At 39.2% G+C, this 144,179-nt stretch overlaps 6 protein-coding genes and 1 long non-coding RNA gene across 9 annotated transcripts in view; 5 read left to right on the top strand and 2 right to left on the bottom strand.

The window, feature by feature from the left end:
• The window catches only part of hck (HCK proto-oncogene, Src family tyrosine kinase), an 11,325-nt gene extending 3,203 nt beyond the window's left edge, over nucleotides 1-8,122 (top strand). Inside the window, exons 2-13 of the mRNA XM_077214279.1 lie at nucleotides 385-509; nucleotides 1,480-1,519; nucleotides 1,757-1,853; nucleotides 1,930-2,025; nucleotides 2,475-2,578; nucleotides 2,717-2,866; nucleotides 3,038-3,190; nucleotides 4,028-4,210; nucleotides 4,411-4,487; nucleotides 5,186-5,339; nucleotides 5,475-5,606; nucleotides 6,944-8,122. Of these exons, the coding sequence (XP_077070394.1) occupies nucleotides 393-509; nucleotides 1,480-1,519; nucleotides 1,757-1,853; nucleotides 1,930-2,025; nucleotides 2,475-2,578; nucleotides 2,717-2,866; nucleotides 3,038-3,190; nucleotides 4,028-4,210; nucleotides 4,411-4,487; nucleotides 5,186-5,339; nucleotides 5,475-5,606; nucleotides 6,944-7,146 (1,506 nt within the window). The 5' untranslated portion in view covers nucleotides 385-392 and the 3' untranslated portion in view covers nucleotides 7,147-8,122. The remainder of the gene's footprint in view (nucleotides 1-384; nucleotides 510-1,479; nucleotides 1,520-1,756; nucleotides 1,854-1,929; nucleotides 2,026-2,474; nucleotides 2,579-2,716; nucleotides 2,867-3,037; nucleotides 3,191-4,027; nucleotides 4,211-4,410; nucleotides 4,488-5,185; nucleotides 5,340-5,474; nucleotides 5,607-6,943) is intronic.
• A 695-nt stretch (nucleotides 8,123-8,817) lies between these two features.
• Nucleotides 8,818-24,998, top strand: tm9sf4 (transmembrane 9 superfamily protein member 4). Of its 2 annotated transcripts, none has more exons than XM_077214268.1 (18): nucleotides 8,818-8,945; nucleotides 11,678-11,785; nucleotides 11,964-12,063; nucleotides 12,206-12,374; nucleotides 14,093-14,237; nucleotides 15,687-15,810; nucleotides 17,048-17,166; nucleotides 17,255-17,366; nucleotides 17,652-17,722; nucleotides 17,823-17,955; nucleotides 20,202-20,283; nucleotides 20,376-20,451; nucleotides 20,559-20,642; nucleotides 21,212-21,387; nucleotides 21,480-21,543; nucleotides 21,659-21,778; nucleotides 22,271-22,360; nucleotides 23,400-24,998. In XM_077214268.1, exons 1-18 carry the CDS (start codon nucleotides 8,913-8,915, stop codon nucleotides 23,547-23,549), a joined length of 1,956 nt encoding a protein of 651 aa, XP_077070383.1. In that variant the 5' UTR covers nucleotides 8,818-8,912; the 3' UTR covers nucleotides 23,550-24,998. The 2 variants fall into 2 exon arrangements, with proteins under 2 accessions (XP_077070383.1, XP_077070384.1); XM_077214269.1 differs by lacking the exon at nucleotides 8,818-8,945 and adding an exon at nucleotides 8,975-9,053.
• Nucleotides 24,999-28,466: 3,468 nt separating this feature from the next.
• plagl2 (pleiomorphic adenoma gene-like 2) lies at nucleotides 28,467-76,328 on the bottom strand. Its single transcript, XM_077214272.1, has 4 exons — nucleotides 76,045-76,328; nucleotides 32,854-32,998; nucleotides 32,306-32,731; nucleotides 28,467-31,056 (listed from the first exon to the last, which is right to left on the bottom strand). The coding sequence occupies exons 3-4, from the start codon at nucleotides 32,611-32,613 to the stop codon at nucleotides 29,607-29,609; spliced, it is 1,758 nt and encodes a 585-aa protein (XP_077070387.1). The 5' UTR covers nucleotides 32,614-32,731; nucleotides 32,854-32,998; nucleotides 76,045-76,328; the 3' UTR covers nucleotides 28,467-29,606.
• Nucleotides 76,329-86,711: 10,383 nt separating this feature from the next.
• Nucleotides 86,712-92,121, top strand: pofut1 (protein O-fucosyltransferase 1). The gene is made up of 7 exons (XM_077214287.1): nucleotides 86,712-86,889; nucleotides 87,000-87,121; nucleotides 87,599-87,781; nucleotides 89,948-90,060; nucleotides 90,166-90,358; nucleotides 90,932-91,174; nucleotides 91,265-92,121. Exons 1-7 carry the CDS (start codon nucleotides 86,751-86,753, stop codon nucleotides 91,457-91,459), a joined length of 1,188 nt encoding a protein of 395 aa, XP_077070402.1. The 5' UTR covers nucleotides 86,712-86,750; the 3' UTR covers nucleotides 91,460-92,121.
• A 1,648-nt stretch (nucleotides 92,122-93,769) lies between these two features.
• kif3b (kinesin family member 3B) lies at nucleotides 93,770-104,619 on the top strand. The gene is made up of 9 exons (XM_077214260.1): nucleotides 93,770-93,999; nucleotides 95,117-96,649; nucleotides 97,656-97,757; nucleotides 98,182-98,304; nucleotides 99,899-100,017; nucleotides 101,262-101,378; nucleotides 101,489-101,594; nucleotides 101,765-101,982; nucleotides 102,867-104,619. Exons 2-9 carry the CDS (start codon nucleotides 95,216-95,218, stop codon nucleotides 102,973-102,975), a joined length of 2,328 nt encoding a protein of 775 aa, XP_077070375.1. The 5' UTR covers nucleotides 93,770-93,999; nucleotides 95,117-95,215; the 3' UTR covers nucleotides 102,976-104,619.
• Nucleotides 104,620-106,972: 2,353 nt separating this feature from the next.
• On the top strand, nucleotides 106,973-109,055 carry LOC143722767 (uncharacterized). The gene is made up of 2 exons (XR_013196992.1): nucleotides 106,973-107,137; nucleotides 107,892-109,055. It is a non-coding gene; the product is annotated as an uncharacterized LOC143722767 (long non-coding RNA).
• A 756-nt stretch (nucleotides 109,056-109,811) lies between these two features.
• pcmtd2b (protein-L-isoaspartate (D-aspartate) O-methyltransferase domain containing 2b) lies at nucleotides 109,812-127,349 on the bottom strand. Of its 2 annotated transcripts, none has more exons than XM_077214286.1 (6): nucleotides 127,290-127,349; nucleotides 124,566-124,899; nucleotides 123,823-123,925; nucleotides 123,567-123,738; nucleotides 120,988-121,111; nucleotides 109,812-111,727 (listed from the first exon to the last, which is right to left on the bottom strand). In XM_077214286.1, exons 2-6 carry the CDS (start codon nucleotides 124,870-124,872, stop codon nucleotides 111,240-111,242), a joined length of 1,194 nt encoding a protein of 397 aa, XP_077070401.1. In that variant the 5' UTR covers nucleotides 124,873-124,899; nucleotides 127,290-127,349; the 3' UTR covers nucleotides 109,812-111,239. The 2 variants fall into 2 exon arrangements, with proteins under 2 accessions (XP_077070401.1, XP_077070400.1); XM_077214285.1 differs by lacking the exon at nucleotides 127,290-127,349 and adding an exon at nucleotides 126,834-127,007.
• Between the last annotated feature and the right edge of the window lie 16,830 nt (nucleotides 127,350-144,179).

Here is a 144,179-nt window from a genome sequence, read left to right as displayed (position 1 = left end):
TTTCCCAAAAGAATCATAAGCTTGAGTAGATTGTAGCGACCTTACAATCAGACTTACTGTATAATTTCTTAAATGATGATTATGACCAATGATATCCATTTAGCATTGGAAATTCTAATATGAAGTATCATCTCACCATTTACCACTTAGGTTAATATTGCCTGTTGGCTATATGTTTAATACATTATTAGCCTCGTATGGCACATTACAGACATTTTCCCGTCATAATCTGTACCATACATGCTTTCTGAGTAACAAAAATGGGCGTTGTTTTGGAGAAAACAACCCCTGATTTGCATATGGTTTTCTATTTCGGAATGGCTGTTTTTTTTTTACATGTACAAGAATAACCTGCATTAGTGTCCTCTGTGGTGAACTCTTCAGGCCTCAACATGGGCTGTGTGGGGACCAAACCGGACCAAGATCCTATTGGCAAATCGATGGGCAACGATGACAACCGCAACCTGACAACACATTACTCCAAAGACCCCACGACTGGGAACAAGGATGTAAGTAGAAGCATTGTGGAGTTTACAGTTATATATATAAAATAAAATAAAATCGGGTAATTCCTGATCATGACTTCTACTGAAAAAGTGCTGAGATAAGCTAAACCATCAGTAATGGTTGTTTCAGCATATTTTGTTTCTTCGTATACTGTACTTCCACTTTTTTTTAAGAAAGGGTGCTATGAACATATCTCTAAAGTACAGCTGCACAATATCATCTTGACTTTGCATAACATGCCTAACTCTTTTTTTTTTAATTGCCCCCCCCCCCCCCCCTTTTTGAGCACAGATCTGAACTTAAATGGTTGCAATTCATGAATGCTTTGGAATACGGACCAACGGTTGTTTCTCTTTTTAAAGGAGCTTAAACTTAAACTTCAGCAGATTATTGCAGAAGTGAAAGCAGCTTCAAAAACGAAAGGGTTAAAATGTTTACTGTAAAGCAAATGTACTGCAATAAACATTTTGTATTTTATACAAAATATATATTTTTACAAATAATTTGTGTTCCAAACTTGAAGTTGATATCAGAAAAATTAAGCCCGCTAAAAAAAGCTATTTTACTGTTTCTATTGTATCGCAATGCAAAATGCAAAACGGTTTTCACAAGATGAATTTTAAGTGTTTAAGCTTAGGAATGACAGAATATTTAAAATTAATTTATGATGATTGCTAAAATATGTGATAGGAAAAAAAACCAATGACAGTTAACAAGCTACAGCCTAAATTTAGTGTTTACATGTTTAAATATGCATAATTTATTATGTAGCTCTGCACTTGGATGGTTTCTAGCTGCTTCTACCTCATTTGCATATTAACCATAAAACGAGTTTGAAATGTTTATTTATCTGAACAGATACCCTCTGTTTGGAAAGTTGCCGCAGATGAGTCTGTTTTTACACTCAGAAAAGAGAACTGAAATGTCTAGTTTGGTGTCTTAAATGCTGCACCTCTATTTTTCCATCTACAGAACAGATTTCCTCCCAAACCAGCGAATCCTGGAACAGAAAGTAAGTGAAAGTGTCTTTCATTTCTAGAACATTGTTAGGAGATTTAGAAAGTTTGATTAGCATAACATTTGAAAATAATTGATTAAAAATACACACTCACTATGGTTAACCTTATGAGAAGCGTGCTAGGCTCACTGCTTGGTATAATAATAAATTTTAAAAAAGCGTGTGAAGAGCAGAACTGTAGTGTATGTGTGATCACAGCTCTTTCACGCTGAATATTCCATTTGTCGTTAGCTTCGGAGAACATTGCCATAGCTCTGTATGACTATGAAGCAATGCACGAAGGTGACCTGGGCTTCAAGAAAGGAGACAGACTCAGAATCCTTCTGGAGTAAGTTGGCCTCTGATTCTATCTGATTGTATATCTCGCTTCTTTGATTGATTGAATCATTGGCTGTTGTATTTAGGTCAGGTGAGTGGTGGAAAGCAGCGTCTCTCAGCAGTGGTCAAGAGGGCTTCATCCCCAGTAACTATGTTGCCAAGGATACTCTGGAAACTGAAGAGTGAGTAAATATAGATTGTGTACATTTGTAGTGGTGCCACTGATCTCACGGTAGATGTTGATGTGAGAATTTATATATAATAAGAATGTTTCTTGGGCAGTAAACAAGCATATTAGTATGATTTCTGAAGGATCATGTGACACTGGAGACTGAAGTAATGATGCTGAAAATTCAGCTTTGTCATTAAAGGAATAAAGTACATTTTAAAATATACAGAAAACAGTCATTTTATATAGTGAAAATATTTCACAATATGGATACTTTCATTTTTAAAAATGAAACTTTGTGTTATATTAGTTCGGCAAAGCATTTCAGAAAACAGGGTAACGCAGCTGCGTGGGTGTTTGTAATACAGTGGCTGAGGAATTTTTTTTTTTTTTACTTCTGACCACTGTAATCAATCTCTCCATATGTTTGTCACTTCTGTTTGGTGACTTCTGTGTCTTCAGGTGGTTTTTTAAAGGTGTCAGCAGAAAGGATGCAGAGAGACAGCTGCTGGCCTCTGGAAACAAGACCGGATCCTTTATGATCAGAGACAGTGAGACCACCCAGGGTACGTCCAGAGTGTTAAACCTGTGATCTTAAAGCATTAGCAGTGTTATTTGCTTATATCGATAACAGTTGTACTTCAGCTGCTGATCCACCAGGTCGTTTATCTGCTCTTAAAAACACATGTATCTCTTCCTCTCAGGAAGCTACTCTCTGTCTGTCAAAGACTGCGACCCTCAATCTGGAGACGCCTGCAAGCATTATAAGATCCGCACACTGGATAATGGCGGTTTCTATATCTCCCCACGTATCACCTTCAACACCCTGCAGGATCTGGTTGCACACTACAAGAGTAAGTTCAAAATTCAAAGATGTGGACTACTGTAACATACACAATATCACATTTCATTGGATTATAGACATCATTTTTTATTTTTAGTGTTAGTTGAGAATTTGATCAACCTTTTTCTTGAAGGATTGTTCACTCAATTGGTTTACATTTAACACACATTTACATCTACAGAGCAGAGCGATGGGTTGTGCCAATGTCTCACCACTCCCTGTCTGAGTCCCAAACCTCAGAAACCTTGGGAGAAAGATGCCTGGGAGATCCCACGTGAGTCCCTGAAACTGGATAAACGTCTGGGAGCAGGCCAGTTTGGAGAAGTCTGGTTGGGTAAGACACATACAGCTTGCTGTTATATGTATGTCTTATGTGTCTGTCTAGTCCAACAAATGATGTCGTGCAGCGTGGGCTGATTAGTAGGGTCTGATAGCTTTTCTATATTTGACCAGGGTAAAATACAGGAGTATTCATATACAGCACCTTCTGCAGTATTTCAATCACTAAAAACAACGGGACATTCTAAAACGCCTATAAAAAACATTTTTAATTGCTTTAATGTACCAAAACAGTAACTATAAAAGATGAAACGCGGTACACACCTCACCGACGATGCACACTACATGCGAGCAGATGAGCCCAGAATATGAACGCAACGTGCAAAATGGTTGTTTTCTTTATGATGGGTTTCTATGGACAAACGCTTGTTGTGTTTATATTCTGGGTTCATCCGCCCGCTGGTCTATAGCACATCTATGGTCTATATCATCAACGAGGTGTACTCATTTAAGAATGTGACATAATATTATAAATAAATACAAACTTGATGTCTTATCATATTTGATCACATTTATTTATTTATTAATATATTTTGGAAATAGATTATAAATAAAACATTAAACAATGGTGTCTTATTACTTTATTAACAGAAAATACAAGATACTAGATACAAATGTAAGTATTCTATATATGAATCACAAATTATTTTTTCATTAATTACAAACCTCAACACAAAAAAAAAAACACGGACCCAAAGCTGCACCTAAAAAGATTTTTTAAAAAAACTTGATCTGAAACCCTGACACAGGGTCCTGTCAGACTTTGAGCATGTAGCAAACACTAAGTGCAAATGAAGAATACTAGTGAAACCCGTCTCTGTTTGCTTCTCAGCAACATACAACAAGCACACAAAAGTGGCAGTGAAGACTATGAAGCCTGGCAGTATGTCTGTGGAAGCTTTCCTCATGGAGGCCAACTTAATGAAATCCCTCCAGCACGACAAACTGGTCCGTCTCAACGCTGTGGTCACCAAAGAAGAGCCCATATACATCATTACAGAGTTCATGGAGAAAGGTGTGTGTGTGTGTGTGTGTGTGTGTGTGTGTGTGTGTGTGTGTGTGTGTGTGTGTGTGTGTGTGTGTGTGTGTGTGTGTGTGTGTGTGTGTGTGTGTGTGTGTGTGTGTGTGTGACTTTAGCCACTTCAATGTGCAATGCATATTACATAGCCTTATATATCTTTATTATTTATCTGCTTGTGCGTATGTATTTTTCAGGCAGTTTACTGGACTTTATTAAAAGCGATGAAGGGAATCGTGTCCAGTTGCCCAAGCTGATTGACTTCTCAGCTCAGGTGAGACGCTTTAAAGGTCTCATTTGTTCAGTTAATGTGCTTTCCTCCCCCATATAGAATCACATGCTCCCTTGTTGTGGAAGACAGGTTTGTCCTACTAGATTTCAATATTCAAATTTGATAACCGACAGACAGTAATATTTGTGTACAAGGGTGTGTGTGTGTGAGAGAGAGAAGGTGGACTGTCATTAACATTACAATCTATTCCCTTCTCTCTTTGTCACTGTTAATCCAAGATAATATCAGTTTGTTCTCTCTATTGTGCAAGTGGTTCTTTAAAACAATAAAATATATATTCAGAATCAGGTAATAAGAGGGTTATACTAAAATATTTATAAGAAATATTGGGGTTGAGGAAGTACGACATAAGAATTGTCATCGATGTTTCAATCAAGCAAGTGTAATGGTTGCAAAAAAAAGGGTGCGACGCTAGGTTGGAAAGAGGAAGAGAATTGCAAGCACTTAACAAGACTGATGTGAATCTGCACTGACCGATAAGAGGATTCACACACGCACACACACACACACACACACACACACACACACACACACACACACACACACACACACACACACACACACATTATAGCTTATCGTACCTGTTGCTGACTAACCTATGTTCTCTTGCCCTCAGTGACACAAACTCAGTACATACACATTAAAAGTAACTAAAACCTGGTTCTTTTTCCTGACTTTAGACAGCAGAAGGTATGGCTTACATTGAGCAGAGAAACTACATTCACAGAGACCTTCGTGCTGCCAACATCCTGGTCAACAAGAGTTTAGTGTGTAAAATCGCTGATTTTGGACTGGCCCGTATCATAGAGGACAACGAATACACTGCCAGAGAAGGTTAGTCTGATCTGGTGCTCCAGCAGGCAACAGAGAAACAGATTTAATATAAGTTGGTAACTTGTGGACAAATGCATGCATAATATAGGTTATTGCCACTGGAAGTTGTGTGAATATGTTTGTTTTTTTTCTAAGGTGCAAAGTTCCCTATAAAGTGGACTGCTCCGGAGGCCATAAACTATGGTTCCTTCACCATTAAATCAGATGTGTGGTCCTTTGGCATTCTGCTCACTGAAATCATCAGCTATGGTCGCACACCGTACCCAGGTTAGTGGTCTTAAATTCCTTAAATAATTTAGGTTTATAAAATATGTATGAGTACTGTCCACATTTTTGACATTAAATTAAACTACTCAAAATCGTGAGAGAAAATGTCACACTAAAACTTAACTTAGTAAAGAAAACATTAATTAGACATCATATCAGCTTACAAATATCTCTTGCATTTAATTAGCAAATTCTAGTGACTAAATCAGTTTACATTCTGCTTAATGTAATCAGTTGAGTTCATATAACTGTTTATTGACCTTTATTTGAGTTAAGCAAACTCACTTTACAATACCATCTGCACAATTTCTTTTAATGTTTTTTTGAAAGAAGTCTCTTATGCTCAACATGGCTGCATTTATTTGATACATCAAAAATACAGTAAAAACACTAATATTGTGGTGTAATATTATTACAATGTAAAAATTTCCTAAAGTAATAGTTTTCTATTTGAATATATGTTAAAATGTAATTTATTCTTGTGATGGTAAAGCTGAATTTTCAGCATCATTTCTCCAGTCTTCAGTTTCACATGATCCTTCAGAATTCATTCTAAAATGATGATTTGCTGCTCAAGAAACATTTCTTATTATTATCAATGTTGTAAACAGTTGTGCTACTTAATATTTCTGTGGAAACTGATAATTTTTTTTCAGGATTCTTTGATGAGTAGAAAGTTTAAACAAACAGTATTTAGTATTCAAAAAAGTCAGTATCATTTTTTAACAATATAAAAGTCTTCCCTGTCATCCATGCTAAATAAAAGTATTTATTTCTTTCAAAAATTAAATATTCTGACCACAAACATTTGAACATACAGTAGTGTATTTGATGAATTTCACTTTTCAGTGTATTTTTAAATCTTTGTTTTTTAATGGAATATTGGCTAATCTGCATGTCCCCATTCATCATCACTTGGAATATATAGAATAAGAAAAGTTCTGTTCAAAGTTTCTGTGACATTTCAAACTAATTCTAAAAGTTTGATTTTACTGTCATCATATTTGAGGAAGTGACCTATTTATGACCACCTGGTTCAAACAGAAGTACTCCTGTTTCAGTCTTTATCACATTTCATTACATGGATACCCTTATTTTGGCATTTTTTATAAAAATAATTTATTTTCTGCACAAGTCCAATAATATGGTGTGGTGCGATAATATTATTTAGCTATGGTCTTGAAGTGAGAAAGTATAATTCATTGAAATTACAGAAATAACAATTTGAAAAGTACAATTTAGGGGGGAAAACCCCTAACTTTCTGGTAACTTTCTGGTAACAGCAGATGCTAGAAACATAGCGAACTAATTTTTCTACCTGTTTACGATGTGTTCAGGTATGACAAATCCAGAGGTGATCCGTGCTCTGGAGAGAGGATACCGTATGCAGCGCCTGGACTCCTGCCCTCAGGAACTCTACGACATCATGCTGGAGTGCTGGAAGAACAAGCCAGAGGACAGGCCCACCTTTGAGTACCTGCAGAGTGTACTGGAGGACTTTTACACGGCCACTGAGAGCCAGTATCAGCAACAGCCTTGAGACACACACACACACTTTGACATGACATCTTGCATAAATCCCTCGTATCAGGAGCTTTCAAAGAAATGTACACATATATATCATATCCCTCCCAACCCGTTGACTTTATATATATGTAGTGAAATCTAATGTGAAATGTTATAGTGTGTTATTTAAATGACATGTAAATGAATATAATTTCAAAATCTATTTTAAATTCCTATCATGCAGAGCCCTTTGCCTTACTCTGAGTGTTGCACAACAAAAGCTATATGAATTCATCATTTTAATATAAAACCATTTTTCTTTTTTTTCTTTCCATTTATTTGTAAAAACCTTATGTCATATGTATTTTAAAACTAAATGTTTATGTGTATTGTCATTGAGAATACACATTAAGAGCATTAAAATAAAATGTAGTTTTGATTGGTTATGAGAAGATTAATTCTAAAACTTCAACCTACATTAGGTTTCAAATAAGTTATTCTGGATAATTAAATGTATAGAAATATATTTGTTCAGCAAAAGGATATTGAATCAATTTTGAATCATTGCTCCAAACATTTTAGAAAAACATCGATGCCTAAGGTAGTTATGAATATCTCTTTAGTTTTGATTTAAAAAGTACAGTTTGAACTTGTATTAAAGATCTTTGTGTATTGTGTTTGTATGCATTTGTAAATTATGCTTGGTTTTTGAGATTTTTAGGTTTATTTGGTACTGTCACAAGCCTGAAGCTGTTCTATTTAATGTTTGATATGTGTCTTGCTTTCACGTCTTCAGTTTTGTTGATATTTGTTTAAACTTTTGTGCAATAATAGTAAAAGAAATGTGACATTCTTTCATTTAATTCTGTTTTCCTGCAAGCGTATTGAGGCACCTCATTTGTGGCTTCATTAACATTAATCTCATTTGTGGAAAAAAAATGATGCTAATTAGGCAGATAATTTTCAATACACTTTTCCCTGATGTAAAGTCTTATGCGGAGTTCCCTATATATATATATATATATATATATATATATATATATATATATATATATATATATATATATATATATATAGCACAATGATCCTGTTGCTATTTTGTATTAGTCCACAAAACAAATAAATGTATTTAATTTTGAGTCTCGCACAGAGGGGAAATCTCATTTACTCTCATAATAGCTTTACAAAATCATTAAACTATTTTACTGTTGCATTTATTAAAGTTTACAAGACCATAGGAAATTACATAAAGAAATTATTTTAAGATTTTTCCACACAGCACATTACTTGAGTATAATGAGCGTATTTATTAGTATATAGCCTATGTTGCTGACTCACAAAAACACACATTTTGCAAATATTCTAAGCATTATTATCTCCACACATAGGTCGATTGTAACTGGGGGGAGAAACTTTCAATGATACATAATTAATAATTTGAATTCAAATATCAGGAAATTGCTGTGACTATGATCCATTCATTGATATTGCTTGATTATTGTATTACTAATGATAAAGAATTAAAGAAAAGAAAAAGTGACCCAGACAGAAGCATTGTGTCAGAACCGGGCCACATCTGTTAGCCTACTCAGTGTATAAGCCTGTATATAAAACAGGAAATTAAATCTGCATATGGGTAAATAGGAACTACATTATAAATGCTTCGTAATAGGAATTACAAAATGAAACCTGAAACCTTAGCAAATGTTGCCTCCCTGTTGTGTCAATCTCCTCGTAAGCTTTGAGAGTGAAATGACAGCAGCATGATGACGCGTTGACATCCTTCCTGTGACGTCCGCAATGACACGTGTATTCAAGATGGCGGCGGCGATGGTGAGTACCTATGCTAAAGTCTCTTCTCTTGCTCTAATTCACAAAAAATTTAATTCCACACGGATAGAGATTACTTGCTTTAAATCATGTTGTTTCGGGTTGCTTCTTGTGAGTGTGCCTTATGATATGATTTGCAATTTTCGCGCAGTGGATGCCGATTGAAAAGCAGCCGGTTAGCCTAAACACTTAGCAGGCAGCTAATTATCGAGTGTTTGCGAAGAGTGAGAGTTAACGTCCTAATCTAACATCTAAACCATACGAAGCAGACAGCTCTCTTTTCTCGAACAAACGCGACTGTGTTTAATGGTAAACTGCATCACATGATGGAGTCTGTCAGTCAGGCTAACGTTAATACATTTGCGCTGCTTTAGCATTCACTGCCTCTCGCAATCAAAGCAAATGTGATGATGTTGTTGATGATGATAAAGTTATTAAATCACAGTTGTCATCTCAATTCTGTCCATAGTGTATTAATGTTTCGCTCTTGCCGGATGACACTGTTTGTGATTTGTATTCTTTGACACTTGTGGACAGTTAAATGGAGTTTCGGTTTAACAAGAAGAATTTGGATACTATTAATGTAATATTTTACGAAATAATAGGTCATCATCGTTAAATAACCCCGACATTGTGATCAGGACGCAAAAATGGCTCATTGTACCGCTTATTACCCGAAAACTTACAAATTAAGTAAATAAATGGACACGTTATTGATTTTGAGTGTAAATTGTTTTCTTTTGTGATAAGAAAATGTATGATTTTTCTTAAAGTCGTAATGTGAACGATTCTTTTTGACCTTGTAAATTGTTCTTTTAAACAGTGTCATAACATGACTTTCCAGTGAAAACGGCAGACTACTCTGGTGACTTCTCCAATAGTTTAGTCTGCTTAAACTCCGCCCCTTTCTTATGCTTTCTGCACACCTAAAGACTTTGACAAGATTTAGAAAAGACTTTATAAGATTATCAGCTCACATCTAAAGACTTGGGTTCACAGTTTTTAGTCTCAGACTAAAGACTTGCGACAATATCAAACATGTTTGATATGAAAGACTAGAGAAAGACCGGCATAAATCGGGTCGCCGACTGCAGATTATCACCTCACATTTAACGATCAAGACGACGGGAGCGCGCCGAGACTCCAGTAAGATTCCTAAAGACTGCCGGTCTTTAGTCTGGGACTGTGAAAATCCTTTGGTGTACGCCCGGCATTAGATCACATCTGCAGCGACCACATCTCAAAATCTTAGATAGATGCATTAATAGTCCCCATACTAAGTTTTTTATATTTTGGAAATGTTTCACTGAGAAACGCGTAACAATACGGTAGAAAACATCTGTTTTTACTTATGTTTTATATACCATACCAACTTTAAGCACTTTACAACAAGCAAAGTTGACCAAAGTGCTGTACAGAAAAATAAACATAAACATGTACAATTAATAACCATACTATAAAAACATACAAAGTAACAAATAAAATCAAGTAGCCTAAATGAAGTCGACATCTTACTAGGTGTCAAAAGCCAAAGAGAAAAGATGGATTTTAGGAAGGGTTTTAAAAACAGATAAAGAAGAGGCCTGCTTAACATGCAAAGGCAGATCATTCCATAGTTTAGGGGCAGACACAGCAAAGGCACGGTCCCCTCTGAGCTTACGCTTAGTTTTAGGCACAGTCAGGAGCAGCTGATCATCTGACCTGAGAGCGCGGCCGGGTTTATAAGAGTGTAGAAGCTCAGAGAGCTATGGTGGGGCAAGAACATTTAATGATTTAAAAGCAAATAACAGAATTTTAAAATGGATCCTAAATTGAATAGGCAGCCAGTGTAATTAAGCTAAAATAGGGGAAATGTGCTCATGTTTACGTGTGCCCGTTAAAAGACGTGCTGCTGCATTTTGTATCATCTGGAGACGGGTGATGGAGGACCCACTAACCCCCACATATAGTGAATTACAGTAGTCCAGCCGTGTAGTTACAAAGGCGTGGATTGCAGTTTCAAAATGTTGTCTTGACAGAATTGGCTTTATTTTGGCCAGCTGCCTCAAATGAAAGAAGCTTGATTTGACAACAGCTTTGATTTGACTGTCAAATTTAAGTTCAGGGTCCACTTTAACTCCTAGGTTTGTAATGCTAGGTTTAATATAGGGTGCCAAGGAGCTCCGATCTACAGGCGGGGTCCCAGTGGTGCCTCCAAAAACCATCACTTCTGTTTTTTGTCAGTAAAATTTAAAAAGTTCAGAGCCACCCAGGCCTTTATGTCGTCGAGACAATTGAGTAGTTGTCCAACAGAGTTATCATTTTTCTTTTTAAGAGGTATATGGCAAACTCCACTCAGTGTCCACTCCACACAGCTCACATTATCTGTTGAAACAATGCTCGGCCAATTAAATTGGAGGACTTTAACTGTGTAATAGCTAATTAACAACCTCAAATTGCTTATTTGGATAAACGTGGGACAGTTTATTCAGTTGTATTAATATTGTTTCAGATTCACCTTGTTTAACAGTTTAAGTGGTTTATGGATCATTCATTATCTGTTTGAACAACAGAGCTCAACAATATGGATTTTATTTTTCAGCACTGCACTGACTGACCCTAACGGTTCCATGTGGATGTATATTTTTATGTAAACAAGTTGACTGTCAGTGTGCTGTTTTTGCACTGCAACAAGGTTATAGATAGGTAGCTAACTAAACATATTTGACTTTGTGTGTCTTTTTTTGTGTTTGTAGGAGATGTGGACACTGTTACTGGTGTCCACGCTGCCTTTAGTAACACCCTTTTATGTACCAGGGGTTGCGCCCATGAATTTCCACCAGAACAGCCCTGTTGAAATAAAGGTGAGGCCTCTTCCATTTTTTTTTTTTGAGTTGCAAAAAAAGGGGTTACTACCCAGCTCTTATCAATCTAGATCAATGTGTTTGACACAATCATTATCCTTCATTCCACAGATTCCTTCTCCAAATGTTTCTAGATTTGTGCTTTGGTGTTTCTAACATACCTATTTTTAATTACCAGGCTGTGAAATTGACAAGCTCCAGAACCCAGCTGCCCTATGAGTACTATTCACTTCCTTTCTGTAAGCCTGATAACATCGTCTACAAGGCAGAGAACCTCGGTAAGTTGACGTTTCACTGGAGTCACGCGTCTGATGTTTTTAAGTATAGCTAGGTGGCAGAAAACTAATGCTTGCCGTTAGAAGGTTGACTTATTACTGTGACATGCTTCTCATTTTGATGATGATGATGATATGTGACCAGGTGAGGTGTTGCGAGGGGACCGTATCGTAAACACACGCTACGCTGTTTTCATGAACCTGGACAAAAAATGTGAGGTGCTGTGTAAAAAGCCAGATAATCCCATCAAACTCACCGTGGAGGAGAGCAAGCTGCTAGCCGAGCGCATCCAAGAAGAGTACTATATCCACCTGTGAGTCCTTCCTCTTCTGACGCCATTCCGCATTTATGAAAGCACAACATTTTTTTTGCAATGTCTTGCAATGCATCCGTTTACACAATTTGTTTCTGCTCATGTTTCATGAAAGAGGCCCTATACAAAATGCTGATTTCTGTTTTTTTTTTTCAAATTTCAAATGCACAGCCCTATTTGTCTCTCAGTGCAAATACATTTATTTTAGACCAGTGTGATTTACATGAGCAATGTAATTTATAACAAAATATTATATACACTACCATTCTACCATTGTAAAGAAGTTAATAATTCTATTTGGCATTCAATTAATTGAAAATTACAGTAAAAATTACATTGTTACAAATATTTCTATATTAAATAAACGCTATTTTTTAAACTTCCTATTCATTAAAGAATCCTGATTTTTTTTTTTTTATCAAGGTTTCCAAAGAAATCTTAATCAGAACAACTGTTTTCAACATTGATAATAAGAAATGTTTCTTGAGCAGCAGTTCAACATATTAATATATTTGAATGATTTCTGAAGGATCATGTGACACTAAAGACTGGAATAATGTTGCTGAGAATTCAGCTTTGACATCACAGGAATAAATTACATTTTACAATAGTTAAAATAGAAAATGGCTGTTTTAAATTGTAATAATATTTCTCAATATTACAGTTTTAACTGTATTTTTGATCAAATAAATGCAGCATTGGTGAGGATAAGATACTTCTTTCAAAAACATTTAAAAAAGCTTATAGACACCAAACTTTTCAATATAAAAAATATAAATATTTCAATATTTTGTTCAATAAATGTTTATATATCAATATAAATATTTTGTATGCTGTATATTCTAATGTATGCATATTTCACAGTAGGGCTGCACAATTAATCGAATTTCTAATTGCGATTACGATTACGGATGCCACGATTACGTAATCGTTCAAAGCCGCGATTGCAAAAGAAAGTCCACTCTGCGTGTGTGTGTTTAGAGCATAATTATGTTATGAGAGGCAAATCACGACTACTTCAGAAAACCCAGCACAATAAGACATACCAGGCAGTGACGTAAGTATACGCTGAAATGAAAAGACTTTCACCTCAGAAAAACGGACTTTACTGTCCTGTCCCGTTATCCTGTGCTCGTAGCGCGCACTCTTCAATTGCACATGCAAATGCGGCGGCGCGCGCTGTGTATCGCTTCACTGTATAAAGTGCAAAAGAAACTACGAGCATGCAATGTCGTTACAATGTAAATTATTAAGTCACAAAATAAAAGTAAAATACCAATAAATCACGTGTTAGCTGAGAAGGATTTGCATGCAGGTATGATTTTCATTCTATTCACCAGGAGCTGTTTCATTAACAGTTCTTGTTAGTATTATGTATTTACGATGGTAACTGTCCTTTCAAAAATGCCACTTTATTTTCACTTTGTGTTATTTTTTATATTATTAAATGACTGTGGTGGCACATATCAACATTGTATTAACAAAAACTAGGGGAACAGTACTTCTGTTTTAACAATTTTTGTGAAAACATGTATTATAATATGCCTATATATATTCAATGTAAATTGTGATAATCGTAATTAATAATCGCAATTACAATTTCAAGGGAATAATCGGCAATTATGATTTTTGTCATAATCATGCAGCTCTATTTCACATATCCTGTAAAGTTAAATCTGTTTGTAGTAGTTTGATTAATAAGTCCTGCATATTATCAGCATTGCAGATAACCTCCCTGTGGCCACACGGCTGGAGCTTTATCCCAACAAAGAGGAGGGAACGGAAGAAGAACAGAAGAAGGACACAATGAAGGATATTCAGTTCGAGCATGGCTACAGGCTCGGCTTTTCTGAAAATAACAAGGTAAACCTGAAGAGCATCTTTTCTAGGGATGGGACGGTATGAAAATTTCATATCACGATTATAGTGACCGAAATTATCGTGATTATCAATATTATCACGGTTTTGTTAAAACAAGATGAAAGTGTTAAAGAACTGATGCTCACACTGAAAACATTTCAACAAGTTTTATATTTGAGAATCAACAAACAACAAATAAAACGAGCAGCTCTATGCACTTTTTAAAGCAAGATTCTATTCTGTGGCATTTCCTTCCTTATAATGACCGTCGTTAATAGCAACGCATTATAACTCAGCGCACATCTATGTATCACAACGGACGCGCACTCTCATTTCACTCAAATACAACTTGTCATCTTGCGTCTCCGTTTTTGATTGTATTGAAAATGAAATCAGTTGATTTATTGTTTACAGAATTTGATAATATTGTTGTGATCATATTGTCTGGACGAGTTTTGTACGCTGTACAAAATGGATTTAACAGGTAAGAATAGAGACATTAATCTATATTCAATATGTCCCTGTAATTATGTGGTAAAAAAAACTCGGTGTAATAAGTGTACAATGAATATACATTATTATCTCTTAAATGTCACTCTTAATAGTCTTGTTTGAACTTGTTCGTTCGTCTTTGGCTCAAAGCCACTTATTGCTGCAAACTTTTCTTCGCGGAAGCTTCAAGTTTATTTCAAGTGAGTGAGATAAAATATTTCAACTCAAAACAATATTTTGTGCCCAATTATTTCCCAGACGAAGTTTTAGTATTGAGGTCAAAGTTAACTTGCCTTGTGTTCGCTACAACAGTGTGTTATGGTCACACAAGATGACTCGGCAGATTTGAAGTATCACAGCGACTTTTTTTGAGCATGTTCTGCAGACAGAGTGACCATCCTCGATTAAGTTTCCCTCAGGATTTTTGTAAATGCCAAAATATGACCACACCTCAGATTTGGTCCTCTTAAAAGGCTGAAAAATCTCCCGAACACGGTCACTGCGTCCGCCATTCCTTCTCGAATAAAAAGAAAAAAACAACATTGCGCGCCTGCGTCAGACTGTTGCTGGCTGGATAGGATTTATAGAGTTATTAAAATCACGATAATCAAACACGGTTTTAATGATAATTGAATTTTAAACGATATTACTAACCGTCAGTACATTTTATCGTGGTTTATAGTGAAACCGGTAATCGTCCCATCCCTAATCTTTTCCCATTAGCTCAATTTTATGCCAGTTTAAATATGTAGACAGTAAGCAATTAGTTTTGTTACCTCAACCTCTTTTCATCTTTTATTTATTGACATTGATTTTAATAACAGAAAATTGTCTATCAACTTAATATAGATTCAAATGGCTGTTGGTTTCTTTAAAAAAAAATCGTATCGTATTTGGGGATGTCAATATTTGTTCTTTTTCGTGATTGGTTGACACATGCTGTTTGGTTCCCTGCTGTAGTTCTATTTGCACAACCATCTGTCATTCATCCTGTACTACCACAAAGAAAAGGTGGAGGATGATGTCGAACACAATTACAGAGTTGTACGTTTCGAGGTGATGCCAAAGAGCGTCAAATTAGAAGGTAAGTCACTAGTAATTCAGTGAAATTTAAAATTGCACAAATCAAAAAATCTGGATAGATGAGTCCAACAACAGAAAAAAGCTTTTCGGTAACACTTTACAATAAGGTTTCCTTTGTTAACATTAATTAACATTAACTAACAATGGACAATACTTCTACAGCATTTATTGAGCTTAGTTAATTTCAACATTTACTAATATATTATTAAATTTAAATGTTGTATTTGTTAACAGTTAATGCACTGTGAACTAACATGAACAAACAATGAACAGTTGTATTTTTATTACCTGCTAATGTTAACTAGGGTGACCAGACGTCCCGAAAAATTCGGGACAGTCCCGAAATCTAAGCTGTTGTCTCGAAAATTATACTAAAGCAAAATCTTGTGTAGTTATTGTCTGATAAAACATTAAAAACTGTCCGTGGAGGTTGAGTCATCCTCGTCCTGCAGCCAGCCCCCGCCGGCTGCTCATTGGCTGCGGCATCTTTTTTTGAAGTTCTACAAAGATACCGTAGGCGTGAATTTAGGTATGCATTGATAAGCTAATTTTCACTAATTCGTTTCGTTGACATGGTATGACAGATAAAGAAAGCGCAAGTTGCAGCAGCTGTGGTTTCAGTGAATGTGCAGGCAGCCAGTCGTAAAGGAGTGATTGATTTGTCGTGGCACTGTGTGCAAAAAAATACTTCGGCAAAGAACAATGACATTTGACTTCATGATTTTAATGTCGTTTTTTTGTGGCAGACTGATCTTTGAATAAAAAAATGTTTGGTTCAGGATTGAAATCTAGGTTTTCTTAATAATATTTGGCAGCTCAACTGTTTTCAGCATTGATAATAATAATAAATGTTTATTGAGCAGCAAATCGGCATATTAGAATGATTTCTGAAGGATCATGTGACACTGGAGTAATGATGCTGAAAATTCAAAGGAATAAATAACATTTTAGAACATATCAAAATAGAAAAGAGGTTTTTTAAATTGTAATAATATTTCTCAGTTACTGTTTTTCCTGTATTTTTGAACAAATAAATGAAGCATTGGTTGAAGAAACTTTTGAAGTGTTTAGATATTTATATTTATTTAAAATAATTTAATATAAAATATTTATTTCATTTATTATGTATAGTATGTTGAACATATTGTACTGTATACATCTAAAAACACTGTCGGCATTACATAATTTTTTTTCATTGTTTACCACCATTAAATGAATTCTTCTCTCACATGTTCTAGATATAAAAGCAGATGAGCGAGGTACATGCACATTACCTGAAACGGTTGCCCCCGTCCCTCAGGAGATCGACCCATCCAAAGAGAACAGCATTCTCTTCACTTACTCTGTGCGCTGGGAGGTGAGACGCCGCCTCCATCAAGACATCTGCCTGTGCTTCACATGTTTTTGTTTGGTTTCGTAAGTGGCTGCTCTCTTCTTCATTGTAGGAGAGTGAAGTGAAATGGGCGTCTCGCTGGGACACGTACCTCACCATGAGTGACGTGCAGATCCACTGGTTCTCCATCGTCAACTCTGTAGTCGTGGTGTTCTTTCTGTCAGGTGTGACTGATTTTCATCTTCATCCTGTTTATTTCGATTGCAATAGCATCTAAGTAAGTGGGGTGGTGATGGCGCAGTGGATAAGACACATGCCTTTGGTGTGAGAGACCCGGGTTCGAATCCACTGTGAGACACCAATGTGTCCCTGAGCAAGACACTTAACCCCTAGTTGCTCCAGAGGCGTGCGACCTCTGACATATATAGCAATTGTAAGTCGCTTTGGATAAAAGCGTCAGCTAAATGAATAAATGTCAAATGTAAATGTAAGTAAGTGTTTGTCTGCAGGCATCCTGAGTATGATCATCATCAGGACGCTGAGGAAGGACATTGCCAACTACAACAGAGAAGACGACATTGTAAGATGCTACTCTCTGATTGGTTGCTTGCCCTCTGATATTCATCTCTTCTATAATGTTACCTCAGTGCTCTCTCTTTCTCTCTTTTTTTTGTTAATAGGAGGACACAATGGAGGAATCTGGTTGGAAGAACGTCCATGGCGATGTGTTCCGCCCACCTCAGTATCCCATGATACTTAGCTCCCTGTTGGGATCTGGCATCCAGCTATTCTGCATGATTCTCATTGTTATCTGTGAGTATTATGCTTGTTTTTCTTGTTTTAGCTAATTGCTAATGACTAGGCCATATGGAATCTGCATCCACTATTGTTGTTAAACGCACTGCTAGTCAATTAATGAATACTGCTGCTGCTAGTCGACTTGGAATTTATTTTCCTTTCTTACACATTTTATGTTTTGCTTTATATTTTTTCAAAGGCTACGTTTAAATTACTGTGATGTTCATGTTACATTTTAAAATTAATTGGGGTTATGCCTGGCTCACACTACAGGGGTTTTAGGCCGATTTATGCCCGATTTCCCCCTCCCGAGAATCAGAGAAAATATCATGTCGAGGACCTCGATCGGTTCCGATGTTGGGCGCAGATTATCTGGTCATGTGAGGTGTTCACAGATCGAATCTTTCACCTCCTGATGTGCTCTCACACAAATCTGGCTCGCCCCGATCATATCAAACATGTTTGATGTTTATCGGGGTGAGCAAGATTGTGATTACGTCAGTACGGTCACAATAGCCAATAAGAAACAAGTAGGGCTGTCGTGGTGAAGGAATTCCATTGAGGTAATTTTGAGTGACTCATCAGCGTGATATGCGCATAGACTGTAAAAAAAAGGATATGCGGTATTATCTTTATTTACTATCTTTATTTATTTATTTATTGCTAAATAAAAAAGTGTTACACTTTTGTCAGCAGGCACGAAGACTAGTACAAGTTCAGTAATGAAACCGAAACAAAAGAAAGTGGAGTAAACAGAAGATACAGTGTCAAAATAAGGGTCCACATAATATAACAGAACATAAACCTGACACTAAGCTTGTTAGATCATTGTTATATAACAGTTAGTTCCGATCTTTGAATCTCACCTAACGAGAGGCTTTCTGCTGATATTTCACGAGTGTCGTCATGGCTCGTCTCTGCGTGTTATAGACAGGCTGTCACTCAGTCCAGTTACACAGTTAGGCCACTAGGTGGCGGCAAGAGACTGCCTTTGAGTGAGTCATACATTTCCGTTGAATTAACAAAGAAATTCGTATTCATTCTAATATATGTAATGAAACAAGCTGTTAATTATTTTAATATTTAATTTTAACTTTGAGCTCCACTTTATAAGGCTCATCTGCCCATTCCGGCGCATGGGCAAGGCAACGCTGAAGCTGATGCGTCACCTCATAGAGATGACGCCATTCATTGGAAATATCCTTAAATGTTAAAAGGATGATTTTTTCAAAAGATTTCGCTTTCCTTGGTCTCGGCAACCTTTTCACGAATATGACTTGATCTGAAGGACAGATATTTAGTTTACACCCACTTTTCCGCTTCCGATCTGTTGCGTGAGATCACGTGATCATGGTGGAATCATATCTGCAATGATAATCTTATTACATTTTGTAGTGTGTGATGCGCCACGATTTTCAAATCTTGTAGTGTGAGTATGTTTAAGATTTGAGGTAAGAAAATCTGCAAAGATTCTCCTTAAGTGTGTGGTGCAGCCAGATTTCAAAATCGGTTAGGATTTTAAAACTCCTGTAGTGTGAGCCAGGCATTAGACTTAATTAGGGTAAGATTATTTGAATAGCCGTTTGCAAAACTTCAGTTTTAATGTTAATAAAATTAGTCATTGCACTCATCCCTACTTTCAAGCATTTTTTATGTTTGTTTGAGCACTCTCTGAGTGTCAAGCTTATCAGAGGTGCTAGTCAGGAAGTTAGTCAGGTTTTGTTTTGTTCGACGTGTACCGCTCACTCGCAAATCCTTTCATTATGACCAACAAAGAATAAATATGATGTAAATTGTAGTTTTTCAGATTTTTCAAAGAATTCAATAAACTTGCGTTTTGGATTATAAAGGGAGGTTTATTACCCTTTCATAATCTGAATACAAGTTAAGTTTTTCATGCTGCTAAGTACACTGTGAATATTCTGGATTGACAACCATATTTAACTGCACGATTGAATCGGAAACTGTTATGATTGACCGCGAAAACCAACGGACAGAACAACATTTTTTTTAAACTACTTCAGTGCTTTTAGTATGGAAATATGTTCAGAGAACCACAAAATTTGACTGGTGTTGGTACCGACTACTAAAATTTTGGCACTGTCACAATCCTAGGCCATTCAACTCCAGAAAACTGCAGGTTTCCACAGAATTCAAATGCCTTTGATAAAGTGCTATCATGTTTCCCTTTCTTGTTGGTTCATTAAACATTTGTTACGTGACTTCTAAATACAATGAAACTCTGCATGTGTGTGTTATAGTTGTGGCAATGCTGGGGATGTTGTCTCCATCCAGCCGAGGAGCTCTCATGACAACAGCCTGCTTCCTCTTCATGTTCATGGGGTAAATGCACAATAAAAACTTGTGCTCTATCAGATTTTGCAATTTCATATGCGGCTCTATTCAAACTGTCGGCGTCATGTCTTGTCCTGCAGTTTGTTCGGAGGATACTTCGCAGGAAGACTCTACCGCACTCTTAAAGGCCACAGATGGAAGAAAGGGGCTTTCTGTGTGAGTACAAACTCTTGAAACATTTGTTGCATCAAAATAATTGAGCTTGGAGATTACACCTGCTGGAAGAATAAGAAATAAAAGACATTATGTATGTGTCCTTCTAGACGGCAACCCTGTACCCAGCTGCCGTCTTTTGCATCTGTTTTGTTTTGAACTGTTTCATCTGGGGAGAGCACTCTTCTGGCGCTGTAAGTATCTTCATATGCAAGAAACATTTCTTATTATCAATGTTGAAAACGTATGTGCTGCTCAATATTTTTGTGAAAGCCACGATACGTTTTTTCCCCCAGGATCCTTTGAGTAGAATTATTTAAAAGAACAGCATTTATTTAGAATATAAATCTTTTGTGACAATGTAAAGTCTTAAATGTCACCTTCAATCAATTTATTGCATATTTGCTGAATAAAAGTATTTCTTTAAAAAAAAAAAAAAAACTAAACTATTAAACTGTAGTATACGCTAGTAACTGCTATTGATGATGGATTCACTCAGTAAAGGAATCATTAGACTGATTTAAACGGAGGGTTCACCCTAAAATGAAAATCACTTACTCGCCATCAAGTTTTTCCAAACCTGTACGAGTTTTTCTTCTGTTGAATACAAAAGAATGTAATTCAAAGATGGCTGGTAATTAGACATTTGACGGTATCCATTGAATTCCATTGTATTTTGTTTTTCTGCTTTTGAAGTCGATTTCCCCTTTTTAGCTTGAATGTTCTTGTAAACTGACTGCCATCGTGTTTTCACATATTTTAGGTGCCTTTCACTACAATGCTGGCTCTGTTGTGTATGTGGTTTGGTATTTCTATGCCTCTCGTGTACCTGGGCTACTATTTCGGTTTCCGGAAACAACCGTATGACAATCCAGTTCGTACCAATCAGATCCCCCGTCAGGTCCCTGAGCAGCGCTGGTACATGAACAAGTTTGTCGGGTAAGTGGCGCTCTTTGTATTGTCTTTGTTAGTCTGTGAATAGTTGATTAGCAGTGCATGCTAAATGGGATTCCATTGCTCTCTCCCTTTAGCATCCTGATGGCGGGAATCCTGCCGTTCGGCGCCATGTTTATCGAGCTTTTCTTCATCTTTAGTGTAAGTTGATTTAAAAGTGCATACATCCAGTATGACATATTAAATGTACTTATGTATTGTTTTTCAGCGAGTCTATGAATATCAGCTCATTGTGGTGTGTTATACTTTCTTATAGGCTATCTGGGAAAACCAGTTTTATTACCTGTTTGGCTTCCTGTTCCTTGTCTTCATAATTCTTGTTGTTTCCTGCTCTCAAATCAGCATCGTGATGGTGTACTTCCAGCTTTGTGCAGAGGTGGGTGTATGATCCTAGAACAAAAGGGAACTGAGCCGTTTAGTACTTCTAGCAGTAAATATTTGCCTATTCTTATGAACAGTTATACATTAAACAAAATACCAAAGGAGTAATACAGTTCAGACGTGATTCTTACATTACCACAAATCCACTCTAAGAACTTCTCTAGGGAACATTTTGGCCACCTTGTGTGTCAAAGTGCTGCTCTGTGCCATTTATTTTATGTTCCTGTTGTACCGGTTGAGGTCCTTAATCTTTGACACACTATTCACACAAATACCTTTACCCCTACAGAAGATAAATAGGCAGATATTAAGAGTTATGATAACAAAAGCAAAGATCACTTCATTTGAATGGCCACCATGCATGCTAAATCATCTCTAACAAATGGCAATGGTGTCCACACTTAGTCCAGTAGAACTTGAACAGAGCTCACTCACGGTCACTAGACACATAAACGCCTGTCAATCATTGTGGCTCCTCCCCCTACAGGACTATCGATGGTGGTGGAGGACGTTTCTCGTGTCCGGAGGTTCTGCCTTTTATGTCCTAGTCTATGCTGTTTTCTATTTTGTCAATAAGGTAACAATCTTTACTTCGTCTTGTATTTACTGCATTGTCTTTCCTATCTAGCAGCTTAAGAATTTTTAATGGCAGAGGGAATCTACAACATTATTTTAAGCTTAAAGTGGTATTAACTGTAGAATAGATTCACTGTACACAGTATTTAGACTGTACGATTGTGTGATAAGAAAGAGACTCGCGCACACACACGAACAACGGGATTTTATGGAAGTTGTCTATGAATAATGTAAATGAGTAATTAATTAATTAATCAATTGGGGGCTTATTTACATTTTATGTCATCTGAACAGGACCAAAATACAATTTAACATTGGAAAAATTCTGTATTTTGTATTGACCTATTTTGCTCAACCAGTAGTGTTGAGGGGCGGGGCTACCTTTTTCTCCAGCCAATTGAAGATGAACAGATTGTTTGGGGCGACCTGTTTGAAAAAAGTTATTTAATTTAGTTGTCTGCTGTAGTAATGCAGCACAAATGCAATTTGAGAACTATTTATATTAAAATAGTTAGGAGTGCAAAAGCTTAAAACAAGAGATGGATACAGTGGCTGCCTCTGAATCGCATACTTCCCTACTATATGTTAGGCGAAAAAAAGTATGTGACAAAAGAAGAATGTCCGAATTCACAGTACTCATAAAAGAGTAGGCAAAAAGTACCCGGATAACCTACTTATTCCGGCGAGATTCTCAAGCCTGCATATGATGGACACTGGTGATGTAACTAACACTGGTAGATCCCATGATAATAACAGCATGGCGTATGTTGTACATCCGGATTACATTCATACTACACACACTCATACCATATAGAACATAATTTTTTAGCGATTGTGAAGTGATTACTTACTGAATATAAGTACCCAATCAAGAGAGTATGTGATTTCGGACGCAGCCAGTGTCAATTAAAATAGTTTGACATTTTCTAGTTAAATTAAGTCGAAGATTGAGATGTCTGTTTTAGTTTCCAATTGCACACCTATCTCATTGTTTTGTTGTACTCCGCATTTACATGGTTGTCTCTTTCTTCCTCCCTCAGCTGGACATTGTGGAGTTCATTCCCTCTCTGCTGTATTTTGGCTACACAACCCTGATGGTTTTGTCTTTCTGGCTGCTAACGGGAACGATTGGTTTCTACGCCGCATACGTGTTCATACGGAAAATTTATGCCGCAGTCAAAATCGACTGAAATATGTCTCTAAGTGTTTTTTCTCTCTTTTTTTTTTTTTTTTTTTTTTTTGTGAAAGCAAGCACTGACGTGTGTGATTTGCTGGTGTGAGGCGCAGCAGTGCCCCCCTATGGATTGGAGGAATGAACAGCGATGTGTTTTGTACACCGTTTTCAAAACCTCTGCTCTCTGCCTCAGCAAAGATGTAGAGAAACAACATGAACAGTTCCATTTTTAATGTCTGTATATCCTTTTGCACACACAACATGGGCCAAAGTGTGTCGATTGACTTTCTATGTTTGGGTGGGGATGTTGGATTTTGGGGCTTGGTCTCATCCTTTTGAAGACATTGTGAGTTAATTGCATATTATATCATTTTACAAATTAACTTTGTGTCCTTTTAATATAACGTTTAATTTCAACTTGTTCCCATGTCTTTGATTCACAACTGAGTTCTTGAATGCTTGTTGTCTTGAGGTGTGTGTGTTTGTGTGAATGTGTGGTCACTTTGTGGTCATTGTGTTGGCATGGATTGGAATTATGGGATGTAAAGACATGATGATGCAAGGACATTAAAAAAAGAAGTAGATGTCCTTGTTTCCTTGTGCTTGCTGGTCATTAGACCTAAAATACTCTTATAACGATGCAGTATCACTTTATTTCTGTTCATTTGTTCCCTGCCATTGAAAAAAAGTTCTGCTTTTTATGGTCATGCATTGGTTAGATATTTCATTTTAACAGGTCCATTTCAAAATCTACAATTTATAAGCATATTTCCACCTCACAACATAGAATAATTAATTTTTTGACATGGCATTTTTCTTTTAAACCTCTTTTTCTCATGCCTTGATGTTGGTATTTCACATTGGACTATTGCTGTAGCCACAAACGGATGTATCTTAGTGGATTTACCCCAGAATGCTAGGGTATCAACACAAGTGTGTGCACTGCCCAGCAGGTAGCAATATATTTGCTTGCCTCCATGGTGCTTTTTTTTCTTTTTTTTTTAAATGGTTATATAATTCTTTCAGGTCTCCCAAATTCTGACCTAAAGTGAAGCAGCTGCAAGATTCAGTAGTTTAAAACACCATTGCAAAGCAGACCGGTCTTTATTTCCTTGGCTTCATTTGTCGTCTTCAAACATCATCATCATACACTTTGGTCAGTTTTTGGTTTGGTGGATTCTGAATTCACAGGTGACAATGAATAAATGCAAGGACTACAGAATATATTTTCTACAGAAGTGCTTTATTCTTCCTGTTGCGTGGGGTCGATGGGTCTGTGTATGTTAATGGTGTAAATACGGTGCTTTGTTGCATTTTAGGTTGTTTTTTTGTGTGTGTGGAGCTGTTTGTCTCCATTATGTCTTTGTTTTAGGCAGAAGCATGTTAATTTTTCTTTCCCTTTCTCAAAGAATGTCCATTTATAATGTATAAAACAATAAAAGTGCCAATATGTTGACATTTGAAATACCTTCCAGGTTTGTTGAGAACATTGTTCGCTAAGCATGTTACATACGACTGTTTTCTCCAATTCTGCCGTTCTGAGTGTTTTTCTCGGAAGAATAGGAAGTCCGAGTCTTGGCTGTTCTTGGAATGCAAGACAAGACTGTAAAACCTCAAAATTCCTCCAGATTTAAGTCATTTTCACATGAGAAATTATGTATTGTTGGTGGGAATTTTTGGGCCAAAAACAACTCTTTGAGATGTAAAAGTATAGGTTTGAGATATGCTTTATAATTAAGCCTGGCTATAGCTCAGTTTTTTATTACTTGGATTTGTGCCGTTCTTGTCTTTTCATTTGTGCGCTGTGGTGTGGTTTCCTGTTCTGGCTGTATGGTATACGAATGGCAGTTTTCAGCCATAACCAGCCCGTTTCTTCTCGCACCCTCTCCCACTGCTGCAGACAGGAAATCAAACGCTTAAAAAAGGACACCAAAAATATGAAACCGTGGGTTTGTCTTTTAATCATTTTAACATAACACATTACAAGTCAAATGGTACAATGTACTGTACAATAAGTAAATAGGTTTGTTGTAATGTCATCTCTTTGGATCAACCAATATACAAATCTGTCAACTTTACAATGCAGCAACTGACCGCAGGTGAGCTGTGTAACAAAAAAAGCGCAGTTTATCTCTGTTATGCATTTCTTTTGTACAATTCGTCCTGTCAATTATCATCTCCATGTTATATAAAATAGTGTAAGGATGAATATTCCATTTTTTTCACCTTTTTTTTTCAGAAGTCGTGGTAATAAGCAAGTACTAAAAATAAAACGACTATATTGCTAAACAAGTTACATAAAAAGCTTAGAATGCAAGACTTACATTAAGCTAAAATATATCAAACTACAAGTGGATTTTGTCCTCTGCGGACGTACCCATTTTCTCACTAAAAGCCGGAAGAGCATTGTATTGAATCATTTTTCCTTTTCTTAAAAGTCAGATTTTGTTTTGTTTTGCCCTAGCTTGGTTACCTCATAATTTCCCTTAATTTTTTTGTTATAGGAACCAACTAATATTTTGGGAATAAAGGACAAGTGCATTGCTACAAAAGAGGAAAATCTGACTAATTCTGTTGCAGAATATTGCTGGTATTTTGAAAAACAAAAAAAAACAACCTACAATCGGATGCTGAGCTCCACCTATCCAGGCAGTTATTATATAAAACTTCATTTAAACCAAAAGTGCTTTTTTTGGGGGGGCAGAGAGCTGGAGGAAATTTCCCACCAGTCAAACCTGCCAGTTTGTTATTATTAATGTTGATTGAAAACACCTCAGTCATAGATGGAGCTGGAAAAGGTTTTTCGTTGGTTTGTGACGATGATGATTTTGTCAGACACTGAGAATTATTCTAAGCATATTACTCTAACAAAATCTATTTTAACATTAAATGACTTCCTCAAATGTATGACAAGACAACATGGGGAAAATGGCCAATGCGATTAATATTAGTGAAAATCTATCTAAAATACTGTTACTCTTGGAGAAAGGAGAAAAACAACAATTACATAAAGATGACTAAACTCTATACATCAAACTAATGGCACATACAAGATCAAATACAAAATTAAAAACATACAAACATACAAGGCTGAAAAATACTCTTTTTAAAGGTTTAAAAGTGCTAGAATTCAGATCAGCTCACAGAAAACCCGGGGAGGACAAACTCAAAAATTGCCAAAAGCGAGCCTTATTTTATCCTGTTAAACATATCTACTCCTATTTCTTAAAAAAAAAAAAAAATATATATATATATATATATATATATTTTTTTTTTTAATAAATGCTTTGACAGCTTCAGCTTCGAATTCCAGTTTTTATAAATGTTCCTGTACACATTCCTAATGTTCAATTCCATTCATTTTAAAGGAAGTTTTTAATTCCTTTTAACTTTTTATTTACATTTATAGGTTTTAAAATTCTGTCCAAAAGTCCATTAATGCCTATAAATAAAGCAGAGTGTAGCGACAACTTAATATTTTTGGCTTTGTTATGAAACAATTATTTTAAGAAATCATTGTCATCATCTTTTATGTCAGTTGTGCAAAAACAAGTTTCTTCTCCCCAGGTTTTTGGTATGAAAAACAAATAAATGAGGTGATGCGTTGTGCTGTTTTGAGGTCCTGTTTCAACAAACAGAAAATAATATAATGACAAAACGACTAGGCAATATCCCAATCAAATGTCCCATGCTTTGAATGTCAAAGACCAGGCTGGTGACTTCTTTGTGTCTCTTTTCAGACCCTTTTCATAAAATGTTCATTCGAATCAAAGCAGCTGAAAAAAACGGAGAAAACGGACATACAGTTCACGTGTACTACTGTGCATGTTTTCGGCTAAACGATCATTTGAAGTTTAAAATGTTTCCAGAGCAGCATAATATTGTTTTGTCTTAGTTCCGCCTTTTACCTTTCTACTGTCTTTCCTGCTTGTGAGATATTCACATTCACTACAAACACAGATGTGGACACAGAATGGATTTACCCAAAGGGATGAGGTGAATAGAGAGAGAGAGAGAGAGAGAGAGAGAGAGAGAGAGAGAGAGAGAGAGAGAGAGAGAGAGAGAGAGAGAGAGAGAGAGAGAGAGAGAGAGAGAGAGAGAGAGAGAGATCTGTTTGTATCAGGCACTGCTTTCACTGCTGGTACGTTGATCATCTGTTTCTTTACACACATGGCCATTGGTAATGAATGATTATTTGGTAAGAACTTGTGCAGTCCACATGCTGGGAAATGGCAACTTAGAAGAGATTATATGACAAAACCCCTATGAAGTCCTGATTTTGTAATATTCAAATGAACCTACAGCAACTGGAATTGTGGTTTCAGACATTTCAGTGTGATGGTGCAAATTATTATGGAGGTTAAAAACTGTACAACCAAACACACCAATAGACAGCATCAGTCGGGTCTGATCGAATACTGACAATAAAAAACGCAAACTGAAACCTGGATCACATTATGGGCCTCGAGTACATGCTCTAAAGATTAAAGACTAGTCCATTCTACTGGATTATGCCACTATTAGTCTATTATATGCAGGTAAAATCCCACCTTATTCATCTCCTTTGACTCACATGGAAAAACAAGGAACAAGAAAAGCTATAGGGAAATGCTAATACTTCATCCATTTTGTTCAATATGATGCAAGTAACATAATTATGTAAACCTGCTAGACATTTTTTTTAAATCCATCAGCAATTTTTAATACAACTATCTAAATTACAAAATATATTGAAAAAGAAGCAATTATAATATATTTTTTTCAGATGTGGTACTTCGTACACTGCAAAAAAATATTCTTGTTTTTGTTTTGTCTTTTTTTCCATTCACATATACCAGGGTTATCATAATGTATGTCTCTCTCTAAAATAAAAACCTGCCAAAAATACTTTAATTTTTAATATATATATATATATATATATATATATATATATATATATGATTGGGAGGTCAGGATCTGGAAGTGAGATACTGTTGCGCCACGGAGACTTAAAATTAGTGCTGGAATGAGGAAAACCATTTTGAGATTCAAATAGCTGTTGAGTGTTGATGGTTGTTTGAACTTTGTGTCTGTAGGTGTCTAATGTGTCTCTTTTCAGGAAGCGTGGAGGTTGAATGGGGAAAGGGAGGGGATTTCAGTGGGTCACATTGGCAACCCAAAGAGGTCAAGTGCCTTCTGCTGTAAACAAAGTGCTTATTTTGAGAACAATTGTAAACCTGTAAGAATTTAACGTAAAAATGATTTTGCTTTAGTTCTGTCAGTGGTAACATTGTACCAAGTGAACAAATTGTGCAGTTTTTACCCTCTTTGCCTTTCTATTTTCAGTCCCTATGTTCTCTCACATAAAAACTACTTACTGACCATTCCAACATCTGTATTTACACACATTAAAAAAAGCTGGAAGAACACATTTTTAGATGATATTTTCATCCAATCACTTACACAGTATTATTTTTTTAAACTGCTTTTGAAATTTAGATGTGATGATAATTACTTGATTGAGTCTTGTTGAATCTTAAATTTGCGGAATAAAAAAAATTGGAATAACCAACTTCACTCCTTCATTCCTTCACTAATTCTCCACTCCTGGCCAAGAAGACGGTTTAAGTTTAAGGGCAAACAACTATTACCTGACTTTGAGTCATGTCTCACATTTGGAAAAGAAAACAAAATTTATATTTCACTTCAAACTAGTCTTTCAGAGTCTCAAAGACAGATGAACTTTTCTACATTAATCCTTTCCTTTTTCTACTAATATTATTACTTTATAAAGTATGCAGTACCATGCCTTAAGGCTTACTGATGCTGCTGTCTAACTACGAAATTGAAGGACAGGGGATGGTGGGAGAGGTTCAAAAGGGTATTTTAAAAATCATAGCTAAAATCCAGACAGCCTAAATAAAAGCTCCATGTTATTTCGTATGTTTGTTTTCCTCCAGGCTCATTAAAAGGCTGTTGTGCGCTTTTGTTAAGGCTTCTATGTGTTCAAGTGTTCTATTTCCATACCCCAATGGGGAGCACTAATGCTCCTCTGCCCTGAGGCCCTGTGACTGGCCAGGCTGGTGTGGGGATCTCATTGAAAGGCCTGGTGAAAGCGAGGCAGAGTGGTCGTACTGAGGCTAGAGCTGAACACTGGTGGGAGTGGGTGCAGAGGGCCAAGACCGAGCCCCCCACCGGAGCCTGGTTGCTCCTGAGGTTGAGGTTGCAAAGAGGTAAGAGGCACTGCACCTGTTGCCGAGGCAGCGTGTGGTTCGACAGCATGAGAAGATGCTGACGACGACGAGGAAGAAGAAGAAACTGTGGAGGTGGTTGAGTAGCCCATTACCAGTCCTCCTGAACTCATGGGGGTGCTATAGGGTGGCAGATTTAGTGGAATAAAGCCCAGCAGATGAGAAAAGTCCATGTTAGCAGCACACAAAGACTCAGCAATGACAGCGGGGCTCTTGGACATGAGGGGGTCCCCACAAAGGTCATCCGACAATCCCGCCGGAGGTTCCAAACCCTCCTTATTGGGCGAAGCTGAGGGTGGCGGAGGAACTGGGAGTCCACTCTGAAGATCCATCAGGAAACTCTCCATCTCCACCTTCAGGGGCTTCTCCAGCAAGTATGAGGTAGATCCGAGCTGGTACTTGGGCGGTGGCTGAGGGTGCTGCTGTTGCTGGTTCTGCAGAGAAGGCTGCTGCTGATGTGAAGATGCGGAGTGGTGGTGATGGTGAGGGTGGTGGTGGTGATGATGATGTGGGTGATGGTGGTGCAGTGATGACGGAGGTTCCATGTGGCAGCCCATCCCCATGGCAGTGGATAAAGTCCCTGGAACCAATGAGTGGTGGTGGCCCACACCTGGATTGGACATGGCCTGGAGATGATGAGGGTTGTACATGCCCATGGGAAAAGGGGTGGCACCGTGAAAAGGCTTTGCCATCATCGAGTCCTTGGTAGGTCCCATGCTACACATCATAGGGCTTATTTCTTCTTTCACAGCACATGGTGGAGAACCAGACCCAAGTAAACCCAACATATCTGGAGGTTCCGTTTTGATCTTCAGCAGCTCCTGCGAGTGACTCTTCTTGACGTGTCGCGTCAGATGGTCCTTCCGCCCAAAACGTTGGGCACAGTACTGGCACAGGAAGTCTTTGCGTCCCGTGTGTACAACCATGTGTCTGCGAACATCCTTTCGTGTGTAAAATCGACGATCACAGTGGTCACAGGGGTGTTTCTTCTCCTTGGCACCACCTGAAGACTTGCCTGAGTGGCTCTTGAGGTGCTCCAAGAGTGCAGGTGTGCTCTCGTAGCTTTGCAAGCACACCTTACAGGTAAGATCACCAGCTGTGGCTGAGTGCATAGCCATGTGGCGTTTGTAGCCCAGCTTTGTGTTATAGTGTTTGCCACACTCCTCGCACTTAAAGGCCTCTTTGTTGGGATCGTGAGTCTGCAGGTGGTTTTTCAGGTGATCTTTGCGGTGAAACATCTTTTCACAAAATGAGCACTGGTGAGTCTTCTGTGGGGAGTGTGTGGCCATATGCCTGCAAAAGAAGACATAAACAGACTTTAGCTGAAGACTGATGAACAAAGGCAAATTGGAAATTTCTGTTAAACTAACTCAAATGTTGTATTTAACATGTTCATGTCAGACTGCAGGGGACCCTCTAAAGCAGGAGTGTCTACTTCTCCTGGAGGCCCACCTTCCAGACTAGTTTAGCTCCAAACTCATCCAACACACCTGCCTTGAAGTTCTAGTAATCCTAAAGACCTTAGCTTGTTCAGGTGTGTTTAATTATGGTTGGAGCTAAACTCTGTAAGAAGTTGGTCCTCCAGTAGCTGGGTTGGACACCCCTGCTCTTAAGTACAAACTACTATAGCAAAGGTGTCTAATCCTGCTCTTGGATTGCAGATGTCCTGCAGAGTTTAGCTTCAGTATGCAGGGAAGGAGATTAAAAGATTTTTTTTTAATGGATGTCAATGGAGGAGAGGCTTCACTACACTGAATAAACTGCTTTTGTGGGAAAACAGATTATTATTTAATGAATTGACAGAGGATCTGCTAATCTTGTTTGCCATTAAACATTTGTTTTGGATTGATCCATTTTTAGAGTGTACACAGAAAAAAATATAAGAGAAATAATCTTTTATAAGAGAAATCACAGACAATTTTGCGACGGCACTTTTCATTCGTTTCTATGGTTCCGCAAACAGTGATTGACTGTGCACAAATCTAACAGGAATTCAATGACCTCAACACTGTAATGTGATTGGTTATCAAGGCACACATGATCCAAGTTGGACATTACATTTTCTCCAATGGTAGAGCCACAGACCCACGTATCTATCTCTCAATAATAAAACAAGGCCTTAAGGCCCTAATTTACAAAGTTCTTTTTTTATTTAAGGTTAAAAAAAGTTCAAAATACCTGAGCAATGGTATACTGCTTTCCAACACTAGTCATGAAGCAGGGAGCGGTATTTAGATAAGTATGTAAATATGTATTGTGCACTATCCTCTTAATATCTCAACAAACAACAAAAATGACAGCGATGAGCGATGTCTTCACTTATGTCTGACCTCAACCTCGGAAAATTATATAATTGTCACGGACCAGTGGCTGTTTGAAGATGTTTAACAGTCGGCACAAAGTCTTCCAGAAAGTTGATACTGGCGAGCTATTTCAAACCATTGAAACAAATTGTTTTAGAAAGAATGAGTTAAAAATTATGTCTGTTTGTTCTACGATTACGCTGAAGTATATTGGGTCTTTACATGCAAGTAACACCTACCTAAAGAGCTTATATTTGGAGCTAAAAGCCTTAGGACAATGGGGCTGGGAACAGTGGAAAGGTTTCTCTCCTGCGTGACAGAACGCGTGAAGCCGGAGCTTATCCTGTGAGCTGAAGATGGCACCGCACACCAAACACTCGTTCCCACTGCCTCTCCCTTCCCTCTCCCTCTCTCTCTCGCTCTCTGTCTCTCTGTCCGTCCTCCCTGCAGCGGGACCTCCAAACACTTTGGTGGCGCCTCGTCGATCTTCGTCCTCCAGCGTCAGTGTGGCAATGTGGTTCGGGGCATCGGCGGCAGCTGCTGCCATGGCAGCCCTAGGGTGCCGTTGCCATTGAAACTCGGCCGTGGCTGCCCTGCCTTCCAAGCTCTGGTTCGATATTGCGGTGGTATTTTCAGGGATGCAGGCTCTTAAAATTGTCTGCTACCTGTACAATATGTGACCAAAAACAAAAATTAATAAACAAATACGACAAAGTGAAGCAGATTTTTTCTTTTGTTTTAAGGATGTCTATTTATGATGTTTCTAACATGCAAGGAGATAGCTTACCCTTTTAATGTGCTGAAAACTTGTCTCCCAAAAGAATTGTAAGTGCTTTTTCAGTCTTTTTCGTGTACCTTCACACCCTCATCCAGTCCCACCTGCCATGATTGGGGACAAGTAGGTGACAGTAGTGCTCATCATCATCTTCACCCTATCATAAAATAAGAAAGAAGATATATGTAATCGATTAGTGTTTGTTTTCAAATATTTTACCTCAAAAATATTTAAAAGGGGTAATACTTTACAACAAGATGTATGTTAACATTTGTTAACATCTGTTAACTGTAAACACTATTTTAACAGCATTTATTACACTTGGTTAATGTTTATTTCTAACATGTTTAATTTTTAATTAAGAGTTTTATATTTTACCATTACATGCATTATGAGCTGACAAACAATGGAAATTAAATAATGATAATGTTAAAATTATCAAGATTGATAAATACTTCATGTTAATTAATAGACTAATGTTAAATGTATACAACCTTATTTTAAGTGTTACCTTAAAATGACCAATTATATTTGAAACACTGGCACTAAAAGAATTTCTAAAAAATGGACAATAAATCATTATTTATGGGTTCCTTACATCAACATCAAGGTGAAATGTACAACACCCTGTGGGCATACTGTAACGGTTCTAAACATTTGTACTTGTTTCACTATGCTAGCTAGAGGGCAGTAATGTACAGAACAATTAATAAACTGGGTAGTAACAAAGTTGGCAATTATTGCCATGCTATACAATGCCGCATTAACAATCGAGGTGCACGAAGTAAGTTTTGTGTGTCTTTGCATATTCTGTCATGCATGAGTGAACATGCACTCCAGTGTAAGGTTCCTGTAATCCTAAAGCACACAAATCTACCTCTAGGAATGGCAAATAAATTAAATCACATGATATTACTCCTTGGTAAAAAAAAACGATTTTAATTATCATTTATAACTCTAATCTCTGTCTACGCTACCTCTACTTTATTGACATTATCTATTGCACTGTATTGTTGGTTTAACCTAAAAAAGTAACCATAGTTACCTTAAAAATTTTGAGTTCATTGAAATTAAAAATTTGAGTTAATATAATGAAGAAGATTAGTTTAATCAACAGAAACTCAAAATATGATGTTATCTGAACCACATGAATTATCTAAGTTGATCTGACAAAAGAAAAATGTTGTGATAAATCTTGAAAGTATTTTTTACAGTGTGGTGTACAATGAAGTACATCAAGTACTTTTGGCAAGATGACACTCAGTGGTGTGACTTGCTATACTTCAAACTGTATATAAAAAAAAACATGTTCAATTCTTTTATAATTTATTACGCATGGTATTTTTATGACCATTATACCCGAGAGACTAGTTGTACTTTTAATAATAAATGTCACAACATACACCACGACTAATGAAATAATGATTGCAAAAAGATTATTAAAACTGCAGTCACAAGACCTACGATTGACATTTTCCATTAAAGGTAAGCCTATAATAAATCACATTTAACTTGAAATTGGCATATTAAAAGAAAACAAAGTCCATGTACAAATTACAGACAGGAAATAAATTAGATGTATTAGAGCAAATACTAAATGTCAGGATGATCTTGTGATCGATAGCTAGACTTTTGGCTTTTTAGGGAGCTTTCACACTAGCACTTTTGTTACGCACCCAGGTTCAATTGACCCCAAGAGTTCGGTTCATTTTCTATTCAAAACCAATTATAGTAATGAATCGCAAGGAATGAAACATCTGCGTTAACAACCAAGATCATTCATCATCGCTCTCATATTACAAGGGAAATCCCCAAACTCTGCTATGAGACTCTCTGAACTCAGTTAATAAAACTGAGAATCAAGGCTTCGTTTACACACGGTCTGTATGCTCAAAATCATGTGACATCAACATACAGTTTATTTTAAAGTGATGTTTGTAGGGATGAGAACTCTCATCAATGAAATACGATCACATTGATCAATGCAGACACATTGTTCTTATGACAGGTATGATAATGAAAGGTGTACATAAAGCCAAACTCATACAGCAGGAAACCCACCGCAGAACCACCCCTTCTAATGCTACTGGCATATCAATCATTCATTCATGTACCGCCTTTGCTTTAGTAGTGAGTCACACAACTAATTTATTTTACTAATTGTTACATTACTTTTCTTTAGTATTGGGTATTTAAAATATGGTCTGTTTCCTGATGGATGCATTACTTTTGTATTAAGTATCAGTATTTTGCATGTGTGGAGTATTCTTCACTAATATCTCTCATAAACCTCTAGTCAATTACCCTTTTGGTTATAGTTCAAAATCCACCTGTCTCCTGCATTTACTAATGCAGAGTCACATGAGCCTAAAATGTAAACATTTACAAACACAGGTTATACAACAGACTTCATAACTAAACAATCAACTACTGACTATTTCTTTTTTATATACTTTTAATAGCCTATTCATATTTTATACCATTCAAAAGTTTAGGGTCAGTATAACTTTTTTTTTTAAAGAAATAAATACTTTTACTCAGAATAATGATACAAAAAGTTTTCAAAATTGATAAGAAATGTTTTTTGAGCAGCAACTCAGCATATTATTATGATTTCTTAAAGGTGACCTATAATTCAAAATTGAATTTACCTTGGTATAGTCAAATAACAAGAGTTCAGTGCATGGACATGACATAGAGTGAATCTCAAACTGGACTGTTTTCGCGTTCTCATTTAATTCACGTTTATGAAAAACACCCCTGAAAAACGGTCGGTTCTCCACACAATACCGACTGTGACGCAATAGTCGGGATCATTAATATGTACGCCTCCAAATATTTGCATAATGCCAGCCCTCAATGCCAGGCGGAACTGCGCAGCCGAAGCATGGCAGTTGCTCAGTGTGGATGTACACATGAACACAAAAGTATTTTTTAGTTCCTTCATCTGAGCCTCTGAAGAAACAATGGGTTAATTTTATTTTCTCTGGAAATTTCCAAACATTTCACCGACTGTTTCCTCAACTTGGGCCAATACAGAGCTGGCCTCGGATCGAGCTACCAAGCAACACTTTCTGATGTGTAATTGTTCAAGTTCAGACAGGTAATCTTTCTCTCAAAATCGTTCAATACTGTTTATGCATCAGTAAGTCAAGCCAGTGACTAGAATATCAGCTTCACATCGTTTCTTTTAGTAGGATGAAAATAATCGTATTTAAATTGTGAACAAATTATATACAGAAAGCGATCAAAGAACAATCTTTCCACACAGCGTGAGTTTATCTGGACACTTGCCAAACTCGTTATGAAATCAATGGCGCACGTTACTGCACAACGAAGCTCTTACTGTATTTACATCATCGTGTTTGCATTGGTGAAAGCATTAGAGAGTGCAGAAACTGCTTTGCAATGATAAGATCTTCATTCTCGCGATCAACACACTGTCATCTGCTCAATGCTCATCACGGCAACATTTTATGTGATGGGAATAGATCTAAATACTTTAAAAACATCTCACGATTCGTTAATCTCGATAGCTGTTATAGTAAAAACGTATAATAGCAGTAGTAAAAGTATTCGGGAGAGAGTTTCACATCTAATGCGTAGCTATTTCATATGCAAGCATGTCAGCCAATCACAGCAGTGGCCGCGGTTACACTGAATCCCACAGCAGACACGCCCCTTCAAACAGAGTGTTCAAATCAGAGGCTAAAAGCAGGCTAGGAAAAATGCCATTTATTTCTAAATTATGATTATTTTTTATCTAAAAAACATACTAACATTATAAGGGTAACCCAGGAAACATTATAAAATAAAAAAAATAAAACATTCTAGGGCACCTTTAAGGATCATGTGATGCTGAAGACTGGATAAATAATGCTGAAAATTCTGCTTTGCATCACAGGAATACAATGCGTTTTAAAATACTAAAAGAGAAAACTGTTTTGAATTGTAGTTTTTTTCCACAATATTATAGTTTTTAATTTATTTTTGATTAAATAAATGCAGTATTGGAGGACATAAGAGTCTTTTAAAAAAAATCAAAAAATCTACCAACCCCAAACCCTTATGAAAAAGAAGTATACTTCAAGTTCATTTTATGAAGTACTTAAAGCAACAACAAGTAACTTTTCCTCTGCATTCACCCTACAGGTTGGAAGCGGAATTGTCCATTACCGCTGTCGTAAATAATTTAGCCAACCACTGCCTACTGTCGCACGCGCACGCACATGCTCACTGTTTATCCAGCACCGGCTTTGGAATCAACAATGGCCACAGACAAGGTAGAGTATGATGCATGATTTTATGAAAGTATGATGTATTGCAACAGCACAAACGAGCAATTGTAGCAATTGTAACGCTTGACATAAAGCAAGTCAAATTAGTAGTTTTCTTATGTCTCATTAGAACTACAGAAACGCGACCTGATCTGGCAATCTTACATAGCGTGGATTTATCAGATAAAGGACCGCAAAGCTGTGGCATAAGTGCATTTCACCATGTCACGACTTGATGAACCACTGAAACGATTTTGGAAACATTATTTTAAGGTAAAAAATCTTACTTAGTGTTGCTTTAAGTAATGTTCAAGTATATTTTTAGTATACTTTATGTAGTAAGTATACTAATATCAATGTGTACTTGTAGTAAACTTGTAAGTGTACTATTTCAATACTGCTTGGGACTAAATTGGCCCACTTTTAGTATATAAAATTATACGTTTAAGTGTACTATAAGTGTAACAGTAGTAAATTTTAAGTACACTGTAGGTTTCTCATTTGTAATGCATCTGCACTACAAGTGAACTTATACTAGTAGTTTACTATTTTAATAAAAGTAGTACATGTTTTAGTTTATGAAAATACACACTGATGTGTACTCGCAGTATAAACTACTAAACTAATAGTTTACTCAAAGTATACTTTTAAGTTTTCTTTAAGTGAACCTTATACTTATAGTTTACTATTTATATATTATTTCTGCACTAGCAGTATACTACTATGTAAACACATTCAAAAATTCAGATACGCAGAATTAGAAACATCTGTTTTATATCAATATTCTAATCAATATTTTCAAACAATGTAAGTTTCATAAGACTGTATATGAAAAACTATGTAAAAAAGGATATTTAATAGGATACTCGATCAAAAGAGTTAACACAACTACGAGCCAAGTATACTTTGAATACTTAATCTTTTGATCGAGATATACTTAAAAGTGTATTTGAGTACAAGTACAGGCCAAATATACTTGGACTTTTCTAAGTCAAGTCCACTTAAGTGTAATTTTAAGTATATTTCTGAGAGGTACATAAAGTATATTTCTGAGAAGTATCTAAAATTTAGACTGAAAGTATACTTATTTTTAGTTTAAAAGAAGTAGCCTATACTAATAGAACACTTGAATAAGCTTCTTTTTCGTAAGGGACGGTATACTGCCCCTTAAAGTCAACAAGAAAGTAATGCACTCTCCTTATCATGATTGATCCATCAATGTAAGTTATTCCAAAGACAAAAAAAGTTTGCCTTCTGTCCATTCTGGCATGTATCAAATCAAGTTTTTCCCCCCCTCATTGAATTTCTTGTTTTATTTTGAAATGTCACTATAGAAGTAAAGAGCTGCAGATTACAATTGATGTTGACTTTAAAGAAGTAGGTTTCTCCACATGGATGTGTATAAGAGGAAGTGACAGCTGTGTGGCGCTGCAGCAGTCGTCACACAGCGGGACGGGTGCAGGGGGGTGACACTGCTCCATTCACTTGCTCCAGGGAGCCCTGCGCCATTGTGATGCTTCAGCTTCTCCACCGCAAACATTCCACACGCACACATACATCCCATCCGTCACACAGCACATCTACACACAAACATACAGCCACTCAGACAACACATCCAATCCATTCCCAACAACAGGATTCAAACGTTACCCATTAAAGTGAGCAATATTTTACTTGCTCCTAAATGTAAATTTGCAACAATTTCATCTCAGTGTATCAAGGTACAGTCTCTGGTTTGACACATGGGTCAGTGGGGGTGGGCAGGTTTATATATGACCATCCTTCTGTAGGCCACACTAACACACGCTCACTGAATGCTGCCACAGAGGGGGGAAACTGGCCATCCATATTGGCTGTGTGAGTGTGTCTGAGGTTTTGTTTTGAGATTAAAGGGTTTTCGCATTCCTCCGGCCCGGGGGTCAGAGGTCACTGTGTACACCATGCTGCCTCCTGTGTGCAGGTTTAACCCCTTCTACCCAAAGCAGGAGAGTGAGAGAACAGCTAATTCAAGGTCACAGATCTGCACCGATTTACACAGAATTTACAAGATCAAGTGTACATCCACCACCCCTTTATGTTTGTTTGTTAAATATTTTATTCTATTGTTTTCAACTATCAATGTAGCACTTCATTTAAAGGTGCAGTAATAGATTTCTGAGAAACGCTGTTGAAAGTGGATTGGACGGAGCAGCACAACACTCATGATGGGGGCAGAGAGAGAGAGCAAATGGGAGATTTTAAGAAAGACTGAAGAAAGAGAGATGGCTGAGAGGCATTACAAAAAAGAAAAGGTCAGAGAAATATCACTAGAAAAAGAAGGCAAGAGCTTCAGGACCTGCGTTAATTTTAGGAATGCTAATGAAAAGGGTTGCTTTGCTTCTGCTCCGTACCTGAAGTACAAAATATCAACAGTTTCTCAGAAACAAACTACTGCACCTTTGAAGTCCACCTCAGGTGAAAATCAAGCTTTTAATGTTGTTTATATGTCTATGTGGTGTTTTTAATATGCTTTGAGACAAACCATGTGCAAATTCATATGGCAACACCATTACTGAGTATTTTCTCCTTAAAACTGCAGTAAACTAAAGACAGTCTCAAAAACGTGGTTTGAAATCGCTGGTTTTTCTGACGTCATAAACTACCTTGTAACCAATCACGACAACGTGTGATCGTCAACGAGTGGATCTCTGAGCTGGTGTGACGTGAGTGGGTGGAGCCATTTGCATATTAATAGGAACGCGTATACTTAATGAGGCAAGAGTGTAGAGTTACATTCAAGCTATTATAAGGTATAAAGATTTTTTTTCAAGAAAAAAAACAGTTGAAATATGTCATTTTGGTGATCAAATATGAGTTTTAAGGGATAATTAATTATTATTAATATTGACTACGGGGGCACTTTAACTAATTTGACCATGTTTAACTTGATCTGACAGAATTTGACAGATTTCTTTCCAAAACATAAGCAGTATCAGTATAGTATATCTTTTCAATGCCATGTCACCATCTGAGGCTATCTTAATGGCAAAAACGGAATTACAAAAATACAAGAGTTGACTACAATAAAAACAAAAAATAAGGTTTATAGGTTTTTTAGGTTTTATATTCACATTTGATAAAAATTCTAAAACCTTAGAAAGAAGAAGTCCTTAAGTGAGCTGTCTACTTGCATTCAAAGTGGAACAGTCCAATCAAATATGTTTAATGGAGAGATGCGTCTTGGAGAACATACAGAGAGTTGGTCAATCTTGTATGAACTATATCTAGTGAACACCACTTGATCAAATCTTGCTTTAAAGGAGATTAAAAGTCTGTTAGGGATTTCTCTTTATGGAATTCATGCAATTTGTTGTTTGTGTATATACATCCCATTGCCATGCCACTTGTTTAATTTAATGATTGACAGTAGGTCTAAGTTGACAGTAGGAATTAGACATTCTTCTAGTTTCAGATTAATAGCCTTCTTTAGAGCTCATTCATTTCCTGATGACCCAAGATGACCCAGAACCCAGCAAAAGATAATACTAAAAAAAATATATTATTTAAGTGGTCCGCTTTAGTTAACATGCTATCCACCAAAAGACGATCAGTTTTTAAAGCTTCCATTGCTTGAAGACATTATTTGGAGTCTTTTGTTGTGAGTTTCCAGTATATTACAAAGCTAAATGTAAAGCTGAAAATTGAGCATTGTTTTGGAATGCGAATTCCATAATGTTGTTGTCCAGTCACCATAGCTGCAGAAAAAAAATGTTTTCGATCTCATACGTAATTTCCTTTTTACAGATATTCTGTCTAAATATTGTTGTCTATATACATTTGGGTGAGTTAGTCCTCCTTCTGACGAGTCAAATTCATGTTGATAATAGGTTTCTTTCCAAAAATTATATATATAATTATGGGTTATAATGAGTGCCCAGTGTACAGAGTACTGTGATAAAGTTGGTATTTCAAAAAACTAAACTTTAGTGCAACATATTACTTGATCTATTATAAGTATCAATATTAATGAATAGAATCTGGCCACATACAACAGTATTTTCTCATTGCTATATTCACATTACTGAGATGTTTAGACGAAGAAAGTTGTCAGATTTGTTTGTTCTATAACGGTTTTATCTTTATTTTGTTTACCTAAGAGATATTAAGTCTACTGTAAGTATGACAGCTGATGCAATATTACAGATATTTTATTTAGATTCACAGATAGACTTCAGCAATCTCCTCTTAATTACTGGAAGACAGACAAAATATCAAGAGTGCATAAATAAAACCTTAAATATCAAATTTCCATAGAAAATTTGTAAAATATTTACAGAGAGAATGAACTGAATAGCCTTTTCTTGATCGTTTATGAAGCTACTCACAAAGATGATTTCATCTGAAGTTAGGACTGCCTGCTGTCCTGTCATGGCGTCACTTTTAAAAAGGCAAATGTTAGCAAAAAGATCTACCCAATCAGAGAGTCCATCAAAAGGTCAGTGAGTGCACTTCTGGTGAACTTCCACCAGGTGGGAGGGACTAACAAACAAGAAAGATGATTTGATTTGATCTGCAAACATGAGCAAACTTCACCTATCCTGAACTCGAAATCGAAGTGCAAAACCTATTAATTCACTTGCATAACAAAATATTTTATTTGACATGGAAACCATGCCATTTTCACTTGTGAATCAAATATACTACTCACTTTAAGTCTATATTCACACTTTACTACTCAAACTCCTTCGGTAAATTAGAAAATAATAGGTAAATAAGACATTAAATCCATAAAAACAATGATTAAAGTGAAAGTGAGACGTTTATTTATTTATTAAACAGCAGATGCAGAGACAGGGCTGAGTGAACCCAAGGCCGTGTCTCACGCCTCTGAGGGTTTTATTAACGCAGAGGCACACGACTCTCAACGTGTTCCGGAAAAAAAGAAGTTCAGTTACCAAAAATAGCCCTTGAGTTCACCATACTGAGCTAAAGTGACAACAGCCGCGCTCGAGAGAGGGAGACGAGTGAGATTACAAGAGTGTGGTAGTTAAGCAAAGCAACAGATGGCACAGAGAGCGAGTGAGAGAAAAGAATTTCAGAGAGGAAGGAAAGAGGAAGAAGAGAAAGAGAGAGAGGGACTAAGGGACGGGAGGGAGGAGCTCTAGGTCAGTGATAGTCACACAGACTCCAGAGGGGAGGATGGCTAGTCATGCTTTACTGACCACATTGACAAGGGATGACAGGCAGAGGAAGGGGGAGCAACTGCAACAGGAGATGCCAGATATGAGACCTGCGGGGGACAGAAAGTGCGTGTGTGTCTGTGTGTGTGTTATCTTCACGTTCAGGGGCTTAAACACAAACAAAGACAACTTTTAACCTGAGAGCCGGTTGAAAAAAACCACAATGTGCACTTTGTCCTAGTCATTACGGAATTGTAGTTACAAATCAACACCAGCCTATTTTTCAAGTGCACTTTTTTAACTTGTAGCTGTTCGACATTCTGGTCACGCTCCTTTTACTAGACCCCCCCCCACCACCACCACCACCCCACGGGTCCTGTGGCGTTCTCTGTGACGGACAGGTTTCACTTCCTCTAACAGTGTCTGTTTGGACTGTACAGAGATCTTAGTGGGGTCGTGAAGAACGGAAAGCTGCCTCTCTTCCACCCTACTGACACAGAGGTAAAGCCCTGCCAAACCCTCAACAGTTACACTGCACTGTCCCTGGCTACCAGCACGGGATGTGGCCACAATCTGCACCGTCTCCGCCCCCCTCCACATTAAACACATCCACCAGCCTGGGCACAAACACAGGGAAACACAGCTAAACTTAGCCCCGCTGCGGTTGACCGTTACAGCAGGCCAGCTCAGCTCATCTGCCTTGTGTTTGTCTCATTATAAATTATTTGATTGGTGCATTTCATTCTTCACTAATCGCAAAGGGTAAGTGGTAAAGTATACTGTGAAATTCTTGTGAATAACCAGCAAAAATAAAAATAAAAATAAAAGTGGTCCATACAACATGTGCTCTAAGTCTTTGCAGTTTTACGATAGTTTCATGTGAGGCAATTTAAGTCCTTATAATCACTGATAATCAAAGCTCTCGATATTCATTTACAATATGCATATTCATTTCTAGGTTAACTATCCCTTTAAAGGGATAGTTCACCCAAAAATGAAAATTCTGTCAGTATTTACTCACCCTGATGTTGTTCCAACCCTGTAAGATTTTCGTTCATCTTTGGAACACAAATTAAGATATTTTTGATGAAATCTGAGAGCTGGCTCACTCCTTCATAGGCTTCTAGGCAATTTCATTCGACCGGCCCAGAAAAGTTATTAAAAACATCGTTAAAATAGTTCAAGTGACTACAGTGGCTCAACCTTAAGTTTATCAAGTGACGAGAATACTTGTTGTGCGCAAAAAAAATAAAAATAAATAACGACTTTATTCAACTATTCATTTTTCTTCTGTGTGGTCCTCTGATGTGAGTTCATGAGAACACCACAACACATTCGCGAGAACTGAATTTTCATTTTTGGGTGAACTAACCCTTGGAGAATGCTATCCATTTGCATTTTCATTAACTTCAATGGCAGTTTCTTCATATTATATTTATTATATTATATTATATATTATATTATAGTATGTGATTTATAAACTACCATTCATAAGAAAGAAGTCTCTAAAGCTCACCAAGGTTACAATTATGTGATCAAAAATACAATAAATATTAAATAAATAAACAGTAATATTGTGAATTACAATTTAAAATAAGTGTTCTCTATTTTAAAATGTCATTTATTCCTGTGATCAAAGCTGACTTTTCAGCATCATTACTCCAGTCTTCAGTGTCACGTGATCCTTCAGAAATCATTCTAACATGCTGATTTGCTGCTCAAGACACATTTTTGATTATTATTAATGTTGAAAACGATGTGCTGCTTAATATTTCTGTGGAAACCGTAATACATTTTTGTATTATTGATCAATATAAAAGCATGACTTTCTCAAAAAATCTTGCTGACCCCAAACTTTTGAATGGTAGTTTATGCTGCTTGCAACAAAAAAAAGCTCAAAAATAACAATAGTTTAATTTGCACATGACTAACTAGCAAATACCAAAGATGCCACAACAGCTCCATCTCTGATGCCAACAAAAACACATGGCAAAGATATCTCGCTTTCGCTCACTTTTTCTCCCTTCGTGTGCTTTTCCTTGTTAAAGTAGGCACATATGCAGCTTTAAGAATAATAAACAGATTAAAGTTCTATTGAGGTAGGCATGCCAAACAATTCATCACACCATCCAAGAACAATCCACTGAACATCTTCTGACTTAACAGATAAACAATGTTTATAAAGTATACTATGTATAAATACTGGCACAGCTGCAAATGAGCTGCAATATTTAAAGGGACAGTTCACCCAAAAATGAAAATTCTATCTGTATGACTTTATTCCTTTAGTGAGACACAAAAGAAGATATTTTGAAGAATATGGGTAACCAAACAGTTGATGGGCCCCATTGCAGGGAACTACACTAACATTTTCCACTGGTGGCACTTGCGCTACTAACTTTTTCAGTTACTAGCGCAAAACATGATTTGGTCGCACAAATTATTTATAGTAAGCCGCTCTGGATAATAATGACCAATAATGAAACTATTGCATACAGATGTGCTTTTTATTTTACTTGCCATCTTTTAAACCAAATGCCTTCTTGTTTTCTTTAAAATTGGTTGGGATAGATTTACTGCAATAGAAAATACAGTAGGCCTACACAATAAAGAATGAATTTCTTTTGGATTTCAACATGCTATGGTTGGGCACAGATGGGCAGACTTCTGAACTCTTAAGGAAAAATAAAATAAATATAATCCACTTCGCGTGCTTCATACTGTCATTGTGAAGCTTCAATGATTTGTGTTTGAATTGTTTTGACGCAGTTAGAAATTTGGACAGTCCTGCAATTGAAGGCCCACAGAATTTACATTAGGGCTGCACAATATTGGTAAAAAATGACATTGCGATAGTTTATTTTTCTGCGATATATATTGCGATATAAAAACAATTTCACCAGATGACTTGAATAGCTCTATTTGGAAAGAATAAATCATTCTAGAATGACTGGGGTGGTTTTGTCATGGAGTAAATCCACATAGAAACTAATATTAATAGAATGTTTTAATGTCAAGTCAAGTCATCTTTATTTATATAGCGCTTTTCACAATACAGATTGTATCAAAGCAGCTTCACAGTGATAACATGAAAATAATTACAAGAAGTTTGTTTCTAGAATAAAGTTGCGTAATCGTCCACATGAAGTAACGCAGATCAAAAATATTGTTGAATAATTAAATGTCCCCAACTAAGCAAGCCAAAAGCCAAGGCAACAGTGGCAAGGAACCAAAACTCCAGCAGGTGATAGAACGGAGAAAAAAACCTTGGGAGAACCCAGGCTCAGTCGGAGGGCCAGTTCTCCTCTGGCCAACGAACGAACAGTGTATGATGTAGCTAATGTAGTTAACCAGACTTTAATAAATGGAACCTTATTGTAAAGTTTTTCTGATTTATGTCTCTTGAGTTTAGTGTTGGACAGATCAGTTGTTTTAACCATTCGTTAAAGTGAATCGGTTCAAAGGAGTCATATTAATTCGCGAATTGGACGTGTCATTAACGGACCACGGCACACGTTGTGTGATTATCCAGGCAGTTTAGGACATCGCACAAGATTTGTCTCAACACAGAAAACATTTCATCACTAGATAGATTTTTTGGTTTTGTTTATTGAAAGTGTTGTTTATGTAATCTGAATGTGTGGAAAGCTTTTCAGAGAAGATGAGGCAACGTTATTTTAGCACAATTCATAACCAGTGGTAGTTCAGGGAGAAAAAAAAAATTGGTCGTCCGACCTTTTACCATCGTGTATTCTCAAAGATGTTCAGTCAACTCAATTCATTAATATGAGCGAGGGCGGGAGAGAGAGCAAGACAGTGTTAAGACGGTGAGGGAGTGCGCGCGCGGGGGTTTCACTCTCTCTGCTCGTTCTCTCAGTTAAACAAGCGCGAAGCCAACTTGATCTGTTGAATGCTCCGAGCACGTTATAAAACGTATTCTTAAAATACACATTTCTGTTTTAATAAATGCTCATAGTAAATCATAGCATATTGCCTAAAACATATAGGTAGAAAAATAATCAAACGGTGATACATTTGCGACCCATTAAAAATTAGGGTCGCAATGGCATTTCAAAAGGTTGCATATGCGACCATTTTGGTCGCAGTGTAGTTCCCTGCATTGACTTCCATAGTATGGAACAACAACAACAAAATACTATGGAAGTCAATAGGGCCCGTCAACTGTTTGGTTACCCATATTTTTCAAAATATCTTCTTTTGTGTTCAGCAAAAGAAAGAAATTCATACAGGTTTGGAACAACTTGAAATTTCAAGGGTGAGCAAATTATGACAGAACTGTCATTTTTGGGTGAACTATCCCTTTAATATGGCCTTGAGTGCCTTATAGCTTTCAAAATATAAAAATATCCCCCAAACAATTCATCAAATGTTATTTTATGAAGGAAAATCCATTAAACGGTCACCCATTTGCAAGAACAATGGTCCTACACTAGTGGGTCATCATGACCCAAAAATGGGTTATACAAGGTTGATAACTGGCCTCATGGGTGCTGTGCAGCGATATCCACAGTAGGTATAAGCAGGGTTTTGATTCATATAGCTTGTGTACTTTAGCATGACTGGAACTATCCATTTTGTAACTAGAACAAACAACACATTCAAAAATGTCCATGTCAATCTGCAGAGTCAGCTAGAAACACTTCCGTTCCACTGATTTTATAACCCTTGACCCCTCAGTGCACAAACGCTACAGAGTAACTGCGCTATATATCTGCATCTCCTTTCTTTCATTCATCCTTTCTTCACGATGAAAAAAGAACTAACATACTTGTTGCACGAAGACATCTGGCCAACACACGGACCCCACTTAACGACACTCGAGAAAAGGAGGGAAACGAAAATTAACAGGCTTGACAAACAAAGGCCAATTAAAGCGGGGTCCCTCCCTGAACTAATTTGCGGCTGAACAATGACAGAGCAAACATGCCGATGTTTCTTTTTTGTTTTGCTTTAAGTCTGATTCTGGCTATCAGAAGCTACACGCGCTGTATAACAGGAAAAGGCATGTGTGTAGTTAAATACTTCAGTGCCAGATGCCTTTCTGATTTCCTCAGGGATTCCCCTTGTGAATGCTGAAAACACAACTTCAAACTGGGATGAGATACTGAGTAATTTTTGGGTTCCAAATGTAAAAGCAAGTTGTAGATGTGATCTTAGGACAGAGAGGCAGAGCGTGGTGAAGATCAGTGCTGGGTAGATTACTTACAAATTGTAGTCAGTAGACAGATTGCAAATTACATGATGAAAAGTAGTTAAAAATCTATTACACACATTACACATTTTAGGTAATGTATTCAGACTACTTTTTGATTACTTTTGACCTACCTCGCTTATCATATTGAATAGGACAAGCTTATGGATCTAAAAGAACAAAGAGAAAGAATTCCCAGACAACAACATGGTGTCGGCCCAGATCCGGCCCGCATCTGGTACGCGTGGATTCCACGTGAACCAGATGTGGGCCGGATCAGGGCCAGCACTATGTTGCTATGTTGGGTAAAAAATAGGCAAATCCATTTTTGTAATCTACAACATGAAGGGCATTAAATATTACATTATGTCAGGGTTTTATTTATTTACCTGCATGTCATGTGACCATTTATACAGATACCCGAGCTGATCAGAGATTCTCAGAGATTAATAATAATCAGAGATTGTGGGTAACAGTCAGCAGACAGACACGACACTGTTTTTTATGTATTAATTTAAACAAATGACAACCAAAATTGCAGTGGCTGCATGCATAAGTTCTGTCGAGTGAGAGTCATATTTGAAAAGGTAACGTTAAACGAAGCAAAATACTAAACTTTCAAAAACACTCAGCAATGTGATTATTGTATTGAGTGATAGGCAGTGGGTTTTTTAGCGACATTTTTACCAGATTTGATATCCGGCATTTTCCCGTCACCTCCTCAACCTGCTTCCCGTAGTGTTTTTACATATAGAAAAGGCGAAAAAAACATATAACACTGTTCAGTTTTCTCCCTGAAAGATGATGCCAATTCTCGATGTAGCATGAATCGCCTACAATGGCGACATTTTTCACAATCACAAAAAAGAAATTCTAAACACTGCCTTAAACTCACTAGCAGAATCCTCCTAATATGGCTTCACATTCTCTATAGTAATTTTACAGTTGTTCTGTAAAATAATAATGATAATAATATGTTAATACTTTTACTATAAAATTTATTATAATATATGATTATTACTAAATATTAGATTTTTGGATTTTTACATTAAAATAGTATGTATTAGTAATAGTATGTTCATAGTATGTAATCAATAAAAATGTAACTGCAGTCTGATTATATATTTTAAAATGTAATATTCCGAAAATGAAGTAGGCTACTTGTAATTGTAATCCAGATAATAATCAGTTACCCAGAACTGGTGGAGATAAGAGAAAGATATTTCGTATTCCGTATGTAGCTCTTCGAGTGTATATGGGGTTTACATAGTGGGTTCATGTTGATGTGACTGTGATTGGTGTGTGTGTGTGTGTGTGTGTGTGTGTGTGTGTGTGTGTGTGTGTGATAGAGAGAGGGTTGAGGTGAGTCAGGGGAAACCCCTTCTGGCAGGGAGTCCTGCTGGTGACACAGAGCTCCAGAACATCAGGCATCCTGCCAGACGGCAACATGCCAACTCTCTTTCTCTCTCGCTCTCTCCCTCTCTCCCCCCATTCCCTACCGCATCCCTCAAACATTTCTCTCTGTTAGAGCGTTTTAAGGTCTCGGTTTTATTTCTCAGTCACTCTTTTGTTCCTTCACTCTATTATTCATACTGTATGATGTTCTTACTCATGTGCTTTATAAAACAACACTTACAGATGCAGGAGAGAACTTGCTTGTTGCATTTTTATTTAAACTACATATTTGTCCTTATGAATTTTTTTTCTTTGCATTTTTGTGACAAACTTTTTCCATTTCTTAGGAAAATGGCACCAGTTACAAAGACGTGAAATAGACCCATCATGATTTTGTTCCACGTTTGAGGTCTGTATGTTTAAAAAAAAAAAAAAAAATTATTAAGCAGGGACACATTAAATTGATCAAACTTGATAGTAAAGACATTTAATATAACAAAAGATTTCTATTCCAAATAATCGCTGTTATTTTGAGCTTTCTATTAATCAAGAAATCCTCAAAAAAGTGGATCACGGTTTCCACAAAAGCAGGACAAAAATGTTTTTAAAACATCAATAATAAAAATTTGTTTATTTTAATTATATTTCATTTACACAGTTCTTCCTTGAAGTGGTTTCACTTCAATAACACCCAAGCTCCATGAATTTGTGCACATGTGTGTATATAAGTATATACAAATACACATATGTGTTTGTTTACTGGTTTCTTTCATCTTTATTTGTTTGTTTCTATTTATTTTTACACTACCATTCAAAAGTTTGGGGTCAGTACGATTTTACAATTTTTTTTAATTAATTAATTCAGATTTCTATTTCAAATAATTGCTGTTCTTTTGAATGTTCTAACCCCCCCCCCCCCCCCGCCCCCCCGCCCCCCCGCCATAATAATAATAATAATAATAATAATAAATGTTCCTTGAGCATCAAATCAGAAGGATTTCTGAAGGATCATGTGACACTGAAGACTTGAGTAATGATGCTGAAAATTCAGCTTTACCATTACAGGAATAAATTACAATAGAATTAAAATAGAAAATGGCTTTTTAAAATTGTAATATTTACTTCACATTATCGGCTTTTTTTAAATGTATTTAAGTCAGATAAATGCAGCCTTGGTGAGCATAAGAGACTTTAAAAACTTCAAAAACATTAAATAATCTTACCAACCCTAAACTTTGGAACTGTAATGCATATTCAAAGATATACACACACAATATTTCTTAAACTTTGTCTTTATATTATAAGACAGTTATACTGTAGTTTAAGTCTAAAAACAACTGACTAGAACCACGGCGCTACAAGTAGGCTATTTAAAATAACCTGATGTCTAAACTGTTGCACTGCTTAAACCTTTAATCATAAACGTGTGCAAACTTTTAATCACCTCTAAAATGTACTTTTTTACTTTTATGAGTTAAAGCTGACAATAAAACATAATTACTCACTCGCAAAAACATCTGAACTTTCATTTAGAAGTCTTTAATCAAATGGTGTTTCAAACAAGTGTAGATTTTATTTTAATGACAAGAATCTGCACTCTATCTTTTCTCCTTTCATTCTTTTTTTCTCTTTCAGACACGGTCAGCAACAAACAATCTCTAAGCTGAGCTTCGTCAGCGCTGCTTAAAACAACAGGCATTGTCGCGACGGCCCTTTTGTTTACAGATATCTGCGACACTCTACAATAGAGCTCCCTCTCTCAGCCTTTCCGTCAATCAACTCTAAAGTTATATAGCTCAGTTTTCGTTCGCTGCGGGAGAGATCCAGCCTCTTCCTCTTTTCCCATCTACATGTAGAAGGATGTGCAAGGAGAGACGAGGACGAGGGGAGAGCGAAACTTGTAAAAATAACATTCCTGCATAAACGGGCTCTGAAAATGGTCACCAAGCGGAACGTATTCCTCACATTTCTTTTGAAACGTGATCAGATTCTGCATCTCACCTTCAGAGAAATGACATCCTCTGCAAGGTGGCAGACATGTGTTTGTGAAATAGACAAAAATATATGCTCATTCATGACACATAGTATTGCGCTCAAACAGTCAAGTAAAATTACACTCAAAATAAATTCAAAATGCCGGTTTTGGAGAGTATTCACGTAAACACAGTCAGTTATGTTTTATAGTAAGTGAATGTAAACAGTTAAGAAAGAAAACGCATGTGTAATAGTATAATGGATCCGCGCATCAGGTCTTAAAGTGACAGCAGGTATAGGTAGTAGTATATTACTAATATACCTGCTGCCAAATTATGAGAATATTATTAAAATATATATTAAAATATCAGTTTTCCCCCATGGTATTAATGTCAAAATTGTGGCCAGTGAAAATGGTGAGTGGCTGTAGTAACTTTGGTAAACCACTAGCTACAGTGGCTGGTGAGCATTAAAAAATCTGTCAAAATCAATGTCAATCCCAGATTATAATTATTATTAAAATATAAAATATGTATAACAATTTCTATAATTAGTTCAGTCGATAACTACATATAATCAAAGAACTTTAAAGTCGAAATTAAATGGAGGTTGCGAACGTGCGATAGTCTTTTCTTCCATGATATACAGGTGAAACGGCTTCTTGAACAAGATTAAAATGAGGGGCGGAGCTTGATTTTGTCTATCTGGAATTGATTGGATAGTTAGATGGTTGTGGTTTGCTATTGGTGGATCTTAAATGAGTGACAAGCTGTCCTGTCTTGCCCCAGTGCAGATATCGTCATCAGAGATGTTATGTTGCAAGAGGGAGGGGAAGTTATTTTGATTAAAACATGTGAGGGCACATGAATTAAAAAACAAATAATGATGTACACGGATAAATCACTTATAATAAATACTGCAATATTCCAGAAAAAAAAAGAAAGAAAAAAAAGAATTGTCAATATTGATTTCACGGTGACCAACTAATTTGTGATTAAATGTGATTAGTCATGAACATTGCAAAAAATAAAAATAAAAAAATTAGTAAAATAATACATTAATAAGTATTTTTTTCCAATGCAAGTAATTAAGCTTTTCTCATTATTAGTTGTTGTTGAGCATTTTCTTCGGTTCAGAAGCCTCTCCACAGTTCTATAAATGATTTGCATGTTGATTCAGGAATCACTCTGACTGATTCAGTGAAGGATTCATCACACTGATTCCAATCAGTGAGTCTTATTGAATGATTCATTAAAGAACCATCTCAAAGGAGTTATTTGTTAATGGATCAGACTCCACTGCTCATGCTGTATGTTCGTTTTTGGGTAAAGCTAACTTAGTAGAAATAAAAAGACATGCCCAGTGTCCCATCAGATTCGATGAAGACAGACTGCAAACACACATTCACAACAGCACCGCAATAGAAATGATATTCGAAAATAAATGCAGGATTTTCACCAATTTCACCATAGTGAAACCTCATTTCATTCAGTGAAAACCATATTTCCCTGCTTGTCTTTTCTAAGATTTCTTTGAAAAAACATCAACAGCAGACATCAGTCGCGTTCTGTGCACGTAAAGAACCAAGCTCTGTCTGTACCCGAAGCATCAGTGTAGACATTCTCTGACTTATCAGAGAAGAACAAGCATGAACTGTGATGCAGTGAGGCCGGGGCCCTTCCATAAGGAATCTCTCACAACTTCTCTGATGACAGATAGAGATCAGCTATGCATTACAGCTCCCCTCACTCACACACACACATAAAGACGTGTGTATTGATGTAGGCAACAAAGCTCTGGTGCACGAATTCGCCGTACTGATGTGCAATGAAAATCCCGCATGAAGATAAAGAGAAAGAAAAAAGGGCCGTCCAGAGAAAGAGAGCGATGTGTGTGTGTGTGTGTCAGGGGGGAGGACTCCCCGTAGGCCATGAGGTGAAAGACACAGAGGCAGAGCAGTTATTCATTAAGACGCTGCTCTCTCTTCCTCTATTCTCTCCTTCCCTGGAGCTAAAAACACTTGTTCTCACTTCAATGGCTGTCTAACCCGGGGTGGTCTTCCAGCCCACTACCTACACCCACCAATCAACACCACAAATGCTGCACTGCGGGACTGTGTGCGTATGTATGTGCGCGTGCAGATCAATTTGTTTTCATGAACAGACATTAAAAAGAAGAAACTTTTGATCCCTAAAAAAAAGTAGAAAATAATATAATTAATTCATAATTAAACATATTTATAAAATAACAGTAAAATATGAAATTAAATATATTATAACTTTTTTGTTTATATTTAAACAATAATAATAAATTGGTTGATAGTTGCATCTAACTTATCAACTTAATGTTTTTGAAACTGTAAACTCCATAAAAATATATCATGGTTACCACAAAAATATTAAGCAGCACAACTGGTTTCAAATTTAATAATAATAAAAAAATGTTTCTCTAAATCAGCATATTAGAATCTGAAAATTAGCCTTTATCATCACATGGATAAATTTCATTTTAAAATATATTAAAATACATAACAGTTAAATTGCAATAATATTTACAATATTACAGTTTTTACTGTATCTTGATCAAATAAACACAGCCTCGGTGAGCAAAAGAGACGTCTTAAAAAAAAAACATTTAAAAAATCTTACTGACCCCAACTTTTCAACTGTGATGTACATACACAGCAACACCCTGACAACCACATATGAACAAACTAACTACTGAGAACTACACAGCAACACCCTGGCAACCACTGAGAACATCCTAGCATCACAATGACAAGTGTTGCAAAACTCAACTTTAAAACTTGATGCTGAAGACTTGACATTCAGTAAATCTTCATGTGAATTCATTTAACAGCCTGTCACATTTTTTTTTTACATTAACAGCTCTTTCTGTGACAGAATGTCTGCATCATGTGTTCAGTATGTCTTCTGTTCACCTGAACCAATGTCCATGTTTAACTCAAGAGAGGCTTGTTGTGCACAGTATTGAAGCTGGCACCTGACAACACTTTGATCCACAAACCCTGAGAGTGAGATGGAAAAAAGGAACACAAAATGCCAGAACATAAAGAACACTGTGTTTTAGTTTTTGTAGCACATGATAATGAGTTCTTCGGCAAAAAAAAAAAACTGAGATGAGAACAAAATATAATAATTAAACGCCTGTTTCCCAATGATGGACTGATAGGACAGCTTTATCACAATGTATGCCATAAATGCACCTGTATTCATCTTGCCAAAGTGTCAAAGCCATCTCTTGAGGGTCGAGCTTACTTCTCACTACAATCTAGAAATAAAACGTGCAGGTGGTCAGCATGTGCCACAATTTAGACATTTAGGGTAGGTTTACACGACAGCGATGAACTAAAAACGGAAAAATGTTTTTCACGTGCAAACGACAATATTGTCAAAACGGCAAAAGTAGGGCTGACTGATTAATTGCAATTAACATGAAATCACGCTAAACCGATTTGGTCGCAAAGGATGCGATGCGAATATTTTCTATGCGCAGCTTGTCAGTGACGTACAGCTCTGTTATCAGTAGTAAATGCTGCTCCATCTGAAAGCACTGCGAGTTTGAGTCACTTATAACGTGCATTTGAAAAAGCAACAAGCGTCAAACATCTTTCCAAACATGAGAAGCATTTATGAACCTCTTGTCCAACAAAAGACAACATTTAAAAAAATCAATCAAAGCGTTTCGATCTTCTGTTTATTCAGCTACAGCGATAGTATGATGCCCATAGGGATTTTCTGGAAAGAGTGCGTTGTATACTTCTGCGGGCATATTTGGAGTTTCTGCATGAGAGCGCCCTCTGGCATTCAGATGGAGCAGCATTTACTACCGATCAGAGCCATACTTCACTGACAAGCTGCGCATAAAATAATAACAGCCTTTGCCAAATCGCGTGCAGTTTCATTTCGATTAATCATGCCACTGTATTCTGATGCCAGGCCAGTAGTTGGCGATGTCACTTTGTAATATGGACCTATAGACTGAACACATAAAACGCATGCACATGACATAAAAGTTTGCATTTTCAGGCCCCCAAAACGCTGTTGTCTTGTAAATGAACGGCAAAAAAAACGGTGTCGTGAAAACGGACCCTTAGGCCGTGCGTCAAACCAGACCAAAGCATTTTTTTTTCCTGAGGCTACAACCCTCTACAATGCGAGTAAATCACTAGCATATGCAAATAATGTAATCATTAGCCATTGGCTAATAATTTCTTAGATTTTACCCGCCAGTGTGTGTGTTAGATGCCAAGTATAAGTTTAGCATAGATATATTTTCACTCGCTGAACACTGACTGAGCACTTGAGAGTTTAGCTCTCCGTCAAGCGATCTGTGCTAGTATTTCAAATTCAGCTCAGCGCACTTGTATTTGACATACCGTAGACTCTAGTGTTAAGGCACGTGACTCATCGTCAGGTTTCACACACACACAAAGAGAGAGAGAGAGCGAGCGAGAGAGTCTTACACATAGACATAATAAATACATAGACGCCCTATTGGCTGCTTTGGAACGTTGCTGTGATACGTCAACGCGTCCTCCATTTTGCCGAGGGCAAGACTGCGCTGTAAACAAATGCAAGTAAACGGATGAGCTGCGGTTTTCCTGGAAAACAATAATAACGTTTACATTTATCAACCGATTTCAGTGGTTTGAACGTGGTGTTAGTTACTATTGCTAATTATATAATGACCAAATACAACCAGAAAAAAATATTCAGTCTTGTTTGTGAAAGGTAATTCCCCGAGACTGTGTGGCAATTTGTACAGCCCCAGATTCGATTCGATTACGATTCAGAGGCCTGCGATTCGATTCTAAAGCGATTATCTGAATCTTTGTGTGTGTGTGAATATAAATACTTTGCTTTAAAAGTACAAAGTAATGCCCCATAAAGAATTAACGTACAATATATTTTATTAACATTGCAAAGAACCAACAGGAAAATAAATGTGTGCCTGAACTAGCAGCATACTTGTAGTAAATTAATAATATAACAACAACAGGTGTTCTGACGATTCATGCTACCCATTGAGATGTGCTACTTACTGGTTATGCGCATGTGCTAATTTTTCTTCTGCTTACCACGCCCATAAATCCATGCATCCTTGCTGTGGAGACTTGTAGGAAACTTTGACAGGTCAAAGATGAATATTTGATGATAATTTTTACTTTTCACACCGTTTTAAAAATAAAAACAGTACATTATACTGTACTCTTAACTTCGAATTTTATTATAATTTTATTTCATATAATAATATCATTTTTACTTGTTATATCAAATGTGATAATTGCTAGTTCATTTAAAATATCAAAATATGCTCCCCATACACTTACCCTGATTAAAATGAAAAACGAATGTCATAATATTGTGAGATTTACACCATTATGGAAACAATAGAGAATGAATCAACATTATCTGTGATCGATTCGCGCATGGGTAGCATTTTTCGACAAGGCAGCAGAAATCGTCTGAACAGCCCAGAGCCATAGAGAGAAACGGCTCTGGTACAGCCGAATGTTTTTCCTCTGGGTGGAAACGTGTCATATGGCTTCTCATATTTCTCGTGTTGCCGAAATATTTTAGTTTTATTCTACAAAGCTTACAACTAGTGTGGCTCTTGTTCAGCTCCTTTCCCCCTTCAACTTCATAGAAGCCAAAATATTTCCACACGTCAGCTTTTAACGAGGAGGGTGTTTGGATTTCGCGCTCAGCCATCGCGTCTCTGTTATGTGAACACGACACAGACAGACGGTCCGGGCACTGCACTTCTATATATTTTTTTTTTTTGGAAAATCGATTTTTGACATTTGTGAATCGATTCAGAATCGTCCACGTCCGCATCGCGATGCATCTAAGAATCGATTTTCCCCCCACCCCTAAGCAGCACACGAAGCAGGCATTTTTCTCGATTCCCGTAATGAGAGGTATGAGAAAGTTGCCCTCCGCAATATGGCGGCGCCGTTGACGTACGCTCCAGCGGCCAATAGGGCGTCTATGTATTTATTATGTCTATGGTCTTACATACCACGCAAAATAAAAAATAAAAAAATAAAAAAGATGTGCTACATGTAAACTGTCACGGTGTGGGTTTTGTGTCTTGTCATGTTCAGTGGTTCCTCTTCTATTAGTTATCCCAGGTGTTTCCCATTAACCACGCCCCCTTGTTATCTTGTCTAGCTCATTTGTCCCTGATTATTTAAGCCCTGTGTTTCAGCCTCATCTTTGTGAGTTCTTGTTTAATGTTTGACTGTTAACGCTCGTGTTGGTTTGTTCCTGTTCTTGAATTCTGTTCCTGAGTCCTGTATCCAGTCTGTTTAGTTTGTAGTTTGTTAAATAAAGCTTGTGCTGCACTTGGATCCAGCCTCATCTCTGCTTCAACCGCACGACGTTACAGAAGAACTCACCGCATCGTGATCCAGCAGCCATGCCTTTCTGGAGTCCAGACGTCCAGATTCTCCGTCTCCGTCAAGAGAATCGCACCATAGAGGAGTACGTCGCGGACTTCATTGAACTGGCGCATCTCGAGCAAATGAGCACCCAGTGCTTGATGATCTTCTTCCGCGGGGGATTATCGGAACCACTCCGGTCTCTGATGCCCGAACCTGATCCGCACGGGTCTTTAGAGTGGTATATCGACCTGGCCCTGTTGTGGAGTGGCTCTTCGTTGACTGTGGGCGTGGAGGAGAAGAAGCTTTGTGAGCCCGCACTCCCCGTCAGCCCCAACGAGCCCGTGCTTCACGTGAGGCCTGCCGAGTCTGTGCTTCACGTGAGCCCTGCCGAGTCTGCGCTTCGCGTCGGCCCTGACGAGCACGCACTCCCCGTCTGCCCAGCCGAGCCCGCGCTCCACGACGTCTGCCTAGACGAGCCCGTGCTTCACGTGAGCCCTGCCGAGTGTGCGCTTCACGTGAGCCCTGCCGAGTCTGCACTTCACGTCGGCCCTGACGAGCACGCACTTCACGACAGCCTCGCCGAGCCAGAGCGTCACGTCAGCCCCAACGAGCCCGTGCTTTACGTGAGCCCTGCCGAGTCTGCACTTCGCGTCGGCCCTGATGAGCATGCACTTCACGACAGCCTCAACGACCAAGAGCCACTGTCAGTCCCAGAGCCACTGTCAGTCCCAGAGCCTGGTCCAGCCATGTCCTTGTAGGTTCCCCCAAGTATTTTTTCTTGGGAGGGCAGTAGTGGGCTCCATGACGAGACCATGAAGGCCGCGCCGCCATGGTCTCCTGGAAGGGCTCTCCACCGTGGCCACCTGAAAGGGCTTCTCCACCATGGCCACCCGAGGAAGCTTCTCCGCCCTGGCCTTCACCTCATCCTGTTCCGCCCTGGTCACCGGCCCAGTCTGGTCCACCCACGCTCTGCGGCCCAGGCCCACCTTGGCTAGCTCCTGGTCCCGTTCCCCTGCACGGGTCTGGCCCTCCGTCCCTCCCCCAAGACCGCCTCTGCTTCACCGCCCTCCTGAACTTTTTGTTGTTTTAATGGGCGTCAGGAGCCGCCCATGGGGGGGGGGGGGCTATGTCACCGTGTGGGTTTTGTGTCTTGTCATGTTCAGTGGTTCCTTGTCTATTAGTTATCCCAGGTGTTTCCCATTATCCACACCCCCTTGTTATCTTGTCTAGCTCGTTTGTCCCTGATTATTTAAGCCCTGTGTTTCAGCCTCATCTTTGTGAGTTCTTGTTTAATGTTTGATTGTTAACGCTCGTGTTGGTTTGTTCCTGTTCTTGAATCCTGTTCCTGAGTCCTATATCCAGTCTGTTTACTTTGTAGTTTGTTAAATAAAGCGTGTGCTGCACTTGGATCCAGCCTCATCTCTGCTTCAACCGCACGTCGTTACATAAACGATATTCTTGTTTGTATTTTCCTTTCAAAATAATCTCATTGGATGGCGCTCATCCCTGTTTTAATTTCAGCAAATCAGTTCGAGCGAACGCTGACAACGTGATTAACATTCATGAACCCAGCAACTCGTGTGTTGTATATTGTCATTATTAGTAGTAGGATTATCTTTTAATAATAATTACTATTATCTTTGTTTTTTTAAAGTTAAAACGAAAAATATGCAAATATTATCAAGTTTTACTATTACTATAGTACTAAAGTTCTATCATTAAATAATGCTTTTTTATCATAATATCATAATATACTGTAATCTTTGATTGACTGATCTTAAGAGTGTACATTTAATATATATATATACACAACGTCAATACCTGACAAGAAGCATAACGGAACAAAATTATATAAAACAAGAGCCAGAGCAAATTTATATTGTATCAATATTTTTATATAGAAACCAGTATAATGATTCTAGTAACACTTCCACAGATATTCCGTATCATAGCAAGAAAAGTGTCTCAACCATAGATCTCAACTAAAAAACTCTGCTGCGCTGCCAAAGCACTCTCAAGCGCCCACAGCTAGGGGTTTTCAGCTGACTAAAATGCTTTGATGGACTCACGGCCTTAGACTGCATCTAAATTAATCCAAATACATGTAATCTCTTTTTTCGCATTGTAGTATGGACTGTGAAAATGTAGGTATTCGAAAAAGATGACGTTTATAGTCATGTGACTCATTTTGTACTATAGATGTCTATGTTAACACCAGTATGTGCCAGCTATGTGCTATTCACTTTCACCATGTTGCTAAAGATTGTTATATTGTACAGTCTTCATACATTCCCACAAAGATAAACATTTAAAATAATAAAATGTATTCGCAATTGCTGTCCTATGGCAAAACATGAAGGCAATTGTGTTTTAGACCTTTCGTGGATTGGCGAAAGAGCACAACCTGGATGCACCAGTAAGTAATGGGATATTTTGCTAATAAAATTATAGAGGAAAAGGTTCTATATAGAACTTTAAAGGGTTCTGTCAGGTACTTTGCTTTAATTCATTCTTAATTTTAATTCAATTTTATTAATTAAACAGCTCATAAACTTTATCACTAGAAAAAAAGGAATGAACCCATTAAGCATGACTATTATGCATATTAAGCAATCATAATGGAACTTCTCCTTATATAGAACCTTTTTGGCATCAAGAACACTAGGGTTCTATATAGAACCCCACTGAACCTTTTTTCTAATAGTGCAGGCCTTTATTATGTCCAGTCTCAACTCTCTGTGTTTTAGCTTTTTGTAACATTTCAGCGTGAACGACAAACTTTTGGAAAACAAAAGAGCGTTTTGAAATGAAAATTCCGTTTTCAAATGTATCCGGCTTAATGTAGCTTACATCTCCTTAACATCTCCTACTACAGTCGTAAAGAACAAGAGTGGTGCAATCTGGCTAGGTGTAGACTCTCAGATGTTCAAATCAAACAATCAGACAGTAAAAAAACATAGTTGCGTAACTTTGAGGAAAGTCCCTTGCCACAGTCAATGCTTCCATTTCATAGATCTAAAATCTAGATAAAGATAGTAAAGATAAATCTAGTGAAATTAACCCACATTAAATCTGTCTTTATTGGCAACAAATGTTTTAAATGAGTCTAGCACCTTCCTTAATGTGATGTAGAACTAAACAGATTGAATCTTTAAACATTTTAGTTTTCTCTGCCAATGCCATGTTTGTCTAGGAATATGGAATTGCTTGTTTTGAGGATTCTGTACACTGAAAGAATGTAACTGTCCTCTGAGACATGCCAAACTTTTGGACATTAATCAAATATCTCGACCATGTGGTTTTGAGGAATGTAGTGGAGACAGGTCCTGAAAAGATTTCCACCCTTACTACCTGGCCATGACCCAGAAACATCAAGGACCTCACGCCCTTCCAAGGATTTGCAGGTTATGGCGGGAGGTTTATATAGGACTACTTCTATGTTTATTCATACCTGTTGCACATGGATGCAAGGCTGCTTGAACCTGGCATTGCACCAGAAACAGAAGAGGATCCGGTGAAAAATTCCATGTCCGTCACCAACTTCATATTCTTTACAAGGATCTTTACTGTTTTACTACTTCTAGCTTTTACAGGGTGAAATGCACTGCATCAACCAAACAACTTAAAGGGATAGTACAACGCCATTCTGTCATCATCATCAGTTTCTCAATATTGAAATATCCGAAATGGATCCAATACTCCTTTTCTGCAGTATTGATACACCGATACAAGCTGCGCATTATTGATCTTTCTTCTCTCCGACGGTGAATTGACAGTTTGACATGCACCCGCCCCCTCTCACTCACTCGTCTCATTCACTCCGTTTGAATAGTGTTGGTGTTATTTGTCCTAGCTGGTATTGCGCATAATTTTAGTCATTCCTACAGGTTTTGTGCACACACTACTGATCTATAAGTGGAGCTCTCATAAAGACGCCTCTCAAACTACGCGCGAACCAAACTGACTTCTTTTTCTTGGCTTATTGCGTTTTGGAGCATAAATAGATGAGAGAAAACGCATTTTGTGCAACAGTATATTGGAACCGTGCATAAGCTCTTAAAGTGACAGCAGCCTAATAAACCCGCTGCTGTCTGTCATGTTAATCAAAGATCAAAAGACAAAGAGAAAATCAATAACTGCTCTAGACTGAATAACTTTTGTAACTTTAATTGTAAGCATAAATCTGTATTTAGTTTTGATTACCTTAATTTCTGTAGTATTTTTCTTACCCGAATACCATTCGCCCCAACTTAAAGTCATGTTTATTTCAGTTGTTTCTTTATTCTATTGTATTTATTTGTGATATCATTTGCAATTTGTTTATTTGTTATTATTTGATTACTGACTGTTAACTTGTTTTTTGTTTTTGGAAATCTAGTTCAATGATTTAAATAAAGACTGTGCTGTGTGTAAACTATTACAACAAAATTACTCAAATTATCAAAAAATTACAAGATTACAAGGTTCTCTGTATATATATATATATATATATATTTATTTCCCCAGATTTCAACATGGTATCAAAAATGGTACAACATTGACTTTCACAGTTTATTTTTTAAATCTTTTATGTTCAGTAGGGCTGTCGCGATAACCGCAATATTGCAGTACCGCGCTACTGACAGGCCAACCGCAGAGGAATGCAAGTAACCGCAGCAACCGCGAACCGCGTTTTCTTTTTTCATAAGGCCACACTTCGTAGTTCGTACCATGTGTATTGAATGTTAAATAAGTTAATAATGATAACAAGACTGTTTATCATGGTGATTTGTACAGAGGATTCGTGGATTTGGACTTAAGCCTAAACAGACAGTGAATGTGATCGACTGAGCGCGTGCGATTACCTGCGTGCGTCTGTCTTTGAAGTCATGTCATGTATATTCGTGAAAAGGTTGCCGTTTCCAAGGAATTCGAAATATTTGTCGTAGGCTATTATCATTTTAACGTTTAAGGGTATTTACCATGAATGGCGTCAGCGCTGGTCAGCATTACACAGCGCGAGGAAGCCGTGGGGGGAAAGCAGCGAGTCACGCATTGAATCAATGCCATTGGTCTCTATTAAGTGAAGCATTGCTTCAGCTTTGCCCAAAAGTGAAGCTTTGCTGGCCAGCTGAGCCTTGAAAAGTGGAGCTCAAAAGTTAAACAATAATTAGCACCTTGTTTCATTACATCTATCATTTAAGGAATCAGCTTTTTGAACGTTTTCGTTGAATGAACGGTTTAATGACTCACTCAAAGAAAGTCCGTTGGCGTAACAACTGCGCGCTGAGTGACAGCCTTTCAATGCGCAGAGACGCAGTTTAGTTTCGGTTACATTGGTTACATTGTTTTTGTGTATGCTGACCACATCATAACACGTATTTATATAGCAACAAATAAATATAAATGAATAAATGGCGGTAAAACCGCATATCGCGCTATTGAGCAACTCAAAATTACCGCAAGGGAAATTCCTTCACGGCGACAGCCCTAAGAAGAAAGAAATCCATACAGGTTTAGAAGAACAAATTTTTTAAATATGCAAACTTTAAATATGCCAGTTTGACATTAGTATTGTGTACTAAAGCAAGAAATTTAACACGGGTAATGTATTCTGGAAAATTAAGTGTACTCCACCTTTGACCACAGAAGTCTGTCTGTCAACTGTCTGTCAAGCTCATATTCAAAATTAAAGTTTGTCTTGACAAACTTTTATTTTCTAGTAAAAAATTATTAGTTATACAAGTTTATATGTATTTTAATTCTACTTTATCACACGCCAATTACAATTTCGCATCCTGTTTAGATCCAACTATTACTGAAATGGAATTTAAACATATTATGGAAGCCAACGGGTTTGAAACAACATTAATGCGAGTTAATAAACATAATATTTTAATTATTTCTTTAATACTTAAGACAAGAACGGCTCTGAGGAAACCTGCAAGACAGCAACAAGTTTAAAGTGTTCCAGAAACTGGAGCGAAAATTGGTTTATATAAGGGTCAGAGCATTTCTCTTACAGTGCAGGGTGTTGAAAAAAAAAGGTAAACTCAGACTACTGTAATAGCTGATGAAGCTAAATGCCTAAAAGTGATGATGAGATTGACTTTACAACTCAAAGTGGACAACAGCTGAATGAGAGGAAGGATCTCCAATGCTAATAACGCTAGCAGTGGGGGAAGCTCAAAAAGAGCACGGTAAGGAAGTTGAGTCAAGATATGTGCATGCTAAATCCTGAAACTTAAATTGGCACAAACGGACTGAATATTTGGAGGGAAACAACAGTCGAAGAACATTGTAACGGGATCTTGAATAAAACTATTTGAGGGGAACACCACAAATACTCCTTAACCAAGCCTATGCTATAAACCAAGTATTTTATCATTACAGTTACAACAGAATGGCTGGGTGATTGACATAACTATGTCTGTACTAAACAAAATACATCACATTACAAATCTTATAACTGCAGATAAACATAAACAACACGTAACACTAATGCGGTATAAAGTGTTACCCATTTAAAATCAGCTCATGACCCGATAGTGAACTAGACAACAGTCGCATCCCAAACGTTGTGCTCACTGATATGACTAGTGATTGAATCGAAAGACGAACATCTGCCTCTGATTGAAACAGGAGGGAGGGTTTTTCCACTTTCATTGGATACATCCCACTACAGTTACACCCGAAGAGCCAGTCTGGACCGTTTACGGCGTACGCTGAAAGTGCACGGACATGGAATTTTCTCTCTCGCCAGCGTCCGGCAGCCGAGGTGTGTGATAGAGAAAGACATGTGCTGTGAGTCAGCTGCTTGTTAAATGAGGGCATTCAACCACATGGTCACTGAGAAATATCCCTTTTGCTGCCTGATTGGCCGGTATTCGGCAGGGTAGGGAGGGGCCGTCCGAGCGGGCAGGGAGGAGTCATGTGACCGAATCTAGCAGAGCGCTTGATAATGGGACCCCCACTCGCAGCAGGGAGAGAGAGAGAGCTAGCGAGAGAAAGAAAGAGAGAGAGCGGCCTGGACAAGAACCAAAAAAAACCCTCTACCACACACAGGCTGTGTATTGTTGCCTATTCACTGGACTCCATCTCGGGCCACTTTATCATTCAATTAGGACAGCTTTCACACCACACAGCAGAGAAAAGGGCCCTTCAATCAAACTGAAAACTTCACGCTGCCACTGGAGGGCACACAGAAAGAGACCCACAGTCCTCTCTCTACTTTCATTTCTCTCTCTCTCCTCCTGTTGTTGTTGTTCTGGACTTTGTGAAGAAGAGAGAGGGAGGGAGAGTGAAAGAGAGGAAGAAAGCAAGTAAAGAGGTCATTTGTTAACACCAGAGCTTCACTCTCTTTCTCTCATTTCTTTCCCTTTGTTCTCTCTTTTTCTCCTCTTCTCTCTCTATCCCTTTTGAGAGGAAATCCGCATCTACAATTTTGCAATGTTGCCACTGGAGTGAGCTGTGGTTAGCCTGAGAATACATGGAAGAAATAGAGAGATCACATATTTTAAAATTGTCAGGAAAAATGTCCTGTCATTTATTAATGTATAATAAAAAAATATTATAAAAAAATAAGGAAACCCGTTGCCTTAAATTGATTAAGTAATGAACTTCATGGGTAATTAAAAATTAAGTTATGTGAACTTGAAAATTCCACATAACTTGAAGTTATTTGCATGTATTTTCCTTAATAATTCTAAGGCAATGGGTTTACTCACTTTTTTTAAGTTAAGGGAACTGTTCCCTTTTTACAATGTATCATTATTATTATATGCGGTTTTTAATGTGCAGTTGTTACCTGGAGTGAATTATACCTGTCCTGGCCCTTAAAAATTACTCCTTTTTTTAGTTTTTTTAAAAATATTACATTTAACTTGAATATGGTTGATTGCCACATTCAACATTCAGTTGATTGAATGTGTATTGTATTCTTATATATATATATATATTTTTTTTTTTTTTTTTTTTTTAATTTTTTTTTTTTAATTTTATTTTGACTTTAGTCATACTCGTTGTTGAGCTGAATAAAACCAATAAATTTAACACCTGACAAAACATTTTGTAGTTTATATTTTTTCTTATTTTTATTACCATTACTGACATCTTATTTCTCGCTATCAATACATTTTGTGTAGAAATACTGTATTTACTGTGCTTGTCATTTGTGGTAATTATTTTTAAATAAAAAAAAATCTTCTTAATAAAGTACTAGAAATTACATTGAGAGTTAGAGAAAGAGAGAGAGGGAAGTGAAGCATGCATCTATAAATTGACTTAATTTATTTGCTAATTATGTCTGTTTAAGTGTAACAGAGATAGTGAGAGTAGTTGCGGAGCATTAGTAAAATGCATTACCATAAAATAGTCACATCATGATACATGACTCCTTTCATTTCATTATTTGTCTTTCCTCCTCGTCTCATATATTATCTGAGTGAACACTGACACCAAGAGCTTCTAGTGATTCTTCTCTGGGTTGCAGCTGAAAACGTAACAATGGATTCGGGAGACCACACACCTGCACACAAAGAGATGGCAACCACCTCGCTCTCATGTGCTGCCAGGAAACATTTCTCCGTCAAACTCACATTATGTCATCAGAAATTAATCTACAACTTTAAATATCTCCCGTTTAAACACAGTAAGGCTCTCTGATTTGGAGTTTCTCTCATAAACTATGTCCAATGTCAGACTAAAGAAAGCCGCATTATACCAGCATGAAAACTTTGAGTAAAAACACTAATGCGCAAATACACACACATTAATGAAGAGCTGTGGGCAAAGCTCCAGAACCATAAAGCCAGTTTATAGAGCTTCACAAAGTGAATGAGGGAGAAAGAAATGAGAAAATATTTGCCAAAATTTTTCCCTATAGACAACAAATGACAGACTGCAGATGCATTCATAAAGCCCTAAAATAAATAAAAAGAGTCTATATATAAGTGCAAACATGATACTAATAAAAAACGTATAATCTTCTACAAATACTAATTTGCAGAAAATTATATTTCAATTAAGTGAGAAAAGGGATTTTTGGCATCAGTCTGATTTAACAACAACAACAACAACAACAACAAAATTAGATTAGATGACAGTGTGTTCATATTGTTAAAACTAAGCAATGAAACTAATAATAACACCAATACACTAAACAAACTAACCTTTACTTTTAAATTACCACCCATGTTAAACAGAATATAAAATATAATAATATAAATAATTTTAAATATAATAATTAGTGGTTCAACGGATCACAAAACTCGGTTTGGATCATTTTACAGTTTTTTGAGTTACAGATCGGATCAGAGAGAAAAAAATAATGGTTTAGGTGGCAAATGTAAATTTTCTTTCCATTTATTAATTAGAGCAAACTTTACTTCAAAACCAGTCAAAACTACTAGCCTAACTAATAAAGTTCAAACATTATTAAAGACAATTGACCAGTCAGTAAAAAATAAGAACAAATACACTAATTACAAGCATAGATAAATACAATAGAACAAAGTTACAAACAAGCTAAGGTCTCACAATAGTATTCAGGTACAGAGTTCACTGTATAAATTAAAAGTCACCGGGATTTTGCCAAGTAAGACATGTTCCTGGATCAACATTTTTTGTTATTACTGAAACAACATTCCTGTCGGGAAATGTAGTCCTATCCATAGGCTACTCCCTAAACCTAACCCTATACCCTATAAGCTATCCCTAAAATCAGAGGGAAATGATATGTGAATAACACTGGTGTAGAAGCACCTAACCCTGGTTGTAAGCCTAAACTTGACATAAACTGTAAACTTGTCCCTCAAATCTGATGGTTGATTGGAATGTTGTTCCAGGATCAACAAAGATGATGATCCAAGAACATGTTGTACTTGGTGAAATCACCTTAACCATATATTAAATAAAGATGAATCTGTGTTAAAGCTGTGTTTTGTTGTTTGATTAGCATTAATGATATAGACAATAGTGGTAGGCTGCTGTCACTTTAACTTCTCTTTTGCCTCTTCTTGCGCCGTAATGGTTTAAAGGGGTCATAAAATGCCATTTTCATACAAGTTAATTTGATTCTTTAGGGTCTAAATGAAAAGTTTGTAATATACTTTAATTAAAAATTTTCGTTAGTATTGTAAGAAAACACAAATTTTACCTGGTCAAAAACAGCTCTGTTTTCAGCACGCCATTTCAGTGCATATGCCTTTAAATGATAATGAGCTTCGCTCACTCCGCCCCTCTGATCTGCGGGCGTTCATAACAGCGTTATGACCACACTGCACGTGGAGTGTTTCCTTGACAACAGTTGAGAGCATAGACATCATATAGAGATATATGATGTCTATGGTTGAGAGTATAGGAAAAAAATGGCAGCGGGAGTCTCTGAGGAGAACACATCTGTGCAACCGTATCAGTTTGAACCGGAGTTGGAACAAGATGACAGCCCGAAGAAGTTCGACAATTAAGGCTCGAACATGACGTTTCTGAATGGTTGGTTATTATATTGTCACTTTGATCTATCTTTGTGTACTGGCAGGGTAGAGTAACTTAGTGAGATGTACAAACGCTATGTGTTTACTGATGTAAGTGATACGTACTCAGTTTGTAATAACACAATAACCATAACGCGTTGTTCATTATAAACGTGGGATTATGAATTATATTGAGAAGGTCGTACATAGAAAACATGCCGTATGTACCCTGAGTGTAAACCTTAGCCGCATTCATCGTGAAGCGATTTGCAAAGATTAATATAAAGGTTAATACAATTTTACACTTACTTTTTCTGGAGGCTCAGCAGGGAGACATAAAAGTTGGTAACGATTCTTTTTTCAGGAGCAACTTCTTATCAAAATCAGCTTTATAAGTTACTTCCATCGTTAATAAAGCAGGCTGGTGAGAAAAGATTTGCGAATCGCGCAAACATGAAAGCGTTGACATTGCTCGTGGGGAATATTCCCTTCGAAAACAAAACTCAGCCACTGTGTCTTCAGTGGTTCGGATTTAGGAACATCAAAATTATTGTGTTCGTTATTACAACCAAGAACAGAACACCACAATCGCTTAGACACCATTCTTCTCCAGCGTATCAACAATGACGGACTATGATGACTGAAAGCTCGCTCTAGGCAGGGATCTGTTGAAACGCTGCTGTCAATCAACATTCGTGGGAGGGGCGTCCGATTTAGTGACGTCACAAAATCGAACGGCTCAATTTGAGGCAGGGGAAAACATATAAGGAGATTAAAACAAAAACACTGGATAGATGTTTATCATTATATGATGGTTGTGTATAGGCACTGCCAACACACATTTCAGTACAATCAACTTTTGGCAAAAAGTGCATGTACCATTATATGACCCCTTTAAAATCGCTTAAATGTGTAAATTGGCAAGAAAAAACATGCAAATGATAAACTTTCAATCTATGATGGTTAAACTTTGCAATTAATCCGGGAATCATATGCGTGCCGAACCTGGTTTTGATCCATCTAACCCCTAATAATAGTATTAAACATATCCTATATTAAGTAAAGCTATATAATGTATGCAGTTTGTAGCTTAATAGTTTTCTCAAGACATAAGGCACAACTTTAAAGCTTTTTCCTTTCATAAACTTTCTCATATACAGAATGTGTAAATAATTAGTTTTTATTTTTGCTATTCTGACTAATGCATAGTAAAGGTGAAAAAAGTCAAGTCCAGACCACGACTGATAACTAAAAAAATAACGATATTAACGTCCATGCCAGCGGACTATAACTTTGTTTTTATTAACCATGCGCTGATGTTTTGTCATCTGCCTCTTTAAATGCTTGCTAAAGCGGAATGGATTCTGATTGGCTGTCAACGTTTTATCGTTCATCAAATGGAAAAGGTTGTTCAGAAAGTGACTCCAACGATCTCTTGTGCCGTTATCGTTGTGAAGTGAACTTTTCTACTCTTTTATATTTAGAACGATTTTTAGAACTACTTCTTTTTCCTTTTTGTTATAGTTATCATCCTTGGTGTGAACAGGTCTTAAAAAACACTGCAAGTTTTGGTGTAACACACCAGCTTTCTGCAAATGTTTGTTTGATAGCCATTCAATTTCATTTTAATACATGTCTGTATGATTAACAATCAATCATATGCACAACTTTTTGTTTTTCCCTTCTTCACTAGCAGAATCTACCGGTGAACAGAAGAATCCAACATTTCCCTGAATGACCAGCACACATCTTAAACAGGCCAATCTGTACATCAATAAACAACTAAACACATCCAAGCCGTTTCTTTCACTGCTTTAATTATTTGCATGATGCAGCTCAAAGGACTACATGAATCATACATGTTTTTCTCGAGCCCTCTTCAGTGACTCTCTCCCTCATCATCCAGCTTTCTTTTTCCTAGGACTGAGTCATCTAATCACACTCAAGGTCTTCTATATTCTTCGTAGAATATATCTGAGAGCAATGTGGTAGGCATATGAGGTACACAACATTTTCAAAATTTATCATCTAATTTCACATCCTTTCCAAATGACTGTTTTTGAGGAATTGTTTTCTCACACACTGTAAAAAAATATTGTTGGTTTACCTTTTTTTTTAAAAGTAAGTACCCTGGGTTGCCTTACAATTTTAAGTTCATTAAAATAAAGAAAATTGAGTTAATATAATGGAGATTGGTTTAATCAACAGAAACTCAAAATATTATGTTATCTGAACCACTTGTGTAATCTAAGTTGATTTGACAAAAGAAAAAAATGTTGTGATAACAAATCATGAAAATAGATCTTTTTTTTTTTTACAGTGTTATAACTATTATATAGTTTTAATATAGCTGTCAAATCCATGGCCTCACTTTACGGTACAGAATTACATTTGATATCAGCTTTTTAGTGTCATACAAAGAATTCTCATATTCTCAGTAACCAAGAACAGTTCATAGAGAAGTAAACAGCATTATGCTGAAGACTACAAATAATGATGTGCTATTTTATATGCTATAATGGAATATGTTATTTTATACTGATGGAACATAATATCATGTTAATTTTTATTTGTGGTTTGAGATGTTAGTAAAAAAGTGATGTCGTCCAAGTGGATGGTCATTCATGTCAATTGTTGTGCATTATCAAATTGGCAGTGTGAACATCCAATCACAGCCTCTTCTCAAGTGTTTTTATGTCTGTAATTCACCACTCCCTCCTCACAATCTCAATGAGAACACAACAAGCTCAAGGGAGGCAAAAGAGACCTTCCTTCCTCTGAACCTTCCTGGTAAATGAGTGCTTGCATACTATTCGATCTCATAACAAAAAAATATTTTTTATTACTGTCAATCATTTTCTCATCCAAATTTTGACAGATTTTTTGATCCAAGTCTGATCAAACTCTGTGCTTGTCATTCATAAGGTGGACCAGGGGAAAAAAAGTTTTTCATGTAGTAATACCTAAATTATCAAATTTTATTCAAGTCTAAAATAGTATTTAACATTACAGAAGCTAAATGCATTAGGTTACACCAACAAAAACAAGTTTTAAGATTAGATCAGGTAGAAATATGCTTGAATGTAATAATTACAGATTCCCAGAGAGGGTTCGTTTCTAGAGAGCTTCCAACATAATTTAAACATTGAATGGCAGTATTTTCACTATTTCTAAGAAAACTTTCAGAACCCATTATAACATCTTTCCTAACACTGTGTTTCAGTGAGGGAATTGTATTAAAAGACGTTAAGAATTTACTGCTCTGTACATTTACTTAAGAAAGACAATAAATTCACAACAAAGATAGCAGAGAGACAGTAAACGAGTGAGAAAGAAGCTCGGAGGGGAAGAAGACCCATCTTTGGGGTGGAAAAATGGACGAGGGGGATCTGAAGGAAGAGAAGGAGGGGTTGCAGCATAAGTGGTGTTCAGTGATGGATAGACTTGGGCCTTGAAAAGCCACACCTGGCTGACTGCTTTCAAAAGCACAGCTTTGCTCATGTACAGCGGCGCTATGCGTTTCAAACATCTAGCGTCTTCTTACTATCTAAAGGCGCCGCATACTGCAAGTGCAGTCAGAATGCGTACCAGCGAAGGGAAAAAAGAAACTCTTTTCTTGTGCGTGTGCAACTTGGTTGTGGTGTGTGGCGTGTGTACTTTGTGTTTGGACTTGTTTTGCAAATCTGTCAAGAACATTAGTGTGTATTTACACATGTACTGTTTATGTGTGGGTTTCTTTTCTATTACTCTTTGTTCGGTTCACTTGATGAAGCTTTCTCCTCCAATTAATGGGTTTGGATTTGCGATGGCTGTAATTGTTTTTACACCCCTTCTGAACGACATTCTCTACTCAAAACGGTTTAGATCTGCTATAACAATTATTTGTTAGAATTATACATTTTTCTTTCTTTTTTTATCTTCTTCATTTAAAGCTTATTGGTGATGGAACTGAAAATAAACACTTCAGGAAATGTTTAAGTAATGTGTTCAGTTGAGTAAAATACATAAAATAAGTTTGTTTTTTTTACTAAGAAATTCATAATAAACAATTATATTTAGAAATTTCCACACTGTAAAACCAAAACTAAGTAACGTTTAGGAGCCATGTGACCTCTACCTAATTTGACAGTTAAAATGTTTATTTTAAAAAACTTTGTACACATTAAAGAATTTTGTCATATATTTTAGGTTAGATTTAGGTTATTATTAGTTTAGTTCACATTTTTTAAGGTTAACTGTAAAATCCAAACACATCCAAATCAGTTTCTTGGAATGTTTAAATGTAATCAACATATTTGACTTTATAAGACCAAAATCTTTGTGTAAGAGCACAACGTTTGTCATTGGCTTCACATTATTATTGTTATTATTATCAATCTTAATTATTTGGTTCTTTGATGAAATATTCATAAAACTTTAACTATAAGTTAACCATATCTGCTAAGTTTAAAATATTATATTTGAAAAAGAGTATTCGAATGGTTTCTTTTTGTGATGAAAAATAAATTACAACTTTTAACACTTACAAAAAAGTTTTCACAAACATTAAAAGCAAAATTAACAAAATATTCAGTTCATAGTATCACATTATTTTACAGTTTCTTTGTTACACGTCATGTTACATATAGTAATTACTATAAATTCTGGTTCTTTACATGGAACTTACCCTAAACCTAATCCTAACCCTATAGTAACCCTAAGTACATGTAGTTAATAATTATTATTAATTATTAGTACTTACAAGTGTAACTACATTGTAACATGGACACCTTACAATAAAGTGTAACCCGGTTAATTTCTACATGCATTAAATAATATCTGTAATACACATTTAACATGCAATCTACTGTTTTTACCTTTCATTTTTTTTGTATTTAATAATCTTTGTTAGGTAACCCTAAAAAAACACTCTTCTAATTACATTTGTACAGTCATACAAGTCTACAGATGAAAAACATTTGTTTTTGGTCTTTCTGACAGTTCTGACATGAATCATCTTCTGATAAGAGTCAAATCTGGTGTGTTGAGACGCTCGCCGGAGTTATAATGCCCTCATGAACTTGGCCTGATTTTATCTCTCTCTATCTATCCTCCCTTTTTTATGGGGCGACTGAGTGACCAGGTCAGCTACTGTTCATTCTGCCCACATAAACACTCCCCGGTGCCAATTTCAGACCTCGATTGAGCCAAAAAACAAACAGACATTTTATCCTCACGACTGCGAATACAATCAAACTCATCGGCTGATCCACAAGCCCATATTATTGTCACGCAACACTTAAATCATAATGCAAAATAAATAGCTGTATCACAGTAACTTGGGACAAATTTCAGGCACAGCATCGTCCCCGTTCACTCCTCACTGCTATAAGTGGAGGATATAAGGACTCAGATGAGGGCTGATCCCCATTCTACACTGGGTATTAAGTAGCGTTTGTGCTCTCCAAAGCCTGTCCTACCTATTAACCCCTCTGATGTGCTTTCTCATGATAATCAGCCTGTTACCCACCGAGGAGCAAGGAATTGTGGGATGTTTTCAGAGGAGAACCCCCCCCTTGATGCACATGCTCTCTCTCTCTCTCTAACTCACACACTGAATCAAGCATGTAAGACGCCTTTTTAGAGAACCCATGAGCAGGAATACGAAAAATAAACTGCTGAGACGTTTGTTTAACGCACCAAAACATCTGCATCTCTCAAAGCAGAGAAAAAAAGCAGTTATCTTAAAAGACAGCACATGTCGAGGAAAACCTTTGAAATAAATAACTCGTGTTGAAGGATGTGCTCAACTTGGAACAAGAACCAGAACTATTTTCAAGAAATATTTAAGTCCATTTCCCAATTCTCCCTAAATTATTAACACGCAAAACACTTTTGACATAAAAATAAATTAGCTTTAATCGGTCAAACCACTGTAAAGATCCTCTGAAGCAAAATATCCTTCTAACCAGAGGCATTGCTGAAAAACTAAATGGTCTCACACATCAAAATATGCGTTACAACATGCAAAAAAGCACTGTCTCGTGACAATCTCACTTCCATTTCCTTATTATGAAGCTCGAGGCAGTGGAAGTAGAGCCATAATGGAGCACAACCACCAAACAAGAGCTCGTCACAACCTGTTCTTTATCAATCACTGTTAGAAAGACATTTACAAGCTCTTTTCACACAGCTTAAGTCAAATGTTTCATTTAGATTCAGCGTTTCAACGCACACGGCAACACAGACAAGTGCAAGAGATATAAAAAAGCAAAGGCAAATAGAAACTTTTACTCAATAATACAGGTTTTAACCATCAACGCATCTATTTGAGAAAGAGATGTCAAACAGCTACAGGTGTTTGAGCATGTGGATATAGTGCTGCAAACTACTTTGACTGGTGAATTAAAGATTGGTCGCAGTTATGCTCATACAAAAGCAATGACAAATGAACTTTGATTGCAATTTCTGTCCCTTACAAATCACTTCAAAGAGCTCTCTGCAATGCAATGCAAAAAGCGGTTAGCACTTCAGTTTAGGGGCCAATTCTCACTATTAACTAGATGCTTGTTAGCATGCATATTACTGGCTGTCTATTAGCACTTATAAATCACATATTAATGGTTTATTCTGCATGACCATATTCTACATCCCTTAATCCTACCCAATGCCTAAATTTAACAACTACCTTACTAGCTATTAATAAGCAGTTATTGGGAGTTTATTGAGGCAAAAGTTATAGTTAATAGTTAATTTTGAGAAGTGGACCCTAATCTAAAGTGTGACCAAACAACGTGTAATTATTAAACTAGTCAGAAGTATTTCTGCAAAATTTCCCCCCTTAATTTCATACATTTTCAGTGTTTCAAATTCATTTTCGTTATTGGTAACAATATTCAAAATGGCCAAAAAATTGCAGATTGTAACTTTGCCACCAACTTTAAAGCAGCAATTAAACTTTATAGTGGGGTTACATTTTAAAAGAAAGATGAGAAAGATGTCACAGCTACAGGTGTTTTGTACATGTGAATAGTGTTACAATGATCTTTACAGATGATTGATTAGTAGATTTTATAAACATTTGCAACCAAAGGTCAAAACTTTCAATTGTATCCCTTGAAACATTTCAGTGAGCTCACAACACTGTAAACATGCATTCATCATTCTAACAACACATAGTTTTGTCCATCAATGAACTTGTTAAAATTATACATGCCATTTATGCTGAATTTCAGATTTCCTTCTCCAATGACTAAATTAAATGGTTAGAAACGTATAATAAACTCATCGCTGCAAGTGGCACGCTTTGATTTTAATTACGAAATGAATGCAGAACGCAAACTTATGTTTTCAATTTGGTGGGTTAAATTTGTTTACAGTGTAAACAAAGTTCACTGACGCCTCACAGTTGAACACACACACACTGGGATTATTTCTTAGCAGAAAGATCCTTAAAAATGTGGCACACATATGACCACAATTCACAGCAATATGTAAATGAACATTAATAGAGGCTCCCCACACCTCAAAGACACCGCTTGTCACTCTTGTTTGTTAAGTACCTCTTCATAGGAGCACACAAACAAACATTATACAAAAGTCACAATCCGCCCAGGAACATCCGATCTGTAGCAAACAAATGACGAACAGCAGATAAGCCATAGCAGCATGGAGGGAGAGCAACAGTACAAGACAAACCAGACACAAAATAGTTGTATATTATTTACATCCTAGAGAGATTTTCTCATATCAAGGAGTGAACTATTAATAGACAGACGCGTTTGTATAAACTTAATGTTTGAAACTAAACAGGAACGGTGCTTCAACTCGTGTGTGTCAACCAGCACAGGCATAAATATTCAGAAATTACTTAAAATTCAGCTATTCACTCCAAAGTCACACTGAACATCAACAGACACAGCCAAACCGATAATCGATCAATCTCAAATGTATCGGTTTGTAAACAAATTCCATCCGCACTGTATTTATCGATGAAGTTTGCGAAGCGCGATCGAACGTGCAATTAAAAATTAAATACCCGGAGCCTCAACAATGTTTTACAAAAATAAGCCAAAAATAAATGACGTCGGCTCGGGAGAAAATATCAAGGGTGTTATTACTATGAAGCACTCTTGTATCATATGCCATATCGATCAGCGCCGAACGAGCTGTATTAATTATCGGGATCTCATTAAAAAAACATGCACACATCAGACCGTGCAGCTACATTATGAGGACTTGCAGAAAAAAAAACGAGCAGTTGCCACCAAAAACTTTCCAGCGCCGCATTAGTCAATTTCACAAGGAACCGCCGTCACATTCCAGCACCGACTAAGCGCAAACCTACCGTGGGAGCCACACGCCACCGTTCCCGGTCTTTCTCCTCTTGATCTGTTGTTTTATTATTTTTTCCAATTTTTTTCTCTAATTTTTCTTTTTTCGGGGCCTGAGTGTCTCGCGCTCCTCAGGCTGCAGCAGCAGAGTTATGGGGCGCGCGAGCATTGTGGGAGTGTGACGTCAGGCCACTTTCACAAACTTTTCACAGGGGCTGGTAAACTGTTGTGCGCGCGCGTGCGTGTGTGCGTGTTGTGTTTTTTTGGGGTTGTAGTTTACACACCGTTATGATTAATGGTGGATAGCGGTGGGACAGATGGGTCTCATCACTGAATCGCTGTATATCGAAGGTAAAAGGATTGAGACAGCCGATAGCGTTTTTAAATTATTTAATCCTGGCATGTTTAATGCAAGGTGACTAAGTCAACACAAGCTCTTTATTTTATACAGGACGCCACGATGTTTTGTAATGTAATACAAACTTTTATCGTTAATCTTTTGATAGGTACATTTAAGCAGTAGTCATTAAGTAATAAAAGCTGAATTAAACGATTAATTTAACGTGTTGACATAAGTATGGAGGAAGTATAATGATTTGGAGGGTTTTTTTATGCTTTTCTAAATTTTGATTGGATTTCAGTAAATAATTTCAACTTTTAAACATTGTATGTAAATAAAATCAAAGTAAAATGTGGTACACTGCAAAAAAATTAATTTCATGAGTTGTTATCACAAGATTTTTTTTCTTTTGTCAAATCAACCTAGATAAACCTTCATTGTGTTAACTCAAATTCTTTATTTCAATGTACTCAAAAATTTCAGGCAACCAGGTTACTTGCTTTTTTAAGTTAAACCAACAATTATTTTGCAGTGTAAGTTTATTGCACTTTCAGATTACATTATATGTATGTATGTATGTGCGTGTGTGTGTGTGTGTGTGTGTGTGTGTGTGTGTGTGTGTGTGTGTGTGTGTGTGTGTGTGTGTGTGTGTGTGTGTGTGTGTATTTACACCTTAAAAACGTACCCTAGTGAGAAACGACATAAATTATTTGTGGTAAGTTAAATGGAGGAAACATTTTACAGTGTATAATTTGTACAAATAGGAAACTATTTGTTTTATTTTATAGGAGGTTTACTGAAGTATTGCTCTTATTTAGGCTATATTGTGCATGTTTTGCAAATATAAAATAAACTTAAAATGAGCATTGGACTCACTGTTAAAAAAATGAAATCAATTAGAAATCAACCACAGTTGAACCACAAAAGGTCACCTTTATTTACAACTTTGGATGATCTTCGAATCCTCTAACACCGTCCTGTTGAGGTTTTCTGGCCTGACATTAAAAAGTATCCATCTTTTTTATTTTCCTAAAAAAAAAAAAGACCAGATGTTTGTGTTGCAGTGACCATCAGATCTTATGGAGAACAATTTAATATAAGCAACAACAAAAAAAGTATTTAATCAAACAAAAGCATTGAGAGGATGCTTATCAGCCTACATGGGGAAGGCATGGAAAATGATTCTGTATAATTTAATTACATTTCAAATAGAAATCAAGGCATCAGGCATAAACATGGTCATTCAAACAAACTTTGGACTTTGGACTTGAAATGTCTGGAGTGTCCTGTTGAATTTTTTCTCACTCTAAATCTGGTCAGATTCAATTCTCAAATGATTATTGAACAAAATAACTTCTCTTTAGATAATGAATCAAGTAGCTATTTACATCGGGTAACATTAGATACTGCTTGAGTGATTAAATATGTGTGGTTGTAGCCTGAAGAGAATGTTTGATTTAATGAAGGATGAAGAGGGCAGGTCCCACGTGTAGTTTCCGATGCTCCCGTTTCACCTTGTGTTTTGAGGGAAGAATCACTTCCAGGGCAAACCAGCCCGTTTCCTCACCACCCCAACCCCCTCCGCCCAGCGGGTGTGTGTGTGTGTGTGTGTGTGTGTGTGTGTGTGTGTGTGTGTGTGTGTGTGTGTAGGGGGTGGGGGAGCAGGGGTCTTCAATACGCCTCCTTAACATGCTCAATGCAAAGGGGCGAAACCTTTCCGAGTTTTTACGTTAAAAAAAGAAGAAGAAAAGAAGAAAAACCTCCAGGAGCGTTTCTAGCACCTGAGTGAAATTAGGTTTCACGAGGGTCTCCGTACTTTTTTTTGCTGAATGTGAATTCATGAGATTTGTTGTTAAACTGCTCAAAAAATATACACAGAAAATGTTTGGATATTGAATGATAATTTGGAGTGATAATATCAGTTAGTTTTGAAACGGAATTGTTGCGGGTTTGGTGAGTTGGAAGTTCGAGACATTGCAGTTGAAGATCAAGAGATGTTAAGGTTAAGAATATGCACATCTGAATTGCTTGCAAAATATTTATGCTGGATTTCTTAGCCCTTTCCTTTTAATTCACGCGTATCCTTGACTTATATAAATATCATTAAATAGCTGGGTTATTCTTTGATTCTTGAATATCGGTATGGAAACACTGTTTTTCTAGCCCTTTCCCTGACAAAAAAAAATGCTATAGGCTTTATATATATAAACAGAAAACTTGGTACGCTACTTGTCAAAAAGGATTAAAAAAAATTTCCGTTAAAAGATTCTCCACGTCTAACAATCGGTTGAGAAGAACATGAAAAGCAAAAGATCATGGATTTCATTTAATCTGAACAATCAAAAGTGAAAATCTGACACTTAACCTTGACTAATCTGGTTAAATCATATTAAATCATATATTTTAATTAAATGACACTAATTTATTTAGATGTTACCACATAACGCACTTTTTTACACAGTGAGGAAGGCTACAGCATCATTTACAACCAATGCAAAGGAATAACAAACTTGTAAGAGTTTGTACACCACATTAAATGTAGACTAATTAGATCAAGTCATATTTTAAAAGATGTTATGTGTTCAGTCAAGGAAAAAAAAGATCAAAAGGGGAAACCCAAATGACTGTAAATTATATGTGGTATGAGATGATTAAAGGTTAGGAACTGGGGCTTTTAAACAATTAAAAAAGACACAGAAAGAACCCCAAATTACTCATTGATCAAACAGCAAGTGATGAACTCCTTGCACCTATTTTATTTTCCTAAAAGTTTAAAGATGCTATTGCTGAAGATCAGATGCTTGTGTAACATGGCCATCAGATTTTTTTTAAAGTAAAGAACTATTTAAATAGCAAGAACAAATACAGGTATTACAGCTATTATACAGAATTAGATTGCGTTATTGAATAAACTCTCTTAAATGTGCTCAATGCGAAGGGCATTAAAATCATTCAAATGTGCTGTGGCCAATTTTTATTTTTTTTATTTTTATTTTTTTAAGAATTTGATTGAGGATGAACTGACTAAATGTTAGTAGGTAATTGTAGGCTATATTGCTTTAAAACAGCTGGTTTAGAACAGGTGTTTCTTTTTTTAAAGTATCATTGTTATGATTCTTGGTTCTACCAAAATATTCATATTTCAGTGAGATACTGTGTTTTCAGGCAACAGTAGAGTATATCTGAACCTTCACTGCACTCAGTCCAGCGGTCAGAGGCGACAGAAGGATTTGAAGAGAAGGTCAGGTAAACTTCACACGCCGTAAAGTCAAGGTGAGAGGCGGCTGTTGAGTGAGAGAGCTGAGAGCAGCTGTAGTTTATACAAATCTCTACATCAGTTCATGAAGGAATAAATAAATAGAAAGTTAACTTTATTAACAGCGGGCTAGAAAAAACAAACAAACACATGAATAACATTTATGTATCATTAACCTATCATACAGTAATAATGATGCATTATTAAACCTAACAAAATTGAAACATTAAAGCCAAGATCCTCAGAATTGTTTCTCTTCCTCTGAGCAACAGAGAAGGTCCCGATTGCTTTGTATAATTCAGGGAGAGTGAGGAAACAACATGCAAACACATTCACATTTACAAGTGTACAAAGCTGCGATATTAAAATGACAAAGATATTCCAATATCATGGAATGATATGCAGTGAGGAATATATCCTTACAGGTTATGGAGAGATGATTCAGAAAGTAACACTTTACAATAAGGTTCATTAGTTAATACATTAACTAACATGAACTAACAATGATCAATTCATTTGTTACTATATTTATTAATCATTGTTAACGTTACTTATTAAAAATACAGCTGTTCATTGTTCATGTTAGTTCACAGTGCATTTACTAATGTTAACAAGATTATAATAAAGTATTAGTAAATGTTGAAATTAATATTAACAAAGATTAATAAAAGCTGTATACGTGCAGTTCGTTATTAGTTCATGCTAACTAATGTATTCAACTAATGTTAACTAAAGATCCTTATTGTAAAGTGTTACCGATTCAGAATGTTTATCCAAGGACATATTCATATTCACCTCAGTATAGGGATTGATATTACGAGGAAGTTAATTGTTGAGATATTAGTTAAGGACATTATTTGATCATATTTGGCTGCATGGGAAAAAAAGAAACATACCTAAGCTTTAATTAGAATACAATGTAAGTTTCCTAAAATGTGGTGTGGTGAATGATTAAAAAGTGCAGCATATTTACAATGATGTGACCAAATATTTAACTTGCCTTCCACCATAGTAGTTTGAAAACACTAAATAAATATGCTGAAGCCAAATGATTGAGTCCAGAAGGATGTCTTTCAGAAATCAAAGAGTTCATTTAATTTAGGAAGTTTTTTCTCTCTCTCTCTCTCTCTCTCTCTCTCTCTCTCTCTCTCTCTCTCTCTCTCTCTCTCTCTCTCTCTCTCTCTCTCTCTCTCTCTCTCTCTCTCTCTCTCTCTCTCTCTCTCTTCTCTCTCTCTCTCTTTCACACACAAACAAGCCTACACACACAGCTTCTGTAGACATCAGCATCCGCACACATTTTGGTCAGAATGTTTTGACATCTTTGTCTTTTAGTTCTTAACCCAAACCCGTTTAAAAAGGAGAGCCAGCTGAGGACTCATGAAATGCTTGTTTATTTATTTATGTTAGTTTTTGTCTGGATTTTGCGGCTGGACTCGATTCAGGTTGATTACAGTGGAGTGGTGGTCTGTCATTTAGACGCTCCAGATCGATTTTAAAGTGCTCTGTGAAACGCCACACACCACACTGCCGGCCCAGTAAAACCTCTCCTCTCTCTCCACCTCAAAAGTGCTTGTAAAAAAACCTATTATGAGGAACACGGGGAGAGTGAGTTTCAAAGCAAAGTCAACCCTCCATTCCTGCAAGACCAGCTCTTAATTGCTCTCTGATTAACCATGGGACTCACAAAGCCAATATTTGGCTCTTTATATGAATGCCATGATGACAGGAAACAGAACGGGGGAAACACGCACATGCACACTAAAAAAAAAGCCTGACAGAAGTGTTTGAAGGGCATTGGGAACATCTGTGGCTGTTTATGAGTAACTAGCCGGTAGTCAAACCTCTAACAGGTTTAGGTGTCATCCTAATTCCTCCCGTTTTCCTTCTGTTGATTTTTGCCTCTCGACACTGCACTCCTGTTAGTTGGTTAATACAAAATCCAACACATTTACCGAGTGGATCCTTCCACATTCTACACAAGTTATACCAAAGCCCTGCAAAAAACATCTATGACAACAATGGCAATTAAGCAAGGGGTGATTTGTACACATCTGGAGTGGATTTCCTCACCAGAACGGTCCCTGGCGCACAAAATCAGCTTTTTGGCTGCCTTCTCCCCCACTATACTGTTGAATTGGGGACTTTAGCATGTTTTTTATGTGTTTGGTTAAAAGCAGATGGTTGTTTTTTGTTAGCTCAGGAAGGCGATAAACAGCTTCGACGCACTGTCAAACCACCGATCACGGAAGCCGGTGCTCTGCATTCAGAGACTGGGTTTGGGTGATGACAATGTTCAAAACTTCAGTCAATGTGACAAAAGGTGCATTTGAAATGTCTGAGTTGGTATACTACATGTGATGAAAAACAAACGTTGTGACCATTAAAAAAAAAGTTTGTTTTAGGCCTATATATGAATCTGTGTGGTGTGAGAATATAATGTGTCACATGACTCATGACATCATAGTGTCTCTGCGCTGCCAGTCACAACTTCTCCTCTGTGGCCTCATGGCCATGGGATAGTAACATGTCCATCAGATGAACACATTTCACCTACATTTTTACGAATACTATGAATTCAGACATACTATTTTAACTGTTTTTCACCTTCTATGGAATTAGGCATGTTCAGATGTATAGGGAAAGCATGTGTTTAATGCTTTTCTTAGGAAAAGGAATGTGAAAAATACTGTAAAGACATTGTCTGGTAAATCTACAATATGTTCTTCATGTGGTAATATCTAAATTAACTGGTTTTATTGAAGTAATAACAGTCTTTAATATGAAAAAATGGTCGGTTTCAAATTAATTTCTCAAAAACTATAAATTAACACTTGAGACAATAATGTTGCTGTTGAAGCCTCAACAAGAGTTAGGTTTTTTTTTTTTTTTTTTTTTAGGTAAATCAATTTAGAAAGTGCTTACTTTTAGCTCTTTTTATATATTAAGATAAAAATACATAAAAAAGATTTCGTACTTCACCTTACATTGTGAAAAAAAGTTGCTGCCTTAAATTTTTAAGTACAATCACCTTGGATGTTTAAGTCATTTCAACTTAACTTATGTTAAACTGACTTAAAATGAGTTTAACTTACAAAAAAGTTGAAAATTGCTAAAAATGATTTTGATGAGTTTAAAGGGGCATTCGGCAACTATTTCTACTTAATAAAACCGTTTAGAAATCATTTGGATGGTTTAATAACCTGTTCTGGTGAGAATGATGTCTTTCCCCGCTCCCCCCAACGTTCCTAGGCGGAAAACTAACCTTGCAACATGAGGATTAACGTCCCGGTAAGTTGGAAATAGGAAGTCTCGTGAGAAGCGAGAACAAGCGAGAGACACAAACTGCTTTACGGCAATTCGACATAAACACACACGGCGCCCTCAATGTGTATGATGTATTACCTACCTCGGTAGACATAGCGCCACACGATAAAGTTGGCCGGGTGCGATAATAACAATTGCACATGAGTAGCGGTAGAAAGCGAGAGGAGGGTGCCGCAAGTGAGTTTTTTTTACGACATTGTTGGGAAATATACGCCTCACAGCTGTAGGGGGAACTCGTTGACAAAACATGCGACAAAAAAAGTGAAAATCAGCGAAGAAATAGTTGGAGTTGCCGAATGCCCCTTTAAAGCAATGTATTTTTGATGTCATATATGTGTTGTCATAACTTATTGATCATATAATTTTTTGCAGTGTAGAAGTAACAACTGCACATTTTCTTTTAAAGGAAAAGTTCGCCTATTAATGAAAATTATGACATAATATTTTTATAAAAAATTTTATGGCCAAACTTTCATTTACTCACCTTCTTGTTGTTCCATATAGACTTTCTTCTGTAAGGAGATTTGATAACCTGTTTTTGGATCCTATTTATTGTATGGATAAAATATAGAAATGCCTTCTTTTGTGTTGAGCAGAAGAAAGAAAATCATACAAGTTTGGAATGACTTGAGGGTGAGTAAATGATAAATACATTTTCATTTTGGGCTGATGAATAAAATAATATAAAATAATATAAAATAAAATAAAATAAAATAAAATAAAATAAAATAAAATAAAATAAATAAAATAAAATAAAATAAAATAAAATAAAATAAAATAAATAAAATAAAATAAAATAAAATAAAATAAAATAAAATGAATCAAGCTGACTACATTATGTAGCACCAAAAAAGTAATTTCAGGGTCAGATAAGACATGACTAAATGTTGTCATTTTCTTTACATAACAAAGAAATTAAACAATATTTTGCTGTTCCCTTGTTGTGTCAGCATTTGCTAAGGGAGTTTTGTTGAAGACCAGAAAGCCAGAGGGAAGTGTGTGGGAAGGTAGGATAGAGTAAACCCTAAGGTAACAGCAACAACCTGCAGTATCAGCCGTCAGACAGTCACTGCAGTGACTCTGTTCAGCACTGATAAGAGACTCGGGTGGACCCAGCAGATGCACATGCGCATGCACACATAACCCATCACACACTCCTTCTTATTAATCTTTAGAAACAGATAACGTGATGTTCGATGATCCAGATCCAGCGTTTGATGTGCCAAATGATTTATCCCTTGCGGTTTCAAAGCCATAAAGTCGTCACTAACACGTCTTTGAGTGTGACATTATGCACAGGAAGGGATGAGCACTTGCATACTCATAGAGGAAACATTTGTTCTCTCTGAGTTGCTGTTCCTCTCTCATCATAAGAACTAAGTGCAGGCTGTGCTTGAGCACACAATGAGAATGAGAAGCGATTGTTTTAACCTCTATCTCGTGGCTTTTGAAGATGTGATTCGCTTCCTCACCTGAAAGAAGTTTCAGAACTCTGCACAGTTAGTGAGCGAGAGCAACCCAGGCCTGCTCCGCTTTGTTATCATCACAGTCATCTCTAACAATGAAAAACAGTGTCTGCTGTTGCACATGTGAACATTTCAATGGAGGGGGGATGGGCCTGGTCATTAGAGAGCAGTAATAGAGGGAGGGCAGTTGACAGGAAATAGAGAAACATGTTGACAGAGTGCAGCAGAAAATGCTGAGAGATATGACAGGAGAATGGCGGTATATATAGGTATACATATACCTGTGGTCTTTACGGCTTGCCCACCAAACCCCTACTGGTCATTCAGTGATAGCGATCTACTGACCAGACCCTGTTCGGTTGGACATTATCATATTTCCTGCAGAAGTCGCTCCTGATATGCTTGACCATGTTGCATCAATGATAACTTGATTGGCAATCATCACTCAGTGAAATTATTCAGTACCAAGTGCATACTGTTATTTGACATGCACATTAGTGTGAGTTTCAGATTTACATGTTTTTTATTGATCTGATGGGAGTACCACATGTACATACCCACTCAAATTAATCAGTACATGCCAGGGCCATTTTTAGCCATGTGGAGTGCGTGTGTGAATTCCCGTGGAGGGGGGATGGATTATGACCATGTTGCACACACATGTTGCTTTTAATGACGGGTTTTGATAAAAGAGCTTTGGATTAGGCATAAACTCTTTTTCATTTATGGAATATCACATTATGATCATTGAATTTCACCAGCACTCACCAGCTGAGCTCCACTGGAAGTATGCTGCCCTAGTTGTGTTATCAGAGCAGATTGTTCAGAAAATAAAAGAGATATTTGAAGTCGCAGTTAAGTACATTTCAAATATACAAACTTTAAATGTAATATCAAATAACACACTACAGTTAAAATCATCATCAAGTACTCGTGCATGTGCTTTATATGTTAGTCAACACATCAAAAGAAGTATGTTTAAAGTATGGAAAAATATTATTAAAAAATTACGATTTAGAATGTACTTTAAAGTAAAACTGTTTTTGACATTGTTAAAAAAGTGAACTTTTTAAAATTGTATTTAAGTGTGTTATAAAGCATAGCCATGAAAGTGTATTCTAAGTAGCCTTTTATTTCATTTGAACACTTTTAAGATTTACATTCAACATAAGTACACTTCTTTTTCACAAGGATCTCCAAGTCCATAAACATTGCTAACGTGTGCAAATTACAAAAATACTCTTTAAAAGTGATATTCGTACTCCAGAATGAGAAGATGAACTGAAAGGCCAACGTCTTTTGACATTGTGTGTATGTTACATGTGAAATTGTCCGTGGGAGAAATGTGTACGTTTATTCTTTTATATTTGTTAGTTTATTCACTTTAAAGTTATATGTATTGAGATGCATAGTAGCAGTAAAGGCTTTATGTTTAACTCTGACTACAACACTCGCATGTGACATCCATTTAGTGCAATCAATGGCTTACATGTGAGTCACTTTTGAGTAAATAACAGATTCTTCTGACAAAAAGCAATCAGTTTCCTCTGCAAAGCTAATAAAAGAGTTCATTGCTCATCTAAGCAACTCAACACTTTCAGAGTTGGTCTTAGCTTTGAAAAGAAAACCTCCAACAGTACAAGTCGGACAAAGCAAAAGAAAAGAAGGGAGACACGGAACAAATTGTTGTCTTTTTCAAGAATTGTTTTTCTGGTTAAAAACCAGATGAAGTGCAATAAAAAAATGCTCCATTCAAATACTTTACTCGAATACTTTACACCACTGCCTTTATGTCATTCCAAACCTGTTTGATTTTCTTTCTTCTGTTTTTGTCAATACAATATCAACTGACAACATTTGACAACGTTTATTGTATGGACAAAATACATAAAAACAAGACATATTTCAAAACTGTAATGGGGGCTATGTTTCCCATTAGCATTGTGAGCTGAACTGAAGTTTGTCTGACTCTTAGTAGTCACTGTCTGACTCTTAAATATATATATATATATATATATATATATATATATATATATATATATATATATATATATATATATATATATATAAAATTATTATTTATTTATTTTTAAACACAAATTATTTGACAATAACATTTCATTTTATTTTATGCTTACATTGCTATTAAATGTCGCTAAATCTGTAAATAGTGCCTTTAAGTTCCCCAAAATGTGTTAATTAAACCACAATTCCAATAAACAATGTTTTTTGTTTTTTTTACGTTTGTACTAGTCTTGTCAAAACTCTCCAGGATCTGAAGAGTTAACCTTAGCCTCGCAATGCACTGCATTGTGGGATAGCAAATGATCAGCGATGGCGGCGAGACCTAAGCACCTGCAACTTTTCATTGTAACTTATTTGCATGTAACATTCTTTTTTCTGAACTGCTTTATCGACGCTGCAGACGTGACGTGGGATGAAAACGGATACATTCTGTACTGCCCGTGCATGGGTAATGAGAGCATGATACATCGAGAATCACACATACAGATATAAAACGCCTGTATCTGTCTGTGTTGTGTTGGAATAATAAACTCATTTCTGTGGTGTGTTCCTCTTTAGGTCGGTTTGGAAACCAAGTGGATCATTTTCTTGGATCACTGGCTTTTGCTAAAATGCTAAACCGAACACTCGCGGTTCCGCCGTGGATTGTTTACCGTCATCACTCTCCCCCTTTTAAAAACGTAAACGCAACACACGTCACTATTTTGACTGCACATTTCTTCTATCCCTGTACACATTTGGGAAGTCTAGCTTTAGCTGGTAGGGTTTTGGGACACAGTTGCTGGTTTATAGCTGCTGCAAGTTGGTCATTAACGTATATGGTTCAAACCAATGTTACCATTGTAGAATTTATTAATGCTTATTTGTTTCATTTTTATATATTCATTTTAATTTTAGTTAAGTTTCATTTTATGCTAATATTAATATTTAATTTTGATTCAACTTTATTTTAATTAATGAAAACAGTTTATTAACTAGTCTAATCTGATTATGAGTTCCAAACTGTAGACCATCTTGGATAATCACCAACTAGCTACTAGTTTAGGAACATAGAGGATGATGAGCCACGTAATGACCAGCTGTCACTAATAATGTAGCACAAGGGGAAAGTACAATTCATTGATATTGTATGGTATGCTCCTGTGTCTCTCAAACAGGTGCACATCCCATACAGTGAGTTTTTCCAGTTGGAGTCAGTGAAGCAGTACCACCGTGTGGTGAGTCTGGAGGACTTCATGGAACACTTGGCTCCTACGCACTGGCCCAGTGGTCAGAGAGTCGCCTACTGCTTCGAGTCCGCATCTCACAGGAGCCTGGACAAAAAGAGCTGTCCCATGAAGGTATTGTGGATGTTCATTCTTCAGGGTGCTTGAAGTACAATTGTTGGCGATTAGAATGCTAAATACTGTAAGTTTATGCTCTGCTTTAGACTGCAGACATGTTACTGATGTGAAAATGTTGGATTTGTTGCTCTAGCTTTTACACTTCCACTTTAGTGGAACTTTACACTTTATCTTTTTGCTGGACTTTCACTATGAGAAAATATTTAAAAGGGATGTTCAACCAAAAATGAAAATTCTGTCATTAATTATGATTACATTTATTATCATGTCGATCCAAACCCTTAAGACTTTTGTTCATCTTTGTAACACAAATGAATATCTTTTTGATGAAATCTGAGAGATTTCTGTCCTTCCATTGACAAATACGTAACTACCACTTTTGATGATTCACAAAGTTCATAAAGAGATTGTAAAACTAATCCATATGAATTGAGTGGATTGGTCCAAATTTTCTGAAGAGAGTTGATCGCGTTATATGATAAACAGATTGAATTTAGGCTTTTATTCACAAATAAACATTTATCAGCGAACATAAACAGAAGCTCAACCGAACCTGCTTGACGCACGAGAACAAAACACTTGCCGAAGCTCAACCGTGCTGCATAAAACATGAGAATGAACCTTATTGGTTCTTGCTGAAGCTCAAACTTGCTGCGTAACACATGAGGATGAACCTCATTGGTTCTCGCACGTCAAGCGAACATACTTGAGCTTTCGTTTACTACAACTGATGTGTGAGTTGATGAATGTTTATATGTGATTAAAAGCCTAAATTCAATCTGTTCATCATATAAGCGATCGTGTCTCTTCAGAAAATTTTGGACTTAACCGCTCAATTCATAGGGATTATGAACTTTTTAAAGGTGACACATTATGCCCCTTTTCACAAGATTTATTATAAATCTATGGTGTCCCCTGAATGTGTCTGTGAAATTTCAGTTCAAAATACCCCCAGATTTTTATTAGAGCTTGTCAAAGTTGCCCCTTTTTGGGTGGGACCAAACTCGCTATATTTTTGTGTATGTGTCCCTTTAAATGCAAATGAGTTGCTGCTCCCAGCCTCTGTTCAGAAGAGACCCAATCCTTTACATGAGGTATCCTTCGGATACTCCAGCAATAACAAACGCGAATTTCAGTCAAATCTCAGAAATAACCCGTAGTGGAGCAGTGCAGCCTTACAGAGAGACTCAGGAAGAGGTTCAACGTTTCGACTGCACCTGGACGTTTCTGAATGGTTAGTGGATACACAGATGTAGTTGTTGTGGAGTTACATTGATTAATCTCATCGACTTTGCATGTACTGTCATTTTTAACTTTTACACAAGTTGACAGTTCCCATGAGGTCTTTATAAGACAGCTGTGACAATTTTTGTCAAATAGTGACTGCTCATCTGTGCAGCCAATGACAGAACAGTTTGCATGCTTTGCTCGAACTTTTGCCATTGCGTTTGAACTAGTTACACTGTTGTCGCTTGCGAAACCAAATGGCGTAAACGCAATTGTTGGTGGAAACGCGCAGATTAAGGGGCGGTAATATTATAATAAGATCCCCTTCCTACGTCAGAAGGGGAGTGAAATCTGATCGGCTTATTTTTTTACATGCTTGCAGAGACAGGCTTACCAAAACAAAGTTACTGGGTTGTCACTTTTCACGTTTTTAAGGGTTGGTAGTAGATGCACAGGGGACCCGATTATAGCACTTAAACACGGAAAAAGATTTTCGTGATATGTCCCTTTTAAAGCCTCAAAGTTTAAGTTGTGTAGCTGTCTATGGAGGGACAGAAATCACTCAGATTTCATCAAAAAGATCTGGTCCGCCCCCTGTGCATAAGCAGTAGCTCATTTGCATTTAAATGAACAGACACAAAACTGTGCGTTTTTGTTCATCCTCAAAAAGTGACAACTTTAACATGCTATTTAAAAATATCTGTGGGGTATTTTGAGCTAAAACTTCACATACACACTCTGGGGACATCAAAGACATATTTTCCATCTTGTGAAAAGGGCATTATACCACCCCTTTAAGGCTGATCAATGATGCCACATACAATGGAAACACTGCCATCTGTTGGATTTTTAGCAGATCCGCATGTTGTTTCATTCCAAAATCCAAAAATTTTCATGACAGTGTACTTGTAATGCAGCCTGTTGATTCTGATGCAGGATGGAAATCCTTTTGGACCGTTCTGGGACCATATCGGAGTCGATTTTGACCGTTCCATTCTTTTTGGAGGTCTGTCATTTAGCTCCTACTACCAGCCGCACTGGATAAAGAGGTAAGATTAAGCTGAAACACTCACATTAATCTAATGATTGCATTCAGGCTCCCTTCACCTTATTTTTTTCTCACTCTCAAACTCTGTGTTTTTCTATTTCTTCAGGTTTCCCCCAGCGGAGCATCCAGTTCTCGCTCTTCCAGGAGCCCCAGCGCAGTTCCCTGTACTGGAGGAGCATATTGGACTGCAGCAGTATGTGGTGTGGTCTGATAAACTGGTACTGGAAGGAGAAGGCCATATCAACACCCTGCTAAACAGACCCTATGTGGGCATCCATCTGAGGATTGGCTCTGATTGGGTAAGCTCTGTGTGTGTATGTGAGTAGAGGTTTTTCAGAAGTTCAGGTCCAACTGGAAGCTTCTAGAATTTTTATCTCAAGTGCATCGTACAATACCGTTCATTGTCATCTTGAAAGAAATGAATACTTTTATACAGCAAGGATGCATTAAATTGATTGAAAGTTCATGCTTTAAAGATATTTATAATGTTACAAATGATTTCTTTTTCAAACAAATGCTGTTCTTTTGAACTTTCTATTTATCAAATAATCCTAAAAAAATGTATCACGGTTTCAAAAATATGAAGCAGCACAACTGTTTTCTACATCAATAATGAGAAATGAATAAGATGCTGACATGTCATAAAACAACCAAATATATAAATAAACAGGCTATGATTGATTATAGAAAAAGAGTGTAAATTATGTAACATCATAACATTTGTTCTCCAACAGTATATCAGAATTAATGTGTCTGGTTTTATGAGATTCCCAAATCACCAATACCAAGGGCAGAATTTTAGACCTAATGTGGCCTGAATCAGATGGTACACATCATATCCTCTTAACTATTCTTTTTACCATTCCACACAGCAAAATGCCTGCAAGCTTTTGAAGTCGGGTGATACTGGTCCTCACTTCATGGCGTCTCCACAGTGTGTGGGATACGACCGTCAAACTGCCCTGCCGCTGACCATGACCATGTGTTTACCGGATCTGTCCGAGATCCGCCGTGCTGTGAAACTCTGGGTAAAGAAAACCAGTGCTCAGTCAGTATACATAGCCACCGACTCCGAATCGCACACCGCAGAGATTCAGAAACTCTTCAAGGGCAAGGTGAGGTTTTACATTTTAAAATTATAACATTACAAATGTGTGAACGTGATTTGGAAACAGAATATAATAGTGTTGACACATTTTGTGCAGGTGAAGGTCGTGAGCTTGCAGCCGGACACTGCTCAGGTTGACCTGTATGTCCTCGGCCAGGCCGATCACTTCATCGGCAACTGTGTCTCTTCCTTCTCAGCCTTTGTTAAAAGGGAGAGAGATGTTCATGGGAAACCTTCATCCTTCTTTGGCATGGACTACCCAGGAAAAAGGAAAACAAAAGAGGAACTCTAACGAAATTAAGAGGTTACGTTTTTGTAACTGTGAAGACTGGTTGACTTTTTGCATGTTTCAGGTGTCATTCGTTTTTGAATAAGAAAATTTTGATTTACGTTAAGTACTTAAATTAATAGACAACAATGGAAGTTAGTTCCTTATTGATTTCTCGGGACACACCATATCTCCTATTTTGCACTACTACCTTAACTGTGAGCAACCAAACCAGAACTAAATGCTCCACTATCTTGCTCCATTTCTTCTAGAAAGAAGTGCGTATTTATCATGGCATATCGATTATATGTATGTACTGGGATGTATGTATAGACTGGCTAATTTGAGGATGGAAACTGACCCCTGTTAGGGTCTAGGAATTATGACGAGAGACTAGTTAGAATTAGTCGGGTGTAAGCGGTTAGAAATTGCACTTTTCAGTTGAAGCCAATTTAAGAGCACCAGTGATTTCTGAAAATGTATAAAAAAAACATTGAATGCATGTCATACAGACTTTCTGGTGTCTTACAGTAATGCAAGTTATGCAAATTATTTTGAAACTCAGTGTGAAACCAAATGGCAGAAATGTTTTATAAGTGTTTTAAACTGTTTGTAATTGTTGGTAATTTTTTATTGGATGACACTCCTAAAATTAGTTTATCAATAAATAAATAAACCGACCAGTATTCTGTGTGCATTTATGTCTTTTGGTTTTATGATCTATTTAAAAAGGCGTTCTTTAAATATTTTTATATCTGTATATACAAAAATCCATCAATGAATCAAATACCATTGTTTCTACTCTAATGCAGTGGTTACTATGCTACTTTTTAAAAGTTTAGGGTTGATAATTTTCTTTGTTTTTGAAAGAAGTCTCTTATGCTCACCAAGGCTGCTTTAATTTGGTGATAATACAGTAAAAGGTATATTTTAAAATGTCATTTATGTCTTTGACGGTAAAGCTGAATTTTCAGCATCATGAAGCGTTTGTCAATTTGGATCAAGTTAATGTGTCTTTACTGAGTTTTAAATTAGTATTAATTTCTTTCAACAAAAAAAAACTATTGTCATTGCAACAAGTTGTTGCAAAAAGAAGTTTTAAATAGGTCTATTTATTATTGTGTCAATTTAAACTTATTTTTAATAATAAATTGATCATTCCTTAATTGTATATTAATAGTAGCGCTTTATTGTTATTTCATTACTTTACTAACAAAATCAAATATACAAATAAATAGTGGACATTTGAAATAGTTTTGAAAATGGGTAACTAAATGCTGGATATGGCATGCCGCTTTGACTTTTATTCATTCCCAAGATACAAATTCTTTTTGATATCAACAATTACATTTTCAGTAGTTAAAATGCTAAATCTTGAAATCAGGAATTAGATTTCTACTAGAAACAATGGCATTTTTTGATATCTTACATTTCCACTAGTAAAAAGCTTGTTTGCACGACATCACTGCTTTGGTGTGAAATGCAGATGGAGGTTTGTATTGGCAATTTGTGTCTGCTTATACTGAAATTAATACGGATCCCTTTGTTTTTTGACTTGGTTAAATATTCACATTCTTCATGGTATCGTTTGCAGTGAAGATAAGCTATTTTATTCCACTGCATGATCATTAGAGTTTTCACTGAAGTTTTGTAGAATTGCATTCACAATGTTGATCTGGTTACAGTGAAAACAGTGCACTCGCTGCTGCTTCAGCCATCATATGGTGTAAATGTCCAAATAGAAAAAGTGTTCAACAAGCTGGCAGTATCGATCCATTGATTTGATAACAGACAGCCTCTGAAGTCCCATTTAGCCACTTGCAAACCGCCTTTTTAAAGACACATAACAGCTAAAAAAAAAATCGCAAAATGGGTCACCTTATTTCAGCAATTTAACAAAAAACGATACCCCACCCCCAACCCCATGTCAGGCTGTCAGGGAGATTAAACGTCATCACGCCAAATAAGTCAACTCAGTCTGCTTTTACAGCCTCATCATATGCTTATAATTGTGCTCTTATTAACTATTCTTATTCAAACTTTTGGGTAAAATGTTTTTAGATACAAACTGAAAGAGTTGTCGGAAGCATAGTGAATAGTTTAAGTCCTGGGACCGTGGTGTAACGTTAGGCTAGTTCTTTAGCTTTTTACCGCTGACTGAAAACTGCATTTAGGCATCAAAATTGTATTTTCACTAGTTAAAGAAATTGTATGTATTTCTGCTAGTGATGACGTCATTGTTGATCAAGAATTCATATCCTTGGAATGAAAGTTAAAACGGCTTGCCATAGGCTGGATTGATCAAGCAGCAGTAATGTTAGATCCATCCCGGCCTGCAGGGGGATCACCTCTCCCTTTCTCCCTCCTTCTGTCTCTTTCACACGGTCAGACAGGCACAGCCACAGCCACAGACATGGCTGACGGAGTTCGTCAGGAGAGATACGGGTAATTTTGCATATTTAATCGCTTGACAGATTTGAGAGGTGAATGCTTCTGACGGATATGAAGACGACGGCGATTTTTGGCGTAGCAATTCACAGGTTAAATAGTTGGGGATGGGAGAGGTGAGTCACATCATGTATGTCTCTACTATAACGTTATGTGTGTGCTGCTGTATAAATGACACGGTTTGTTTGCCGTTGCCAGGCCGCTTGTTTTGAGTCTCTGAGGAGCTCCGTCCTCAATGACCTGTTTATACACCTTGACCGCTAATATTAACGAAATTGTATGATTTAACTATGATTAAATAACATAATTTCAGTAGAAACAAGGACGTTTTCAACACAACAGATTAATTATTGTCTCTCGTATTTACTCTTTAGTCTGTCGCCGTTAACGTTATCTCTCGCTATTTCATTCATGACAATTGAGACTGAGATTTACTCTAAACCAGATTTACAGTTATGAAATTATAAATTAGCACTGATGCTACAGCTAATGTCGTAGATAATGGATTATGTTTCATTGTGTAAATTATAACTGTGTTAGCAATGTAGGAAAAATGCTAATTTGGGAATAACTTAATCCACTGAAGACTACTGTAACGTTAACTTACTTGAACAAATGTAACGTTATTGCGTAATTATTTCTCGCAAGAAATCAAAAAGATAATTTTTATATACTCTTGGTTTGGTTCTAATAACCAGCTAATAAACTTTGTGATATTATTCTAGGTCAACTTCAACTCAAACTGTTCCACCCAACCTTTACAAATAACATTTCACTTGGATGTCACAATAGGAAAGAAAAAAAACATTGCAACTTTCACGCTGATTTAAAAATAAAAACCACCATGGAACATTTCCAAAAAAACAACAACAAAACAAACAAACAAAAAACATGAAATTGCAATGTCCTAGTCATTTTGTTTTTGTTCATTTGAATTTGGAATTAGATATAAACATAAAGTCAAAATCATGAAAAGTCTAAATTGACATAAGACATTGACATTAGGTCAGTTTGATTTAAAATTGCTGACTCAATTTTTTTTAGCTTACCAAATATGTTCTTATCATTCTGTCTTTTTGTGAAAAATGGGTACTACAGATTTGCCTCCTTAGTTAGCTAGAAAAAATATTTGCTGTGTTTGTTTGCTGTAACCATACCACAAGTTTATTCATATTTATCTCTTGGCTTTGTACATGTTTCTGTCATTTCACTGAGTTGGATCATGTTTTGCAGGCTCTGATGCTGGCAGCACCATTACTACTTACTGAAATAAACTACAAACTCATTAAGAGAAGCCAGCAGATATACCAAAGCACTCCATAAGGCAACAAAATGTCCAAAAGCAAGAGCTCTGAATCCGTTAAGGTAGTGGTGCGTTGTCGCCCCATGAATGAGAAAGAGCGAGTCGCCAACTTCGATAGAGTGGTGTCTGTGGATGTGAAGTTAGGGCAAGTGGCTGTGCGCAACCCTCGAGCTGCATCCTCCCATGAGCACCCCAAAGTGTTCACCTTCGATTCCGTTTATGACTGGAATTCAAAGCAGATGGACCTCTATGATGAGACTTTCCGGCCGTTGGTGGACTCTGTACTGTTCGGCTTCAATGGGACCATCTTTGCATACGGCCAGACGGGCACCGGAAAGACTTTCACGATGGAAGGGGTACGAAACGACCCCGACAGGAGGGGTGTCATTCCGAACTCCTTTGAACACATTTTCACGCACATCTCCCGCTCTCAGAACCAGCAGTACTTGGTCAGAGCTTCATACTTGGAGATTTATCAAGAAGAAATCAGGGACCTCTTATCGAAGGACCAGTTGCACCGATTGGAGCTCAAAGAGAGGCCTGATACGGGTGTCTACGTTAAAGACCTCTCTTCATTCGTCACTAAAAGCGTTCGTGAGATTGAGCATGTGATGAATGTGGGGAACCAGAACCGCTCGGTTGGTGCAACTAACATGAACGAGCACAGCTCTCGCTCTCACGCCATCTTCGTCATCACCGTTGAGTGCAGTGAGTTGGGTCCTGATGGAGAGAACCACATTCGGGTTGGGAAACTCAACCTTGTTGACCTGGCAGGAAGTGAACGACAGACCAAAACTGGAGCGCAGGGTGAGCGCTTGAAAGAAGCCACCAAAATCAACCTCTCCTTGTCAGCTTTGGGCAACGTCATCTCAGCGCTGGTGGACGGGAGAAGCACCCACATCCCGTACCGTGACTCTAAGCTTACTAGACTGCTGCAGGATTCCTTGGGTGGAAATGCCAGAACGGTTATGGTGGCCAACATTGGACCTGCTTCCTACAATGTAGAGGAGACTCTGACCACGCTACGCTATGCAAACCGCGCCAAAAACATCAAGAACAAACCCCGCGTCAATGAAGACCCCAAGGATGCCCTGCTCCGGGAGTTTCAGGAGGAGATCGCCCGCTTAAAAGAACAGTTGGAGAAAAGGTCTGGCAAGAAGAGGAGAAAAAGGAGGAGGAGAAGGGTTGGGGAAGGAGGAGAGGAGTTAGAGGATGGGGAGGATGATGATGATGATGATGATGATGATGATGACGACGAAGAGGAAGAAATGGGTGCGGATAAGAACATCTCTGATTATTGGCGTGAGCAACAGGAGAAGCTGGAGAAGGAGAGGAGGGCCATCATGGAGGACCACAGCCTGGTGGCAGAGGACAAACAGCGGCTGCTGAAAGAGAAGGAGAGGAAGATGGACGATCTTCGCAGAGAGAAGGACGCTTCCGAGATGCTGACAGCCAAAGTTAAGGTTAGACAGTCCAAACCTTGGGATGAAATGCGCTACTGTTTAAAAGTTTTTATGTTTTTGAAAGAAGTCTCTATGCTCATTAAGGCTTTATTTATTTGATATAACACAATTTTACTGTTTTTGCTGTAAAGTATTATTATAAATGTTTTCTATTTTTATGTAATTTATTCCTGTAATGTCAAAGCTGAATTTTCAGCATCATTACTCCAGTCTTCAGTGTCACATGAATCATGATCCTTCAGAAATCAGTCTAATATGCTTTATACTCAAGAATCATTTCTGATTATCATCGATGATGAAAACATTGTTCTGCTTAATTGCTGCTTAATATCTTTTTGTTGAAACCATGATACATTTTTTTCTTTGATAAATAGAAATTTCAACAGAACATCATTCATTTGAAACAGATTTATTTGGTGCAATGTTATAAATTTATTTACTATATCTGTTGATGAACAACTTAATGTGTCCTTGCTAAATAGAAATATTAATTTATTTTAAAAATGACCCCAAACATTTGAATGGTTATTTTTTTTTTACAAAAAAAAATATTACAAATTTTCTTTGTGATAAATGAGACATTTGATGGAAACCCCTCCCCAAAATATTTAATGTGTACAAAAAAATATAAAATTAAAAAATGAAATAATGTAAAAATTATAGGTTTAAAATTTGAAAAAATATACATGTAGATATATTTAAATCCATAAGTTTAAATTGATTTTTTTTTGCATTGGGGCAATTGAGATAGTGTCATGGAAACGACTGGTCTGGTCAGTCAAACAGAAAAAAGATCCTTTATTGGGCCTTTACACAAGTCTTTTGACGGATTCATTAAAAGAATCCGCTCATTAGAGTCATGTGTTCATATTGCTACTCATTTATTTTGTCTCCTCGAATTCAATTCCGGCTGCAAACTCGCAGCTTTTATAAAATATAGGAAAGATTCAATAGCATTTGTTTTAAATACATCTGGCTTATCTGATAACCTGTTGATTGTTCTCAGGCTATGGAGAGCAAGCTGCTGGTGGGAGGGAAGAACATTGTTGACCACACCAATGAGCAGCAGAGGGTTCTGGAGCTGAAGAGACAGGAGATAGCTGAACAGGTACAGTTTCCAATAACACACTGTATAGGGATTGAGCTGGACTGCGTTTCAGTCCTCAAGGTTGTTTAAAAGTAGACAGGTTATTTTAGTCTCCTTATGGTTTGCGATGTGGATATTCAGTGAAGCAGCTGAATTTTAAATGGGGGAAAAAAAGCTGATTTAAGCATTTATGAGTTTTTTTTTCTTCCTAACAGTCCTGTCTGTGTTTAATTGGAGCTGCATTTAAAAACCTTACTTAGAAATTCTGATGCAATATGTAGCCTGTCGTTGTGTTCAACAACAATTTTCATCTAAAAGGTGATTGGCTAGAAATGTGTATGGTAATTTTCTTCGCCGTTGTGATATTAACATTATATGAGCACTTCTACTTGGGCGTGTGAAATGCAAAGATGTTCAAACATTTATAATGTGTGTGTGTGAGCAGAAAAGGCGGGAAAGGGAGATGAAGCAGGAAATAGAGTGTCGTGATGAAGATACACTGGAGTTGAAAGAGACGTACAGCTCACTGCAGCAGGAAGTTGACATCAAGACCAAGAAACTGAAAAAGGTATTGTAGCTTATATATCAGCTTCTATGCATTGGATTGGTTCCAGTTAATGGGTGAGATAATATTTTTACTCATAACAATGATTATATATTAATTGAACATTTCTTGTTTATTCTGCTCTGTTTAGCGCTGCTGCTAAATAGTGGTGCAAGAAACACTATGGCTTATAGGAACTGTACAAATAAACATGTCAAAGTTACAATGGCATTAGAAAAGCTGCTTCTTCATGTGATCAGATGTATTTTTAGAGTCTAGCTGTATTATCTGCAGTCATTAGTAGTAGGACTGCTCTCATGGCAGATCTCCATCCTCCTGGTTGAGAATCATCCATACATGACTGAATGTGACCTCCTTTTGCCAGAGTGTTCAGAACATATGAGTGATTCTACAATTGGAGATAAATTTAGCATTTCAAGAAATTAAGGAAAAAAACTTCACTACCAGAAATTCTTTTCAGTATCTTATTGAAAACATATTAAATTGTGATAATTCAGTGCTTGCCAAACACAGTTCTCTTACGAGAGGTTCTCTCGTACTGCGTAATATCTTACACTAGGGGAAAAACTCTTTTCCATGAGATATTGAAGCCAAAAAATTATCTTTAATTTTGAATTAATGTAAAACGCGTTGCAGCAGCATGCAGACATAGGCAAGTCGGCTTGCGTGCCTATTGGCTGACCTGCGGCAACAGCAGCAGCCTATCGAGAGAGGCCCTGCGTGACGCCATATCCAATGGGGGCGCTTCGCGTCCTACGTCCGAAATAGGCGTATATATAAATAACGTATAACCTGCAACGCGTTTTACATTAATTAAAAATTAAGGATCATTTTTTGGCTTCAATATCTTGTGGAAAAGAGTTTTTCCCCTAGCTTAAGATATTACGCAGTACTCGTTCCCTCTTCTAGAGAGAACCGAGGTTACGTTAGTAACAGAGTACCGTTTCTTCCTTTTTTTTTAAATGAAAAAACGGCTTTCTTTATAGTAATTGTTTGTCAACTCTGTTACTGTCAAATCTGTCACATAATGTCAACATTGTTACTCTTCCATTGTAACGACAGTTACAATTTTTAAATTTTTAGCCCAAAATTCCACTTGCTAGCATAAATGCTAAGAGCACATAGCACTAATAAAATCTGGATTTTTAAACCTACTGTGTGATCAGTGATAAATTCTGTGTTCCTTTTCATATTGTGGTTACAATTTTGAGGTTTTACAAAATAACTCTTAGATTAAAATATTTTCTCATGGAGAGCACACATACCTTTTAGTGCTTCAGATCTTATCAGTGAGGGAAAGTAACAAGTTGTGAGAGATAATTCCACAAATTTAAAGGCAAATTATTCTTGAGGCAAGATATATGGAGACACGAGATAAGTTATTTTTAAACAATTTAATGTTGTAGAATTAGGAAAATTACTATTTAGGGCTTTTATAAATAAAATATTACCAATAGAACAGTAAAATAATATATTTTGATCACACAATGATACATGGAAAAATACACTATTGATTTTCAGGTATCCCATAAAGCTATTCCCATAAAGAGCCTAATCTTTTTTGAATGGCTTGTCTGTTTCTGTCTCCTTCATGTAGCTTTTTTCCAAGCTCCAGTCTGTGAAGGCGGAGATTCAGGACGCCCAGGATGAACATGTCAAATACAGGCAGGAGCTGGAGCAGACTCAGAACGAGCTGACCAGAGAACTCAAACTCAAGTATGTCAACCCAGAAACCCTCATCATCAGCATTACCAGAATTTAAGCATCACAACATTATGATGTACTAAATGAAAATGGATATTCATTTTGAGGTTTGTTAAAGATGACATTTAACAGTGTTGATAAATTATTAGTGTTTTTATAAAATCTTATCAGAAACCACAAACATGACGATAAAGTAATCATGGATTTAATGGTTTTGTTTCTATAGTGTGTAGAGTGTTCTGACCTAATTAAGTTGTTGTGTTGGACTGACTTTTTGGAAATCTGGACTCGCCACTACTACATTAGATGTCAACAGTTTAATACACAATCTCACTAAGACTCTAGTGTACTGAGCGACCTCTGAAGTAGAGTATCCATTAAGGGAAAGATGTACCTGACAGGCTGCTTTTGAGTGCTGTTGGCAAAATGAGTTTGGGGTTAATGGCAAATATCTTGAGCGTTCAAGATGAAGAAAATCAGAGAAAAGAAATCTACTCTATTACGGATGTTCCAAGTTCTTGATATGGCTTTGAAAAAACATTTTTAAGAAAAGTTTTAGTTTCATGAATTTAAAAATATCATGTGATACTGTATAACCATCAAGTAAAAGTAATTATTTAATAGTAAACATTTTCCTTAAATCCACATGTGAATGTACACATCTAAATCATTATTTTGTAAAAGTATAATTAAAAATATATATATAATATATATAATATCACACAGTGCTTATAGGTGTCTTTTTTTGTCATATAACTTAGTTTATTTTCCCTGCTTGATGGTCATACACATTTTCCGGTGATCTTATTTAACATGTACTTACTGTAGTAATAACAGCAAATTATGCATAATTACATGAAACTAACCCTAAACCAATCCCTATTCCTAACCCTATTGTAAGTACACTTTGTTAATAAATATTACTTAAATGTATAATAACACTGTAACAAGAACACCTTGAAATGAAGTGTAACCTATTCCTTTTCAAAAATTAACATTTTAACACATTTTATTTATTGTTTTTAATAATAATATTAAAGATTGTCAAAATACTTTAAGGTTTAATACTTTAAAGTCTTTTTTCTTCATTATGAGTACAGTTGTATCAATCTGATTAAAAAAAATCTCCAAAAAAATTTATAAATTAAAAGCATATTATCATGGAAGAGGTCATTAAGGTATTTAGAATTTTGAATAATGAAAATATCCTTAACATCATGTCATTGACTTGTTAACATTTGTGTTGTACCCACCAGACATCTGATCATAGAGAACTTCATCCCACTGGAGGAGAAGAACAAGATTGTGACTAGAGCCACTTTTGACGAGGAAGATGACCTCTGGAAAATGACCCCCATCACCCGCATTCAAAAGTATGTAGTCTGATTTTAGAAATTTTAAACTTGGAAATGATTTGGAAAATGTAATTTATGGCCATCACCATCCTTGGCTTCTTCACTGTAACGTTACTTGTTTTTTTCAGTGATCAGCAGATGATGAAAAGGCCTGTTTCTGCAGTCGGCTACAGACGGCCTCTGAGTCAGCATGCCCGTATGGCCATGTTGATGCGGCCTGATGTCAGATACAAGGTATGATGACACTGTTCCCATAATCCTCCACATGGCACTACACAAAGCCTTTAGTTACAACACTCCCTCACTCTTTACAGCGACAAAGATGAGCTCAGGAGAATCAAATGCACGTCATATCCTTGATCATTTGCCTTCTAATTTTGATATTCTCCCCGCCCGTCTTCCAGGCTGAGAATATCTTGCTGCTGGAGTTGGATTTGCCCACACGGACCACAAAAGACTACGAGGGACCGGTGATAGCACCTAAAGTGGCTGCGGCTCTGGAGGACGCTCTGAGAGAGGAGGACGAGATCCAAGTGGACGCCTCTGGCCTCCGTGCCAGCCTTGGCTCCAGTCCAGGCCTCAGCGCCTCCGCTGCTGGGTTTTCCAAGAAACCAAAGTCAGGGTGAGAAATTATCCCTCCTACTAGGGCTGCACAATATATTGAAGACAAAAAAAATAAATAAAAATACGATATCGCAATATGGCTTAGTGCAATTGTCAAATCATGCAGATTGCGGTTTAATTAAATAAATATATGCCACCGGCTCCAGAGTGGCATTACTTATCCACACGTGTGCAGCCCATGATAAAGTGCTTCACCCGACCACAAGCTGCCCACATGCAAAGTGCAGAGTTTCATTTATTTTACAGGACAACAGTTACAATATATTTATTTTGTTTAATATATCATTTAATAATAACTATTAAAAAAATCACTATTATTATTATTTTATACTGAATTGGTCAAGAACAGTGGGAATATACCTGATGCTTCTTTCTTTTTATTTTTTAACCTCTGGTCACTTTATGGTTGTTGAAAGAGGTTTGTGTTAGTTCTGGTAAAGAGTAAACCCAAGTGTGAACACCCACATTTTACCTCAATGAAATAACGAAATGAAACAAAATAATGAAATGACAAAATAAATGAATGAAAAAGCTAAATTAAATAATGAAATGAAATAAGATAATGAAATAAAACAAAGAAAAACAAATCATTTAGTTTTAAAGGATTAGATTTTTTTTCTAGCTTTTAAAATAATTTTTTACTTTGCACTCCCCAACAGTCACTCCACTCATTCTAGATTGATTACTTCTTACCTAATATAGCTATTTTAGGTGTCTGGTGGCATTCCTGTATTTCTTCATATCACAGAAAAAGTAAATCCCAATGTCAGTTTTTTCCAATATGGTGCAGCCCTACCTTCAACCTCTTCACTTTTATTTGTCACCTCTTTGTTTATCCTACCTTAATATACTTTTTTGTTTTCCCCCATAATCCTCTCACAGCCGTCCAAAAACTGTCAAGAAGGTGAGCACTCCAACTTCAGCTCACAGTCCTTTGTCCGGCTCAGGGTCTCCTTTTTACCCACAATCTCGAGGCCTTGTGCCTAAGTGACCCCGGCCTTCGCTGCTCCGAACTAGCCAGCTTTGGCATCAATGTTCTTAAATGCCAGGCAAAATCAGTCGCATTAAAGGCGGTGGAACGTCTCATCGAGCTCCTCCAGGTGTGGCATTTAAAACAATCGGCCCTCAGTTAATGCTTGAACTTTCATACCACCTTGTTTTTAGATGTCTTTTTGACATCATGTTTATAGCACACACACAAAAAAAAGTTACATTTGGCAACCTTCAAAGTCTTAAAGCTCTCCACAAGATGAACTTCCACAGATTTAGTTTGCACTCGAACAAAATGTTACATGTGTGTATGTGTGAGGTCATTGAGACAGCAGATGGTCACGGCATTGTAACCATATGTGTTAGATTCGTCATTGTGGGGATGTTTTTGTGTTTTTTTTTTATTGTAGGAATAACAAATTTCCCAAAAAAAAGTAGTCGAAGATGATATTTTGGCTGGTTTGGGCCACAGAAGCACTGTGTTGAGGGAGCATAAGGACATTTCCGAATTGGCCGAGACCCAAAACAACCTCTAAGCCTTTCCCAAAAACTCTTTGAGTCTCTTTGGCTGGGGGAAGGGTTGCTGTATCCAGTAAGGAAAGGAGTTGGGAAGTTTGAAGGTCATCACACACTAAGATTATCAGGGTTCCGAGGTGCCTTAGATTCTCATTGAGTACAGAAGGAGGTCTCCTGGTGGTCTGAGAGTCCCTTGACCTGAAGAACCTGTAATCCACTCAAAACCCCCAGTGGATGTTTCCTGAATGCTTTGATTTACACTATAAGTATGTTGTGTTGGGCAGGCTTGTATTTAATGGTTAAATGTTACACACAGAGATCTGTAAACATGAGTAAGTCTTATATCTGTCTGTTGAACTGTCAAACTTTGACTACCCCTCCTTGAACTAGTGAAGGTAATACCATTGCCTGCTGCTACTGTAGGGTTATTTTACCCTGTGTCATAGCATACGGTTTACGTATATTGAGAGATGTTAGTAAATAAATCTGCATTATCATTGCAGTTGTATTAAAATAATAATAAAAAAAATAATAATAAATGTGTCTTGGAGTGACATTTAAAAGGCTAACTCGTTAGCATACTCGTTGGTTTTATATTCAAGCAATTGTAGATAGTTTTTAACGGTCTTATTTTCTTTGCTTAGATTTATATGGTTTATTTTTGTATTATTTAAAGTTCTGTACAAATTTATTTTTGCATATGAGATTTAAGTATAAGTTTCATGTGATTCACTAAATTCTTCTGTGTTAGGCAGATTACATCATTAAATAGTAAACAGTTTTTGGATTATCAGAATGTGTATTGCAAATCCTGATGCTGGTATTCTCATTGAAATGTGTGTATTTCTTCATTTATATATGCATAATCTAATTCATATTACTGTCTGCACCATCCTGGCTGTATACGTCTTTTAAGGTTTTAGTATGACATAAGAACATCTAAAGCATTATAGACTAAATTAAACTATATGTCTGCATTCTAACATTCCACTTTCACCACCTATGTGATGCATGAGTTCAGTGCTGATAAACAACCACACAGAGAAAATGTTTTTCATGTTCAGAATGCTGATGTCCTTAATATCTTAACCATCTTTTAATTAAACGATGATTAATATGTTTGACTGTGCAGGAGCTGATCCCCTTTTATTCAGATTTCATTTTTAATTCATTATTCCACCAAAAATCATAGTTTAACTTCCATATTAATAAATAATCAGAACTTTTCATTGTTTCACCCAAACGTCTTCCTGTTGTAGACCTCGACCTCGTCCTCTTCCAGGTTATGGCAGCGCAATGATCTGTTAATCTGAGGCGTGGCCTTCCAATTCTGAGCGAGGTCATTACATTTTTTGTTTTTGATCAGTCAAATTTCTTAAGCTGAAAATATATTAAGCATTTTTTTAATGAAAAAATTTTATTTTAAAAAGATGGAGAATGTTTCATTAGTAGAATTCAGTAGAAATGGGATCTGCTGTGCTGCTTTTTTCTTTCAATTATCTTTCGTGTAAAGTGTTGCTGTTTGAGCATGAAAAAGGTCTGCTCCAAATAGTAATTCTCTTTCCAGTAAGAAGTATTTCGGAATTCCCTGAAACGCTTAGATTGTAGACCCTGAAGTTTTCTTCAGGGAACAAACACGTCACAATATTCCTCATTTAAATAATTCCTGCTCAAGGCATATGCAAATAAAGGGGAGAGGCCTGGTTGAGCTATATTAATAGGCTGTCCCAATTCAAAGGCTACATTCTTTGAAGAACTTGAACTTCAAAGGCCACAAAGTTGGACTGAGCATTGCCAAATGGGATGGTATAGCCTATGGAGGACTGTTCTTGTCGAGGCTGTAACAGCTGCCATTAGTTACATTTACATGGACACCTTTTGGTTCAATCGGAATGAAATCAAACCATTTGATGAATCCGAACATGGAGGCGCACACTGGACAAATATACTGTCGCTGTTCGCGCATAACTATTCTCCTCTATTGGTTCTTTATTTGTTTTAAACAGCAGACTTAATATTTATCCGTCTCTGGTCATGATTTGGAGACAATGAGCATATGAACCGTTTTGCCGTGCTGCTTATATTTATCACACAGTAAAACCCCACGCCCAAAACCATTCGTCTGTGGATGAGAGTCTGAAACAATGACTGGTGGGACGTTGTTGTGCTCCACTTTACAAGACATTGAGTGAAATGAGAATTTTAGAATAATGGGACACTCATTTAGATGACATTTTATTCAACAGGAAGAACGTCTCGGTTACTTAAGTGACCTCGGTTAACTGAGAAGAGGGAATGAGTATTGCGTAAGACTAGCTTACGCTATGGTAAAACTCCTTTTCTCGAGAATATTGAAGCAAAATTTTTTAAAACGCAGTGCAACTGCACAGCAGACACAGATGAGCGGCTAGCACGGTCATTGGCTGTGCTGCGGCAACTGCATGAACCTATGGCAAGGCGGCTCAGATGCGGAACCTATCAGACTGCTTCGCGCCTTGGCGCGTCAGATCAGAGCCCGCCAGAATGGGTGTGGCCCATTCCGGTCATTTGACGAGTCTCGTATAGGAAAAACAAGGAAATGGGCCCAATAGAGCCAAAGCCTTATAATGTTTATAAAAATATATAAGGACTGTAGTCGTTAGGCCCAAACTCAAGACAGGAAGCGCTTATTGACAGCGCTTGTAAATCGCCCACTCTTTTGACTGAGGCGAGCGTCAGTAAGAGAGCGGTCTTTGACGAGAGATGCTTCAGGTCCGCAGACCGTAGCGGCTCAAATGGTGCACCTTTCTGTGCTTCCAGGACCGTGGAGAGGTCCCAGATAGGCACAGGATGAGGTCGCGGAGGGTTCAGCCTCCTTGCTCCTTTAAGGAAGCCTACAATGAGGTCGTTTCTTCCTAGCGATTGGCCGGACACAAGAGCATGAGATTACCCATGTGATTATGAGCTGATGAGTTGAATCAGGTGTGTTTGATTAGGGAGACAGAGAAAACGTGCAGTGTTGGTGGGTCGCCAGGACAGGTTTGGGAACCACTGGCCTACAGCATACGCTCAATGGCTGTCCGAATTCGCGCATTCGTTTTTATTCACTCCTTCAAGTGAACAGTATTAGTGGACTAACGTAGGTAATAGGCCTTACTTAGTGAATGAGTGTTTAGGGGGCGATTTTGGATTCAACCCATGTTCCAAGTTCTCTATGCGAGCGACGCTCATATTCGGGGGCGCGCGCATTACAGCGGGTGCACCCTTTATCACTGAATGAACAGCTTTCGCATCCGGGAATGCAAACTTCACAGTTGGCACACAACTCACGTTTATTACATCTCCCGCACGAGCTGGGGGAGAATTGATATAACGGTTGTCTTGTTTATTTGTAGGGGTGCACACTTCATAGTGGGCATGCGCATTACGTTCATTACACTCTTTGCTGAAGAGCCTGGTACTGTGTGAATACACTCTTTGCTGAAGAGCCTGGTACTGTGTGAATAGTGCTTGTGTGTCGGAGTGCGTACTTCATGGAGGGCACATGATCTACATTTAATGCGCTCTCCTCGCATGTGTGTAGGGGTGCATGCTTAATTGCGGGCATGCGCACTACGTTCATTATGCTCCCGGCATGAGCTGGAGGAAAACTTGATACTGTGTGAACGGTTCTTGTGTGTAGGGGTGCGTTTACAGTGAACACGTGACCTACAGATGACACAGACAGAAAAGAGCTCTTTTTGTGCTTTTTTATTACATTTACATTTATTCATTTAGCTGACGCTTTTATCCAAAGCGACTTACAATTGCTTGTGTCAGAGGTCGCACGCCTCTGGAGCAACTAGGGGTTAAGTGTCTTGCTCAGGGACACATTGGTGTCTCACAGGGGATTCGAACAGTGGTCCCTCACACCAAAGGCATGTGTCTTATCCACTGCGCCATCACCACCCCGTTTATTTGTGTTGACGTTAAAAATGGCGTTTGTTTGCAGAAGAGCGTGTTTCAATACAGGCCCTATTTCTGCGACATTTACATTTCCAGCCGCCTGAAAGGAGGGAGCTGGGGAATGTACGCGACATTTTTTGGAGATCCGTCCGGCCTCGGCGGGATCTCTCTCTTCCTCCTCGTAGCTAGTAAGGCTTTCAAGGCTGGGGGTCCAACACAATCCTGGGTCGGGGTCCCCGTCTCTCAAGGAAACGGCGCCCTGCAGAGCGCAAGCGATTGCGGACTTCAGCCGCTGGGCGGGGCTGAGAGACCGGAGGCACTGGTTTCGCGTGAGGCATTGGCGCCTTTTTAGGGCGGCTTGAAGCAGAGTTGGAATGCTTAGAGAGGAAGTTACGCATAGCCTGCGACGCTTTCTGGGCCTCCATGTAGCGTTCGGCGAAACCCTTGACTGCTGGACCGAACAGACCGGTAGTGGAGATGGGAGAGTCCAGAAAAGCCGCCCTGTCTGCATCCTTCATATCGGTCAGGTTCAGCCATAGGTGGCCGTCAAGCACCTTCAACCTCACCTTCAAAAAATGTTGCTTCAATATTCTCGAGAAAATGAGTTTTCCCATAGCGTAAGCTAGTCTTACGCAATACGAGAGAGGTGTTTACATTAAGGTTTTTTAGTCCGATTGAGCCGTCAATCCGATTATAAGGGTCCATGTAAACGCAGCTATTGATGAGTGACAAACGTTTGTACTGGACTTTTTCAAAAGTTGTATTCAACTGGCTAAAAACTATATACAATCGCATCTTGGTAAGATGTCAACATTTGAACCGCTTTATTTTTTTACGTTGTATTATTATATATTCGAGTTGAAGGCCAATACTTACATTTAAAAGTGTTATCCGGCAATTTCTCTCAAAAAAATCTTGTCATTAGCCTGCAATAAATTCTGGGGTGCGCAAGGCCGCGAAGGATCCATCTGTTGTATTCTTCATTGCTCAGAAAACGAAGGACGCATTTTGAGGCCGGATTTGAAGGCGCATTTAAATTGGGACAGCCTTTGTTGCGGCATGGTGATGCAATCGGCCTTCAAAGGATGCAGCCTCTGAATTTGGACACATCGGTAGTTTGTTGAAACGCATGTTTATGGAAAGGGGCATGACATTTTCTAAACACTCTCAAAATGGTTGACCAATCACAACACAATGGTCCAGCTGACCAATCAGAGCACATTGTACTTTCTGGGAGGAGGGGCTTCATAGAGACCAGAACTAAACTGGGATGTGTTTCCAGTACAATGACGTAACTGCTTAACTACCATAGTTCGATGCATCTTTGAAGAAATCAACTAGCTAGTTACTACTGTTTGCCGAAACCATATTGTCGCAAATTGGTCGTTCAACCACGTTGATTAATGGTGTCACGGACATGGTGGAGTAATACTACTTTCGATTAATCTGTTTGAGATCCGAATAATGGTAGATGCTTTGCTATACATCTGAGGACTATTACTAATTTTTCTCAGTTATTTTGCTTTATTTACAGATTCAATCATAGGCCCATTCTTACGTACTAGAGCATGTACGCACCTGTGCACTAAATTACGTAAATTACTTTTGTATGTATTCTAAATAAAAGACACAGATAGTACTGAATGTCAGCTTGCTTATTTTGCTCAAGATAAGGATTTATTGAGTCCACATTCATGCAAACAAGAAACTGCTTCTAACCACACAGGTCGAGAGCTGTCGTTCCAACCACACAACTTTGCGATGCTGTTTGCGAATGTTTGTTAGAATGATGATTTTGGGAAACACTGACTCGTTGGAACTATGCTGATAACGACGGAACTTGCAACCATTAGTTACCATGCTTTCGGGAAACACACCCTAGAACGTTACTGACAGACTGGGTAGAGAGGTGCTGCAACAATGAAATATGCGAAAAATACGTTTTTTTTCAACATTAAAGCATGAAAACTTGTTCTAGTAGACCCCCAAAACAAAATCAAGACTTTGTAAAAGAGCATAATATGGCTTCTTTAATTTATTTCTTTTAATGTCATTTTTACCCTTGCCCAAATAAACATGAACCTTGAGAGAAAATTCAAAAACAAGTCTTGATTTTTTTATTGTTTAATATGCGCATACAAGTAATGTGGCATGTTACATCTTTCATGTATTATTAGAGCTGAAGAATAAGGATCACTGAAGGTGAAAGGGTTTGTGATTAGCTTTTTAGCTAAACGTCCAAAATCTGGATTCTCAATCTTCAAAATCTACAACATCTACAATAAACGCGAGTTCAAAATTGTTCTATTTACACTTAATAAAAACACTTAGAAGTTTTGGAATTTCAATTACATATTGCAAGTACAATACACTGATAAAATGAACAGAAATGTGTCATTCCAGTGTGCAAACTCAAACTTTATTGTAGTTTCTGTTTCCTACAAGCGCACAATCATCAATGAGAACTAAAGAGAAAAGCTCCTGCGCTGATGAATTGTGTAGAAATCAGAACTGGGATCATAGAATCGCCAGATCCAACCATGGTTTTCCACCACTGTGATATACAAAAAGCAAAAGATCATTTTCAATACTTTTGGTCAAAAAATAGAAAGGTCCTAACATTTTGGTCTTTTTGTTCTTTGAGTTAAAAAATATACCAAATAAAACATTTTCCTAAAGTATTCCTGAGTAGGGCCAAAGATTCTGAGTACTGAAAAATATCCAAGTGCTTCATTTACCTGCTGAAAACTAAATTTGGTGATTACCAATAAATAGAATTTCACTAAAAAAAAAAAAGTCTCATTTTCACACAATCTTTACAATATAATGGTAAAGCTTGCGATATGACCCAATGAATATGTAAATCACTGTGTATCATTCTGACGGATGATTATTCCTTGGTAACTGGGTGCAGAAACGATTTGTTATGCGCATGGGTCACGGTCAAATGTAATGGTACCAGCAATGGTAATCAAATGCACATAACCACAAACTCCAATACTGACAAAATGGGGGTGCAGTACACATGCAGGTGTTATTCAGTATTTTGGAGAACACAGTAAAGGCAAGGAAAAGAGTTCAACAGTGGAGGGCCAACTTGTGTAAAGGTGCGGTCACATTAGTAAAATTTCGCTGGCAAAAAATTGTCCAATGTCAGATTAGAGATGCCTAAAGCACATCTCACACAGAAGCCACTTTCAAACCAAGCAGCCTTCTTTTAGTCATCCACATGACCACCTTCAACACGAGCGAAATCTGCTTGAAGAACTCTTTCATACTCGCACGAAATTCTCGATTATATGAAGCAGAACTCACTTTTATACCAAGAATCTTTCTTTTGGTCAACGCAGCGGATTCACGTGACTGACTTGAACAAGCGAAATTGAAATGACTGGATTAGGCCAAGCAACGGTAAATGTGACCACACCTTTAAAGCTATAGAAAAATATTCAATTCACCTTGTCAAACTACACCACATCCCAAAGTGATGCTACTCTAAAAAGAGCTCACAGCAACAAGCAATTCCCACAGGGACAATGTGTTGTAGGTCACGTACGTGCTCGATCATCTCAACTTAGGGGAATACTGAATAAACAAAAGAGCTGCGTGAGCTCAGGCGACATTGATTATACAGGAAATGAGCTCAGTCCTTCGGTTCCATCTCTTTATATCCCAAATAAAGGAGCTTTTCTTCACACAGGGATATGGATATTGTGATGTCATTAATTGAGGACTTAATTGTCATGCTAATCCAGTTTGAGAAGAGGAGGAAGAAGAGAAAGGCTTTTCTCCACGTCTAATCGTCTTAGCGCTACACCGCACGTCTCATTTCTCCCTGTAATACAGCAGATACATCTTCAGGGGTTCAGGTAACGGTAGTCTTAGGATCTTCTCCCTCAGAATATTAACGGGAGGCTCCACACGAGCGCAGCCTCCTCTGTTTTTCTCCTCTTCTGTACCGGAGGATTCCTCCTCGTCCTCCTCGGGTAGGTCTTCTCTCATTCGGCGGCAAGCCCTTTCCTCTTCCTCCTCCTCTTCCTCTTCTTCCTCTTCAACTCCTCCGGGGTAGTTGCAATCGTCCATTGCTGTGGGAATCATGGAGTCGTGGAGAACCATGGAGTTGACGCACTGGCGGTAGAAGCGGCGACAGAAGCGGCGCCTTTCGAAGCGGGGCCCGTAGCGGTGCATGGCTCGGGCCCCTGGGAAAGATACCCGTCTCTTTGTGCGTCCTTCACCCATAGCTATGGGCTGCCGGAGAGTGTGGCGGATAGCAATCCGGCAGAGGTCCTGCAATGTCCGCAACTCAAAAATGGCTGGAAATTTGGAAAACATTGGAAGGAAGAGAAATTATTATTTTTCCCCTTATCAAATAATACTTTCTTATTTAGCTTTTATATCAGTGTATTCCAGTGTATTTTGTTTAATTATATATATATATATAGTGTGTATAAAAATCAGAAACAAAATCTTGTTTTGCCAAAAATTCTTGATGTGAACAGGCCTTCAGTCTCATCTATGAGTAATTGATTAATTATAAAATTGATGATTTACTCATATATATATATATATATATATATATATATATATATATACACACACACACACACACACACATATATATACACTGCTGTTCAAAAGTTTGGGATCGGTACGATTTTTTAGGTTTTTAAAAGAAGTCTCTTCTGCCCACCAAGGCTTTCGATACAAAATTTTCTATTTCAAAGAAATGCTGTTCTTTTGAACTTTCTATTCATCAATGAATTCTGAAAAAAAATTGTACACAACTGTGTTCAACATTGATAATAATGAGAAATGTTTCTTGAGCATCAAATCATCATATAAGAATGATTTCTGAAGGCTCATGTGACACTGGAAACTGGGGTAAAGATGCTGAAAATTCAGCTTTGATCAGAGGAATAAATTACATTTTAAAATATATTAAAATAGAAAACTGTTATTTTAAATTGTCATGATATTTCACAATATTTACTGTATTTTTAATCAAATAAATGCAGCACTGGAGAGCAGAAGAGACTTCTTTTAAAAACATTAAAATCTTACAGATCCAAAACTTTTGAACGGCAGTGTATATGTACAGGTCCTTCTCAAAAAATTATCATATTGTGATAAAGTTCATTATTTTCCATAATGTAATGATAAAAATTAAACTTTCATATAGTTTAGATTCATTGCACACCAACTGAAATATTTCAGGTGTTTTATTGTTTTAATACTGATGATTTTGGCATACAGCTCATGAAAACCCAAAATTCCTGTCTCAAAAAATTAGCATATTTCATCCGACCAATAATAGAAGTGTTTTTAATACAAAAAAAAAGTCAACCTTCAAATAATTATGTTCAGTTATGCACACAATAGTCAATACTTGGTCGGGAATCCTTTTGCAGAAATGACTGCTTCAATGCGGCGTGGCATGGAGGCAATCAGCCTGTGGCACTGCTGAGGTGTTATGGAGGCCCAGGATGCTTCGATAGCGGCCTTAAGCTCATCCAGAGTGTTGGGTCTTGCGTCTCTCAACTTTCTCTTCACATTATCCCACAGCTTCTCTATGGGGTTCAGGTCAGGAGAGTTGGCAGGCCAATTGAGCACAGTAATACCATGGTCAGTAAACCATTTACCAGTGGTTTTGGCACTGTGAGCAGGTGCCAGGTCGTGCTGAAAAATGAAATCTTCATCTCCATAAAGCTTTTCAGCAGATGGAAGCATGAAGTGCTCCAAAATCTCCTGATAGCTAGCTGCATTGGCCCTGCCCTTGATAAAACACAGTGCACTAACACCAGCGGCTGACATGGCACCCCCGACCATCACTGACTGTGGGTACTTGACACTGGACTTCAGGCATTTTGGCATTTCCTTCTCCCCAGTCTTCCTCCAGACTCTGGCACCTTGATTTCCGAATGACATGCAAAACTGAGCAACAGTCCAGTGCTGCTTCTCTGTAGCCCAGGTCAGGCGCTTCTGCCGCTGTTTCTGGTTCAAAAGTGGCTTGACCTGGGGAATGCGGCACCTGTAGCCCATTTCCTGCACACGCCTGTTCACGGTGGCTCTAGATGTTTCTACTCCAGACTAAGTCCACTGCTTCCGCAGGTCCCCCAAGGTCTGGAATCGGTCCTTCTCCACAATCTTCCTCAGGGTCCGGTCACCTCTTCTCGTTGTGCAGCGTTTTTTGCCACACTTTTTCCTTCCCACTGAGGTGCCTTGATACAGCACTCTGGGAACAGCCTATTTGTTCAGAAATTTCTTTCTGTGTCTTACTCTCTTGCTTGAGGGTGTCAATGAAGGCCTTCTGGACAGCAGTCAGGTCGGCAGTCTTACCCATGATTGCGGTTTTGAGTAATGAAACAGGCTGGGAGTTTTTAAAAGCCTCAGGAATCTTTTGCAGGTGTTTAGAGTTAATTATTTAATTCAGATGATTAGGTTAATAGCTCGTTTAGAGACCCTTTTCATGATATGATAATTTTTTGAGATAGGAATTTTGGGTTTTCATGAGCTGTATGCCAAAATCATCAGTATTAAAACAATAAAAGACCTGAAATATTTCAGTTGGTGTGCAATGAATCTAAAATATATGAAAGTTTAATTTTTATCATTACATTATGGAAAATAATGAACTTTATCACAATATGCAAATTTTTTAACAGGACCTGTATATAGTAAATCATCAATTTTATAATTAAATAATCAATTACTAGTAGATGAAACGTCTCGGTTACGTATGTAACCCTCGTTCCCTGAGTAGGGAACGGAGACGTTACGTCGGATGACGACGAGTGGGGTTTCGCTTAGAAAGCCTATCAACTTCGAGTATTACAAAACGAGCCAATGGCAAAGAAATGCCATGGGTCTGCGGAATTTGCATGACGTAACTCCGCCCCACCTCGTGGGTATAAAAGGAGGACGCCAGCAACAGGCAGATATGTTTCTTCGCTGAGGAGCCAAGACTGAGCTCAGGCGATCCCCGCGGTACAGCGGAAAGTGGCAGGCAGACGTAACGTCTCCGTTCCCTACTCAGGGAACGAGGGTTACATACGTAACCTAGACGTTCCCTTTCGTTGTCACTCCGAGTTACGTCGGATGATGACGAATGGGGTTACCAGTCTAATCACGCCACCTTCTCAGCTGTCTTCCAGTGCCCTGCGTAAATCTGAGATCCCTGTCGTGAGACTGGCACGGACGAAGGACTCCTATTTAGCACAGGAATACCAAGGTACACTGGGGAGCATATCCCAAAGTTTAGGGGAAATATGCAATTACTGCCAACCCAGAGGGGGGGGACTTAGAGAATACACATATGACCCGAAGGAGACATATGGAGAACACTGGGGTGTCCAGCCGCAGGTGGAATATTTAAACCCCAGGGGAGGCAAGGTGGCTTGCCAAGGGAAAGACACATGCTCAAGAGGCTTACAGTGGAAATACTAATGTGGGGGTCGCTCAGGGGAGGGACCATGCACACGGGAGGCACCTAGCCGACGCACAGGCAATAGACACTGGCGCCAACGTCAGGAGTGCTGGAGGAACTCAGGGCTTTTCGGGGAAGCTCACCTGAGGAGAATATCGTACGTATCCACTCCGTGGAGTGGAATGGCGAGCAAGCGAAGACACCTGAGCGGGTCCAGTAGTAGCTGGTTGAGCGAGTACATGAGAGGACACTGGCTCCACTCGGAGATTGTAGAATCTGGCGAATGTGTTAGGTGTCGCCCAGCCTGCAGCTCTGCAGATGTCTGTTAGCGAGGCGCCATGCGCTAGAGCCCAAGAGGATGCCACACTCCGGGTGGAGTGGGCGGTCACACCAAGGGGGCGCGGTCGACCTTGCTGCTGGTATGCCAAGGCAATGGCGTCCACTATCCAGTGAGACAACCTTTGCTTGGAGAGAGCCTTTCCCTTCAGCTTCCCACCATAACAGACAAAGAGCTGGTCTGAGGTCCTGAAACACTGCGTCCTGTCTACATAGGCGCGGAGGGCGCGTACTGGACAGAGCAGTGCCACGGCTGGGTCTGCCTCCTCCGGGGGCAGCGCTTGCAGGTTCACCACCTGGTCCCGGAAGGGAGTGGTAGGAACCTTGGGCACATATCCAGGCCGGGGTCTCAGGATCACGTGAGAGTAAGCCGGCCCAAATTCCAGGCACGCTTCGTCAACGGAGAATGCATGCAAGTCCCCCACCCTCTTGATGGAGGCCAATGCAACCAGGAGCGCTGTCTTCATAGACAGGAACTTAAGCTCCACTGATTGCAAAGGCTCAAAGGGAGCACTCCGCAGGGCAGTTAGAACCACTGAGAGGTCCCAAGAGGGAACGAGAGGAGGACGAGGAGGATTCAGTCTCTTCGCTCCTCTCAGGAACCTGATGATCAGGTCGTGCCTTCCAACAGACTTACCTTCGACTGGGTCATGGTGTGCGGCAATAGCGGCAACATAGACTTTCAGGGTGGAGGGAGACAGCCTTCGCTCCAGCCTATCTTGAAGGAAGGAAAGCACGACACTAATCGAACATCTCCGGGGGTCTTCTTGAAGAGAAGAGCACCAGTTGACGAAGAGGTTCCACTTCAACGCGTAGACGTGTCTCGTGGACGACGCTCTAGCGGAAGTGATGGTAGCCGCCACCGTAGGTGGAAGGGTACTCAAACCTGCTTCGTCCCGTCCAGGAGCCACACGTGGAGGTTCCAAAGATCGGGGCGAGGGTGCCATAGGGTGCCCCGTCCCTGAGAAAGGAGGTCCTTCCTCAGGGGAATCGGCCAGGGAGGTGCTGTCGCGAGGAGTACTAGTTCGGAGAACCAGGTCCGGGCGGGCCAGTATGGCGCGACCAGAATGACCTGCTCCTCGTCCTCCCTGACCTTGCGCAGGGTCTGCGCAAGAAGGCTCACTGGGGGAAACGCATATTTGCGGCCCCGCGGCCAGCTGTGCGCCAGTGCATCCGTGCCGAGCGTGCCCTCGGTCAGGGAATAATACAGGGCGCAATGGGTCGAGTCGTGAGAGGCAAACAGATCTATCTGTGCGTCCCCGAACTGGTCCCAAATCAGCTGAATCGACTGGGGATGGAGTCGCCAATCTCCCGGGAGGGGCTGAAGCCGTGAGAGCTCGTCGGCTGCACAGTTCAGGGCTCCGGGGATGTAAATGGCATGAAGCGACCTCAGATGCTTCTGACTCCATATGAGGAGGTGGCGGGCGAGTTGCGACATACGGCGGGAGCGTAGACCACCTTGATGGTTGATGTACGCTACAGTGGCGGTATTGTCTGAACGGACTAGTACGTGTTGGTTCTTGAGCACGGCCCGGAAGCGGCGCAGAGCAAGACGTACGGCCAGCAACTCGAGGCAATTGATGTGCCAGAGGCGGCGGGGTCCTGTCCAGGAAACCGCGGCAGCACGTCCATTGCACATGGCACCCCAGCCCGTGGAGGAGGCATCTGTCGTTACAACAACATGCCGCGAAGCTCGTTCCAGGGGCACTCCGGCCCGTAGAAAACTGAGGTCCGACCACGGGGTGAAGGTCTGACGGCAGGACGGAGTAACAGTTACTCGGAAGGTGCCGTGTTGCCATGCCCACCTCGGGACTCGGTCGCGAAGCCAAAGCTGAAGCGGTCTCATATGAAGCAATCCGAGCGGTGTTGCCACGGCTGCAGATGCCATATGCCCCAGGAGCCTCTGAAAGAGTTTCAGTGGAACCGTACTCTTGCCCTCGAACTGTCTCAGGCAAGTCAGCAATGACTGCGCGCGCTCGCTCGTAAGCTGCGCGGACATGGCGACCGAGTCGATGTCCATACCGAGAAAAGAGATCCTCTGCACGGGGCAAAGTTTGCTCTTTTCCCAGTTGACCCGAAGGCCCAGACGAGCTAGGTGCCGGAGCACTAGGTCCCTGTGTTCGCATACCTGGTCTCGAGAGTGAGCTAGGATCAGCCAGTCGTCGATGTAGTTCAGGATACGAACCCCGTGTTCCCGAAGGGGAACAAGGGCTGCCTCGACGACCTTCGTGAAGACGCGAGGAGACAGGGCTAGCCCGAAAGGGAGAACCGCGTACTGGTATGCCTGCCCCTCAAAGGCAAACCGAAGGAACGGTCTGTGTCGAGGGAGAATGGAGACATGAAAGTAGGCGTCCTTCAGGTCGATTGCTGCAAACCAATCCTGGGGCCGCACACATCCGAGAATGTGTTTGGCAGTGAGCATCTTGAACGGCAGCCTGTGAAGGGAACGGTTCAGCACACGCAGGTCCAGGATTGGTCGTAACCCACCGGTTTTCTTGGGGACAATGAAGTACGGGCTGTAGAAGCCGGTCCTCATCTCGGCCGGAGGGACGGTCTCGATCGCACCCTTCGCCAGCAGGGTGGCGATCTCTGCTCTCATGATAGGGGCGTTGCCACCGACCAAAGTGGAGCGGACTCCCCTGAAGCGGGGAGGAGACCGCGCGAACTGAATCGCGTAGCCGAGCCTGATCGTCCGTGCGACCCAGCGGGACAGGAGGGGGAGCTCTAGCCAGGCTCCCAAAAACTGTACCAGCGGGGTCATACGGACCACAGACTTCCCACCGATGGTGCAGCAGGGCGGAATGACTGGCCCGGACGTGGACGGCATAGCGGCCCGGTGTGGGGGCACAGTCATTAACCGCGCCCTGACAGAGGAGACCAGGGAAGGAAGAACGTTCCACGGGGGTCTGCTCTGCCAGGGGGCTGGCGACAGAGGCGGAAGGGAGCGGCACGGCGCGCACTGCCAGCCGGCTCTGGGACAGAGGGGGACGAGGGGTGCACGGCTCGGAGGCGGCGCACCGTGTCGTCCAAGAACTCTGTGTGCTCAGGGATGGGAATGTTACTTCTTTCTTTAACCACATTAGGGTGCTGCCCACCCGTGGGTGAGCAGCGGGGAGTGGAGAACAAAAGATTCTCCCCCGGCCCTCCACCGGGGGAAGGAGTGGTCCTGCTACCATCTCCTGAGAAGTAATTTTCAGCATCCCTGAGCAGCCCGTCTCAGGAGCGCCGCTTGGCCCGGCGTTTAGCGGGGGGCGGGGCTGGAGAGGGCTGGGGCGCCTTCTTACGGCTTCCTCCGCGACCGGGCCTGGGTGGAGGCTGCTGCTTGGGCCGGGCGGGAGGGGCGGGAGCCGCAGGAGGGCGCCCTCGGCGGCGAACAGACTGAGGGATCTGCCCGGTCGGCTGGGTGGAGGCAGCAGCGGGCCGTCGGGGCAGAATGTGCCTAATGGCCTCAGTCTGTTTCTGGGCGGTGGAGAACTGTTGGGCGAAGTCCTCCACCGCACCGCCGAATAGGCCGGCCTGGGACATGGGGGAGTCGAGCAGGCGAGAGCGCTCAGCGTCCCGCATGTCAGCCAGGTTAAGCCACAAGTGTCTCTCCTGGACCACAGCTGTGGACATCACCAGACCCAGGGAGCGTGCGGTCACCTTCGTCGCCCGGAGGGCGAGGTCGGTGGCGGCGCGCAGCTCATCGAAGAGCCCTGGGTCCGTCCTACCCTCGTGCATGTCCCTTAGCATCTGCGCCTGATAGACCTGCAGAGTGGCCATGGCATGCAAAGAGGCAGCCGCCTGTCCCGCCGCTCTGTAGGACTTCGCCACTAGGGTAGACGAGAACCTACAGGCCTTGGATGGGTGCTTAGGCTCGCCGCGAGAAGAGGCACTCTGAGGACACAACTGCATCGCAACAGAGCGCTCAACCGGGGGGAGCCCAGTGTACCCACGGGCGGCTGCCCCATCGAGGGGAGGAAAGGCGGATGAAATCAACGAGCGGTCGCGGGAAGACATGGGAGTCTTCCAGGACTTCGAGATTTCATCATGCACGTCCGGGAAGAAAGGTATTGGGGCAGGCTGAGGACGGGAAGCCGCAGCTGCACCCAAAAACCAATCGTCCAGCCGCGAGCGCTCAGGACAGGGTGGAGGGTTCCACTCCAAACCAATGCACGCGGCCGCCCGGGAAAGCATGGCCGTCATCTCTGGATCAGACTGAGCCACAGCCGTATTCACACCCGAGGGTGGCAGCTGTGACGAGTCGTCACTTCCAGACGAATCAGACCCGCCTAGTGATGCTGCGATCGACATCGCATCTTCCTCTGGAGCGCCAAAGGACACCCGCGGGACCTCAAAGGACGGTCCCGCGATGATCCCCTGAACGCTCGCGGGTTGCAACACTGGAGAAGGTGCTGCGGGGCACGGACACATAGTCGGCGCTTTGTTCCACACAGTCACCCTCAGATCACCCTGGCCACCAGCCGAAGTAGAGCCTCTCGAGGAGGCGCTAGATCGGGGTGTGGATGAGGGGACTCTCACTCTTGCGAGATCCTTGAGTCTCGATCTAAGTGTTGCGATGGTCATGTTCCCACAGAAAGAACATGACTCATCCACGAGCGCTGCTTTAGCGTGATCAAAGCCCAAACACACCAAGCAGCGCTCGTGCCCATCAGAGTCAGACACCAGTCGACCGCAACCAGAAGTGCACGGGCGAGGCATCTTTAAAAAGACGTGCCGCGTGCAAGCTCTTTTTGTGAGAGAAACTCAGTGCTGAAGCGCCCGCGGAGAACACACTTGCTGGCAAACCACGCTCAGATAAGCAGGAAGTGTGCACTCGCCGGGAGATCGCCGTCACACCAACACTGGAGAGTTGCTCGTCTCGTAAGAAGCTGACAATCAGAGATAGCTTAAGGAGTGAAGAATTACACTTGGCTCCGAAGCGAAATCATATCTGCCTGTTGCTGGCGTCCTCCTTTTATACCCACGAGGTGGGGCGGAGTTACGTCATGCAAATTCCGCAGACCCATGGCATTTCTTTGCCATTGGCTCGTTTTGTAATACTCGAAGTTGATAGGCTTTCTAAGCGAAACCCCATTCGTCGTCATCCGACGTAACTCGGAGTGACAACGAAAGGGAACTGAAGGCCTGTCACATCAAGAATGTTTGGCAAAGCAAGATTTTTTTTCTAATTGCCGAAACGTTTGAATAGCCCATGTGTTTTGTTGCATAATAATTTTTTTATATTATTTATTAAGAAGATACAAGCAAAAGCAGATCTTTTGTTTTTCATCTATAAAACAAGACTTTTGTAAATACAAGACCTGTTCATGCCAAGAACGATAACTATAACATTAACTATATTAGTATCCACAACAACGGACGATAACGTTTTGTTTATAATAAGCACACACTGCAGTTTTGTCATCTGCTCGAGATCATAAATCAGGAGGATTCTGATTGGCAGTCAATGTTTTTGTTGTTCATCAGCAGGAAAAAATAGTTCTAAAAATTATTCCAAGGGTATTGTTCCTTTGTGCTGTTATTGTTATAGCTGTAGATAGCTGTTCTCACAGAATTAGAATTATTAAAACTTTATAGCTATCGTCCTTGGCGTGAACAGACCTTTATAATGTAGTAAAAGTAATGGGTTGCATTTTTGTATTATAATTATAAAGGATCAGAGTGAGATTTGCTTTAATTTAGGTATACATATACTTTCAAAGAATGATAAACATCCTCATGGACTTAGTGTAAATAGTTTTGGTGTGAAAAATCATTTGTGGTTAATGTGCCTTGTTTATTTGTATTGGACTGATTCCTCAGTGTACTCACGTAAAGGAACACTCTTAGGTCTGCCATTGACATTCTGTTTGGGCTGGACGAGCGGGGCAAAGGTCACAGCGATGATTTTCTTGGTCTCCCAGGAGCTCTGACCAGTGCGAGTGATCTTGGTCAACTGCAAAAGAGTTTCTTAGATAATAAGCCCTCAAGTCAGCAATAACTACACTAATTACATCATCCCATGTGGATACTAATTACATGAGTGTACATCGATTTTGTGTGAGTAAAATGCAAATATATTCATGTAAAAAATACCATTTTATCAATTTTATTTGGCTTTGCCCTCCCTTTGTAGGACCCCTTAAATTAAAGTATGAGTTTTATGGCTTTATAAAGTTTTTTTTTGTTTTTATGTTTTAAGCATTGAAGTCATGTATATGCCAGTTTTTATAAAATATATACATGTAAAATTTACTCACAGGAAAATGGGACGATCCGATTCCAATTCTGGGAGTCACGATCCGATTCTTGAGCTACATTTTTTTTCTTATTAATTAGTTTACCGACTTTAAATCTTACATTTATTTTCCATTCTTTATCTAATTACTTATGTAATTTGAAAGTACATTTTTTTAAATCATTAAAATTCATTTAAATAATTGTATGTTACGAATTTTCAATTAACTAAACATGCAAGCAAATAGTGAATAAAGAGAAACAAAGAAACATATTACAAGCAATAAACAAAGAGTGCTTATAGTATCTGAACATTTTCCAGTCAAGATCCGTGAGTGATTTTTCTCTTCATACACAGCAGGAGATCTAATAGGCTGCATTCACACGAATGCACAGAATTATTTGACATATCAGATGTTCTGTCCTGTCAGTCTAATCCCTTAAAACATAATTGACTAGGTTTACATTAATTTTGCATCATGAATTTATGCCAAACGGCATAAATGATACCTTCGTAGAGCATTTGGAAAGTAGAACACTGAAATGCCAGCGAGCGAGACTGAACGTTGTACGCGATTTCAAGCAAAGAAAGCACGCGTTTCTCACAGCATATCCTTTGCAATGAAGCCAGAGATTGCCCTGGGAATTTGCTTCAACCTTTTCGAACTTCATGGAAGATTATTTTTTGGAAGGTTCTAGTGTTTTTATTTTTTTATGTGTGGAATTGGAAGCAAACAGGATATGTTTTTTTTTTCTTTTCTAGAATCCAGAGAGAACAGCACATAGTGTCATCTGCGGTTAAAAACTGATCCAGAGTCTTTGAAGAAAGAATCACGATCATGCATCCGAGAATCCATTTCTTCCATACATTTTTCCTCCACCCCTTATATTAAACGCTCATCTTACACACATGGTTTTATCCAAATATGTCCCAATAGACCTTATTGACAGCAGCGTCATCTTTGATTTTTAGGGGGAATGAAAGCGACGCTGTGAGGGATAGACAAACATCTCTTCAGCGGGTGATTCTAGGATTTCAACATTATGGTAATGGTATGATTAAAAAATATATAATTTAATATATTGTTTGTATACTAGGGTAGGCATGGACAATACAGTAGGTTCTACACTACCCGTCAAGTCAACCCAATATTGATTTAATTTCTATTTTCTAATAATATGAAATAACCAGCTAATATTCATTGATAATATAGACAAAAGAGATCTACATTTATCAATTTCATTCATGGAGATAACATGGAACATGTGCAATGCGTTAGTGGAGGATTTCTGTCACCTGGTGGAAAACAGAAACAGTTTTAACAGAAAAATGACATGAAATGACAACTATTTGACACATTTTAGCAATTTTATTGTACTGAAGTATAGCAAGAGTAGGAGAAGTCACAAAGTCTCATGCCATTTAGATGAAAGGAACATTTAAAATAAATAAATAAGCCCTGGTTTTGCAGTGGATTGGAAACCATCTTGTAGTTTATTGCTCCTGCATCATATTATGTGTACTGCATTCATGACAAAGAGCTACACAGATGTAGATGTCATAACAATCTATCAACAAATGCACACACAAGTTGTCCTCAGCTTTTGACGCTAAATAACCTGCTAAAATACAGGGAGGAGCCGAAGCCTACAGCCGTTTCCGTGAGTTTTAATGGGAACTGATGCAATCACGAATTAGTGTACATATTATGGAGTTAATTGCACATTTTTAAGGGGTCTGGGTGGAAATGTAGGGGGGCTGAAGCCCTTCTAAAATCGGCCTAGTGATGCCCCTGGTGGGTTACACTGTTATTTATTGGTTTTGGATTTGTTCTGCTGACAAAACACTGCAAAAATATATCTTTCAAAGAAATTTCAAAATTACAAAATAAACTCCAGACAACATGAGCTGTGGAAAATTATAAGTGATCTATGAGCTTTTTAAAGCGGATGCCATTGAAAACACGGTGAGTCTATCTCTCACAGCCTCGCTGTCATGGCGCTGCTCTCAATAAGGTCTTTAAAGTTGGAACTAAAGCCATTGTATATGTCTTGCCCCTACTTCCTATTGCAACAGAAAGTGTGTTAACAGAAGAAAGAAAACTACACTTATCAAAGCATTTCTAAACATTTGAAAGGGCCTTTAAAAACAGCATGAATAAACATGTACTCACCTTCTCCTCCAGGGGGAGCACTAAGATCCCGCCAACCTTTAGCAGGTCCTTCATGTAGTTCTCGTACTCTTTCTGAACTCCTGCACCACAGTACACCCTGTCATACTGCCGACTCTCCGGAGGGATCTCCAGACAGTTCCCCACCACAAAGGTCGGCTCACAGAACTCGAACCTGCGGTCAATGAACACAACCAATTCATGGACAATTTGACAATTAAAAGACCAAGTCAAAGCTGTTACACAGGAAATGACTCACTTGTCAAAGCTGTCGCTGGTTTTGATAAAGTAGTCGAGTTTCTGATACGCATATTCAACCACATCCGCATGCAGTTCCACACCGTGATTCACACCGAACGGACCTAATGACAAGAATGACAGGCATATATTTGTATATTTTATTAAACATAAATGTTAGGTGAACTATTCCTTTTTATGTAAATTGTATAGTATAATATAGTATAAAGTAAAAAGTATAATGCAGGTTTAGACTTAAAACAAGAAGAAAAAAAAAATGTATAAACGCAATTCAAGATGACTACTGTTCAAAAGTATGGGATCAGTACGATTTTTTTTCTGTTCTTTTATTCAGCAGGACACATAACATTTATCAAAAGAGACAGTAAAGGCATCTATAATGTTACAAAATATTTCTATTTCAAATAAATGCTGTTCTTTTGAACTTTCTATTCATCAAAGAATCCTGAAAAAAGTGCATCACAATCTCCACAAAAATATGAAGCTACACAACTGTTTTCAACATTGATAATTATAAGAAATGTTTCTTGAGCAGCAAATCAGCATATTAATCATGTGACACTGAAGACTGGAATAATGATGCTAAAAGATCAGCTTTGACAAAGGAATAAATTACATTTTAAAATATATTAAAATACAAAACAGTTATTTTAAATTGTAATAATATTACTGTTTTACATATTTTCGATCAAACAAATGCAGCCTAGATTTTTAGTGTTTAGATTGTTTTACTGGAAAACTCACCAAGTATAAGGCCCACCATTGTGCTGAGATAACCCGTCCCACTGCCCAGGTTGAGAAAAGACAGGCCAGGCAGCAGGTCCAAGGCCTCCATCACTTCCGAGTAGATACATGGAGCAGACAGATGGAGGTTCCCATGCCTCCAGGCCAAGTCTTTATAAGCACTGTCACGATAGTCCTCCAGGTAGTAGTCTGCTCTGTCAATGGCTCTGAAAGCCTTCTCGACCAGATCTGAGCGGATGTAGTGGGCCTCTTTAAGGTTGTCAATCAGCTCGTCGTTGTCCTCACCCGCACTCACAGCTCCACCCATGATGAAAGCAGAAGAGCTTCTAAATCACTGGATGGAGAGAGAAAAAACAGCTCAACTTTGAGATTAAAACTAGAATAAAGGCCCATTCCCATCAAGGAGTATCTAAACGACAGGTTAGTTGTTACAAGCCTGTATGAATTTGATATGTTGAAGAATGTTGGTAAACAGAGAGTTAACGGCACCCATTGACTCGCATACTTTGTATATTTTTTTCCTAGAATGGAAGTCAATGGGTGCCATCAACTCTCTGGTTACCAACATTCTTCAACATACATTTCTTCTTTTGTGTTCAACAGAAGAAAGAAACTCATACAGGTTTGGAACAATTTTTGGGTGAAATATCCCTTTAAGTTGAACTAAAATGGCAGAACATTTTTATTGAGCTTTATAATATTTATAAACAAACAGATATAGATTGGTAGGCTATATCAAATAACAAACATCAAGCACTTCTTATCGAACAACATACACATATTATGATGTATGATAATGTATGATATGATGTATGATAAAGTATGATAATGAAACTCTTGTAGTAGTTTTAAGAGCATGTTTTAGTCATAAATGACATCTCCAACAGACTGTTGTCTAGCAGGGGAAGATAATTAAGACTACTAAATCTTTAATGAGCCACAGCATGTCAGATATCTGAGCTAAGCTAACATGTCAACAAACTTGACAAGAAAAGTCGCACTCGCCTTCAACTACTTCTCTTGCTCTCTATTTTTAGAGGTCAGACCGAATGCCAAGTAAAAAGTGGCACAATGTTGTCCCGACACAAACTATTGGCAGCGGCTCCATTTAGAGCAGAGAGCATTGTTTGTTTGTTGTTTTGGCAAGCAGACACAAAGCACATAGGAAGCTGACACATCACATGTCTTTAAAATACAGATTTAGGACCTAATTTATATGAATGTAAATGAAAGTGGATCCTATATTTTTGGTGATGTAAGTATTCACCATTTCTATTAAGTTTTGTAAAACTGCAATGGTCTAAAAGTCATTGATTAAATTTACACAGTGGTATGTAAAATCATTACACACACGGTTGGGGTAATATTTTTGATAGAAGTCTTATGCTTATAAAGGCTGCATACATTTGATTAAATATAGGCTACAGTAGAATTAGTAATATTATGAAATATTATTACAATTTGAATTGACTTTTCTATTTTAATATGTTTTAACATAGAATTTATTCCGGTGATGTCAAAGCTGGATTTTCAGCATCACTACTCCATTCTCCAGCACTATTTTTTAGAAGATCATGCTATTTGTAAAACATATATGCTGGTGAAATATGAGCTCAAAAGGTATGCATGCATAATAATTATAAAATAATCAGCATTGTTTTGTTTATGTAGTAGATTTCAACAAGATTATAGTAGATTTCAACAAGATTATGGTAGGACATGTCAACTACTAGACTTATTAATACAGGTCAACTAAGGTAACAATAAAAGCACCGCAGACTGAAATATCAGGAATGAGAAAATGGTGGGCTGGTCACTTCTATTAACGTTAGGCAAATAAATTGAAATGATGCTGTAAAATGTACATTATGTCAAAGTCCACCATTTAATCTAACCGATTAACTATTGAGGTCGTGATGGCAGCCGTCAACTATTTATAACGAACAACCGTGCGCCATGTGCCACTCGGAACCGAACATCATATTCAGCAAAACAGTAACAAACAGATCGCGCTGTTACACGACGCTGGAAAATAGGCTACATCTGTAAAGCACAAAGCAGCCAGAAACTTGTACACGGATTCAAGCAAAATCTACTGTTATAATTCAGTGAGCGTCATATGTAGGTCACGTCTGTATTCTTTTTAACATCAGTTAACTGCAGTCTGTCTGCGCACGAGGCGATAAGCATAAACACCGACATAAACAAAAGAGTCTCCGCGGCCACAACTGGCACTCAGTTATCCTCGACGCGCAGTCTACATCTTACCGTGTGATTACGGACCTCAGCGGTTGTCTCGTACAAACCAACAATGTCCATCGATTACACTAACACGTATGTCATATATTTGGATCCGGCCACATTAACGCCTAACTTGACTGCGAAAAAATTGATGCGATGTAAACAGAAACCAGCTGACGCGCTGACGTCACACGCACGACGACGTCAAATGCATTCGTGGAGATCTCAGTGACTCGAATCTTTCCACCAAAAAGATTAAACATTCAGATTCAATATTGTCTTGGTAAAAAAACAGAAGAACAAAGTGTGGTGCTTTTTATTATGATAGAAATCTTGTGCCCACCAAAACTTTATTTATTTGATGAAATATAAAGTAAAAGAAGAGTATTTTACTTAAAATAGAAATCTTTCGTAACATTAGAAATGTTTTTACTGTCACGTTTGATCAATAATTCCTTTTTGGAAATCAAAAACCAACCTTACCAGAACGTGCGGGAACCAAAAATGGTTAGCTGAGTAGCCTATAAGCGTTTTCACCATGATAGAGTGCACTGTATTTTTTTTTCCTGCCGATTGTCGTTTGGTGTAGCCTATGTGGTCATTTCGTCACATTGACGTATGACTCGTTCACCTCTCCGCTCCGAATCTTGTTCAGACTGCAAACAAACAGACATCGACCAGTGAAATGCTCCTGGCACTCTACTGAAGGTAGTGTTCGCTACGAGAACGATTTATTCACCAAAGATTAATTCAAGTGCATCGTACACGAACAAACTGTAGAACGTGCGTTCAAAATCCTCCATCATTTGAGAAAATAATGCCAGTAGGCCTAGGCTATAGCACTCAAAGCACAATTCTCGCGATTTTTTTTCCTTCTCGTTTTTGTGAACAAAAATGGGTTTCTTTCATTTGTATCGAAAATAAAGCGCTTCTAAGCACCTGTAGATTCACGCCCGATGTGGTAAATTATCTTGACCTTAAAGCACTTTCCTTCAAGCTATCTGTCAGACACTATTAGCAGTATCATTTCATCTCACTTCTAAAACGAGTGTCGTCCCAGACAGCATTTACATCTGTGCCAGGTCCGTTTTCGAATCAGTAGATTCGCGCAGCAGTCGCACTCAATATGCAGATCTGCACCAACTCTGCGCCAGACTTGTCTGTAGCTTCGACTGTGACAGTCCGTCCGGCGGGTGCGGCGCCGATCCGGGGCAGACCATTCGCGCCACGACTGAATTGAGTCCGCCTGGCGGGTTTGGACCGGATCCGTGCGAGCTGCGCAGACCATACGCGCCACAACTGAATTGAGTCCGCCTGCCGGTTGTGGACCGGAGCCGCGCGAGCTGCGCAGACCGGACGCGCGGGCGCCAGCCCACATAAACCCGCTGACAAGAGTGGAAGAGTGCAGGCTGCACCGTCTCTGCTAATTGGTAAGTGCATTATACACGTATACTTTAGTAAGTACATTATAAAAGTAAACTGGTGTTGATTTCATATTAGTCTGTTACATAATCATATTAAAAATAAAAGTTTACAAACGTTTACACTGACATTCTTACAACCTGAGACGTGTCAGATAAGCTGGGTAGTAGCAGGCGGTTAGCTGGTAGTATAGGTTATTTTAAACATCGACCACAACTAATGTGAACATATGCTTTAAGGCTGAATGGGTGATATTTGCTTATTATTCTCCAAAATTGCTGAATATCGTGTCCATTGTGTGTTATCTGCTAAATCGTATAACGTTAGCCTACCCACTAACGTTACCAGCGGTGACCGCTGCTAGCAACTGCAACAATAACAGATTAATGACTTCCCACGTCCAAATACATTAAACTAGTCCGACGTCAGTATCATGTCAATTCTCACTGTATTATACCGGCTGTAGAGTGCGACATATATGTGATATGTCGATATGTTAGCTATCAAACTACATGCAAATTACTGTTGCTTACCTCCAGTTCGTGTTGCAAAATGGATAAACCTTAACGTTACCCACGTCTTCTAAGCCACTGCGATGTGCCTCTTTTGTTAATTTGTTAAACAAGCTGTTTGTGAAATAGCCTAAAGCGGTTTTAAATTTCCATTGATGACTGATTATTGCAGTGTTCGTACATACTATTTATTGGCTGTTAATAACTTTAATTATAGGCCTATAATTCATTGTATAATCGATCTAACGTTAAATGTTTTTAGATAATTTTCAGCCCAAGCAAGCTCCTATATAATATTATTATCCCCCCAGCGTGTCTATGCGGTGATGAGCAGTTAAATTATTGCGTGGCATATTAATAATAATAATAGCCTATCAATTTAACAATAAAAGTAGGCCTTCCCTAATAATAATAATAACAACAACAATAATAATAATAATACAGTCAGACTAATAATAATTTAATGCATAAATTTGAAATGCTAAATCCTCTTAAGACGATCTAGACACGGCAGGCAAAAACATTTTCTCTCATTAGGTTCAAAATTATTTTTTCATTGTGTTCACATATTAGATGGAGAAATAATTACAGAGGGATTTATGGATATCTACTTTTGTTATCCTGTAAATCAAAATATACTGTCCATGAATATGTTGCCCATACCTCTCTATCATTTATCAATCTTTTACTTCTCACTAATTTAGTCTCTTGTTTCCACAGGTGGGAATGCTGGCCTTCATTGGTGGAAGAGATACCAAAAACATCATAACCAACCAAGGCTATTATGGCTCGTAAGTATTATATATAGATGCCTTTCACTTTACTTAATCACCACTCTCTCATTCATTCACTCACTACTCTATGAAGGTAAAAGAGTATCAACACTCTAGAGCGCGTAGATGTGAATTTGAGAACTTGTACAATAAATATTCATACTTGTACGTGAACATTTACACTCACAGCTCCAATGTGAAATCCTGTCAAATTAAAATCTGAAGTTGAATGTTGAAATTTGCACTCACAGACAAAAGTCACAAACCTGTATTTTGAATTTGAAGCTGCAGACAAGCAGTCACAAATGTGTAAAATGCCATTCACAGAAATACAATGACAGACACAAACTTGTAATATATATTTGCATTTAATCGCAGTACAACCTCAATTAGGCACTTGCAACTTCTCAAATCTGTCACTGCAATTTCAATTGCAAACTTCGCGCCTTGAATTTTGCTACTCTTTTTTCGCAACTCAGTGGCGGCGAGAGAGAAGGGGGGTTGGGGGGGGGGGGGGTTGGGGGGTGTTTTCTCCCTCCCATAGAAAACGCTTAATGAGGCTTAATGGACCAACAGTTATAAAAAATAAAACACGATTCGTTATAAATTATTAATAAAACAAGGGCAGCAGGTTTATTTGCTCTGAACACAAATTTGGTCATATTTAGTCATATTCTGTGCTCATCGGCTTTTCTGTTGATTGCATTATTAGTATGGTGTTTACTGAGTTTGATAATATCATTTATTTCTTTAAATATCAGTCTAATGCATTAAGTCATGTTAGCATTTCAGAGCGTCCCCCTTTCTCTCTTACTGCCACTGAGTTGCAAGTGCACAAGTTAGTTTTGCAACTTGCACGAAAAGAGTAGCAAAATTCAAGGCGCGAAATTTGAAATTGCAGTGGCAGATTTGAGAAGTTGCAAGTGCCTAATTGAGGTTGTATTGCGATTAAATGCAAATATATGTTACAAGTTTGTGCGTGTCATATTTCTGTGAATGGCATTTTACACATTTGTGACTGCTTGTCTGCAGCTTAAAATTCAGAATACAGGTTTGTGACTTTTGTCTGCGAGTGCAAATTTCAACATTCAACTAGAGATTTTAATTTGACAGGTTTTCACATTGGAGCTGTGAGTGTAAATGTTCACGTACAAGTATGAATATTTATTGTACAAGTTTTCAAATTCACATCTACGTGCTCTTTAGTGCTGATACTCTTTTACCTTAATACTACTCATTCTACACCACTTTAGTCACATTTATTATTATTTATTTGTGCAAGCATTGTACAATAATGTCATGTAATAAAGAATCTTTGAATATTGGATCTAATATTTACTCTTTGTTTCTTTGCTTTGTTGTCCTTTTTGTACGTCTTACTGGAGCAGTGAGGAAGAATCGCATGTCTGACAAAGCCACAGACACCGAGATAAACCAGTATAACATCAGGTGGTTTAATCTGGCATGCGACCGTGGGGGTGGCCACCGTGCCCGGTCACACCCAACTAATGAGCAATAAATGTGATTAAAATAAAAAAAGTTTTTTGAAAATTACAAATTGTCTGGGTGTTTGTGCCTTAATTGTCTGATAGCCCAAATATGAATCACAGACCAGGGCCAGATGAGCCCCAGATGTAAAATATGAGTCACGGATCTGGGCCAGATCTGCACCACATGTCATGGCATTAATAACTGTACTGGGCCAGTGCTGGCCCAGATCTGTCTCTGATCCGTAATTCCAACCTGTTCCGGTATTGGGCCGTTGGAAAGAATGACCCCGGCCCAGGTCCGTTTAGCGGATCTGCGCCAAATGCTAATGAAGACCTGGCCCAAATCTGGCCCAAATACATTTTGCTGTCTGGGGTATTATGGTCAGAGGAGGGTAGAGTATCCAGTAAACTGTACTCAAGTAAAAGTACAAGTACTTACAGGAATATTTCCTCAAAGTAAAAGTAATAATCTTAATAGTTAGCCTACTTGAGTAAGAGTAAAAAAGTATCCAATGAAAAAAGTACTCAAGTAGCTAGTTACTTCGGATCTTATGCCTATATATATGCAAAACTCTGCATATTCACTTTATGTCGACATTGTATAATAATAAAAATCTCTCTCTATATATATATATAGAGAGAGAGATTTGTATTATTATACAATGTCGAAATAAAGTGAATATGCAGAGTTTTGCATTCAAAGGCATTTAAAGTCAGGAAACCATTGACAGAGAAGAAAGAGTTAAAACTCTTCACATGTGCTCGCGCTCATGACCGCTACTGAACATGAACACAAACAACGATCAAATGCACATCGATAGATCTTCTTCCGTCTGTTCTTCAAAATGTAATCAAATGTATATTTCTCCAAGCATGTTTAAACTGGTTAACTGTCTAAGGCAGGCAAAGACATTCGTTTTTAAGATGATATTTTGCACGCTGCGCAATACACACACATTACCGCGGGATAGCGGGTGTTCATTTCATAAACTGTGAACATTGGTAGCTTACCGTAAAATTTCAAATAATAGCCCGGGCTTTTATTTTCCCAAATCGTCGAACTGCACCGGCTTGTATGTGAGACAGGCGCCTATATGAGACAGGCCTTTATAATTTAGTGTTGAGATGTTGTTCATTGAGATGTTCCTAGAGTCTCTAATCTCTAAAAATCTCCAAATGCTCCATGTGAAACTGCGGTCTTCCGAACTTTTACTATCGTGTCAATTGATTTTGATTAATATGCGCGACTCGCGAGGGATAGACAGTGCTCTCTCTCTCTCTCTCTCTCTCTCTCTCTCTCTCTCTCTCTGCTTGTTTGCGCCCTGTCAAGCGCATTTTTTTACAGTCTATGGTCAAGCGCAGCAGTCATTCTATTCTACATCACTCACCGATCAAAAAAGGCTTTGGCGGGACACAAATTTGCTTTGGAGGCCGCCAAAAAGCGGACGATCTGACGGGTTTTAGCAGATTAAATACAACCCGAAACTAAAAAACAGACCCGGCCTCTATTTGAGACCGGCCTTTATTTACCCAAACCTGTCGCCACACCAGGCGTGTAAAAGAGACAGACGTCCATTTGGGACTCGGCTATTATTTGAAGTTTTACGGTATTTAATGTATACATTAAGGGTAGGCCTATATGTCCTAAAAACTAGTAATGTCATACTTTGTAGTAGTGCTAGATATCGTGGTGTAATAATCTATTTGGTTGTAAAACGTATTACCTGAATGAAATGAAATCAAATGTATCGTCCTGTGGAATCATTAATTCACAGACAGACAGCATACGAAGATGTTCAACTAATGAAGATCTTCATCGCTGGCAAACAATATCATGCACTTGCAGATTTGCTTTCACTTGAATGTAGGTCCACGGCTACTTCATCCAACGCTCTTGGTGTTATTAAATCTTCCTGTTACGACCAAGGTTATTATAGTTTTGCATTTTTCATTAGTTTTTATTTTTATTTCGTTTTGACTTTTTGTTTTCAAATTCAGTTTAGTTTTAATTAGTTTTTAAAGTGGGTTTGCTAGTTTAGTTTAATTTTTATTTTTTGAAATTGCTTAGTTTTAGTTTAGTTTTTATTAGTTTTAGTGTTAGTTTTAGTCTTTTTTGTAATATTGGTTATTTGTCAGGGGCAAGATTCAAGAAGGTCTGAAAAAAGTATTGTGTAATAATAACTCAACAAAAACATCATACCATTTTAGAAATATGTATTCAACAATAACACCAGTAGCTACATAAAATGTACATATGTGACCCTGGATGACAAAACCAGTCATATGGGTCATTTTTTTGAAATTGAGATTTATACATCACATGGAATCTGAATAAATAAGCTTTCCATTGATGTATGGTTTGTTAGGATAGGACAATATTTGGCTGAGATGCAACTATTTGAAAATCTGGAATCTGAGGGTGAAAAAATCAAAACATTGAGAAAATCGCCTTTAAAGTTGTTCATTTATGTTTGCGATTGTGCTGCATTCACTCACAAAAAAAAAAATGTTTTATACATTTACGGGAGGAAATTTACAAAATATCTTCATGGAACATGATCTTTACTTAATATCCTAATGATTTTTGGCATAAAAGAAAATTTGATAATTTTGACCCATACAATGTATTGTTGGCTATTCCCACAAATATACCCGTGCTACTTAAGACTGGTTTTGTGATCCAGGGTCACATATGAGCACAAATATGTAAATAGTCTGCACAACACTCCGCAGTAAGTGCAAAATGTGTAAGTGACCTGTGCCAGGAAAAAACGTACTCGGTAACTAATGTAACCTCTTTTCTCTCTAGAGAGGGAACGAGTACTGCGTAATATCTTACGCTATGGGGAAAACCTCTTTTCCACGAGATATTGAAGCCAAAAATTATCCTTAATTTTGATTTAATGTAAAACGCTGTGCAGCAGCATGCAGACATAGGCAAGACGGCTGGCGCGCCTATTGGCTGCCCTGCGGCAACAGCAGCAGCCTATCGAGAGAGGCCCTGCGGGACGTGATACCCAATGGGGGCGCTTCGGCCCATTTCGGCACGTCCCGCCAGAATAGGCGCGAAGCGAACCAGCGCTGTTGTATGCACGGCAAGATACGCAGTACTCGTTCCCTCTCTAGAGAGAACCGAGGTTACATTAGTAACCGAGTACGTTCTCTTACGAGAGTATCTCTTGTACTGCGTAATATCTTATGCTATTGGGAACACAATGCAACACGCCGTGCATACTGGGATCTGACACCAAAGTCCCAAGGGCAGTAGCCCGGGGCTCAAATAGTGCATAATCACCGTTGACTCACAGAGAGTCGGAGAAGAGAGGCTACAAGTATCATTCCCCATGAAATAGCATCCCACAGGAGCTAGTTATGTTAACAGTGTTTCACGCAGACAGGGTGAATGTGTTCAGCCTGAACTGGGTATAAGTACGGGTCATTCAACACCCATGGAACTGTTCTATCGATCAGTGAGCGATGCCCAAGCAAAACTCAGCATTCTGCGCCGGCGCAGCGGGGCAGATAGTACTGAATTCTAGACCGACAACAGCTTGGCCTGTAAGGCGGGAACCTCTAGGTTATAAAACCTTATAAATGTAGACGGCGAGGCCCAGCCTGCCGCCATACAGATATCTTGCAAGGGAATCCCACTAGACCACGCCCACGACGAGGCAATGCCTCTCGTGGAGTGCGCTCTGACACCCAAAGGACACTGCAGGCCCTTAGAAGTGTAAGCCAGCGCTATGGCATCAACTATCCATCTGGATAGGCTCTGTTTTGATGCGGCCAGTCCCTTGGAGCGCCCGCCAAACAAAACAAAGAGCTGCTCGGTCTTACACATAAGCTCTCAGCGCCCTGACGGGGCAGAGGAGATTAGCATCCTCCTCATTATTCACCGGGAGGGCGCACAGGGAAATAACCGGTCCCTGAACGGTGTGTTGAGGGATTTGGGCACGTACCCGTGCCTTGGTTTGAGTATGACTTTAGAGTCATTAGGCCCAAACTCCATACATGACGCGCTTACTGAAAGCGCTTGTAAGTCCCCTATGCGCTTCACTGAAGCAAGAGCCACAAGAAATACCGTTTTGAAAGACAGGTGTTTACACTTACATTTACATTTATTCATTTAGCTGACGCTTTTATCCAAAGCGACTTACAATTGCTATGTATGTCAGAGGTCGCACGCCTCTGGAGCAACTAGGGGTTATGTGTCTTGCTCAGGGACACATTGGTGTCTCAAAGTGGATTCGAACCCGGGTCTCTCACACCAAAGGCATGTGTCTTATCCACAGCGCCATCACCACCCCCGCCAAACAAACTATCATGTCTGTTTCATGTCTGACAAATGGATCGGCTCGAATGGGGCACCTTTCATGGCTTCCAGAACCGTAGAAAGGTCCCACACAGGGACTGAGGGGGGTCTGGGAGGATTCAGCCTCCAAGCTCCCCTGAGGAATTGTACGACCAGGTAGTTTTTCTCCAGTGACTGGCCGGACATTGGTTTTGCAAACGCTGCTATGGCCGCCACGTATACTTTGAGCGTGGATGGGATTCGACCCTTATCCAGCAGCTCCTGAAGGAAGGAGAGCACTTCCGTAACCCCGCAGTCTACGGGTGAAAAGCCCCGAGCTTGACACCAGGTAGAGAACACCGACCACTTCGAGGCGTAGAGCCGTCTAGTAGACGGGGCTTTAGCCTGCGTGATCGTGTTTTGCACTCCCTCCGGGAGGTTAGCGGGTACCCGTTGATGGCCCATGCTTGTAGGGACCATAAATCCGGGCGAGGATGCCAAATCGAGCCCTTTGCCTGAGAGAGGAGGTCTCTCCTCACCGGTATAGGCCATGGAGCAGTGCTGGTCAGCTGCATCAGGACTGGGAACCAAATCTGGTTCGTCCAGAGCGGAGCCACGAGCAGCACTGGTCATCCGTTCTCCCTGATTCGTTCCAGCACTTGAGGCAGGAGCGAGACGGGGGGAAAAGCATAGAGGGGGCAGCGGGGCCATATGTGGGCCAGCGCATCCCTGCTCTTGGAGAAAAAGTCCGGACAGTGAGCGTTTTCCTGGGACGCGAACAGGTCCACCTGCGCTCTGCCGAATGTCTCCCACAGCAGTTGGATCGTCTGCGGGTGCAGCGACCATTCCCCTGCTGGGACATTGTCTCTGGACAGTCTGTCTGGTCCCAGATTCAGGTGACCAGGCACATGCGCTGCCTTCAGTGAAAGCAGGTTGTGCTGAGCCCAGACCAGGAGGCGTTCCGTCAGCCTGTAAAGGTTTCGGGACCTGACGCCACCCTGGCGATTTATGTATGCCACCACTGATATGTTGTCCGACCGGACCAGGACGTGGTGGCCTTTTATCTGGGGACAAAAACTCTGTAGCCCGTTGTCGACTGCCAGCATTTCCAGACAGTTTATGTGTAGAAGCTTTTCCCGTTCCGACCACTGGCCAAAGAACGGCCTACCCTCGAGCAGCGCTCCCAATCCCGAGGTTGAGGCGTCCGTAGACATCACCGTCACACTCGAGGGAGTCCTCAGACTCACGCCTGACTGATACCAGTCGGATATTTTCCACGGTTCCAGAGCCGAAACGCATTTCATGTCGACCCTGAGGCGAAACAGACCAGGGGTTCACGCCCCGGGTGGAACTCGCGCTTTCAGCCATAACTGCAGTGGGCGCATGCGAAGCAGGCCCAGCTGAGGTACCGAAGATGCTGAGGCCATGAGACCCAGCATTTTCTGAAACCTTTTGAGCGGGACTATAGAGCCGCGGCTGAAGGATTTCGCGGCGCGCTGAATGTCCAGTCCGCGCTCCGGCGACAGACGTGCTGTCATAGACAGCGAGTCCAGCACTGTTTCCAGAAAATAAATTTTCTGGCTGGGAAACAGCGAACTCTTCGCCCAATTGACTGTAAGACCCAGCCTCTCGAGATGCTCGAGTAATGTGGTCCTGTGTTCTATGAGCTCTGAGTGTGGTCGAGCTAGAATCAGTCAATGGTCCAAGTAGTTCAAAACTCGCATGCCCTGAAGTCTCAGGGGTGCGAGAGCCGCGTCAATGCACTTCGTAAATGTACGGGGTGCTAGGGACAGGCCGAACGGTAGGACTGTGTATTGATATGCCTGGCCCTCGAAGGCGAATCTCAAGAATCGCCTGTGACGTGACGCAATCTGTATTTGGAAATAGGCGTCTTTCAGATCTATTGACATGAACCAGTCTCCCTGGCGAACTTGCGCAAGGATTTTCCTGGTTGTCAGCATTTTGAACTGGCGCTTCAAAAGTGCTTTGTTCAATTGACGCAGATCTAGAATGGGTCTGAGACCCCCGTCTTTTTTGGGTACCAGAAAATATCTGCTGTATAGCCCCCCTTCGCTCTGAGCCTGGGTTCCTTGGTTTCCATGGTTTCCTGGGTTCCAGGAAACCATGGTTTCGACACGCGCCGTGTAACGGCGGGGACGTTGAGCGAACTGTAGCGAATAGCCTCTCTTTATAGTGTTCAACACCCATTCCGATACCCCGGGAAGCTTTGCCCACGCATTTGCGTGAATAGCTAGAGGTAGAATGCGATCCGGGCTCTGGCCGCGGCACAGTGGCGGCTGCAGAGCCTCGGTGTGCTGAGACATAAACACTTTGTTTAAAGTGTGCGAGGCGGGGGTGCGCCGATCACGGCGGGCAGCCTGGTCGCGCTCGGTTTCTCTATGACAGATTGTGGAGAGAGAGCGAGCGGGACAAAACCCGTGGGTTTTAGCGTGTCTGTGAGAGAATGTGGGCGCGGGACAGCGGGCACATTTACTGCACTGAAAACACCGTCGGCTTGCGCTGACTGAATGTGTGTTTGTTTCGTTTTTACAGAAACCGTGGGACACGCAATGTGTAGTGTTTGTGGGCACTGTGTCGTGGGCACATTCACTACGTTTGCACAATTGACATGAGTCGATTTTATTTGTGCTAGCCCCGAACTGTGGCGGGCTGTGTCTGTGTGTGGGAATGGGCACTGAGACGTGGGCATTCTTACAACACTCATAACACCATCGGCTTTGGCCGGTACACCAGAAAATACACTCTTTATTGGATTTATCTGGGTAGCCGTGAAAACGGCTTTTGTGTGCAGGCAAGCGGGCAAATGAACCGGCTTGTTGACTGCTAAATACGCTGGAACAGTCACATTACATGGAACTGGACGAGCGAAATGTTTCGGTGAAAATCCGGCCGCAGCGAGATTTGAACACCGTCGCTTTCCTAGGATGGCTAGGAAGGCTTTGAGACCTCGGGCTTGATCTCGATCCTCGGCCGGGCCCCGCGCTGAGGGGGGCGGCGTCCAGCAGAGCGAGAGCGCGGTCTCTGTTCTCGGGCCTGGCGGCGCTGAGAAGCGGCGGCGGGTGGTGCGGGCTGTGGCTGATAGTTCCGGGCAGACGGCTGTTTCCCGAGTGGGTTAAGTTTTCGTTAACGATTATAACCTTGGTTACGAGTCCGAGTGTGAAACCGCTTCAGACGATTCAGTGCGTGACGGAAACTGAACAAATCATTCAAACTGATTTGCAAACCAATTTAGACAGATCTGCCAACTTGTTTGATGAAGTCTTTGAACAGAATCGACTCAAAAGAGTGATTCATTTGTGAATTGAGCATCGCTCATGCCCCAGAAAAAAGATACATCCAGCTTGAAATATTCTACGCATTTAACAACATTAAAACATTACTTTATGCATTAAAATAAAGTAACGAGAGGAATGTCGCCCTATAACGAAGTAAAAGTACAGTTTTTCATTAGAAATGTACTCGAGTTAAAGTAAAAGTACCCACATTTAAATGTACTCTTAAAAGTACATTTTTTTCAAAAAAATACTCAAGTAAATGTTACGAAGTAAATTACTACCCACCTCTGATTATGGTAGATACCGATGGAGGGGTTCGAATTCTCTCATTAGCCTATCCTGAAATTTTGTAGTTCAATGTGGTTGTGTCCCATGTCTCCAGCAGAGGTCAGAATGTGGAAAGCTTAGATTTGCAAATGGAAGCACACTTCCGCCTGTCTGTGTTGTCAGTCATACAGCTTCAAGTCTATAGAAATACTTATTTATAAGCCTAGACTGTAAAACATCTCTCATCACAGCTGTAGCACTATCATGATGCTAACGAAACAATATTTGGAATGAAAAATGAAAGTCAAAAGTTCCATAGCCTACAATTGTAATTTGTTGCACATTTTAGTCATCAAATCGATGAATTAACAGATGTAATCATGCAGTGTCTAAATACAAACCAGTGTATCAAAACTTTTGTCTTTAAAAAGCGAAAAACGTCTCGGTTACGTATGTAACCCTAGTTCCCTGATAGGGAACGAGACGCTGCGTCAAACGCTGCGGGAACGCCCCTGCGTTGTGCGTCATGAAGCACGTATGGAATCAGCCCAATGGAGAGATGAAACGTCATAGGCGGGTGACGTCATCGACCAGGAAACTATAAAGCACCCCAAAAACACAAGCGCATTAGCTTCTGATAGGCTTGAAGGAAGCGCTAACGGGAGTGCCGGGAGTATGGCGGAGCGACGCAGCGTCTCGTTCCCTATCAGGGAACTAGGGTTACATACGTAACCGAGACGTTCCCTTTCAAGGGAACTTCGAGCTGCGTCAAACGCTGCGGGAACGCGAATACCCACGTCGCCATAGGACCAAATGACCGTCATGTGAGACTAGCGCACAGAGGACGAGAGCACCTGTGCCCCAGGGGTAGAGCTTAAGTCTAGGTCATAGAACTTAATAAAAGTATGCGGTGAAGACCATCCAGCCGCATCACAAACATCACTCAGGGAAACCCCCGACAAAAGAGCTTTAGAAGCAGCCATACTCCTGGTAGAGTGAGCTCGGACAACCAAAGGTGAAGGCTGGCCAGCCGACTCATAAGCAAGTGAGATAGCCTCAACCACCCACTTGCTCATTCTCTGTTTAGACGCCGGACACCCTTTCCTGGGTGGCCCGAAACATACAAAAAGTTGTTCTGATTTCCTCCACAGGGCAGCTCTGTGGACATAAGCGTCTAATGCCCTAACAGGGCAGAGTGAATTAAGTTTCTCCTGGTCCGATGACATAAATGGAGGAGGACAGAAAGCCTGCAGAACCGTAGGTCTAACAATATTAGTAGGAACCTTAGGAACGTAACCTGGTCTAGGATGCAGAAAAGCTTTAACCATGCCAGGTGCAAATTCCAGGCACGAGGGTGAAACCGACAGAGCCTGCAAATCTCCGATTCTTTTTAGTGAAGAGATAGCAAGCAAAAAGATAGTCTTAAAAGTGAGAAACTTCTCGGGAACTTCTTCGATAGGTTCAAAAGGAGCTAGGGAAAGACCTTCTAATACAATGGCCAGATCCCAAGTCGGCACCCTCGTACGAACTGCTGGCCTCAGCCTCAAAGTGCCACGGAGGAAACGAGTTATAAGCGGGTGTCTCCCAAGAGAAACTCCACTGAAAGGGACGTGGTAAGCAGCTAGTGCCGCCACATACACCTTTAGTGTGGAGGGGGATAACCCTGTGGAGAAGCGCTCCTGCAGGAATTCCAGCACTGCACCCACTGGGCAGTTAACTGGGTCCTGCAGGTGTTCTCCACACCAAGAAGTGAAAAGTTTCCACTTCAAGGCATAAAGCTTCCTCGTGGATGGAGCTCTGGAGTTAAGAATGGTCTCAACAACCTCGGTTGAGAGACCGGAGTCTATGAGCTGGGCCCCCTCAGAGGCCAAGCCCACAGTTTCCACAATTCTGGGCGGGGGTGAAGTATCGTGCCCCCCGCCTGGGAGAGTAGATCCCTCCTGACCGGGAGCTCCAAAGGAGAACCGTCCAGGAGAGAAATCAGGTCCGCAAACCATACTCGGGCCGGCCAGAACGGGGCTACTAGTAGTAGACTGACCCCGTCCCGGCGGACCCTCTCCAGAACTCCTGGTAACAGAGCAATCGGGGGAAAGGCGTACAGACGTGACCTCGGCCACGGCTGCACCATAGCATCCAACCCCAGGGGGGCTGGAAGAGTGATGGAGAACCACCGATGACAATGAGTGGTCTCCTTGGAAGCGAATAGGTCCACCTCGGCGCGACCGAAACTCAACCAAAGGAGCTCCACCACCTCGGGGTGGAGTCTCCATTCCCCTGGCCTCGGCCCCTGCCTCGACAGGGAGTCTGCTACCACATTCAAATACCCAGGGAGATACATTGCTCTCAGAGATAGTAGCTTCCCTTGGGACCACAGGAGGATCTGACGGGCCAACTTGTAAAGCCGGCGAGACCGCAGGCCCCCCTGATGATTTATATAAGAGACCACCGACGTGTTGTCTGATTGAACTAACACATGATGGCCTCTCAGGTCTGTTAGGAAGTGTTTCAGAGCCTGAAACACAGCCAACATCTCTAGACAATTTATGTGCCACGAAAGATGATGATCCTGCCACAGACCTTGGGCTGGGCGACCACTCATGACCGCCCCCCACCCTGTGAGGGAAGCATCCGTCGTTAGCGTTATGCGACGACAAAGAGCCCCCAGCACAGGACCTTTGGATAGGAACCAAGTTTCTCTCCACATGACCAGAGCACGAAGGCAGCGCCGCGTGACTTTGAACGTGCGGAGCGGATTTCCCCTCGGGGAGAATCCCTTGGTCCTGAGCCACCACTGTAGCGGTCTCATGTACAACAGGCCGCAAGGTATAACGTTGGACGCTGCTGCCATCAGACCCAACAGTCTCTCCATGCATTTCGTGAAAGTGCGGGGAGATAAAGCTAGGCCAAACGGAAGAACCCTGTACTGGTACGCCTCGCCCCCGAAGGCGAACCTCAGGAACTTCCTGTGTTGTGGAAGGATGGACACATGGAAGTATGCGTCCTTCAGATCTATCGTGACAAACCAGTCCTCGGACCTGATTTGAGACACGATCTGCTTGATAGTGAGCATCTTGAATTTTAGCTTCCCTACCGAGCGATTCAATATGCGCAGGTCTAAAATTGGACGCAACCCCCCATCCTTCTTTGGAACGATGAAATATCGGCTGTAATAACCTGACTCCAAACTGGGAGGAGGAACCCGTTCTATAGCCTCTTTTTGAAGGAGCGTTTTCACCTCTTGTTCCAATACCAGAGCCTGCTCGGGGCCCACCACTGTGTGCAGAACCCCTCTGAATTTTGGTGGACGACACCTGAACTGGATAGCATAACCCTTTTCTACTGTCTGCAGGACCCAATGAGATATTTTTGGAAGGCTTTTCCACTCTGCCAGAAATTCTACTAAGGGTACCAGCCTCTCGAGACTGGCCTCTGGTGTAACTTGAGCAGCAGACGCAGCGCCCTGTAACGGCGCACCGGCAGGGAACAACTGGTCTGACCGCTCTGAGACCCTCCTCAGAGGGAGCGAGCGTCCCTCGGGAAAGCGCTCGCTGGGATCGTCTGTGCCCCGGCATAAAGGCGGGGTTGGCAGAACGAGCCCCTGAGGGCACCGAGGAGGAATGGGCACCGTAAAAAGAGGTGAACACCTTTCCGCCTCGGTGGGGACCACCCTCAGCATCCTGAACGGCTTGGCGTCAGGACTTCTTCTTAGCCGAAGCCTTCTTAGCCAATATAACTGTCCTCAGATCAGTTCTACTGGGAGAAGGCTTCGGCTGAGAGTGTCGCGGCTGAGCCCACTGTCCAGCAGGGGGAGCACGAGACGCGACACTCTGCCTCTGCTGCGCTCTATGTGATGAGCTCGAAGACGGCCGGGGCTGCTCCCGCCCAGCAGCCCCAGGGACATGAACTTTAAGGGGAAGAAACTTTTTAAAAGCTGCAGTTTGTTTCTTTTCTTCTTGGAATTTATCGATAACTGAATTCACAGCATCACCAAACAACCCCATGGGAGAAAGAGGAGCATCTAAAAGAAAAGCTTTTTCTCTCTCTTTAATATTAGTCTGATTTAACCACAAATGTCTTTCTGCGGCCACCAGAGCTGCCATAGAACGACCCATTAATTTGGCCGATTCTCTGGTGGCACGCAGGGATAAATCAGCAGCCTGACGCAGTTCGCGAACTACGTCAGTACTGACCTCCTCACTCTCACTCATGTCCCTTAGCAGATCAGCCTGGTATGCCTGCAAGATTGACATAGTATGCAGACATGACGCAGCCTGACCTGCTGCCGAATATGCTTTACCCACCAAAGCCGAAGTGTTTCTTAAAGGCTTGGTGGGTAATGCCGGTGCCTTAAAAGATGATGCTGCTTCGGGGGAGAGATGGCTCGCAAGCGTCTCTTCCACACGAGGCAACGCACCATAACCATGAGCCTTGGCTCCCATAATATTAGCGTATGTTGAAGTCTGGGGACTAAACACTCTATATGACACCGGTTTTCTCCATGATTTCGACACCTCGGTGTGGAGATCATGGAAAAACGGCAGGCACCGGCGTGGAGGCTGCACACGTGACGGCAAAAATCTCTCATCCAACTTTGATTTAGAAACAGACTCCTGTCTAGTCACTGGCCATTCAATATTAAGTTTTTCAACAGCTCTTGTTAACACCTCCATAAGCTCATCACTCTCAGGAGTGTGGGGTGGCGAATCCTCCACATCTCCCTCAACACTAACAACATCAAGTTCCTCAGAACTGGATAGCATTGGTGCCTCAGCCCGAGCGGAAGAAACCGCAGCGCGTGCTTCCGAACCCGGGACTGAGGCACTGGATCTCACAGGTGAAGGGAGAGATAAGGCAGAGCCCGTCTCAAACCCCGCTGTGAGATCCATCTGCGATCCCCACGATAAGCGCCGCCGCTCTGCCTCGGCAGAAGCGGGACCCGAACCGCGGGGAGCGCGCACCGAACCGCTCTCCTCAAAGAGCGATCGGCGGGAGCGGAGCGTCCTTAACGGCAAACGCTCGCAATGCTCACAGTCTGCTCCCTCGAGAGCAAACTGGGCATGCTGAACTCCCAAACAAACAACACAAAGATCATGTGTATCCCCGCTCGTTAAATAACGCGAGCAGGGAGGAACACACTTTCTAAACTGCTGTTCGTCCGCCATAATCTCTCAATATATATATATATATAGGGATAAATTGTTTGTGTGGTGCAGGGTATGTAAGACAGACAATATCACACAGGGACAGATTCACATGTAGCGCGACTGAAAGCACAGAAGCTAATGCGCTTGTGTTTTTGGGGTGCTTTATAGTTTCCTGGTC

This window comes from Siphateles boraxobius, unplaced genomic scaffold, assembly GCF_051911475.1.
Source record: "Siphateles boraxobius isolate OS27281-9 unplaced genomic scaffold, OSU_SipBor_1 68, whole genome shotgun sequence".
In the NCBI taxonomy this organism is placed as follows: domain Eukaryota; kingdom Metazoa; phylum Chordata; class Actinopteri; order Cypriniformes; family Leuciscidae; genus Siphateles; species Siphateles boraxobius.
This window is presented reverse-complemented; position numbering and strand designations above follow the sequence as displayed.

Bases quoted from the DNA above. Each gene is read 5' to 3' on its own strand.
- kif3b (XM_077214260.1), top strand. From the start codon at position 95,216: ATGTCCAAAAGCAAGAGCTCTGAATCCGTTAAGGTAGTGGTGCGTTGT. The intron at 100,018-101,261 runs GTATGTCAACCC...TGTACCCACCAG, and splicing joins ACCAGAGAACTCAAACTCAA to ACATCTGATCATAGAGAACT. The intron at 101,595-101,764 runs GTATGATGACAC...CCCGTCTTCCAG, and splicing joins GGCCTGATGTCAGATACAAG to GCTGAGAATATCTTGCTGCT.
- pcmtd2b (XM_077214286.1), bottom strand. From the start codon at position 124,872: ATGGGTGGAGCTGTGAGTGCGGGTGAGGACAACGACGAGCTGATTGAC. The intron at 123,926-124,565 runs GTGAGTTTTCCA...TCTTGTCATTAG, and splicing joins AATGGTGGGCCTTATACTTG to GTCCGTTCGGTGTGAATCAC. The intron at 111,728-120,987 runs GTGAGTACACTG...CCAAATTTCCAG, and splicing joins ACCTAAGAGTGTTCCTTTAC to CCATTTTTGAGTTGCGGACA.
- tm9sf4 (XM_077214268.1), top strand. From the start codon at position 8,913: ATGACACGTGTATTCAAGATGGCGGCGGCGATG. The intron at 17,167-17,254 runs GTGAGACGCCGC...TCTTCATTGTAG, and splicing joins CTTACTCTGTGCGCTGGGAG to GAGAGTGAAGTGAAATGGGC. The intron at 20,284-20,375 runs GTAAATGCACAA...CTTGTCCTGCAG, and splicing joins TTCCTCTTCATGTTCATGGG to TTTGTTCGGAGGATACTTCG.
- pofut1 (XM_077214287.1), top strand. From the start codon at position 86,751: ATGGCGGCGAGACCTAAGCACCTGCAACTTTTCATTGTAACTTATTTG. The intron at 87,122-87,598 runs GTAAACGCAACA...TCTCTCAAACAG, and splicing joins ACTCTCCCCCTTTTAAAAAC to GTGCACATCCCATACAGTGA. The intron at 87,782-89,947 runs GTATTGTGGATG...ATTCTGATGCAG, and splicing joins AAAAGAGCTGTCCCATGAAG to GATGGAAATCCTTTTGGACC.
- plagl2 (XM_077214272.1), bottom strand. From the start codon at position 32,613: ATGGCAGCAGCTGCCGCCGATGCCCCGAACCACATTGCCACACTGACG. The intron at 31,057-32,305 runs GTAGGTGTTACT...CTTCTTTTGCAG, and splicing joins TCCAAATATAAGCTCTTTAG to GCATATGGCCACACACTCCC.